Genomic DNA, 144,179 nt, shown 5'->3' on the forward strand with positions numbered 1-144,179 from the left:
TGAGCTAACAACCTCACCTGAGCGGGCAGATGCTTTACTTCGACACTTTCCTCTTGAGAAGGGCTTTTTGGCCACTAGTTAAACTGCTTCTTTAGAGGAGCGTCTGAGTATTCGAGCAGACCCTTCCGAGATGGCTCGAATAGGTGGACGTCTTCAATGTAAAACCATTCCGAGGTCCACTCTTCGGAGTCTTTGGGGTCCCAATAGGGTACCCCATCCCGGCTATGCGCTATACTTCGGCTTTGCCTACTTCAAAGATTGTCCCTCCTCGGGTGCGGGGGACGAGGCAAAAATACTTTCTCCATAATTCAAATTAGGCCTCGTAGCCCAGAAACATCCCGCAAAGGGCGACATAGCCCGAGATATGCAAAATAGATCCAGGGGTGAGGTGATGGATCTGTATCCCATAAAACTCTAGCAAACCCCTCAAGAAAGGGTGAACGGGAAAGCCCAAACCTCGTAAGAGGAAGGGCACAAAGCATACCCTCTCTTCCTTGCATGGAGCAAGGAAGTTCTCTGCAAAGGCTTTATCATTCGCTGAAGTTAATCCGGGGCAAGTGGATGTGAGATTTGAAGCGGGAAGATATCCTTGCATCTCGAGTTTGCTTAGTTGAGGACGAGAGACTAAGCAACTTCCCTAGTCGCCCGGGAGAGGGCCATGGGGGCGTTAGGAGGAGCTCGGGGGACTCGCCATTTTCTCCAGAGTGTTCTGGTCTCGATGATTTGGGGATGGAATGTGTTATCCATCATGCTCATGGCCTGTTTAATAGGTGCTTCTTCCATGTCCCATGAGGGGCGTTTCTATAAAAGATGACCATCTGCCTCCTTCTAGCGCACGGGAATCAAGGGTGTTATTAACCCTGAGTGAAGAATTGGTACTGTGGGCCCTACGACGCCTCAAGGAACCGGGAAAATTATCGGTGGCCGAACTATGGTCAACCAAACATAGAAGGGGAAAAGAACTCATCCCACAAGCTAGAGACTTCGGGCGCGTGAAGCCTCCAGGGTCATGAGACACCGCGTTGGAGGCTAGTTCAGGGGCTACTAAGGGAGTCCAGGATTGAGGGGTCCTCGGGCTGCTGACAAAGCTCTCGTAGGCCGTACATGTGGGATGCTCTATGACTATTGGAAGGCCAAGCTATAAGATGACAACGTATTCACCAGCGAAACCATCAAAGCCTTGGTGTGTTCTCCAAGTCAAGATAGGAGAATCGGCGTGCTTATTCCTTTATTGTAACCGACCATGTGTAACCCTAGTACCCCTGGTGTCTATATAAACCAGAGGGTTTAGTCCGTAGAGGCTAGAAAAAGAACCATCATCCTACACTTCAATATAATCAAGCAGGACGTAGGGTTTTACCTCTTCGAGAGGGCCCGAACCTGGGTAAATACTGTTCCAGCGCTCACTCTTCCCCATTGATGAGGACATGGCTACCGCAGTTACACCCATATCCCCTGCTGCTTTACCTCTTGGAGCAATTGCTAGAGCTCGCATACGCCAATTAAATTATCAGGGCCTAGCATGGACAAGAGGGATGAACATTGGAGCATCGTCAAGCACGGAGATGAAGGTGCATGCCAAGAGAACAAGAATAGAGGTTCAAGTGGAGATTACCGAACTTTGAAGCCACCATGATGACATACACGAAGATGGATGAAATATACAAGATAGCCTTTCATAAATTTCGTCCATAGCTTATTAATGGTTTGGCACCACCTTATTTTGGGCCAGGCCCATGTAATCTATTTTTAGAGTCCATGTTGTAGGGGAAATGACATAGGAGGTGTTTTAGTCCCACCTTGCCAAGGGTGGACGAAATCCCCTCTCTTTTCTCTATAAATATAGCCCTTAAGTCAACGTTTAGACTTGGGTTTTACTTAGTTAAAAGTTAGCCATCGCTGCAACTTCGTGTACTTCGTTTGTGTCCAATGACCAGACCAAGACTGCTTATGAAACCCCACTTTAATTAATACTTCATTCATATTCGCAATATTCAGATTGCTTAATCATATTCTTGCTTGTTCTTCGATTGCTTGCAGGAATAGACCTTCGTGGTCAGGTTGATCATGCTCCGGCGTGGTCAATAACCTCTCGGAGTTGGTTTAGCGATTGCTAAGGCGCAACGTCATTGCACGTTTGTAGTCGGATCGTCAAAGTCGTCTCCACTAAATCAATAGTTATCATCTCATCGAAAGATCAAGACACCCTCGCCTCTATCAAGTGGTATCAGAGCCCTCCGAAGTTCATGAAGACAGTTTATTCCAGTTTTTCAGGCCAGTTTTAGAATTTTTTGACTCTTCATATCAACTCAGAATTGAGTGATTCCTTTTGCGTTTGAAAGCTTGAGTTAATACCATTCTTTAAAAAATTATCAAAAAATTGGCACAAACTTTTCCAGAGGAAAGTTGGAGAGAAAGTTGTTTCATATCATTATCTTTACTGCTATTGTGATCTTCACTTATATCTTGTTGTCCAGAGCTACTTCATATCCTTTATTGATGCTAGTTTTGCTATGATGTGACCTCATTAGTGTTCTAGGCTCGTGTCTCTAGTCCGGTCTAGCCTAGGACCATCACAGTACCGTCGTTGAATGTTTATTCAACATTGCATCTTTGAATTGGTTATTGGTAATCTTTTGCTACCATATATAGCCAACACAGCTCCACATATTTCTACACCGTGTATACGTACGTTCCCCTGGCAATCGCTTTACCCAACTTTTGGAGTTACTTGACACCGCTACTTGCCGATCACCGCCTGCTGCATGGTAAGAACTTTTAAGACATTGATATTTGCTTTACTGTGAGCGATTTACCACCACATCCTAGTAGTTATAGTAACATTATTTTTGGATTTTGTTTCTTGTTTCTACTAATCATGGCAGGATCTAGAGTCAATTCATGGGCTTTGTCGATCGCGGGAGACATGCCACCACCTTTGCAAATTCCACAACGATCACAAGAGGTGCATAAACATCCAAATGCACATGATCAGGTTAATGTTCCTATACCATCATTTAATGTCCGTTTTAGACCTGCTTTATATATTGAATGGGAGCTCGACATAAATAATATATTTGCTTCCCATAATTTTGATGAATGTAAAAAAGTTAAGGTTGCGCTTGGTTCTTTCACTGGTTATGCTTTAGTTTGGTGGAGTGAATATTGTCGGTTACACCCTGATTATATACCTACTACTTGGGATGATTTGAAACTTGCCATGCGACATACTTTCGTTCCCGCTTATTATACTCGCGACATGATTAAGAAGTTGCGACATTTAAAACAAGGTGGTGACACTGTAATAAAATATTATGATGATTTACAAACTACCTTGTTGCATTCCTCTTTAGAAGAAAGTGAAGATGATTTTATCGATAGATTTTGGTGAGGATTAAACCTTGACATTCAAGTGATACTAATTCATGAACAATGTTATCCTATGGACCGTTTGTTTCGTCTTGCTTGCAAAGCTGAACAGGAGATAACAAGACATGTTGCCCAGAACACAAATAAGCGGAAGGTGCAAATCCCAAAAGTTGTGACGGCTGTTCCTTCCACCATTGCGCCTACTATGACAACAACATCCATTGTTGTGAGCACTACATCACCTCCACCACGTGACCTGTCGCCACCTAGAGTGCCTACATCATCTGAGTTAACCATAATAGGTAATGACAAAGGTATTAATCTTCCACCTCCACATGAGTATGATGAATGCCTTGTTAATTTAAATGCACCATGCGATGAGCTACCTACTACTTTGATCACACCAGCTATTTTAGAGGACTCTGTTGATGATTTGACTTTGACATGTGATCAAACAATTTTGAGTGAACCCATTGAATTAACTATTGATGCGAAAGAACCATGTGAATCAGGGAATAACTCAAATTTGGATCAAATACGTTTGAAAATAATTGTGCCAATGTTTAATCCTTTTAATATGACCTCTAATCTTGTTGATGGTTCATCAATGTTGGGATGGTTTAATGATAAGCATTTTCAATCTTTTGATATGAATAAGAGCTTCACTTATATGTCCAAACTGAGTTGCAATATTTTCATGCCCTTGACTTCTTGTGATAATATATTGTCTTTATATTTCACAACTTTTGAAGGGTGCTCTTGTATAACCATGTCACATGTGCCCCAACCGAGATCAGTAAAAATGGATGACATATACATATACAACGTGTACACCTTGTCTCTTTTGTTAGCCACATTTCAGACTAAGCAACGCCGAGGACGGCTTTGTTTTCAAAAAGGGGAGGATGATGAGGACATGGCTACCGCAGTTACACCCATATCCCCTGCTGTTTTACCTCTTGGAGCAATTGCTAGAGCTCGCATATGCCAATTAAATTATAAGGGCCTAGCATGGACAAGAAGGATGAATATTGGAGCATCGTCAAGCACGGAGATGAAGGTGCGTGCCAAGAGAACAAGAACAGAGGTTCAAGTGGAGATTACCGAACTTTGAAGCGACCATGATGACATACACGAAGATGGATGAAATATACAAGATGGCCTTTCATAAATTTCATCCATAGCTTATTAATGGTGTTGCACCACCTTATTTTGGGCCAGGCCCATGTAATCTATTTTTAGAGTCCATATTGTAGGGGAAATGACTTAGGAGGTGTTTTAGTCCCACCTTGCCAAGGGTGGACGAAATCCCCTCTCTTTTCCCTATAAATATAGCCCTTAAGGCAATGTTTAGACTTGGGTTTTATTTAGTTAAAAGTTAGCCATTGCTGCAACTTCGTGTACTTCGTTTGTGTCCAACGACCAGACCAAGACCGCTTATGAAACCCCACTTAAATTAATACTTCATACATATTCGCAATATTTAGATTGCTTAATCATATTCTTGCTTGTTCTTCAATTTCTTGCAGGAATAGACCTCCGTGGTCAGGTTGATCGTGCTCCGGCATGGTCAATAACCTCTCGTAGTTGGTTTAGCGATTGCTAAGGCGCAACGTCATTGCACGTTTGTGGTCAGATCGTCAAAGTCGTCTCCACTAAATTGATAGTTATCATCTCATCGAAAGATCGGGACACCCTCGCCTCTATCACCCATTGATCCAAGATCAACAGCTCGGGACGCCCTACCCGAGATCCGCCTGTTTTGACACCGACAGTGGGCCCCAAAGACATTAGGGAGCACCCTTGTGGTGTAGGCGCGCCTTGTTGCCTTGTGAGGAGAAGATGGGTCTCCTCCAGTAGATCTTCGTTCCTGTATTTTTTATTTATTCAATAAAAAATCTCCCCAAAGTTTCGTCCTATTCTGAGAACTTTTATTTCTGCAGAAAAAACACCATGGTAGTTCTGCTAGAAATAGCATAAGTTCGGGTTAATTTCATCCAAGTCATGTAAATTAGAATCCAAAACAAGAGCAAAAGTGTTTGGAAAAGTAGATACGATGGAGACGTATCAACTCCCCAAGCTTGATTCATTGCTTGTCCTCAAGAAATTTAGTTGATAAACGAAAGTGATAAAAAACCATTTACAAACTCTTCTATTTTTGTATCCGTATATGAGATTAAATAGTAACCAAGTTTTCAACCATGTGAATATTGCACTTTGAACTTACGTTTACTCATATCAATGGCATAATGAACTAGCGAACAATAATAACATATATCAAATGCCAACAATTTGCCAAAATAATCATGATATAATAAGATAACATGGTATCTCGCTAGTACTTTCTGAGACCACAAAACATAAATGCAGAGCACCTCTAAATTTGAAGCAACGACTAACCATTGCAATTTAGAGTAAAGGAGATCTAGTCATGCTCACGTCCAACATTAGGTAGACTCAATGCATGGTAAACTAAGAATGACAATAGCGCTCTCTATGTTGGCACTTGAATAAGGTGATCACTTAACAGTAAAAGTAAAAAAATGAAAGTAAATAGAAAGGCCCTTGACAGAGGGATACCGAGGTGCTAGAACTCAGAGCTTAAAACAGAGATGAATATATTTTTGAGTGGTGTGCCTTTCTTGTCAATGTTACGACAAAGGATTTCAACATCTTCCATGATAAATACATTATTGGCGGTTCCCATGCATAAATGAAAAGTTTAACTCCACCACAACCATACAAACACAAGCCAAGGGGATTTTTGTTTTATTACATTTTCTTTGATTATGTTTGATGGGGCTGGGCATCCCAATTACCAGCCTCTCTCGTGCAAGATGAGAGAATAAACTCTTGTGATGAGAATAACCCACTTAGCATTGAAGATATATATTGACTGCCCCATCGCTCTATGAGCGGTTCGGGCCCACAGAACAGATGTTTATTTGAATGATTATAGATGACACATGCAAATTTACTTGGAACGATAGGGTGATATTATATATAGGTAGATATGGTGGACTCTTTGCCAGGCCCTTCATTTGTAAGCAAAACAAATGTATCCAATTTAGGCAGCATCATATTCTCATGAACATTAGAATCATTAGCAAGAAACAAAAGTACCTGATAATTTAATTGGCGTGCGCAAGCTCTAGTAATTGGTCCAGTATGTATAGCAGCAGGGGCTGTGGGTGTAACAATGGTATTGATGTCCTCATCATCCTCCCCTTCTTGAAATGAAGTCGTCCTCGACGAAAGCTCATCTTCCTCACCCAAATAAGGCTTCAAATCTGCAATGTTAAAAGTGGGACTAACCCCAAAATCTACAGGCAGCTCAAGTTTATATGCATTATCATTTATTTTCTCTAACACCTTAAATGGACCATCAGCATGTGGCATTAGCTTTGACTTGCACAAATTAGGAAATCTATCCTTACGCAAATCTAACCAAACAAGATCTCCAGGTGCAAACACAACATGTTTTCTACACTTATCTCCAGCAAGTTTATATTTAGTATTCATACGCTCAATGTTTTCCTTAGTTAACTCATGCATTTTTAAAATCAATTCAGCACATTCTTTAGCATCAAAATTAACCTTCTCCGAAGATGGAAGAGGCAACAAATCGATAGGTGCACAAGGTAGGAAACCATACACAATTTCAAAAGGGCACATATTAGTAGTAGAATGCAATGAACAATTATAAGCAAATTCAATATGAGGCAAGCATTCTTCCCACATTTTCTATTATTCTTCAAAACAGCCCTAAGCATACTAGACAATGTTCTATTGACTACTTCAGTTTGTCCATCAGTTTGGGGGTGACAAGAAGTACTAAAAAGCAGTTTAGTCCCCAATTTCAAAAGGGTACACCGAAACACACACGCAAAAAGATAAGTGGGGTTGGGCAACCAAGGATGAGCCAAAATGTGGAATCCACAAAAATGCTCTTGTTGCACAACACTAGAGAGACACTAGCACGATTGCACAATAGGTGGATATAAGAACTTGTGCACAACCTACTTAGCAAAAATGCAACGACTTCTATCCCAAGTATGTTCTATGCAAGGTGTTCCAATGATATGATCCAAGATGATCTAGTATGACAATCTTAATGTTGTATGATGCTATGGTTCTTGCTTAAAAGCTCTTTGTTTATCTCTCCTTTTTGCTTAAAAGCTTGTTTGGCTCTTTGATGTTTGAGCTCTTTTCTCATGCAATGCTTGACGAACCAAGATAGCGATTGTGTATGCGGTAACAACTTTGTGACACAAGGGATGATACCAATATATGCAACAATGATGTATGTATGCTATGGGATGTATGATCACTAATGTGCACAAGTCTCGTTTCCAGCAATAGTCAATGGCTAGTCTCGATGGGTAAGCAACGCAAAGGAGTAAGGCTATGATGGCTATCAATGTAATGGCAAGAGTGATATGTCCAATACCAAGATGAGGTTACCGTTCTTGCTTACGGTTGAAGGTTTCAAAAGGATTAGATTGTAGTCATTGTCATAGTGCACGGTCTTCAGTACGTTGGCAAAGATGCCGCTGCACCGAGGACGGAGTTGTCGAAGTAGCGAAAATCGTAGAAGATGTGTGATTTTTCTGTCTAAGACGGAAGGTCCGGGGTCCGGAGGTTCCGGGGTGGCCAGAAGCTCCGGGGCCCGGAAGTTCCGGTGGTCGCAAAACTGGCAAGAACAGAGAATTGGGGATTATGGATTTGGGCGGAAAAACTTGAGGAAAAACCCAAATCCGAAGGGGAAAATAAAAAAATTAGTGGAAAATAAGGGTGGGGAAGCTAGATCTACGAGCCACACACAAAATTCACGGATCAAATCCAACAAAACTTCATCACACCAACAAATCACAAAAAAAATTGAAGGCTATTTTTGGTGGGGATTTTTGGATTAGGACAAAAAACAACAAAATTAGCTAGAAACACAACAGGGAGGCTCTGAAATCGTGATCAACGTGGCTCTAGATACCAGGATGATGTAGGGTAAAACTCTAATCGGCCGATCTTTCACGAAAGGAGCGGATCCCGTGAAGAACACGGGGAACACGAGGGGGAAAAGAGGGAAAACACAAGGGGAAAAGAGGAAACACTAAACCAACAAGAAATAGTCACACACGTGCTATATCCTCGAGTACATAAAGTAAGATACATGATCCACGATCAACTAGGGACGATACACGGTAACCGGTCTTCTTCGTGAGGAGGTCTTGATGTTCTTCCCTAAAGAGGGGTCTTGAATCCGCTTGGGGAATCTTCTCCGAGGAGGTGCAATCTTCGAGGAGAAGGTAACCAAGTGGATGAGCAAAGCTCTCACACAAACATTAGCTATCTCTTTGCTAACCCTAAAATGTAGGTAGGAGAAGAGTATTTATAGTCTAAGTGACGAAAGGGTACACGGGCCTCGGCCCATGTCGCTGCGCGCAGGCAGGCCGGAAGTTCTGGGCGCAGGAGGTTCCGGGGAGGGTCCGGCCTAACCAGAGAGTTGGCGCAGGTGGAGCTGGGTTGGCATCCGGGGGCCGGAAGGTCCAGGCTGGCCGGAGGTTCCAGGTGCCGGAAGGTCCGGGACAGGTTCCGGGCTAACCAGAGAGTTGGCATGCTTGGGATGGTCGAAAACGTCGGAGGCCAGAAGCTCCGGGTCGGCCAGAGGGTCCGGAGGCCAGATGTTCCAGGCTCTGGCCGGAGGTTCCGGGCGGTCCAGAGTGTTGACGCATGTCTCTTCTTCTACAGCCCTCGGCTCCGTGTCTTGAGCGTTTTACCTGATCACACATAGCATCTCAGACTTAGGCAGTAGCCATGTCTCACTTGAAGAGGAGGGAAACTCAAGTAGGAGTGATGTCACCTCGGATTGAATAGCACGCGCCCTAGTTCTTGTCATGGGCCCACTTGGAGCTTGGATAGTTGAGGTGGTGTCCATGGGGATGATCGTGGGATGCTCCGCATCAGTTGGGTAATGATGCACCGGGAATTAAGTCAATTTGATGCTCAATCCCTCGAATAGGTGGTAATCCTGGTGGAACATCTTGTGGAAAGACGTCAGCGAACTCCTGCAAAATGTTAGTGACAGCAGGAGGCAAAGAGGAAGGCACGTCCTCGAATGAAAATAATGCCTCTTTTCACACAAAAGCATTGCAAACAGATTTGCTAAAATCTAGATCATCAATATCAGATTTGGTGGCAAGTAAACATGCACTTTTCAATTTAATTTCAGAAGCAACACTAGATGGTTTATTATTAGGCTTCATTTATTGCTCAAATTCTTTTGCCACAATCTGATTTTCACTCTTATTTTTCTCCTGTTTTGCTTTATTAGCTCTATTAATATTATCTTTCAAAATGGAATCAGGAGTCATAGGAAGCGAAGTAATATTTTTATCCTTATGAACAAGAGTATACTCATTGTTTCTACCATGGTGTATAGAATTTTTATCAAATTGCCATGGTATACCAAGTAATAAGGAACATGCTTGCATAGGTACCACATCACAATCAACATATTCAGCATATGTAGAGATACTAAAATGCACATGAACAGTACGTGTTACCTTAACCTTGCCACTGTTGTTGAACCATTGGATGTAGTAAGGATGTGGATGTGGTCTTGTGGTGAGAGATAGCTTCTCCACCATCTCCATGCTAGCCAAGTTGTTGCAGCTCCCTCCAGCTATGATGACGCGAACAGAACGTTCCTTCACAACTCCCTTTGTGTGGACCAAATTATGCCTCTGATTTTGCTTAGCTTGTGTGACCTGCACACTCAAAACACATTGAGCAACTAAACATTCATACCTGTCAGCATCTTCAAGAGCCATGTATTGCGTCTCATGATCAGAATCATCTCCACTGTGTTCTTCACGTGTAACAAGAGCCAAAGTCTCCTCATCATAGTCACTAGCGGACTCATATCCACCATCCTCAGTAGCAATCATCACACGCTGAGATTTGCATTCTCTCGCAAAATGTTCTCTTCCCTTACAAGGACGACAAATAATATCACTTGTGTGCCCTATTGGTGCCATGGAAGAAGAAGAGCTCTGCGTAGGCCCGACAGGTGTGCTCTTGGCAGATAGTGGTGGTTGTGCCTACTTTCTTGTATCACGGCTGCAGGTGGCACCTGATGGAGATGCCGGTGCAGTGGAAGTAGAGGATGCACGTGGTGTCCATGATGAAGATCGACCTGCAGAAAAGTTAGTTCGTGCCAATGCCTGTCGATCCTGCACTTCACGTTCAGCTTTACAAGCAAGATGGAATAAACGAGTGATATTAGTATACTCCTTATACTCTAGAATGGTCTGAATCTCTCTATTTAATCTACCCATAAAACGTGTATGCATCTAATCATGCCAGTTTGTAATTCCTGATAATATTCTTCTACAGAATTTTTTCCTTGTCTTAAACGCTGCAAGTTCTGAAGTAATTCACGTTGATAATATGGTGGAACCCAACGAGTACGCATAGCAGTTTTCAAAGCAGCCCAAGTAGTTGGAATATGATATAATCTACAATGCTCAGACCACCAAACACATGCAAAACTAGTGAAAGCACAAACAGCAGCAGGAACACGTCTCTCCTCGGGATATTGTAAACATGTAAATCGTTGTTCAGTTTCTAACTCCCAAGTAAGATATATATCAGGAACATATCAACCCTCAAAAGGTGGAATATTAATTTTCAGTTTAGGGAGATGGTAATGATCTCGTACCTAAGGGGGAGCCCTACCATTGCCATTATTTGCATGTGGGCGACCTAGTGGTTGTGGTGCTGGTGGTTGCACGTAGTACTGATTTTGATCAAGCTCATCCTCGTAATCTCCCGCAAAATCATCCTCCTCCGCATCAGCAGCAGGAGCCACAGAAGTATCAACACCAGCACCAACAGTTTGGCCAGGTGCAAGAGGGAGACGGCTCGCTCGGCGGAGGGCTATTTCGCGATGTGGAGGTAGTCGTTGTTGTTGTAGAGGTGCGTTAGGTGCAGCCGGTGGTGGTGGTGGAAGACGCACGAGCAATTCAGTAAACTTGTTATCGAGCTTTGTTTCGAACTTCTTCTCCATGCCATCTATCTTCTCCATGGCCTCTTCCAATCTGTTTAGCACATCTTGCACCTGTCCACTCATCATTTGCTGAAATTTATCATGCAACTCCTTATTCATCATGTTCTCCCGGTCAGTCTCGTCGACTTGTGATCCTCCCATGGTTAGCAGCAATAGAAACACACAAGAATATGATCCTACAAACTACTAACAAGAGGTGGTGGTGGGTGTCACAAATCCATCAAGCAAATCTCAAATTCTTACCAGTTCTTACACAGCAGCAGGCGGTGATCGGCAACCGTTGTACTCAAAACTCTCAAGGCTTGGATAGAGCGATTACCAGGGAGAGTCAAACGCACGACATAGATGTATGTGGAGCTGGGAAGGCTTATAATATGGTAGCTAAAAGGGTCATCAATAATCAATTCAGAGATGCAAAGTTGAATAAACGCTCAACGACGGTACTGTGCTATTCCTAGGCTAGACCGTGCTAGAGACGCGAGCCTAGAACACTAACAAAATCATGACGCTGCACATAAACAAGGGAGGAGCACACTCTAATTTTTTTTATTTTTTTCACTTTTTTGCACTTTTTTCCCTCTTTTTTTGAGTTTGGAACTATTTTTCTTCTGCGGGTAGGACGAAAGTTCGGGAGTCCTACTCTATCACGACTCGGAGTATCGCGTGATCTGGAAATCCAAAACAGAGTAACAGAATACTGGACTCGGACTAGGACTGGTGGCGGAGATGAATCTGGTGGAACTCGGACTGGTGGTGGCGATGAATCTGGTGGAACTCAGACTGGTAGCAGATATACGTTGCAGGTGGACTCGGATTGGCGTGATGGCGGTGGATATGTGGTATATGGCAGCGGCAATAATGATGGTGGTATATGGCAGCGGTGATGATGATGGTGGTATATGGCAGCGGTGACGATGATGGTGGTATATGGCAGCGGTGATGATGATGAGGCGGCGGCGGCGTGACTACTTGTGAACAGAACTGAAACTCTAAAGCACTAGACTCAACAATGCAAAACCTTAAAAAGATCATGCAAAGGCTCAAATTGGTTCGGATATGATGAACTAACCCTAATTTTTTTGTGGCTTTTTTGTGGACTGTAGGTATGAAGAACATATTCGATCTAAACTATGAAAAACTGTAAAATCTCACCGACCAACCTAAAAATCTGATACCACTTGATAGAGGCGAGGGTCCCGATCTTTCGATGAGATGGTGGCTATCGTTTTGGTGGAAGTCGACTTTGACGATTTGACTACGAACGTGCGAGGACATCGCGCCTTAGTAATCGCTAAACCAACTCCGAGAGGTTATTGACCACGCTGGAGCATGATCCACCTGACCACGAGGGTCTATTTCCTACAAGCAACGAAGAACAAGCAAGAAATTGAAATTGCAATCTGGATATTGCGAATATAAGAGGAAAGCTTTATTGATGAAGGTGGGGTTCTGTGACGTCTTGGTCTGGTCGTTGGACACAAATGAAGTACGTGAAGTTGCAGCTATGGCGATCTTTTAATCTAAAAAAACCCAATTTCTAAATGACGCCCTAAGGGTTGTATATATGGAGGAAGAGGGGGGAATTTCGTGGCCCTTGGAGGAGGGGTCCGAAACCAACCCTAACTCTTGTTTCCCCACACATACGGTATGCGGAGCATCCTACGATCATCCCCATGTACACTCAAGCATACGCCATTGGACACAAGGTGAACCCGTTCCTAAATGCCTCTTGTGGGAGTCCTGGATTAGGGGGTCTCCGGATAGCCGGACTATCTCCATTGGCCGGACTGTTAGACTATGAAGATACAAGATTGAAGACTTCGTCTCGTGTCCGGATGGGACTCTACTTGGCGTGGAAGGCAAGCTAGGAAATACGTATATGGATATCTCCTCCTTTGTAACCGACCTTGTGTAACCCTAACACTCTCCGGTGTCTATATAAACCGAAGGGTTTTAGTCCCTAGGACAACAATCACAACATACAATCATACCATAGGCTAGTTTCTAGGGTTTAGCCTCTCCGATCTCGTGGTAGATCTACTCTTGTAACACCCATATCATCAATATCAATCAAGCAGGACGTAGGGTTTTACCTCCATCAAGAGGGCCCGAACCTAGGTAAAACTTCGTGTCCCTTGCCTCCTGTTACCATCCGGCCTAGACGCATAGTTCAGGACCCCCTACCCGAGATCCGCCGGTTTTGACACCGACATTGGTGCTTTCATTGAGAGTTCCTCTCTGTCGTCGCTGTCATGCTTGATGGCTCCTACTATCATCGATAGCGATGCAGTCTAGGGTGAGACTTTTCTCCCCGGACAGATCTTCGTATTCAGCGGCTTTGCACCGCGGGCCAACTCGCTTGGCCATCTGGAGCAGATTGAAAGCTACGCCCCTGGCCATCAGGTCAGATTTGGAAGTTTGAATTACATGGCCAATATCCGTGGGGACTTGATCTTCGACGGATTCGAGCCACAGCCGGGCACGCCCCACTGTCGTGATGGGTATGACCTAGCTCTGCCACCGGACGGTACCCCAGAGGCAGCACCCGCATCAGCTCCGACCCTTAGCCCGGAGCCAACTGCACCAATCGAGCGCGGGTGGCTAGACACCGCCTCAGGGGCTGTAGTTTCGATGGCGATCGAGCCAAACACCAGCATAATCCTCTGCGCAGCCTGTGACTCCAAGGTGCCGGACTCTCTTCCGGACCCTGAACCTTCCGTTCCCCTGCCAATCGAATACGATTGGGCGCCGATCATGGAATTCACCACCACAGATACCTTTCAGCACTTGCCCTTTGGAGACATTCTAAATTCACTAAGGTCTCTCTCTTTGTCTGGAGAGCCCTGGCCGGATTGTGGCCAACGGGATTGGGATGCGGACGACGAAGAAATTCGATGCCCACCCACCACCCACTTTGTAGCCACTTTCGATGATTTAACCGACATGCTCGACTTCGACTCCGCAGACATCGACCGTATGGACAACGATGCGGGAGGCGAAGATAAACCACCGCCCATAGGGCGCTGGACGTCCAGTTCGTCATATGACATATACATGGTGGACACACCAAAAGACGACGATGAGGAACGGAAGGACGCACCGAAGGCTTGTTCCCTCGAGAAGCAGTCAAAGCGGCGGTGCAAGCGCCGCCCCAAATCCCGCCTCGCCAGAAATAACGATCACACAAACCCAGCGTTGGAGCAGGGCAAACCACTGCCAGACCACGGCAATACGGAGAATCAAACCGAACAAACCAATTCTGTCAAAGATAATAGTCCGGACGACACAACGCCGGACTGGTACCCGGAGCAGCAGAATGCCCGTCAAAGGCTTGTTGCCACCGTGAGGAGTCTAAAAAAGCAGAAGCAAAGGCTCAAGGATGCGCAGGACACACTCCAAATCAGATGGAGTAAAGTACGCAACACAGCAGCGAAGTACGGCGACAATCGCCCCAACAAGAGCTACCCAAAGCCTTGGCAGCCTTTAAACATAGCGTCCATGATGAATGGCTTACCAGACACCTCGGCCAAGAAAAGCCGAGAACGATGGCAACATTAACAAGCCTCATGACCCGCTTTTGCGCGGGTGAGGACAGCTGGCTAGCCAGATGCAGCACCAGTGACCCCAGTACATCCGAAGTTAGAGATGGAAACGGGAAATCACGGCGCAACAGCAATAACAAATGCCGGAACAAAGGAGACAACACGAAGAGCACGACAGTAAACGCCGGATTCAAAAGCTCTCGGCCAGGTCAGAAGCTGCCCTCTAAAGGCGCTAGAGACGAACTGTCCAGCTTGAACAAAATTCTGGACCAAATATGTCAGGTCCATAGCGCCCCTGGCAAACCAGCCAATCATACCCACAGAGAATGTTGGGTCTTCAAGCAGTCCGGCAAGCTCAACGCCGTACACAAGGGGGAGGATACACCAAGAGAAGATGAGGATGAGCCTCTCATAGGAGACGCTGGGGAACAAAAGAAATTTCCACCAGAAGTCAAAACAGTAAACGTGTTACACGTGATCTATGGAAGAAACAAAATGGCACTCCCAGAAAAATATGCCCGAAGGCCTATCACCGCGGAGTCCTGCCACTGGTCGTCTCAACCGATCACTTTCGACCATGATGATTACTCAGCAAGTATCTGGCGTGCAGGATGGGCTGCCCTGGTATTAGACCCAATAATTGACGGATACCGCTTCGCACGAGTCCTGATGGACGGTGGCAGCAGTCTAAATCTGATATACCAGGATACAATCCGCGAAATGGGGATAGACCCAACAAAAATTCGCCATAACAATATTACCTTTAAAGGAGTAATGCCAGGCCCAGGGGCTCATTGCACGGGCTCCCTGCTACTAAAAGTTATATTCGGCTTCCCCGATAACTTCCGTAACGAACATCTAACCTTCCACATCGCTCCGTTCCAAAGTGGCTATCAAGCACTACTCGGACGCGAAGCTTTCGCTCGCTTTAATGCAATACCAAACTACACTTCCCTCACACTCAAGATGCCCGGTCCACGTGGCATCATTACAGTGAACGGAAGTATGAAGCAATCTCTGCACGCCGAAGAGCGTGGCAGCCGCACACTAAAAATTGCCTCACCAGCTAAAGCATTTAGCAGGTCGTCACGACCTCGGACACGGCTAGACGAGTTTGGCGCAGCCATATGCAAGTTGTAACGGATCAATGATCACACCCCTATTACAAATACAAGGGGCTCAACATGCACAGACAAGCAGCGATTCTTACTTACCTAGAATTATAAATGATTTCTTTAAAAAACTATCTTTTTGCACGACAGCTTTTTTTGACCTCAGCTCCTCTCTTTTACAGATGATCATCGTGCTACACCCGTCCAGGATACGGCACAACGGAGACACAGGCGCAGACGTGCAGCAGGGACCCGCTCCAAGGATTCTTTTTAGATTAAGACCCTGCGTAAACCTTTTTTTACTGTCTCTTGTTGATACATATCCACCAACTTCTCAGCAAAATTGAGAAGGATGCTGACGTCTTGGCATGTGGCCACATCAGAATAATGCACGTACCTGGACACAAGGGGCTTCTTACAAGCGGCACTATTTCGGCCCGGTTTATACCATAAAGACCGAATACCTTAGGGAGTGTTCGGCGTCGCGAGTTCGGCCTTATATGCATCAGCTCCGAATCATTGTCTTTGGTCAAATGTTGGGTTTGCCCGGCTCCTGTGTTTTGGTGCCTTACGTTCTGCTTTACCGGCTAAGGTAGCACCAGGAGAACTATTGCGATTGTGCCCTGGTTCATCCGGACGAGCGCCTTAGTAGAGAAAGCCGAAAACTAACTGTCATGATATAGCATGAGACTGGTCAACCACTCGATGACCTATCGGAATGTTAGAATTCCTCCACCTTAACGAAGGGCCATTTTCCGGCCAGGCATATACGCACCCCGCGATCGGGAGAGTGCGGAGCCACCAGGGGCTATCTAGTAGCCCCACTGTCAAACTCTTATGGCTAAGTGAAAGTGTTCAAGCATTATAGTCCAGTTGCCTCGCTCGCTGCGCTATCACCTCCTTATCAGGACCAAGACGTTGGGTTAAGTGTGAACACGCGTTTTTTTGCGAGCACCTCCGCATTATATGCGTGGGGGTTGAAGCCAACGGCTGTAATCTTTCAGGTTATACACATGTATACATAAACGACCGCACATGAGGCATCATACTACTTTTAGGCAAAAGTATAAACATGGCCTTATAAAAACTTCATAAAATCATTATGTTTACAATGAGAATACATATCACTCAAACATAATATTTTTCGAGCACTGGGCCTCTATCAAACGAGCACCATCGAGAACATCCTCGAAATAGTGTTCGGCAGCCACACGGCCTATAGCCGAACCCTGCGCCGCAACAGTGGTAGCGTCCATCTCCGCCCAGTATGCTTTAACACGGGAAAGGGCCATCCGCGAGCCTTCTATGCACGCCGACCTCTTCATCGCATTAATGCGCGGCACCACATCAAGGAACTGCTGCACTAAGCTGAAATAGCTGTTCGGCTTAGGCCCTTCCGGCCATAGCTGATCCATAACAGACCTCATGGGGAGTCCGGACAACCTATTCAGTTCGGCCCATTCGACTAGCTGGTCAATCAATGAAAGCGGACGCTCTAGAACGTGGAATTGCGTCTAGAACAGCTTGTCCACTTCATGATCTGTCTGACCTTGGAAGTACTTGGCCGCATCGGCAGCGCTCGCCGCCAAATCCATATACGCATTTGCCGAGCTCCACAACCGATCCAGAGGGGCATACTGTGGATCTCCAAACTTCCTCCGCAACATGAAGGGTTTTCCAGCCACAGTATCCCCGGCTTCTCGCAGCTCCTTCTTCGCTCTCATAGAAGAACGGGTGTCTTTGTCTGCCACCGTGGCCTTCTCAAGGTCCGTTGCCTTCGCTTGGTTTTCTTTCTCAAGGACCCGGCAACGGTCGGCAGTGTCTTTCAATTCTATGGCCATCTTGGCCATCTTCTCCTAGCTCTTCGGCCACCTTCAAAGCAGCCGCATTACTACTCCTCGCTTGTTCCTTGGCTCAGGCAAGTTCCGCCCGCAAGGCTTCCACGGTGGCAGCTCCATCTGCAGTCACAACATATTAAAGATACTGGCATTATGCTGCTCTTACTATGTGGCGTTCACCGGATAATAACACTTACACTGTGCCTCGTCAAGCCTCTTGTTAACAAGCTCGATGTCGGCGTCTGCCGCATCCAGTTGCCATTTCAACTGTGCCAACTCCCTAGTCCGGCTAGCCACCGGAGCTTCCACCACCTGCACATAGAGGCAGGTTGGTTATTGCCTGGGAATATGATCCTATGTTCGCCGCCGTTCTCGATGACAACCAGAGTCTCAGGGGCTACTATCTACACAGGGCACACCTAGCATGTGCAGTACTATCACATATTATCTCACATACCTCAAAGCCCGTCAATAGACTCATAAAGGCTTCATGTAATCCGCTTACAGCGGACGAGATTCTCTCCATCACCGTACCCATCAACATATGATGCTCTTCTGAGATGGCCGCTCGCCCCACCAACTCCCTCAGAACGTCCGACCGCACACTAGGCGGTGCCAGACTCTTTCGTATGCTCTCTTCGGGAGCCGGACACTGGGGATTTCTGGGGTCTACGAGACTATCTTCTGGCCTCACCGGATCCGGAGAGGCCCTCCGCGACGACACTTCGGGGTCGCCCGCTTCTGGAGCGGAGGAGTCCAGGGGAGGCGTTTCGCTCTCCATCATCTCCGGAAGAAGATCCCCCGAAGACGAACTCATTTGAGAGGGGCTGAGGCCCGCACTGCAAGATATATGCGGTGGTTTTTTTCTCAGAGGAAAAAGACAGCATACTCTTACTACTAAAATATTTTGGATCACTTACGACTCGTTGGAGGGCTGATCCCCTCGCGGATTTCGTGCGGCAAAAGCACCGCCCAAGGCAGGACCCTCTGTGGGAGACTTCTTCTCCCGTTTGGAGGCTTCGGCTTCTGGATCTTCGGAAGCAATCCTTTTCCTCCCCCGGTCGTCCTCCTTCGTGGAGACACTCGTTCCCTCGGTCGGAGCAGGTAGCGATGGGGGCCCGTGTTTGCCTGTATTATCCCCTTCGTATCTTCCTTTAAGGGCTCCGGGCAAGGTGCGACCTCGAGCATCTTCTCCAATGCCGGATTTTCCAAACCCTCAAGGAGGGGAGCCAAACACCGAATCATCTTCTCCTTCGTTAGCCAGTCCTGGTCAAAAGGCGAACTCTCAAAAATAGCCTCGAATAAAAGACAGTGTGTTCGGCTAAAGGATTTCTTACTTGTTCGGCGGCGCGGTTACTGCTCAGGCCCATGTCCTCAGTGATATCCGGACATTCCACTTGAGGTCCGAAGAATGACTTGTACATCTCCTCGTGCGTCAGGCCGAGGAAACTTTGAATGGCACGTGGTCCCTCTGGGTTGAACTCCCACAAACGCAGGGGCCGGCATTTGCAAGGCTGGACTTGGCGAACCAGCATAACTTGTATTACCGCAACCAAATTTAAATCTCCCTCGGAGAGATCTCGGATGCGGCTTTGCAGTATAGGCACGTCCTTGGCTGGACCCCAGCTCAGACCCCTGCTAATCCATGACATCAGTTGTGGTGGGGGCCCGAGCGGAAAGCGGGGGCATCCGCCCACTTGGTACTTCTGGGAGCCGTGACGTAAAACCACTCCCGTTGCCATAATTCGGGCACCTCTGGAAAGGAACCTCTCAGCCATGGAGCTCCTACCCTCTTGCCTATTGATGCACCTCGCACGCTGCTTGTTGCCCCTCGATCATCTTCGGCTTTACTTCAAAGGTCTTGAGCCACAGGCCAAAGTGAGGGGTAACGCGGAGAAAGGCCTCACACACGACAATAAATGTCGTGATGTGGAGAAAGGAGTCCGGGGCTAGATCTTGGAAATCTAACCTGTAATAGAACATCAAGCCCCTGACGAAAGGATCCAGAGTGAGGCCTAGACCTCGGAGGAAGTGGGAGACGAACACAACATTCTCGTTGGATTCTGGAGTAGGGACGACCTGCCCTCTAGCGGGCAGCCGGTGCGAATCCTCGGCGGTCAGATATCTGGCCTCCCTCAACTTCTTAATGTCCTCTTCCGTAACGGAAGAGGGAGTCCATCGGCCTTGAAGGCTGGATCCGGACATGGTTGAAGGTCCGGAGCACCTAACCTGAGCTTTGGGTGTTAGAACTCGAGGCAGGGGAAGGGTTTGGTTGAGCACGGGAGGTAAAAAGTGAAAACCTTGTCCCCTTATAAAGAGGGTGAATATCAAGCGTCCTCTCCGTAGCCATTTAGGACTTACCTATAATCTAGGAGTCCTATACATGGTTGGGTTACCCACGAACCGCATTAATGAGAATCCCGTAATTAGGGGAACACAATCTCCGCTTCGGCAAGACGTGTCAAGAAACCGCCTCGCGTTATGTGTGGAGCGGGTTAAGAGAAACTGTTCGAATAATCACCGGGCCATGAGATGACGTCATGTTACCAAAACAAGCTAGCGGATTAGATCTGCGAAGACATTATTCTCTCTACAGTGAAATGTGGAACTTATTTTGCAGGGTCGGACACTATCCTCGTATTCAAATTCTTCTGTGATGTATTCGGAGAAGGAACCTGCCTTGCAATGCCGAAGACAACTGCGCACCGGACTCATCGTCATTGAAGCCTGGTTCAGGGGCTACCGTGGGAGTCCTGGATTAGGGGATCTCCGGATAGCCGGACTATCTCCATTGGCCGGACTGTTAGACTATGAAGATACAAGATTGAAGACTTCGTCTCGTGTCCGGATGGGACTCTACTTGGCGTGGAAGGCAAGCTAGGCAATACGTATATGGATATCTCCTCCTTTGTAACCGACCTTGTGTAACCCTAACCCTCTTCGGTGTCTATATAAACCGAAGGGTTTTAGTCCGTAGGACAACAATCACAACATACAATCATACCATAGGCTAGCTTCTAGGGTTTAGCCTCTCCGATCTCGTGGTAGATCTACTCTTGTAACACCCATATCATCAATATCAATCAAGCAGGACGTAGGGTTTTACCTCCATCAAGAGGGCCCGAACCTGGGTAAAACTTCGTGTCCCTTGCCTCCTGTTACCATCTGGCCTAGACGCATAGTTCGGGACCCCCTACCCGAGATCCGCCGGTTTTGACACCGACACCTCCCCTTCCCACTCGTATGAGACATGGTTGCTACCTAATGTAAAGACACTATGTGTGCTCAGGAACCGAGGAGACGACCATGGAGATGCTCGAAGCATAGGATAGGTCCACACGGAAGTGGACCGAGAAGTGCCTCAAGTGGAGTCACCGCGGAGCTATAGCAGCCGGACATCCGGCAAGAGCCCGGACATCCGGCGCCACCAACCAGAAGAAGACCAAAGAGAGACAAACGCTAGGCGACTCTACAGTGGCCGGACATCCGGCCAACCCCCGGACATCCGGCGCCCCGCAACGGGCCGGACATCCAGCGCCTGCCCAAAAATCCGGCGCCCCCTATCCAGAGAGCACCGAGGCCGACCTCGCCAGCCCGGGCATCCGGCGTCTGTCTGCGTACAATGAACGGGCCAAGGGCCCATGTATCCCTCTTTCCCACTTACCCCTTCGTGGCTTAGACTATATATAGTCCCGCACCTCCTTCTAGTTAGGGTTAGCGTTGTGATAGCTCATTTGAGAGATAGAGCTTCACTCATCCGTATCGGATCTACTCCACGAGAGAGACCACGGCCCCTCTACGGAGAAGATCCACCTTGGATTCAAGACCCCTCACGAGAAGATCCCTTTGTGGATTCAAGACGTCCTCACGGAGAAGAACCGGTTACCGTGTATCGTCCGTTGTTGACTTTGGGTCGTGTATCTTCCCCTTTGTACTCGAGGATCTAGCACATGTGTGATTATTTCTTGTTGGTTGAGTGATTCTCTCATGTTTCTCCTCATGATTTCCCTCATTTCCCCCCTCGTGTTCCTCGTGTTCAACGCGGGATCCGCTCCTTTTTTGAAAGATCGCCCCATAGGGTTCCTACCCTACATCATCTTGGTATAAGGGCCACGTTGATCATGATTTCGGAGCCTCCCTGTTGTGTTTTCTAGCCTAATTTTGTTGATTTCGTCCTAAATTCGAAAATCCCCACCAAAAATAGCCCCAATTTTTTTGTGATTTGTTGGTTTGATGAGGTTTTGTTGGACTTGATCCATGGATTAGCATATCCCCACTTTTCCCCAATTTCCATCCACGAAATCTCTCCAATTTTGCCTTTGGAATCATCCATTTCCGCCCCCAATTCGAAAATTTCCGCCCCAAACGAGATCTGGATTCGTCAGGCCGGACATCCGGGCCATCGGGCCGGACATCCAGCTCCTGGAGCGCCAAATCTGCACTGTTCTGGACACTGACCCCCGGATATCTGGCCCCCACCCCCGGATGTCCGACCCCTGGGATTTCAGCCTTCCCCGTTTCACCGTTTTTTCCATAACTAATTCATCCGGAGTCCATTTTTGACGTTGTTTAGCTTGTTGAAAAGCTCTTGACATCCCCCTTCCCACAAAAATACTACCATAACCATTTGACCCCATCAAATTTTTGGAACTTTGGCATCTTTTCCTAGGGCTTCCACCACAACCTCCACATAACCACCACCGACTTCCGCAACCTAACCAATTTTGTTCCTTATACCATTAGTGGTTGCTTGAGGAGTGATTTGAGTCTCCTAAGGTGTCTAGGATACTTAGGGACGGTTGCTTCTTCATCAACCACCACCACCATAACTCCCACATAGGCTTGCCCACCATACACTTCCACCACCCCAACTTAACCCAATTTTGTTTGTGTTGTGAGTTGTGTCTCCTAAGGTGTTTCAGCTACTTAGGGTCCGTGCTTCCAACTCCGACACCGTGTATAGCCAACCTTACCCTCCACTTCCACATTGCCTACTCGTATAACCCATCATTGCACTTCCACAAAACCACCACCGCATTCCCGCTACCACCATTTGACGTTTGAGATTTTGAGTTCGCGGTTTTTCCGTTTCCTAAGGTGTTTCGGCTACTTAGGGACGAGTATCCATCATCTTGGTGTCCCCATCAAGATTACCGCCACTCATCATCGCCACGGACGGTAACCTCTGTATCTTGTTGGTATCGTGGTATCCCTCCATTGTATATTCCCTTGCCATTGCATTGATAAACCCTAGCCCATTTTGCGTCACTTGCCTATCGAGACTAGCCATTTGAGTATTGCCGGCAACGTTACTTGTGCACATTAGTGATCTACACCATCCATTGCATACATATCGGTATCATATCATCCCTTGTGTCACAAGATTGTTCTCGTATATACCCAATTGCTATCTTGGTATGTGCATTTCGCATTGTGGCCATACAGGAAAAAAAGAATAACCTTTTAAGCAAAGAAAAAGAGTGAACAAAGAGCTTGTAAGCAAGTGCCATAGCATCATACCACATTGCATATAAGATCATCTTGGATCATACAACCGGAACATCATATACATAGCATACTTGGGATAGAAAGTTCATACATTTTGCATCTTATAGGTTATGCACAAGTGTCGTATCCGCCTATAGAGCAATCGTGCTAGCATCTTTCTTGAGTTGTGCAACACAAGTGTTTTCCGTGGATTCCACATTTTGTGCTCATCCTTGGTTGAACAACCCCATTTATCTATCCGTGTGTGTGTTTCCGTGTGCCATTCATTGCTATTGGTCTACTTGTTACACTTGCGAATTGATGAATCTCTTTCAACATTATTGACTCTTACTAACATTTTACATCAAATTTTTGTGCCACTATCCTCATCGAGCTCCACCATAAGCCTTATCTGTGTAGGTGTGAGAAACTGACAAGAATTGGTACCAATTGTGCTATTTCCTTGTCCACGTTGGAGTGATCATTGATCCACTTTCAACTTCGGTCAAGGTACATTTGGTATTCGTTCTTCTCTTTCTCCCACTCATATTTGCTCGAGTCTTGTGATGGATAGGCAAGACATTTCATCTCCGGTCTTCCACAACAACGACGGTGTGAACAACTACATCACCAAAGCGTCAATCTTCGATCTACAACGACAAATGCAAGGCACACAATCAAGATTGCGAGAGTGCATCGAGAACCTCTCCATTGACATTCGCCACTCCGAAGTGAGGAAAAGGGACTACATCGACAACAAGCTTTCCGCACAAAAGGAGGAGCAAGATGCAAGGATGGAGGAGATTCGGACCTTGTTCATCAACCGTTTTTCCCCTTCATCATCCTCAAGGCGGTGACATTCCAATCACAAGTCTTCAGAGTGCAAAAATGATGCAAGCGCAAGTCGTCCAGGTCCACATCTCCATGGCGACCACCATCACGTTCATGATCAACCTCGTCATGAAGGGAAAGTCACCTCCAAGCAACATGTGCATGATGACAATGAACGACATCTATGACTAGCTCAGGTGCAACAACGCCAACATCATCATGATGATGCTCACCAAGCGCAAATGTACAAGTCCCAACAAGCCCTACTTCATGCCACGTCCACGCTTCATGAGCAAAAGAGAAGACCACGAGATGACCACAACCAAGACGGCGTTATGGCTACTACCACCACCACTTTGGCATCTTCGCCAAGTGCTATCAAGGCATCTTTGCCTTTGGATGTACGACATCTCCGCCTAGTTCCCACAAGTACGCCTACAACGACTTCATCAAGTCCAACGCGACCACCTAAGAGCGAGGGCGACACTTCCATCTTCGAAAGCCCCTCAAGGAAGATGGCCGAGCATGGGAAATTCCCTTCGGTCATGGAGACGAGCTATGAGGGGCCACATCATATGGGCCTCCTACAACAAGACAACGACAAGAAGGTCGATCAAGGGCCATCCCCTTCGACCACGCCGACGAGCACGAACCTCTTCAACAACATGAAGACGGCGCCCATATTGGACTCATACTCCGAGTCAAGCTATGAGACCGCACATGAGACCTTATCTTTGCTCTTGGAGGAGAGTGATGATGTGCCATCTTCAGCCTTCATCCACGGCTACGACTACGACGTGATTGAGCATGGAGACAAATGCACCAACATCTCTCCGACACCGACATGTGACGAGATGCCCCAATTGCCATGTGAGGAAATCCACGACCACATGAGTGACATGAGTGACTCCACCATACGTGACATTGAGTGCATTTCCTATGAGAGGATGAGTGTGACCACCACTAGCCCCGCACATGAGAGCATGCCACACATCCTATGTGAGGTTGAGAGCCATTTGAGTGACTTCACCAACCATATGAGTGAGAGCATCCAAGAGGAAGTGAGTGAGCCACAACACTTAGTGAGTGAGGTAGTTGACACGGCATGTGAGGCCACTATTATTTGTAACGACTTAACCTCTACTCCGAGTGTGTTTTCTTCTTTGGTTCTAGGTCTCCTACAAGATGACACGCCTATCCTCGACGAGTCCATACCTCCAATGGACACAACGATGGCCATGGTGGACGATGATGCACTCCCCACATGGTTCCATCAAGATGAAGATGACCACGACTTAGTCTTTGACACCTCACCTACAACACATGAGCGATGCTCCAAAGGTAAAATAGGTGATGGTGCTTTTCTTGTCCCACTAGTGGACTATCTCACCAATGATTGCTTGCATGATATTGATCCACCTATTCCCATGCTTCATGCTACTGCGACTTCTTCATGCCATGACTTACCTATTTATGATGAATATGATGATGAGCATGTTGAGTTGCCTAGTTGTGATGTTATGCTCCATAGGATATCACGTGAAAATTCTATTGGTCACATCATGTTTGACAATCCATTGAACTTGTCATATGCTATGAGTGAGATCTCCCATATCGCGTCATTTCAATCTCAACATAGTAACTATGCATTGCCCATTAAAATAAATCCGATTTACACTTATGGCATAGATGAAGAGATGATGGTCATTGGCTTTTGTTTTTCATGTGATGATATTGCTATGCTTCCTTTACATGATTTGCGCAATTCATCTACTATGCCATGCCATGATCACATTGTTCCAAATATGCATTGTTTTGGATGCTGTCAATATTCTCCATGTGATGTTTCCATTAATGCTCATGAGGAGACCCCCATAGTTTCCTCATACATATTCGGAGATTTTGAAGCATTCCATACTTTTCATGATTCTCATAATTGCTTGCACCGTACGCATTCCATGAATAACAATGCTCTACATATTTCTCGTGATGCATTACACAATTTGAGTCTCCATTATGCTATACATAACAACAAACATATCATGATGGATGACATGTTTCTATATCACGCATCTCATTTATTTGATCATTGGCTATTTTGTGTTAACCAACACTTGCACGTGCGCATCATGATGGATGATGTGTACATATACCATGCACACACAATTTTCCCTTTGTCTTTGTTTTGTGTAAGTATTCCCGTATATTCGTCAACCTCTCAATCCCAAGAGTTGACGAAACGAGCTCTTGAGAGCAAAGATGACTTGGGATCCCGTGAACTATCCTTCCCACCGCTCTCTTCGCGCAACGGCTACGTGCATCTCCCTCACTTGGCTCTCACACGGCTATGGGCTATATACCGCTCTCTTGCTCATTTTACCGTGTTCACTTTGCATTTTATGCTTACTTCTATGGCTTTGCCATGCATTTGTGACCCTTGCTTGCATCTACCCATGATTCAACATTATGCTACTCCTATGTGTATTTGCATGCTTGGTGGAGATCCTTGTTGCTATTTCCATGTTTATCATGTGCCTCATACTATTGATGCTATTTTGATCATATCCTCCTTTCATGCTTGTGATATGTCTTGTGCATTATTCATGACCACTATTTGCACGCATGACATATTTGACATGATTCCTTCTAGTATGTTGCATCTTCGCACTACTAGCTTGCTTGCCTTGATTCATATCATTGCTTGCTTTGTCGCATCACCCATGTTACACTCTTACTTGCTTTCTTTGGTTGATGACATCTATGTTCATGCCTCTCACATGATACATCTTGTTCATTGTCGCTTGCCTCCAATTGTTGCATCTATGATTATTGATCTTGGAGACTTGGACACTTTACTTGTGATGCATGCGTGCTTGATTGAGCCTATTGTATTTGGTTGTTCTCGCATCATCATATGTGTCAGGACCCCGACTCGATGCCACATAGGTCTAGCATGTAACACCTCATATCACTTTGCGGCCTCACGCACGGTATTCCCACGGGTGTCGCCTTACCTTTGCCCGGGACCGTTTGCGCCTTTTGGCACACGTATATGATAGTGTCGCTAGTACCCATATGATAAGGAGCCCGGGCTGACATGGCTAGTCGTAAACCCAAAGTGGCACAGACTTACTGGGACAGGCATCCATGACCCAGCAACGAACGTGTCGGTCATCAGCAAGTGGGTCCGGGCTGTAGCACTGGGCTAGCAGGACTCCGGTACTCAATGCGTGACATTTCCCCGAAGGGACAGACACAGGAACGAAGAAGGACACATGCCGGCCAGCCTAAGTGTTCCAGAGCAGTAGCAAGCTACCATGGCTCAGCGGTAACACTAGGAGACATTTCCCGGTAAGAGAGGCTACTAAAGATAAACAACTAGATAGTCAGATCCCACACATACCAAGCATTTCAATAACATACACACAATATGCTCGATATGTGCAAATACAACATGGCATCACAACATGACTCTATGACACAAGTACTTTATTTAAGGCTCAGAGAGCCATACATAACATACACATAGGTACGGGCCACATGACCCAGCATTCAAGTCATACAGTCATACAAACCAGCAGCGGAAGTAACTTGTCTGAGTACAGACAACTAGTAAAATAAAAGAGGCTTGGAAAGCCTAGCTATACTACGTGGTCCTTCACAAGCTCAGGATCACCACCTGGGCCTTAGCCTACTCATTGATGTCAACGTCTATGAAGAACCCATCAGAAGGGGTTGCAGCGTCTTCTGTAAAATGTAAATTATAGCAACATGAGTACAAAGGTACTCAGCAAGACTTACATCAGATCCTACATACATGCACATTATCAAGAAGGGTTGGTGGAGTTATTGCAGCAAGCCAGCTTTGACTCTTGGCTAGGCTATCCTACGAGACTCCAACTTGAAATGATTTTTGCGCACACGAGTCCACTACTCACCACTTCAATACACTACCGAGGATCCACCTCCGTCTTCCTACGGAAGAGCCATCCTCGGCACTCACACTTATCTTGAGGCTTTTAGTAGTTTCCATTTACTTGTCTATGAACTGTATAGGCAACCAAGTAGTCCTTTACCGCGGACGCGGCTATTCGAATAGATCATGATAACCCTGCAGGGGTGTACTTCTTCATACACGCTCTCACCACTTACCGTCGTTTACACGACATGTACTCGGCAACCTTCAAGCGGAAGCCCAACGTGGGTGTCGGCCACGACCTACCTAATCACCTAAGTCTCTAGTCCAGGTTTGTCGCCTATTCGGGTTCCATCTATGAGGAGATCCAGCCGAGGTTTCGCTCACAGCCCCAAACGATGTGAACAGGGTTCCCGAGATACCTAACGGGTATTCGGTACACCGTGCCACGTACCTACCGCATCACAGCCCACCCCTACGGTCAGCGCTGTCCACGGCCTCCAGTAGGCTACAAACACTAGAAACTACTTGCAACTCCTGGACAGAGAACTAGGGTGAATAAGAAGTCGAGAGGGTCCATTGGTTTCAGGCCCAATGCATGGTAGTAGTTGAATCTTAAATCACACATACAGATCTCAGTGCTTAAGGTCGGCTTCAATGAAACAACCCACCATGTACTCCTACATGGCCTCTCATCGATACCTTTACCAAATCATGTTCACCACACCACTTTCATTACCGACATAATCATTTCACTCTAGTCCATCACCCAGATGAACCAGACCTGACACGACTCTAAGCATAGCAGGCATAGCAAGGTAGGAACAACACATACATATGGCTCAAACAACTCCTACACATGCTAGTGGGTTTCATCTAGTTACTGTGGCAATGACAGGTCATGCAGAGGAAATGGGTTCAACTACCATAACACACAGCAGTTTGAAACGCGTTGTCTTAATGCAGTAAAAGAGAGCAGGAGCGAGAACATGGGATTGTATCGATATGATCAAATGGTTGGTTGCTTGCCTGATGGTTCGATGCACTGATACGGTTCTTCGTTAGGGTAATCACGGTACTCCTCGGAGGCAGAACCTGCCGCAAAGAACACCGATACACAGCCATCACCAAACAATGTGCAACAATATGATGCATGCATGAAACATGGCAATATGAGTGTGTTGGGCTAATGCAACTAAGACCAGAAGGGTGTGAACCAATTTGAACCAAAGATTCAAATTTCAAACTCAAACATGGCCCTTTAAGGTGTTTTTCCTTGTTCTGCATTAAACATCAAGTTAACTTGTTTAGTCATGCATGAAAATAGTACAGATGGATAGATTGGATTTTTCTGATCATTTTTCATATATAATTTGTCTGATTTGGAGTTACAGATTAAAAGTTATGAATTTTTGAAATTTAAACTATATTCTGGAATTTCCTATATTAGATTAAATCCAGAAAATCAATTACTGCGTCAGCCTGACGTCAGTGTGACATCAGCAGGTCAACGGGACACGTCTGGGTCAAACCTGACAGTGGGTCCCGCGTGTCAGTGTGATTAATTAAACTAAAATTAATTTAAACTAATCCTAATTAGTTAACAGGGCTGGGCCCCACCTGTCATTGACTCAGGGGAGTCAACCAGGGCCCACCCGTGGTCAAACCCTGGTCGGCTGCACCGGCGTTTAGCCGCCGGCGAGCCCGACGCGGCGGCGGAAGTGGTTTTGGCCGTTTCGGCCACCAAATGGGTCGCGGAGACCACCGGAGTGGAGCTGAGGATGAATCGCAGCTCTTGGTGGAGTCCGTTGGGGTCGGGGTGGCCGGAGTTGGCGCCGGCGACGACTTTGGCGGCCACCGGAGTTCGGCCGAAGTCGAACTTGTCGCTAGGGGGGTCGGTGAGGTGCGGTGAGTAGCTAGTTAGGTGCTACGTGACGCGGTGAGCATGATGGACACCGTGGAGTGGTCGGAGGGTGACCGGGAGCACGTCGGCGACGAGCTCCACGGTGGTGGGTGCGGTTGAGCTCCGGGAGGTCGCTACACGGCTCGGGAGCAAGTAAAGAAGAGAGGGGAAGATGGCTAAGCTCACGGGGAGTTCGACGAAGCCCTTGGTGCGGCCGGGGACGGACTGGAGCGACAACGGCGTTGAAGGGGATCTCCGGTGACGGCGGTTCGGGCGAGGTCGTTGCGGTGGACTCGGGCGTTGCGAGCGCTCGGGGCTCGGCTTGCTCGATGAAGTGGACAGCGGCGGAGCTCCTGGACACGACGAGAGGACGCACGGGCGGCGGGGAGCGCGGCTACGACATAGGCACGGCGGCCGTAGCGTCGGCCATGGCTGGGGGGGCGCGAGGGGGAGGAGCTGGAGAGGAGAGGGGTGTCTGGGGGGTTCGGGGAAGAGAGGGGGAGCGATCCACAACGTCACCGGGCGAGGGGAGCGGCGAGGCGGCGAGCAGGTGCGTGGCGCGCGCTGCGGTCGCCGTCGGGCACCTGCCTGCCTGCCTGGCCGGCAAGCAGCTCGCTGGAGCGGCGCTGGGCTGGGCCGGTAGGTGGGCCGGGTGCTGGGCGCCAGGTAAGTTTTTCTATTTTTACTGTTTTCTGTTTTTTTAATACTTCTGCAACTTTGTTGAATTAATAGAAATACCTAGGCAACTCCTAAAATCACCAAACTACTCCTGGTCCATAGTTGGATTATTTCCAACATGAAACATTTTAGTTTGGAGACATTTGAGCATTTAAATATTTTATATAATTTTAAATGCCCAAATTCAAATATTTATGATTTAATTCAAAAACCCTAGATGGCCTAGGAAAATGTGCATCACTTTTGGCAGAGGTTCTGAAGCAAGACAAAAATGATGGGCATTTTAGAAGGGCATTTCAGGTTCAGTGAAAAAGTTTTTAGTAAACCCTAGTTGGTTTCAGAGGGGGCTGGGGGTTCTGTCATCCCCATTTCAGGTTTCTGATGAAAGAGACTCTAATGCATGAACTAGCTAGGGTGTGACAACTTGCCTCCATACTATGAAATGCTCCCTTGTCCTTTCTTATGATGAGCATGATGCATACACTTGTTGGGTATTTTACCACATGAATGATAGGTTTTGCATCTCCGCTAACCTCATTTGTTTTTTCGAGTGTTTGTCGTGTTCTTTCATTTTGAAGGATTCAAAAGGCAATACCGTCATGACACACCTTGGTCATGTGAAGGCGTACATGATGCACAACACCAACATTTTCTACATCCTCATAAAGGTGAACTCATTCCCTTTAAGTCATCCTCAAATACACATATTGGATGGGTCACTCTTTCATTGTTGGACGTCCGGTGGCTCACGAGGTTCCGGTCGTCCGGTACTTGTCGGATGTCCGGCGTTTTGGCTCGGTTGACGTGGCGCCGAATTTCCGGAGACGGTCGGACATTCGGTCGCTGATGTGTGTTGAACGTCCGGGACTTGTCGGACGTCCGCTCGTTTGGCTCGGGTGCGGGATTGCCGGTCGTTCGGTCCGGGCCAGTCGTCTGGTGGGTCTTCAAGCGTCGGACGTCCGGTCCCGACCGGTCGTCCGGTGGCTGGAGCTTCTTCCGTAGCTCTTCTTCTCGTTCCTCACGCTTGGTGTCCTCGCCTTCTTGTCCATGGTCTTCCTCTTGGTTCCTGGTCATGCATAGCACACATGTTTGAGGTAGTAGCCATGTCTCACGTATGGAAAGTGATGGTTTAAAGAGGAGCGAGTTCACCTTGTGTCCAATGGGGTATAGATGAGGTCTCGTCTTATGTTCTCTTAGGGCTTGGAGAGTAGTCGGAGTGTACATGGGGATGAACATGGGATGCTCCGCATCAGATGCACTCACTACGAGGCATTACATGACAAACAAAGCATACACCCAGCAAGTAGACATAGCATATAAGCTAGACATGACTAGAACAACATCATAGCATGCATGGATCAACAACAACAAGCTCGGCAAAATTGCTAAACATGTTAACAATCTGCCAGGAACATTTTATAGCAAAAGTAGAGCTCGATTGACTCAAGCTAGGGTTCTCCATAATTGAAAACAAAGATATGGAGGATATATCACAACATTATCTACAAAACATCCTTACTGATCATGCTCAAAAGAGGCACAGATCACTAGGAAACAACATGAACATATGGCATAAAAATAATGACAGGGCAAGGACTTAGTGAAATTCTAAGTCCCTGAAATCAGCATCATTGAGTAAACTACTTTGCATGCTTGTGCTAGTCACCACAAAGATAACAAAAATACATGGCATACACCCCTGTAAAGATGGCATGGAATTCTTCAAAACATATGTAGAACTCAGGATCATAGCATGCACACATTAATCATGGCAAAAATGACAAAAGTGCATTTGCTGAAACAGATCTGAAACTATCATCACATAGCCCTCTTCCAACATCATTTCGGGCGTCAAGATGAGCTCAAATGAAAATGATGCAATGAGATGAAATGATGTACTCTTCGAGACGAACATTTTGATATGCTACATGCACGAATCAGAGCCACGGTAAGGAAGTTATGATGTGTCAAAGTATGCAAACAGTTAGGGTTTCGGGGGGGAAAAGTCAACCGAGTGGATCTAGGGTTTTCCAGATCTGGTGGTACTGTAGCGGCGGTGGATCCTAGGTTCGCCGGAATCGTCGAGGAGAGGCGGCGGCGGAGGTGGCCGGAGCATGGACGTCGCCGGACTTGGTGGACTGGCCGGAGCGGGGCGGCGGAGTCGATCGAGGAGGGCCCGGAGCAGGCTTGCCCGGGCCGGTGGTGGGAGAGAGAAGGCGGCGATAGGTGGCGTGCAGCGATTGGCGGTGGCGGTGTGTCCGCTAGGTGGCGGACATTGTCCGGCAGCGGTGGGGCTGATGGACTAGCGTTAGGGGGGTTTTGGATCCGGAATTTCGGGGAGGGGATCTATTTATAGAGGTAGAGGGAGCTAGGAAGCTCCAAATGAGGTGTGGTTTGCGGCCACGCGATCGTGATCGAACGATCTAGATGTTGGAGGAGGTTTAGATGGGTTTTGGGCCACTTTGGAAGGGTGTTAGGCTGCAACACACACGAGGCCTTTTCGGTCCCTCGGTTAACCGTTGGAGTATCAAACGAAGTCCAAATGGCACGAAATTTGACAGGCGGTCTACCGGTAGTAAACCAAGGCCGCGTGACAAGTCTCAGTACAATCCGAAAACGTTTAACACCCACACACGAAAAGAGGTAGAAAGGGACACGGGAGGACATAGGAGCGCCGGAATGCAAAACAGACAACGGGGAAAATGCTCGGATGCATGAGACGAACACGTATGCAAATGCAATGCACATGATGACATGATACGAGATGCATGACAAAGACAAAACACACGGAGACAAAAACCAGACAATGAGGAAATAGAATAACTTAGTGCCAGAAAAGGCAAGAGTTGGGATACAAATAAGGTAGGTTACACCCGGGGTGTTACACCTACGTCCTGCTTGATTTATTCTTGATGATATGAGTATTAAAAGAGTTGATCTACCACGAGATCGGAGAGGCTAAACCCTAGAAGCTAGCCTTTGGTATGATTGTATGTTGTCCTACGGACTAAAACCCTCCGGTTTATATAGACACCGGAAAGGGCTAGGGTTACACAAGGTCGGTTACAAAGGAGGAGATATTCATATCCGTATTGCCTAGCTTGCCTTCCACGCCAAGTAGAGTCCCATCCGGACACGAGACGAAGTCTTCAATCTTGTATCTTCATATTCCAACAGTCCGGCCAAAGGATATAGTCCGGCTGTCTGGAGACCCCCTAATCCAAGACTCCCTCACCTCCCCTTCCCACTCATACGAGACATGGTTGCTACCTAATGTAAAGACACTACGTCTGCTCAGGAACCGAGGAGACGACCATGGAGATGCTTGAAGCATAGGACAAGTCCACACGGAAGTGGATCGAGAAGTGCCTCAAGTGGAGTCACCGCGGAGCTATAGCGGTCGGACATTCGGCAAGAGCCCGGACATCAGGCACCACCAAGCAGAAGAAGACCAGAGAGAGACAGACGCTAGGCGACTCTATAGCGGCCGGACATCCTGTAACGCCCCGAGACCGATGTGCCAGGTGTCCTCCAGTTATTCGCTGTTGGTTGCCTTGTCATTGCTTGCGTGTCATGCATTGCATATCATGTCATCATGTGCATTTCATTTGCATACATGTTTGTCTCATGCATCCGAGCTTTTTCCCCGTTGTCCGTTTTGCAATCCGGTGCTCCTATGTCATCCGGTGTCCATTTCTACCTCTTTTCATGTGCGGGTGTTAAACGTTTTCGGATTGGACCGAGACTTGTCATGCAGCCATGGTTTACTACCGGTAGACCGCATGTCGAGTTTCGTGCCATTTGGACTTCGTTTGATACTCCTACGGTTAACCGAGGGACCGAAAAGGCCTTGTGTGTGTTGCAGCCCAACACCCCTCCAAAGTGGCCCAAAACCCACCTAAACCCCCTCCATCACCTAGGCCGTTCGATCACGATCGCGTGGCCGCAAACCGCACCTCATTTGGACACTCCTAGCTCCCTCTACCTATATATTTTTCATCTCCCCCAAAAATCTCGCGGATGAAACCCTAGCTCCTCCTACCTCGCGCCACCAGACACATTCTCCCACACCGGACATGTTCGATGTCGTCCCGCTGCCCAATCATTGCGCTCCATGTGTCCTAGCGGCGCCCTCCGCCGACACGGCCCGCGAGGCCCACGGCAGGCCCGCCCGGGCCCGAGCACCCGCGCCGCCGCCCCGAGCGCTCGCCTCCCTCTGCCGCCGTGCCACTGCACCGCTCCGCCGTTGCACAGTCTGCAGATTCCCCCGCTGGTCACCGCCCTTGCCGGAGCGCTCCGCCCGAGCTCGGCACCGTCGCCGGTCAACCACGCCGCCGCCTACTAGTGCTTCTCCCACGCCCGATCTGAAGCCCGCCGCTCGGATCCGCTACCTACGGGCCCCTCTGCCCCGGATCCGGCGGGATCCGCAGCTGTGCCAACCACGGCGCTGCCCTTCGCCGGATTCGTGGAGCGCCGCCGCCGTTTTCGCCGCGGCAGGAGTGGGAGCGCCCGACCCTCCTCCGTCTCCTGCTTGGACCGCGCCAGTGCATTGCGTGGGCCTCCCCGTGGCCCATCTTCGCCTTAGGCCCAACACCCCACCAACGCCAGCCTGCCTCATCGCCGATTGGTCCCAAGCGCCCGTTAACCCTGTTCACCAAGGTCTAATTTTTTTGTCCAAGTCCCAGATCTGCTCTATTTTTATGCCTCCTTCATCATGTCATAACTCATCAACCTTGGCTCCGATTCGTGCGTGTAGCATATCAAAATATTCGTCTCGACGAGTACATCATTTCATCTCATTGCATCATTTTCATTTGAGCTCATGTTGATGCCAAAAATGCTGTTGGAAGAGGGCTATGTGATGATTATGTCAGATCTGTTTCAGCAAATGGCCTTTTGTCATTTTTTGCGATGATTAATGTGTGCATGCTATGATCCTGAGCTCTACATGTGTTTTGATGAATGCCATGCCATCTTTACAGGGGTGTGTGCCAGGTATTTTTGTGATCTTTGTGGTGACTAGAGCAAGCATGCAAAGTAGCTTACTCAATGATGCTGATTTCAGGGACTTCGAATTTCACTAAGTCCTTGTCCTGTTATTGTCTTTATGCCATATGTTCATGTTGTTTCCTAGTGATCCGTGCCTCTTTTGAGCATGATCAGTAAGGATGTTTTGTAGATAATGTTGTGATCTATCCATCCATGTCTTTGTTTGCAATTATGGAGCACCCTAGCTTGAGTCAATTGAGCTCTACTTTTGCTATAAAATGTTCCTGGCAGATTGTTAACATGTTTAGCAATTTTTCCGATCTTGTTGTTGTTGATCCGTGCATGCTATGATGTTGTTCTTGCCATGTATAGCTTCTATGCCATGTCTCTTTGCTGGGTGTATGCTTAGTTTGTCATGCAATGCCTTGTGGTGAGTGCATCGAGCTTGTAAACATGCCTACTCGTTATCTGTTTTGCCATGATCCAGTTTATGTTTTTGCTATCTTCACATGCTTGCAATTGTATTTTCCGATCCCTTTTGGCTTATGATCACTAAGGGCCTTTTGTTATATATGTTTAGTAGCTTCATGCCATGCCTTGCTTTGCCATGATATGTTCCTGTAGCATATAGTTATCGTGCTCTAAACATTCCTTCCTGATGATAAATTCCTGATATCCTATTAATTTCACTAAGTCTGAAACATGTTATCTTTTGCACTTTTGCCATTCTTGTTTGAACCTGTTAATGAGTGAATTAGCCGTAGCTCAGTGTTAATCTTTTGTCAAGCATCATGAGTGGATCCCTGCCATGTATTTTGTTGCCATGTTTGAGCGCAGTAGCATGTTGTTCTTGATGCATTTAGATGGTCTCGTGCTGTTTATCGCAGACCGGTGCCATATTTGTTTTGCTTGCCATTTCCAAACCGTGCATCCGATTCCGGCGATCTTTATATCGATTTCAACTGAAAGCAACTCCTCTTTCTAGCGGAACTCTTGGATTTCCAAGTTGAGGCCAGGTTGAATCATTCCTTTCCAAATCATGCATATGCATCATATACCGCATCCCGCATATCATTCCATGTTCATGTGTTGGTTGTTTACTATGTTGTGTGCTTCTTTCCGGTGTTGCTTCTTCGGGTTGGTTCCGATAACATCGCGTTTGTGAGGACCCGTTCAACTACGTCTGTTTGTCTTCTTCATGGACTCGTTCTTCTTCCTTGCGGGAGCTCGGGCAAGATGACCATACCCTCGAAATCACTTCTATCTTTGCTTGCTAGTTGCTAGCTCTTTTGTTATGCCTATGCTGCGATACCTACCACTTGCTTATCATGCCTCCTATATTTTTAACCCAAGCCTCTAACCCACCTTCTCCTAGCAAACCGTTGTTTGGCTATGTTACTGCTTTGCTCAGCCCCTCTTATAGCGTTGTTAGTTGCAGGTGAAGATTGGAGTTTGTTTCATGTTGGAACATGGATATTTTGTTGGGATATCACAATATCTCTTATTTAATTAATGCATCTATATACTTGGTAAAGGGTGGAAGGCTCGGCCTTATGCTTGGTGTTTTGTTCCACTCTTGCCGCCCTAGTTTTCGTCATATCGGTGTTATGTTCCCGGATTTTGTGTTCCTTACACGGTTGGCTTATAATGGGAACCCCTTGACAGTTCGCCTTGAATAAAACTCCTCCAGCAAGGCCCAACCTTGGTTTTACCATTCGCCACCTAGCCTCTTTTTTCCTTGGGTTAGGCCAGCCCAAGGGTCATCTTTATTTTAACCCCCCCGGGCCAGTGCTTGTCTAAGTGTTGGTCCGAAACAGAGCCACTTGCGGCCCCACCTCGGGGAAACTTGAGGGCTGGTTTTAGCTGTACGTAGTGTTCATCCGGTGTTTCCCTGAGAATGAGATATGTGCAGCTCCCATCAGGATGTCGGCGCATCGGGCGGTCTTGCTGGACTTGTTATACCATTGTCGAGGATGTCTTGTAACCGTGATGCCGGGTCTGATCGGATTGTCTTGGGAGAAGGAATATCCTTCGTTGACCGTGAGAGCTTGTGATGAGCTAAGTTGGGACACCCCTGCAGGGATTTGAACTTTCGAAAGCCGTGCACGCAGTTATGGGCAGATGGGAATTTGTTAATGTCCGGTTGTAGAAAACCTAAAGTTGACCTTAATTAAAATGCACCAACCGCGTGTGTAACCGTGATGGTCTCTTCTCGGCGGGGTCCGGGAAGTGAACTCGGTGTTGGAGTAATGCTTGACGTAGGTTGTTCTAGGATCACTTCTTGATCATAGTTGTTCGACCGTGCTTTTGCCTTCTCTTCTCGCTCTCTTTTGCGAATATGTTAGCAACCATATATGCTAGTCGCTTGCTGCAGCTCCACCCTCATACCTTTTCCCTTCCTATAAGATTAAATAGTCTTGATCGCGAGGGTGTGAGATTGCTAAGTCCCCGTGACTCACAGATACTTCCAAAACCAGCTTGCAGGTGCCGATGATACCATGCAGATGATGCAACCAAGCTCAAGGAGGAGCTCGATGAAGATCGTGTCCATTATGTTGTTCCGTTTCAGTTGATCAGTAGTGGAGCCCAGTCGGGACGATCAGGGATCTGTGCAGCTTTTGGGGTAGTGTTCTTTTATTTTGGTTCTGTAGTCGGACCTTGAGTGTATCTGGTTGATGTAAAGCTTTATTCATGTTTGTGTGAAGTGGCGAGTGTAAGCCAACTATGTATATCTTTCCCTTATTTACTACATGGGTTGTTGTGAAGATTACCTCACTTGCGACATTGCTTTCAATGCGGTTATACCTCTAAGTCATGCTTCGACACGTGGGAAAAATAGCCGGATCGAGGGCGTTACAAGTTGGTATTAGAGCCTTCCCCGACCTTAGGAGCCCCCTACTTGATCGAATCGCTAGCGTTGTTGAGTCTAGAAAAATGTTTTGAGTCAGGAATTATATATCGGAGAGTTAGGAATTCTTTTTACTTCCCAGTCCCTTCGTCACTCTGGTGAGGCATCCTGACGTACAGTTTTGACTCTTCTCTTCTCAAATTTCACTAAAGGGTTGTGGCAGTGTCCCAGGGAGTTGAGCTCCGAGGTGTTGTCGTCACAATTTTATCGTTGAGATTCTAGAATACCTGAGTTTCGCCGACATCGAAAATCTCTTTTATGCAGTTGTTGGTGAGATGACCTCGACGCCACCCAGAACTGGGGCGGGAGTTCGGGAGTATTGCCATAACTTGTATAACGGATGCTTTTCAAAGGTTGAGGTAAACGATTTCCGAAGGTTTCTTGGTTATGTGTTGAAGGATGGATACAGCTAGATGTAGGATTTGCTAGTTTGGGTGAGATATTATGCTTCCCCTGTATCCCCAACACCTGATTGCATAACCGGAAAGTTTCGGGAGTTTATAAGTGGGAATTCAAGTAGATCTTAGGACATCTTTCCAACAGATGTATGATATGAAATTGGGGTTCGACGTCTAGTGGTCCGCCTATCCACAATTGGTTTTACAGTGGTCTCGTTGTGTCTTAAAGAGTCCTTGGCTATGCCGACTCGGGGACGCTTCGTATGTCATGTGCACTGCCTTGTACATGATGGTGCTGTACGATCGAGCCCGTGTAGGCCCCACCACGAATACTTCGGACGAAATCTCTATCATATGTTTGTTCTGGCTTATTTTGCAAGCCAATCCTTTGTTTTGTTTTGAGTTGTGGTATTCGAGTTGCTTCAAAGTCAAGTATTGATTCCAAACCTTCCCTAAGCGGTGTTCTCATAATTGTTTGTGGATGCTAATCCTTCTTGATCATCGAGTTTGTCATTTCAATTTCTTTTCAACCGGCGCACTTCTCGTCAAGTGGATCCGATCATTTCAACATTTGCAAGATCCAATCTCAGTTTTCATCAATGGTGTTTTCTTCATCCGTCCTAAATTGCCTTTGTTTTCCTGCCCTCCCACCCTTTTTATTCAAGGACTCAGATTTATTAATCAAGTATCCATCTTATGGATGTGAAGTATCTTTGTTTTTTCCGTCAATGTTTTTATCCGGTGATTCTCATGAAGATTCTAATGGAGCTTCAAGTTCGTAATTCTTCATTCTTTCATCTCCGGTGGTTTCAAGCCAAGCTTTGTTGATCATATCCTTTCCTCGTTTCAATGCTTTCTCATGCCGGTGCACCTCTTAATCATCTACTTCTCGCTATTCAATTGTTTCGGAGTGTTGAAGATATCTCGAAGATTCGCGTTTCCATTCTCAATCTGTTCAAGCTATTTCGAGATTGCTATCTCATTCAAGCCATTTAATTAAACCGACGCAATCTATATTTTAAATCATTCAACGGTGTTTTCTTTTGAGTGGGCCCTAACCCACAGGTCTTTTCCCAGGATCTTACCTGACTCTTCTATTTTCCTGGAGCTACCCTAAATTCTTTTTAAAGTTTGACGTAAGAATGAATTTTCATCAGTCAGATGTGTTTCTCCAAGATCTCTCAATTTCTTTTCACCGTTGGCTCAACCTTTCCATTCTTCATTCCGGAGTGTCTCAACAATTCATGGTGGTGTTTCTCATCGTCATTCTCACATTTGAAGACCGAAGAAGAGTTCCTCTAAATCTTGCTCTTTTATTTTCAAGATTCATGGTTCTAGCGTATTGCCTCATCATTGTATTTGATTGCGAGAATTCTTTTCCCATCCGGAGCTATTCAAGATTCTTTTTAGTGTGATTCTCCAAAGGCCATCATTTCTGTTTATTCATTCTCAGCTTTCAGCTATCATTCTCCAATCTTACTGGTGCATCGATCAAATATCCTCTAATCAGTTCATGATCTCTTCATTCTTTTGTATCTAAATTCTCTCATGTATCTTCGTTCATTTGCTAATTCTTACCGGTGATTCACCCGTTTACTCGTTCATTTTCAATTCTTACGGTGGTTCGTTCAAGATCCTTCTTTATATGTTATTGTATCAATTCACTCGTTCTTTCCCATTTTACCAGTGGTTCGTAGAAGACCTTCTCAAGGTTGCGCTATATCTATCTTAATCCTTTCTACGAGAATAAGTAGTATGCCAAATCCATTGTTTGTCATCAATTTAATTGGTGAAGGATGAGCATAATGTAATTCTTATTCTTATTTCATCGAGTGAATTCAATTCCTTATTCCGGAGGCTCTTCAAATTCTCGGTTTCATTTGATTCATATTTCTTTTCCTGGAGTTCCAAGCTCTCTCAATTTTTTTCGTCATGAAGATCCATCTAAATCATTGCAATGATTCAACCTTATTCTTTTCATCCTTCATTTCGTTTGTTCATTCTTTTGTTTACCGGAGTTCTTTATGGAGGTTCTACATGATGGTTCATCAAGGATTTAATTCCTTCTCGAAGTTTTCATCAAGATTCTTTTCTAAGGAGCTCAAGTATTCTTCATATTGCAATTCGGAGTGCAAATCTTTCACGCATATCTTTTGAGGTGGTGTTATGTCATTTTGACAATTTCTTTCGTGTTTCATGATTCGCAAGTTTTCAGGAATGAGATATTTTAAATCCATCAATCTCGTCATTGGAGTCATCTTGGGTTATATTTCACCTAAAGCTTTCCCTAAGGATTGTTGTTATTTATGGTGCTTATAAATGACTCAAGTTCTTCATTTATTCTCCCGGTGAAATACTTCCTTGTTTCCTTGTTCATTTCAATCCAATTCTTCTTCCCGTGAGTGCCAGATTGTAACCTCATAATTTGAGATGTATTCCATAAGACCATATCAAGTTTATTCTTTTCGTTGTTGGTTATCCAACAACTCCGTTCTAGCATATGTTGTAAGCGTGCTCTCTCAAGATCTCGTTTCACTCTGTTCATTTCATTTCTTTCTTTCTTTGTTCCGGAGGCATTGTGATGTTGCTCTTTTCTCTCATCATCTCGAATGGTGAGGATCGTGTTCTTTTCGTGCTTACCCATTTAACTAGAGTGTTATGTCTATCATTCCTCTTCTAACCGGAGTCTCATCCAAGTGCTTTCATTTTGTCAAGTTCTTATTCTATGCCTTCCATTTCTAATCGGAGTGTTGTCGTAGTTGATCTTCACCGTTCCTTGTACATCTCGTCTCAACCGAGGCGCTTGTATGTACTTCTTGTCCATTGCAACCCTTTTCTCATGTCTTTCAACCTACAGGGTTCTCGTGATGTTCCTTGTTCCTCGTTTCTAATGGAGGTTTTTCAACTTTATTCATCTTCGTTGTATTCTTTCTTTCAAATTTTCTCAACCTCGCAAGGTTCATGGTTTCACTCGTTTTTCAAAGAAGCAACTTAGTTTTACCTCTTCTCTTCCTCTTATTTTTCCCTCCGGTGCCATTCTAGATCTCGGGACGAGATCCTCTCGTAGTGGTGGAGTGTTGTAACGCCCCGAGACCAATGTGCCAGGTGTCCTCCAGTTATTCTCTGTTGGTTGCCTTGTCATTGCTTGTGTGTCATGCATTGCATATCATGTCAGCATGTGCATTTCATTTGCATACATGTTCGTCTCATGCATCCGAGCTTTTTCCCCGTTGTCTGTTTTGCAATCCGGTGCTCCTATGTCATCTGGTGTCCCTTTCTACCTCTTTTCGTCTGCGGGTGTTAAAAGTTTTCGGATTGGACCGAGACTTGTCATGCGGCCTTGGTTTACTACTGGTAGACCGCCTATCGAGGCCCAACACCCCTCCAAAGTGGCCCAAAACCCACCTAAACCCCCTCCATCACCTAGGTCGTTTGATCACGATCGCGTGGCCGCAAACCGCACCTCATTTGGACAATCCTAGCTCCCTCTACCTATATATTTGTCATCTCCCCCAAAAATCTCGCGGATGAAACCCTAGCTCCACCTACCTCGCGCCACCGGACACATTCTCCCACACCGGACATGTCCGATGCCGTCCCGCTGCCCAATCATTGCGCGCCATGTGTCCCAGCGCCGCCCTCCGTCGCCACGGCCCGCGAGGCCCACGGCAGGCCCGCCCGGGCCTGAGCACCCATGCCGCCGCCCCGAGCGCTCGCCTCGCTCTGCCGCCGTGCCACTGCACCGCTCCGCCGCCCCGCTGCCTGCAGATTCCCCCGCTGGTCGCCGCCCTTGTCGGAGCGCTCCGCTCGAGCTCGTCGCCGTCGCCGGTCAACCACGCCGCCGCATACTGGTGCTTCTCCCGCGCCCGATCTGAAGCCCGCCCCCCGGATCCACTGCCTACGGGTCCCTCTGCCCCGGATCCGGTGGGATCCTTAGCTCTGCCAACCACGGCGTCGCCCTTCGCCGGATTCGTGGAGCGCCACCGCCGTTTTCGCCGCGGAAGGAGCAGGAGTGCCCGACCCTCCTCCGTCTCCTGCTTGGACCACGCCAGTGCATCGCATGGGCCTCCCCACCAGCGCCCCACCAGCGCCGGCCTGCCTCATTGCCGATTAGGCCCAAGCGCCGTTGACCCTGTTCACCGAGGTCTATTTTTTTTGTCCAAGTCCCAGATCTGATATATTTTTATGCCTCCTTCATCATGTCATAACTCATCAACCGTTGCTCTGATTCGTGTGTGTAGCATATCAAAATGTTCGTCTCGACAAGTACATCATTTCATCTCATTGCATCATTTTCATTTGAGATCATCTTGATACCAGAAATGCTGTTGGAAGAGGGCTATGTGATGATTATGTCAGATCTGTTTCAGCAAATGGCCTTTTGTCATTTTTTGCCATGATTAATGTGTGCATGCTATGATCCTGAGCTCTACATGTGTTTTGATGAATGCCATGCCATCTTTACAGGGGTGTATGCCATGTATTTTTGTGATCTTTGTGGTGACTAGCACAAGCATGCAAAGTAGCTTATTCAATGATGCTGAAGTCAGGGACTTAGAATTTCACTAAGTCCTTGTCCTATTATTGTTTTTATGCCATATGTTCATGTTCTTTCCTAGTGATTTGTGCCTCTTTTGAGCATGATCAGTAAGGATGTTTTGTAGATAATGTTGTGCTCTATCCATCCATGTCTTTGTTTGCAATTATGGAGCACCCTAGCTTGAGTCAATCGAGCTCTACTTTTGCTATAAAATGTTCCTGGCAGATTGTTAACATGTGTAGCAATTTTGCCGAGCTTGTTGTTGTTGATCCGTGCATGCTATGATGTTGTTCTTGCCATTTCTAGATTCTATGCCATGTCTATTTGCTGGGCGTATGCTTAGTTTGTCATGCAATGCCTTGTGGTGAGTGCATCGAGCTCGTAAACATGCCTACTTGTTATCTGTTTTGCCATGTTCTAGTTTTTCACTAAGTCTGAATCTGTTTATGTTTTTGCTATGTTCACATGGTTGCAATTGTATATTCTATTCCCTTTTGGCTTATGGTCACAAAGGGACTTTTTATATGTTTTTTGTAGCTTCAAACCATGCCTTACTTTGACATGATATGTTCCTGTAGCCTATAGTTATCGTGCTCTAAACATTGCTTCCTGATGATAAATTCCTGATATCCTGTTAATTTCACTAAGTCTGAAACTTGTTATCTTTTGCACGTTTGCCATGCTTGTTTGAACATGTTAATTAGTGAATTATCCGTAGCTCAGTGTTCATCTTTTGTCAAGCATCATGATTGGATCCCTGCCATGTATTTTGTTGCCATGTTTGAGTGCAGTAGCATGTTGTTCTTGATGCATTTAGATGGTCTCATGTTGTTTATCACAGACCGGTGCCATATTTGTTTTGCTTGCCATTTCCAAACCGTGCATCCGCTTCTGGCGATCTTTGTATCGATTTCAACTGAACTCAACTCCTCTTTCTAGTGGCACTCTTGGATTTCCTAGTCGAGGCCAGGTTCAATCATTTCTTTCCAAATCATGTATATGCATCACATACCGCATCCCGTGTATCATTCCATGTTCATGTGTTGCTTGTTTACTATGTTGTGTGCTTCTTTCCGATGTTGCTTCTTCGGGTTGGTTCCGATAACGTCGCATTTGTGAGGACCCGTTCGACTATGTCCGTTTTTCTTCTTCATGGACTCGTTCTTCTTCCTTGCGGGAGTTCAGGCAAGATGACCATACCCTCGAAATCACTTCTATCTTTGCTTGCTAGTTGCTCGCTCTTTTGCTATGCCTATGCTGCGATACCTACCACTTGCTTATCATGCCTCCCGTATTTTTAAGCCAAGCCTCTAACCCACCTTGTCCTAGCAAACCGTTGTTTGGCTATGTTACCACTTTGCTCAGCCCCTCTTATAGCGTTGTTAGTTGCAGGTGAAGATTGGAGTTTGTTTCATGTTGGAACATGGATATTTTGTTGGGATATCACAATATCTCTTATTTAATTAATGCATCTATATACTTGGTAAAGGGTGGAAGGCTCGACCTTATGCCTGGTGTTTTGTTCCACTCTTGCCGCCCTAGTTTCCGTCATATCGGTGTTATGTTCCCGGATTTTGCGTTCCTTACACGGTTGGGTTATAATGGGAACCCCTTGACAGTTCGCCTTGAATAAAACTCCTCCAACAAGGCCCAACCTTGGTTTTACCATTTGCCACCTAGCCTCTTTTACCCTTGGGTTAGGCCAGCCCAAGGGTCATCTTTATTTTAACCCCCCCAGGCCAGTGCTTGTCTAAGTGTTGGTCCGAAACAGAGCCACTTGCGGCGCCACCTCGGGGAAACTTGAGGGCTGGTTTTAGCTGTACCTAGTGTTCATCCGATGTTGCCCTGAGAACGAGATATGTGTAGCTCCCATCAGGATGTCGGCGCATCGGGCGGTCTTGCTAGACTTGTTTTAGCATTGTCGAGGATATCTTGTAACCGGGATGCTGAGTCTGATCGGATTGTCTTGGGAGAAGGAATATCCTTCGTTAACCGTGAGAGCTTGTGATGGGCTATGTTGGGACACCCCTTCAGGGATTTGAACTTTCGAAAGCCGTGCCCGCGGTTATGGGTAGATGGGAATTTGTTAATGTCCGGTTGTAGAAAACCTAAAGTTGACCTTTTTGGGGAACGTAGCAGAAATTCAAAATTTTCCTACGTGTCACCAAGATCTATCTATGGAGAGACCAGCAACGAGTAGAAGGAGAGTGCATCTACATACCCTTGTAGATCACTAAGCGGAAATGTTCAAGTGAACGGGGTTGATGGAGTCGTTCTCGTCGTGATTCAAATCACCGATGATCAAGTGCCGAACGGACGGCACCTCCGCGTTCAACACACGTACAGCCCGGTGACGTCTCCCATGCCTTGATCCAGCAAGGAGAGAGGGAGAGGTTGAGGAAGACTCCATCCAACAGCAGCACAACGGCGTGGTGGTGATGGAGGAGCATGGCAATCCAGCAGGGCTTCGCCAAGCACCATGGGAGAGGAGGAGTAGGGAGAGAGGTAGGGCTGCACCAAGAGGGATAGAACTCATGTGTATGGCAGCCCCAAACCTCATCTATATATAGGGGGGAGGGGGGGCTGCGCCCCCTTTAGGGTTTCCCACCCCCAAGGGGTGCGGCCAGCCCTAGATGGCAAAGGGGAGGCGGCCAAGGGGGGAGAGGAGAGGGAGGCGCACCAATATGGGCCTTAAGGCCCATCTGGACTAGGGTTTGCCCCCTCCCACTCTCCCTTGCGCCTTGCACCCTTGTGGGGGGGCGCACCAGCCATCCTAGGGGCTGGTCCCCTCCCACACTTGGCCCACGCAACCTTCTGGGGCAGGTGGCCCCACTTGGTGGACCCCCGGGACCCTCCCGGTGGTCCCGGTACATTACCGATATCGCCCGAAACTTTTCCGGTGACCAAAACAGGACTTCCCATATATAAATCTTTACCTCCGGACCATTCCGGAACTCCTCGTGACATCCGGGATCTCATCCGGGACTCCGAACAACATTCGGTAACCACATACAAACTTCCTTTATAACCCTAGCGTCATCGAACCTTAAGTGTGTAGACCCTACGGGTTCGGGAGACATGCAGACATGACCGAGACGTTCTCCGGTCAATAACCAACAGCGGGATCTGAATACCCATGATGGCTCCCACATGTTCCACGATGATCTCATCGGATGAACCACGATGTCAAGGACTTAATCAATCCCGTATTCAATTCCCTTTGTCTAGCGGTATTGTACTTGCCCGAGATTCGATCGTCGGTATACCGATACCTTGTTCAATCTCGTTACCGGCAAGTCTCTTTACTCGTTCCGTAACACATCATCCCGTGATCAACCCCTTGGTCATATTGTGCACATTATGATGATGTCCTATCGAGTGGGCCCAGAGATACCTCTCCGTTTACACAGAGTGACAAATCCCAGTCTCGATCCGCATAAAACAATAGATACTTTCGGAGATACCTGTAGTGCACCTTTATAGTCACCCAGTTACGTTGTGACGTTTGATACACCCAAAGCACTCCTACGGTATCCAGGAGTTACACGCTCTCATGGTCGAAGGAAGAGATACTTGACATTGGCAAAGCTCTAGCAAATGAACTACACGATCTTTTGTGCTAGTCTTAGGATTGGGTCTTGTCCATCACATCATTCTCCTAATGATGTGATCCCGTTATCAACGACATCCAATGTCCATAGCCAGGAAACCATGACTATTTGTTGATCACAACGAGCTAGTCAACTAGAGGCTCACTAGGGACATATTGTGGTCTATGTATTCACACGTGTATTACGATTTCCGGATAATACAGTTATAGCATGAATAAAAGACTATTATCATGAACAAAGAAATATAATAATAACACTTTTATTATTGCCTCTAGGGCATATTTCCAACAGACCTTAATTAAAATGCACCAACCGCGTGTGTAACCATGATGGTCTCTTCTCGGCGGGGTCCGGGAAGTGAACACGGTGTTGGAGTAATGCTTGACGTAGGTTGTTCTAGGATCACTTCTTGATCATAGTTGTTCGACCGTGCTTTTTCCTTCTCTTCTCGCTCTCTTTTGCGAATATGTTAGCCACCATATATGCTAGTTGCTTGCTGCAGCTCCACCCTCATACCTTTTCCCTTCCTATAAGCTTAAATAGTCTTGATCGCGAGGGTGTGATATTGCTGAGTCCCTGTGACTCACAAATACTTCCAAAACCAGCTTGCAGGTGCCGATGATACCGTGCAGATGACGCAACCAAGCTCAAGGAGGAGCTCGATGAAGATCGTGTCCGTTATGTTGTTCCTTTTCAGTTGATCAGTAGTGGAGCCCAGTCGGGACGATCGCGGATCTGTGTAGCTTTTGGGGTAGTCTTCTTTTATTTTGGTTCTGTAAAGCTTTATTCATGTTTGTGTGAAGATTACCTCACTTGCGACATTGCTTTCAATGCGGTTATGCCTCTAAGACGTGCTTCGACACGTGGGAGATATAGCCGCATCGAGGGCGTTACACATCCGGCTGACCCCCGAACATCCGGCGCCCCGCAACGGGCCGTACATCCGGCGCCCCCTGTCCAGAGAGCACTGAGGCCGACCTCGCCAGCCCGGACATCCGGCCCGTGCCCCGGACATCCGACCACCCGCGAACGGCCTGACACCCGGCCCCCAGCCCGGACATCCGGCGCCTGTCTGCGCACAGTGAACCGGCCAAGGGCCCATGTATCCCTCTTTCCCACCTACCCCTTCATGGTTTAGACTATATATACTCCCCCACCTCCTTCTAGTTAGGGTTAGCGTTGTGATAGCTCATTTGAGAGATAGAGCTTTGCTCATCCATATCGGATCTACTCCACGAGATAGACCACGGCCCCTCTACGGAGAAGATCCACCTTGGATTCAAGACCCCTCACGGGAAGATCCCCTTGTGGATTCAAGACCTCCTCACGGAGAAGAACCAGTTACTGTGTATCGTCCATTGTTGACTTGGGGTCGTGTATCTTCCCCTTTGTACTTGAGGATCTAGCACATGTGTGACTATTTCTTCTTGGTTGAGTGATTCTCTCATGTTTCCCCTCGTGATTTCCCTCGTTTCCCCCTTGTGTTCCTCGTGTTCTTCGCGGGATCCGCTCCTTTCGTGAAAGATCGGCCCATAGGGTTCCTACCCTACATCATACGGACTCTAAAAACAGCCTATACTCAAGTATTTCGAAAATACATGGGTCTGGCCCAATAATAAGGTGACGCAGCACCTAGAATAGCCTTTGGAAGAAATTTATGAAGTGGCATCTTGTATATTTCGTCCAAGGCTTCATGCACTCCTTATGGTGGCTTCAAAGTCCTGAAACCATCACTTGTAACTCCGTTCTGGACCCCCTTGTGCATGCCATCATCTCCATGCTTGGTTTTGCTCCGGTGTTCATCCCTCTTGTCCATGACAGGCCTTTCATTTGTAAGCAAAACAAATGTATCCAATTTATGTAGCATCATATTCTCATGAACATTAGAATCATCACCAAGAAACGAAAGTACCTGATAATTTAATTGGCGTGCGCGAGCTCTAGTAATTGGTCTAGTATGTATAGCAGCATGGGCGGTGGGTGTAATAATGGTATTGATGTCCTCATCACATCATATGGGCCTCCAACAACAAGACGGTGACAAGACGGTCGAGCTAGGGCCATCCCCTTCGGCTACGACGACGAGCATGAACCTCTTCAACAACATGAAGACGGCACCCATATTGGACTCATACTCCGAGTCAAGCTACGAGACCGCACATGAGACCTTATCTTTGGTCTTGGAGGAGAGTGATGATGTGCCATCTTCGGCCTTCATCCCCGGCTACGACAATGACATGATTGAGCATGGATACATTTGCACCTACATCTCTCTGAGACCCATATGCCATGAGATGCCCCAATTGCCATGTGAGGAGAGCCACCACCACATGAGTGACATGAGTGACTCCACCATACATGACATTGAGAGCATTTCCTATGAGAGGATGAGTGTGACCACCACTAGCCCCACACTTGAGAGCATTCCACACATCCTATGTGAGGTTGAGAGCCATTTGAGTGACTCCACCAACCATATGAGTGAGAGCATCCAAGAGGGAGTGAGTGAGCCACCACACTTAGTGAGTGAGGTAGTTGACACGGCACGTGAGGCCACTATGATTTCTAACGGCCTAACCTCTACTCCGAGTCTGTTTTCTTCTTTGGTGCTAGGTCTCCTACATGACGACATGCCTATCCCCGACGAGTCCATACCTCCAATGGAGACAATGATGGCCATGGTGGAAGAAGATGCACACCCCACATGGTTCCATCAAGTTAAAGATGACCACGACTCGGTCTTCGACACCTCACCTACAACACATGAGAGATGGTCCAAAGGTAACATAGGTGATGGTGCTTCTCTTGTCCCACTAGTGGACTATTTTACGAATATTGCTTGCATGATGTTGACACACCTATTCCCACGCTTCATGCTAGTGCGACTTCCTCATGTCATGACTTACCTATTTATGATGAATATGATGATGAGCATGTTGAGTTGCCTAGTTGTGATGCTATGCTCCATAGGATATCATGTGAAAATTCTATTGGTCACATCATGTTTGAAAATCCATTGAACTTGTCATATGCTATGAGTGAGATATCCCATATTGCATCATTTCAATGTCAACATAGTGACTATGCATGCCCCATTACAATAAATACCATTTGCCCTTATGGCATAGATGACGAGATGATGGTCATTGGATTTTGTTTTTCATGTGATGATATTGCCATGCTTACTTTGCATGATTTGCGCAATTCATCTACTATGCCATGCCATGATCACATAGAACCAAATATGCTTTGTTTCGGATGTTGTCAATATTCTCCATGTGATGTTTCCATTAATTCTCATGAGGAGACCCCCATAGTTTCCTCATACATATTAGGAGATTTTGATGCATTCCAAACTTTGCATGTTTGCCATGATTGCTTGCACCATATGCATTCCATGAATAACAATGCTCTACATATTTTATGTGATGCATTGCACAATTTGAGTCTCCATTATGCTATACATAACAACAAACCTATCATGATGGATGACATGTTTCTATATCACGCATCTCATTTATTCGAGCATTGGATATTTTGTGCTAACCAACACAAGCACGTGCGCATCATGATGGATGATGTGTACATCTACCACGCACACACAATTTTCCCTTTGTCTTGGTTTTGTGTAGGTACTCACGTATACCCAAGAGTTGAAGAAACGAGCTCTTGAGAGCAAAGATGACTTGGGATCCCGTGAAGTATCCTTCCCACCGCTCTCTTCGCGCAACGACTACGCACATCTCTCTCACTTGGCTCTCACATGGCTATGGGCTATCTATCACTTGTTACTTTATGCCCATTGTATCTTGTTCACTTTGCGTGCTATGACTCTTTCTATGATTTTGCCATGCAATTGTGACCCTTGCTTGCATTTACCCATGATTCACCATTTTACTACTCATATGTGTATTTTCATGCTTGGTGGAGATCCTTGTTGCTATTGCCATGTTTATCATTTGCCTCATGCTATTGTTGCTTGTTGTGTTGGGAGAGTCATGATGTCCCATTGCTATTTACATATGGCCTCTCTCCAATACATCGATGATACTTTGCTCATATCCTCCTTTCATGCTTGTGATATGTCTTGTGCATTATTCATGTCCACTATTTGCACACATGACATACTTGACATGATTCCTTCTAGTACGTTGCATCTTCGCACTACTAGCTTGCTTGCCTTGATTCATATGATTGCTTGCTTTGTCGCATCACCCATGTTCCATCCTTACTTGATTTCTTGGGTTGATGACGTATATGTTCATGCCTCTCACATGATATATTTTGTCCATTGTCGCTTGCCTCCAATTGTTGAATCTATGCGTATTGATCGTGGAGACTTGGACACTTCCCTTGTGATGCATGCTTGTTTGATTGAGCCTATTGTATTTGGTTGTTATCGCATCATATGCCTCCATACTATGAAATTCTCCCTTGTCCGTTCTTACGTGGATCATGATGCATACACTTGTTGGGTATCTTACCACACGAATGATAGGTTTTGCACTTCCGCTAACCTCATTTGTTTTTCTGAGTGTTTGTCATCTTCTTTCTTTTTGAAGGATTCACAAGGTGGTACCATCATGAGCCAATTTGGTCATGTTAAGGCATACACGATGTGCAACACCAACATTTGCGAGAATCTCCTAAAGGTGAACTCCTTCCTTTTGAGCCATCCTCAACTATGCATATTGCATGGGTCACTCTTTCATTGTTGTCTCCTTCTTGTTGTCTACATGATAGATCTCGCGAACGGAGGAGCGACATGGGAGATTGGCTCTATGGACCTTCAAATTGAGGAGCGCTCGGACTTATTGGAAGCACCTTCGAACCTCCACTCATGCCACGACATCGCGCATTGGTACACCAACACCTCCATATTTGTTGATTGTGCTCACACATGTCATGCTCAGTGGACATCTCACACTCATGACAAATTTGCATCTTATGCATGGATGGACTCATATTATGATTGCCTTGATGCATCTTGTATTCCCATGTCATCCATGATATATGAGCTTGTGCATTTCCTTAGCAAATTTGTTGTGATCTTTCTTGACGGCATATATGTACATCATGATCATATTGCCCATCATCAATTGCATGATCACATACTCATATTGAGCATCCATTGCCATATTCATGCTATTGATAAACCGTCTCTCTATGACATCATTTTGCACCATGGTTGCATTGATCACTTTCACAATACATTTGTGTGCACAATGAATGTTTTTGCTCCCGTGAATGCTTTGCATACCATTCCATATCTTTTGTATAAGCTTCATGCACCTTGTCATGCTCAATCTTGTCGCACAGACTCATTCTTACATGATGGACACTTTGTGTGCACTAACCATTGTATTTCCGAGTGTCATTTGTGTTTTCTCTTTTTGCATGTGTATCACTCAGGATACACCTTGGAGTACTTTGATTGCGCCATGTCTTCCACTTCGTTCAACTACAAGTCCGTCCATGACAACCGTTTCCATGGTGATGAGGTTTTCAATCCAATGTCGGATCTTACCCAAGGGAGGGGAGATGATGTGGAGCATCCAACGATCATCCCCATGTACACTCAAGCATACGCCATTGGACACAAGGTGAACCCATTCCTAAATGCTTCCCCTTCCCACTCATACGAGAGATGGTTTCTACCTAATGTAAAGACACTAAGTGTGCTCAGGAACCAAGGAGACGACCATGGAGATGCTAGAAGCATAGGACAAGTCCACATGGAAGCGGATCGAGAAGTGCCTCAAGTGGAGTTGCCGCGGAGCTACAGCGGCCGGACATCCGGCAAGAGCATGGACATCCGGCGCCACCAACTAGAAGAAGACCAGAGAGAGACAGACGCTAGGCGACTCTACAGCGGCCGGACATCAGGCCGACCCCAGGACATCTGGCGCCCCTCAATGGGCCGGACATCCGGCGCCTGCCCGAAAATCGGGTGCCCCCTATCCAGAGAGCACCGAGGCTGACCTCGCCAGCCCGGACATCCGGCCCGTTCCCCAGACATCTGGCCACCCGCGAACGGTCGGAGATCCGGCCCCCAGCCCGGACATCCGGTGCGTGTCTGCACACGGTGAACGGGCCAAGGGCCCATGTATCCCTCTTTCCCACTTGCCCCTTCATGGATTAGACTATATATACTCCCCCACCTCCATCTAGTTAGGGTTAGCATTGTGATAGCTCATTTGAGAGATAGAGCTTTGCTCATCCATATCGGATCTACTCCATGAGAGAGACCGCGGCCCCTCTACGGAGAAGATCCACCTTGGATTCAAGACCCCTCACGGGAAGATCCCCTTGTGGATTCAAGACCTCCTCATGGAGAAGAACCGGTTACCTCTTGTATCGTCCGTTGTTGACTTTGGATCTTGTATCTTCCTTTCTGTTCATGGATCTAGCACATGTGTAACTTGTTCTTGTTAGTTTGAGTGTTCCTCTTGTGTTTCCCTTGTGTTTTCCCTCATTTCCCTCGTGTTCTTCATGTTCGTCATGGGATCCTCTCCTTTCGTGAAAGATCGGCCGATTAGGGTTCCACCCTACATCAGTAACCAGTCTTAAGATCAATTTTAGAAAAGATAGTGGCACCACCAAGTTCATCAAGCATATCATCAAGGCATGGATTGGGAGACCTATAGCGCACGGTGATAGCGTTGATAGGTTTACAATCGGAGCACATGCGAAAGCTACCGTCACGTTTTGGCACAAGAATGACCGGGACGGCACAAGGGCTTAAACTTTCACGCACATGTCCATGGTCTATGAGATGCTTTACTTGCCTTTGTATTTCTTTGGTTTCTTCGGGATTGATGCGGTAGGGAGCTTTGTTCGGAAGCAGTCCTCCGGGGATGAGGTCGATGCGGTGCTCAATGCCTTGTAGTGGAGGTAGTCCCGGAGGTAGCTCGTCGGGGAAAACGTCATGAAATTCCTGTAAAAGAGAAGACAACACTAGAGGAAGAGTGTGAGAAGTGTTAGTTTGTGGTGCATTGTCCTTGCACACGAGGACGTAGTGTAGGACAATAGATGGGTTCTCACACACTCCTCTTATCTCACTTTTGGTGGCAAATAGGACTAGGTTCTCTTGTCGCTCATCTTGAAGGTGTTCGATTTGGGCTTGTGGCGCTCACTCTCTTTTTGGTGGCTCGCTCTCTCACTATGATCTCCACGATGTGTGGCTTGCTTGTCGGCGATCACTTGACTTGGTGACATTGGACGGAGGACGGAGGACATAATCCTTGCCCTTCATCTTGAAGATGTAGTGGTTCATTCGACCGTTGTGGATGACTGATGAGGACATCAATACCATTGTTACACCCACAACCCCTGCTGCTATACATACTGGACCAATTACTAGAGCTCGCGCACGCCAATTGAATTATTAGGTACTTTCATTTCTTGGTAACGATTATAATGTTCATGAGAATATGATGCTGCCTAAATTGGATACATTTGTTTTGCTTACAAATGAAGGGCCTAGCTTGGACAAGAAAGATGAACCGTGGAGCAAGTTCAAGCATGGAGATGATGGCATGGGCAAGGGGATCAAGAACGGAGTTACAAGTGATGATTTCAGGACTTTGAAGCCACCATAAGAAGTGCATGAAGCCTTGGACGAAATATACAAGATGCCACTTCATAAATTTCGTCCAGAGGCTATTCTAGGTGCCGCGTCACCTTATTATTGGGCCAGGCCCATGTATTTTAGAAATACTTAAGTATAGGCTGTTTTTAGAGTCCATATGTGTGGGGAAACAAGAGTTAGGGTTGGTTTCGGACCCCTCCTGCAAGGGCCACGAAATTCTCCCCTCTTCCTCCATATATATAGCTGAGGGAGTCCTAGATTAGGGGGTGTTCGGGTAGCCGGACTATACCTTCAGCCGGACTCCTGGACTATGAAGATACAAGATTGAAGACTTCGTCCCGTGTCCGGATGGGACTTTCCTTGGCGTGGAAGGCAAGCTTGGCGATGCGGATATTCAAGATCTCCTACCATTGTAACCGACCCTGTGTAACCCTAACCCTATCCGGTGTCTATATAAACCGGAGGGTTGTAGTCCGTAGGCAATCAACTCCATATACAACAATCATACCATAGGCTAGCTTCTAGGGTTTAGCCTCCTTGATCTCGTGGTAGATCTACTCTTGTACTACCCATACCATCAATATTAATCAAGCAGGAGTAGGGTATTACCTCCATCGAGAGGGCCCGAACCTGGGTAAAACAAAGTGTTCCCTGCCTCCTGTTACCATCCGGCCTAGATGCACAGTTCGGGACCCCCTACCTGAGATCCGCCGGTTTTGACACCGACATTGGTGCTTTCATTGAGAGTTCCTCTGTGTCGTCGCCTTTAGCCCCGATGGCTCCTTTGATCATCAACAACGATGCGGTCCGGGGTGAGATTTTTCTCCCCGGACAGATCTTCGTCTTCGGCGGCTTCGCACTGCGGGTCAATTCACTTGGCCACTTGGAGCAGATTGAAAGCTATGCCCCTGGCCATCAAGTCAGGTTTGGAAGCGTAAACTACACGGCAGACATCCGCGGAGATTTGATCTTCGACGAATTCGAGCCACAGCCGAGCGCGCCGCACTGTCTCGTGGGGCATGATCTAGCTCTGCCGCCGAACAGTACCCTGGAGGCCGCAAACGCACCGGCTCTAACCCTTAATTCAGAGCCAGCTGCGCCAATCGAGGGTGAGCGGTTGGACGTCACCTCGGGGGCTGTAATCTCAAAGGCGATCGAGCCAAACGCCAGCCCCGCACTCTGCACAGCCCGTGACTCCAAGGAGCCGGATTCCTCTCTGAGCTCCGAGCCCCCCGCGCCCCTGCCGATCGAATCCAATTGGGCGCCGATCATGGAGTTCACCGCCGCGGACATCTTTCAGCACTCGCCCTTCGGCGACATCCTGAATTCTCTAAAGTCTCTCTCTTTATCAGGAGAGCCCTGGCCGGACTACAGTCAGCAAGGTTGGGATACGGACGACGAAGAAATTCAAAGCCCACCCACCACCCACTTCGTAGCCACTGTCGACGACTTAACCGACACGCTTGACTTCGACTCCGAAGACATCGACGGCATGGACGATGATGCAGGAGACGAACAAGAACCAGCACCTGTAGGGCGCTGGAAGGCCACCTCGTCATATGACATATATATGGTGGATACTCCAAAAGATGGAGATGGCGATGGAATAGTGGGGGATGACGCCCCCAAGAAACAGCAAAAGCGCCGGCGTCAGCGGCGCCGCTCTAAATCCCGCCAAAGCAAAAACGGTGATTCCAGCACGGAAGATAATATTACCCCGGATAGCGCCGAAGAACACCCACCTCAGCAAAATTCGGCACAGGAAGATGGAGAAACCAGCCCTCATGAAAGAGTGGCAGACCGAGAGGTCGAGGATGATAACTATACGCCTCCCTCCGAAGACGAGGCTAGCCTCGATGACGATGAATTCTTCATACCAACAGACCCCGCCGAACAAGAGTGTTTTAAACGCAGGCTTTTAGCCACGGCAAGCAGCCTCAAGAAAAAGCAGCAATAGCTTAGAGCTGCCCAAGAATTGCTAGCTGACAGATGGACTGAAGACCTTGCGACCGAAGAGTATGAACTCGAACGCCCCTCCAAGAGTTACCCGAAGCGCAGGCCGCTACCCCGGTCAGAGGAGGAAGCACCTACATCACCAGCGCATGACATGGCAGACCGGCCACCTCGCGGTTGCGACAGAGAGGCATGTCGGCCCTCCACCCAAGCCATGCCCTGACGCCGCTCAACTAAGGCACGGGAAAATGCGCCTGACCTACGAGACATACTGGAGGATAAGACAAGACAAACAAGATCGATCTACGGATCGCGCAGGCGCCCTACGGCATGTGACAATGATCTTCACTCCGGATACAACAAATCCGGCCGGGTCGAACACAACAGACATAGCTCTTCCGAGCTGCGTCGTGATATAGCCCAGTACAGAGGCGCCGCACACCCGCTATGCTTCACGAATGAAGTAATGGATCATAAAATCCCAGAGGGTTTCAAACCCGTAAACATCGAATCATACGATGGCACAACAGATCCGGCGGTATGGATCGAGGATTACCTCCTTCACATCCACATGGCACGCAGCGATGATCTACACGCCATCAAATACCTCCCGCTCAAACTTAAAGGACCGGCCCGGCATTGGCTTAACAGCTTGCCAGCAGACTCAATCGGTTCTTGGGAGGACCTAGAAGCCGCATTCCTCGACAACTTCTAGGGCACTTATGTGCGACCGCTGGATGCCGACGACTTAAGCCACATAATTCAGTAGCCAGAGGAATCGGCCAGACAATTCTGGACACGGTTCCTAACAAAGAAAAACCAGATAGTCGACTGTCCGGACGCAGAGGCCCTAGCAGCCTTCAAGCATAACATCTGCGACAAGTGGCTTGCCCGGCACCTGGGACAGGAAAAGCCGAAATCCATGGCAGCCCTCACGACACTCATGACCCGCTTTTGCGCGGGAGAAGACAGCTGGCTAGCTCGCAGTAACAACTTATCAAAGAACCCTGGTAATTCGGATACTAAGGACAAAAGTGGCAGGACACGTCGGAATAAGAAAAAACGCCGCGTTAATAACGACAGCAATGAAGACACGACAGTCAATGACGGATTCAAAGGCTATAAATCCGGTCAGCGGAAAAGGCCATTCAAAAAGAATACTCAGGGCCCGTCCAGTTTGGACCGAATACTCGATTGCTTGTGCCAGATACATGGCACCCCCGAAAGGCCAGCCAATCACACTAACAGGGATTGTTGGGTGTTCAAGCAGGCAGGCAAGTTAAGGGCCGAAAACAGAGACAAGGGGCTGCACATTGATGACGAAGAGCCCAAGACGCCGAACAACAATGGACAGAAGGGCCTTCCCCCACAAGTGTGGATGGTGAACATGATATACGCAACCCACATTCCCAAGCGGGAGCGGAAACTTGCGCTACGGGACGTATACGTGATAGAGCCAGTCGCCCCAAAGTTCAACCCATGGTCCTCCTTCCCGATCACTTTTGATCGAAGGGACCATCCCACTAGCATCTGTCATGGTGGCTTCGCCGCATTGGTTCTCGACCCAATCATCGACGGATTTCACCTCACAAGAGTCCTCATGGACAGCGGCAGTAGCTTGAACCTGCTTTATCAGGATACAATGCGGAAAATGGGCATAGATCCCTCAAGGATTAAGCCCACAAGAACGACCTTTAAAGGCGTCATACTAGGTGTAGAAGCCAACTGTACAGGCTCAGTAACACTTGACGTGGTCTTCGGATCCCCGGACAATTTCTGAAGCGAAGAGTTAATCTTCGATATAGTCCCGTTTCGCAGTGGCTGTCACACCCTGCTCGAACGAACCGCATTTGCAAAGTTCAATGTGGTGCCACACTACGCATATCTCAAGCTCAAGATGCCAGGCCCTCGAGGAGTAATTACGGTCAACGGAAACACCGAACGCTCCCTCCGTACGGAGGAGCATACAGCGGCTCTCGCAGCGGAGGTACAAAGTAGCCTTCTCAGGCAATTCTCCAGTCTGGCCATTAAAAAGCCAGACACTGCCAAGCGCGCCCGGAGTAATCCACAGCAGGACCGCCTGGCACGCTCTAAGAAAGCGTAGCAATGCGGCCCCAACCCCAGCTTTCGCAATATAGCGAAACCAGTACCTCGCGTACATAACTACGCCCTGGAAATACCATGGGCACAGGGGAAGGGGCACAATAACGGCACACCCAAAATACGGTTTAAAACGTACTAGGGGCTGCCGGATTCTTTTTTTTTTATTTTTTACTTTCAGGACTCCATACTTCGGACGACCTGTTCGGCAATTCGACTGTCGCACAAACGATGCAAGATCCAGGGAGGCAGACAAGCCATGCCGCATTATGGAATCCTAGGTGGTCTCTGTTACGAGCGCTATACCTGTTTTAAATACAATTCCGCGGCCTGCCCCTGGTCAGGACATATTGAACAGTCCAATATCTTCTGCTTACCGCACTATTTGTATCGTTCGGCTTTGATAAATAGCCTCTCTATAAACAATGCTTAGCTTTTTGTCTATTTTTTGCATTACTCTCTTTTATATATGTTCATTAATGACATGTTGCACCAGTACACTGTGGTACGGCAAGTATGCCAGGGGCTTCAATACCCTTTAATATGGTGTGAGAAGCCCGTACACTTTCACAAGTGCGGCACCCCGAACTTATAGCACAATATGCATCGGCTCCGAATCATGATTTGGGTCAATAGTTGGGTTTGCCCGGCTCCTATGTTTTGGTGCCTTATGTTCCGCTATATCGGCTAAGGTAGCACTAGGAGAACCACTGCGATTGTGCCCCAGTTGAGTTGGGTTAAGCATCTCAGTGGAGAAAGCTAAAACTGACTGTCATGATGAGGCGAGAGACCGGTCGCTGTTCGAGAGGTTTTTCGAGTCCCTAAAGACTTATGCCGCTTCGAGCGAGGAGCTGGATAACCCCAGCCAAGGCGTGGTTAGCGCCCCGAACTCGGTCTTCCGAACTAGGGGCTTCGCCAAAATTTAAAATTATAAAGTTCTATGGCTAAGTGAGAGTGTTCAAGCATTATAGTCCGATTGCCTGGTTCGTCGTGCTGAGCGCCTCCCTCGAAGGACCCAAACATGGGAAAAAGAGCGCACAGGTTTATCACTGAACACCCCAGCACTAGTGGCATGGGGGCAGAAGCCGACGACTGGCCATCTCTCAATTTTTGATAAACGGCCGCACAGAAAATAATATTTTAAATTGAATAAGCACTGCTTAGCGCATATGAACAAGTTTTCAGCGCACAGGATAAAATCGAGCGAGTTCATTCAAAAATTACATCCTTGGTACACTCATCCGCTACAAGGCGGGCACCCGCAAGAACATCCTTATAGTAGTTCTCGGGCTTGCGATGCTCCTTCCCTCGCGGCGGCCCGTCCCTAACAAGTTTCTCACCATCCAGCTTACCCCAGTGCACCTTTGCACGGGCAAGGGCCCTACGGGCACCTTCGATGCAGACGGAGCGCTTGATGACCTCGAGCCTTGGACAGGCCTCCACCAGCCGCCGCACCAGCCCGAAGTAGCTCCCAGGCAGGGCCTCTCCGGGCCATAGCTAAACTATGAAGCCCTTCATGGCCTGTTCGGCCGCCTTGTGGAGCTCGACCAGCTGTTTCAGCTGGTCGCTCAAGGGCATAGGGTGTCCGGCCTCAGCATACTGAGACCAGAACACCTTCTCCGTCGAGCTGCCCTGTTCAGCTCGGTAGAATGCGGCAGCGTCGGATACGCTGCGGGGAAGATCTGCAAATGCCCTTGGAGAGCTCTGGATTCGGTAAGTAACAAGTAGTTTACTTTTATATTTCTGCTTTGCATAGAGAATGCCTTACCCGCTGCTATCTTTTTCACCTCCTCCAACTCTTGGAGGGCCTTTTGGGCCTCGGCCTTGGCAGACTTGGTAGCCTCAAGGGCCGCCGCGAGCTCGGATGCTTGGGTCTTTGACTCAAGATCCAAACTCTCATGTTTTTTCATGAGAGCCTGAAGCTCTTGCTGCACCTCGCCGACCTGAGACCCAAGTTTCTCTCGCTCGGTGCGCTCCGCGGCCGTTTTCTTTTCGGCCTCGGATAGCGCCTGCTTGAGGGTCGCCACCTCAGTCGTGGCCCCTATAATAAGCAGTGCAATCCTGTTATATTTTGCAATCACACCTCTCTATAGGCAATTTTTCTGTAAGGTATTTCTTACCTTCTTTCTCCTCGAGCTGCCGCTTGGCAAGGCCGAGCTCTTGCTCGGTCCGTTCGAGGTCCTGCTTCAGGACACGCACCTCCGCAGTCAGTGCGGTGGTGGATAGCAGTGAAGCCTACATACGCATATTGACTCTTTTTGTTAGACTCCTGCGAAATTTACTAGATCCTCTATTCGGCTTTTCTTTCCGAACACCAAACAGAGCATCAGGGGCTACTGTCTATGCGGTAATATTTTTACATATTTTTACTTACCTCGAAGCCTGTTAGAAGGCTAGCGCAAGCTTCAGTCAGTCCGCTCTTGGCGGACTGAACCTTCTGGATCACCGTACTCATAATAGTACGGTGCTCCTCGTCGATAGAGGCGCCTTCAAGCACCTCCAGCAGATTGTCCAGCGCCTCCGGTTGGACGGAGGCTGCCGGTTCAGAAGACTTGCTCCTCTTGGAAGGAGTTTGCCTACTGCAGTCTGGAACTGTTCAAGATTCCGGCGCGGTGTCCGGCATAAAGCCAGACTTGGAGCCCTAGGAGGTCTTGTCCCCTTTACTCCTGGAGTCCGGGAGGTCGCCTTGAGGCTCCTCCAGGACCACCTCCTCCTGCCCTGGAGCTCGTTGCGACGCCACTTCGGCGTCATCCGCAGTGCGGGGGGAGACAATGGGCGGAACTGAGTTCACGTCCGATGAATCCAGGGAGCCGCTCGACGACTCGTTGAGTTCAGCCCGGGGCGGGCTGCATGATTATATTCGACATTAGAGAAAGCTACGCAATAAAAGGAATATCATGAGTTACTCTGGTATCCGAACACTTACGATTTCGCCGGACGCTTGGCCCTGTCTGGCCACTCCTCTTCGTCCTCGTCGGCGTCGGGGGCCTAGTCCGGCGGAGGGGTCTTCCTCTTCTTGGACCCTTCGGCCTTCCCCCTTGGGGCGACCTTCCTTTTCTTTCCTCCCTCCGCTGGGGGAGAGCTTTCTTCCTCCTCCTCCTCGTTTTCACGGGAGGAGGGCATCTCAGACTCGTCGGATGACGAGTCCGACAACACCATGTTGCGGGTACTCTTTCGAGTCCCCGTGGTCTTCTTCTTCTTGGCCTTCTTTTCCGGCACCACATAAGGCGCCGGAGCCAGCAGCTTTACTAGTAGAGCTGGGGCTGGGTCTTCGGGCAGCGGAGCCAGACAATTAATCGGTCCGGATACCGCCCGCCAAGCCTATCAAAGGTAAGGGAGTTTAGATCCCGCATAAAGTTAAACTATGAAAAAAGTTGAACATCCTGTAAAAGGTGAAAATAGCTTACCTCGCTAGCGTGACGCTGCGAGCTGTATCCGCGGTCCTCGGAAACGGATGCGGGAGCCTCGGCACCTTTGATTAGCGCCTTCCAGACGTCTTCATATGTCGTGTCGAAGAGCCTATTAAGGGTTCGGTGCTGTGCCGGGTCGAACTCCCACAGAGTAAAGTCCCATTGTTGACACGGGAGGATTCGGCGAACGAGCATGACCTGGACTACATTTACAAGCCTGATTGACTTGTTTACCAGGGACTGGATGCATGTCTTCAGTCCGGTCACCTCTTCCTCGTTACCCCATGATAGGCCCATCTCTTTCCAGGACATGAGCCGCATGGGGGGTCCAGATCGAAACTCGGGGGCTGCGATCCATTTCGGATAGCGTGGCTCGGTGATGTTAAACCACCCGGCTTGCCACCCCTTTAGGGTCTCTACGAAGGAGCCCTCGAACCATAGGACGTTGGCAATCTTGCCCGCCATGGCGCCTCCGCACTCCGCCTGGTTGCTGCACACCACCTTGGGCTTGATGTTGAAGGTCTTGAGCCAGAGGCCGAAATGGGGGCGGACGCGGAGGAAAGCCTCGCACAGGACGATAAACGCCGAGATGTTGAGGATGAAGTTCGGGGCCAGATCATGAAAATCCAGGGTGTAGTAGAACATGAGCCCCGGACGAATGGGTGAAGTGGAAAACCCAGTCCGCGGAGGAAGTGGGGAAGAAATACTGCCCTCTCATGGGGCCTTGGGGTGGGGAGGAGCTGCCCCTTCTTGGGAAGCCGGTGCGTGATGTCTTTGGACAAGTATCCGGCCTTCCTAAGCTTTTTTACATCGCCCTCCATGACGGAGGAGACCTTCCACTTACCTCCCGCTCCGGACATCGCTGGAGAAGGTTGAGGTGGGAAGTGCGGACTTGGGCGCTGGAGCTCGAGTGCGCAGGAGATGGATAGGCAAAGGAGGAAGAAGGCGTAGGTAAAAAGGTGGATCCTTATCCCCTTATATGGGCGGATGCGGTCATGCGTCCCCACCTGCCTAATAAAACTCGCTTGCCTCCCAAGCGCCGTGGTAAATGGCGCGGTTAGGGTTACCCACGTCCGTATTGATGAGAATCCCGTAAAAAGGGTACACGATCTCTGCTTTGACAAGACGTGCCAAGGAAGCCGCCTCGCAAAACATGCTGAGGTGGAAAAGTAAAAATGATTCGAGTGAAGGACTTGGCCGTAGTGTGATGACGCACTGCGGAATACATCGGCAGATTTGATTTGTGTCAATATTATTCTCTCTATGGCAATATGTGGAAACTTATTTTGCAGAACCGGACACTACTCTTGGTGTTTATGATCTTCTATGAAGGACTTGGAGGAGGAACCCGTCTTGCAATGCGGAAGACAATTTGCGCGTCGGACTCATCGTCATTGAAGCCTGGTTCAGGGGCTACTGAGGGAGTCCTGGATTAGGGGGTGTTCGTGTTAGAAATATGCCCTAGAGGCAATAATAAAAGTATTATTATATTTCAATGTTCATGATAAATGTCTTTTATTCATGCTATAACTGTATTATCCGGAAATCGTAATACACGTGTGAATACTTAGACCACAATATGTCCCTGGTGAGCCTCTAGTTGACTAGCTCATTGTGATCAACAGATAGTCATGGTTTCCTGACTATGGACATTGGATGTCATTGATAACGGGATCACATCATTAGGAGAATGATGTGATGGACAAGACCCAATCCTAAGCATAGCATAAAAGATCGTGTAGTTCGTTTTGCTAGAGCTTTGCCAATGTCAAGTATCTCTTCCTTCGACCATGAGATCGTGTAACTCCCGGATATCGTAAGAGTGCCTTGGGTGTATCAAATGTCACAACGTAACTGGGTGACTATAAAGGTGCATTACAGGTATCTCCGAAAGTATCTGTTGGGTTGACACGGATCGAGATTGGGATTTGTCACTCCGTATGACGGAGAGGTATCTCTGGGCCCACTCGGTAATGCATCATCATAATGAGCTCAATGTGACCAAGGTGTTGGACACGGGGTCATGCATTACGGTAGGAGTAAAGTGACTTGCCGGTAACGAGACTAAACAAGGTATTGGGATACCGACGATCGAGTCTTGGGCAAGTAACGTACCGATTGACAAAGGGAATTGCGTACAGGGTTTGATCGAATCCTCGACATCGTGGTTCATCCGATGACGACATCGAGGAGCATGTGGGAGCCATCATGGGTATCCAGATCCCGCTGTTGGTTATTGACCTAAGAGCGTCTCGGTCATGTCTGCATGTCTCCCGAACCCGTAGGGTCTACACACTTAAGGTTCGGTGACGCTAGGGTTATTAGGAAGACTAGTATGTGACTACCGAATGTTGTTCGGAGTCCCGGATGGGATCCTGGACGTCACGAGGAGCTCCGGAAGGGTCCGGAGGTAAAGATTTATATATGGGAAGTTGTCAAACGGACACCGGGAAGTTTCGGGGTCATACCAGTATTGTACCGGGGCCACCAGAAGGGTTCCGGGGGTCCACCGGGAGGGGCCACCCCTCCCGGGGGGCCACATGGGCTGCGTGGGGCAGGGAGCCAGCCCCTGGTGGGCTGGGCGCACCCCCTCCCTTGGGCCCTTGCGCCTAGGGTTGAGGGGGGAACCCTAGAGGGGGCGCCCCCCTTGGCTTGGGGGGCAAGCCACCCTCTCCCCCTCTCCCCTTGGCCGCCGCACCCCCCCTAGATGGGTTCTAGGGGGCTGGCCCCCTTCTCCCTTCCCCCTATAAATAGAGGGGTGAGGGGAGGGCAGCCAGACCACCCTCCAAGGCGCAGCCCTCCCCTCCCCAACACCTCTCCTCCTCCGTTGTGTGCTTGGCGAAGCCCTGTCGGAGTACTGCCTCTCCACCATCACCACGCCGTCATGCTGCCAGTGGAGCTGTCTTCCTCAACCTCTCCTTTCCCCTTGCTGGATCAAGAAGGAGGAGACGTCTCCCGTCCCGTACGTGTGTTGAACGCGGAGGTGCTGTCCGTTCAGCACTTGGTCATCGGTGATTCGAATCACGTCGAGTACGACTCCATCATCACCTTGCAAGCTTCCGCACGCGATCTACAAGTGGTATGTAGATGCAAACTCTCTCCCTTGACTCGTTGCTTAGATGAACTCATAGATGGATCTTGGTGAAACCGTAGGAAAAATTTTAATTTTCTGCAACGTTCCCCAACAGTGGCATCATGAGCTAGGTCTATGCGTAGTTCTCTTTGCACGAGTAGAACACAATTTTGTTGTGGGCGTGGATTTTTTCATCTTACTTGCCTCTACTAGTATTTTCTTGCTCAACGGTATTGTGGGATGAAGTGGCCCGGACCAACCTTACACGTATGCTTACATGAGACCGGTTCCACCGACTGACATGCACTAGTTGCATAAGGTGGCTGGCGGGTGTCTGTCTCTCCCACTTTAGTTGGAGCGGAATCGATGAACAGGGCCCTTATGAAGGGTAAATAGAAGTTGACAAAAAATCACGTTGTGGTGATTCGTAGGTAAGAAAACGTTCTTGCTAGAACCCAATTGCAGCCACGTAAAAGATGCAACAACAATTAGAGGACGTCTAACTTGTTTTTGCAGCGATTGATCATGTGATGTGATATGGCCAGAAGTTGTGATGAATGATGAATTGTGATGTATGAGATCATGTTCTTTGTAATAGGATTCATGACTTGCATGTCGATGAGTATGACAACCGGCAGGAGCCATAGGAGTTGTCATTATTTTTTGTATGACCTGCGTGTCATTGAATAACGTCATGTAAACTACTTTACTTTATTGCTAAACGTTAGTCATAGAAGTAGAAGTAGTCGTTGGCGTGACAACTTCATGAAGACACGATGATGGAGATCATGATGATGGAGATCATGATGATGGAGATCATGGTGTCAAGCCGGTGACAAGATGATCATGGAGCCCCGAAGATGAAGATCAATGGAGCTATATGATATTGGCCATATCATGTCACAACTATATAATTGCATGTGATGTTTATTATGTATTATGCATCTTGTTTACTTAGGACGACGGTAGTAAATAAGATGATCCCTTATAAAATTTCAAGAAGTGTTCTCCCCTAACTGTGCACCGTTGCTACAGTTCGTCGCTTCTAAGCACCACGTGATGATCGGGTGTGATGGATTCTTACGTTCACATACAACGGGTGTAAGACAGTTTTACACAGCGAAAACACTTAGGGTTAACTTGACGAGCCTAGCATGTGCAGACATGGCCTCGGAACACGGAGACCGAAAGGTCGAACACGAGTCGTATGGAAGATACGATCAACATGAGAATGTTCACCGATGATGACTAGTCCGTCTCACGTGATGATCGGACACGGCCTAGTTGACTCGGATCGTGTAACACTTAGATGACTAGAGGGATGTCTAATCTAAGTGGGAGTTCATAATTTGATTAGAACTTTATTATCATGAACTTAGTCTAAAAACCTTTGCAAATATGTCTTGTAGATCAATGGCCAACGCTAATGTCAACATGAACTTCAACGCGTTCCTAGAGAAAACCAAGCTGAAAGATGATGGCAGCAACTATACGGACTGGGTCCGGAACCTGAGGATCATCCTCATAGCTGCCAGGAAACAATATGTCCTAGAAGGACCGCTAGGTGACGCTCCCGTCCCAGAGAACCAAGACATTATGAATGCTTGGCAGTCTCGTGCTGATGATTACTCCCTCGTTCAGTGCGGCATGCTTTACAGCTTAGAACCGGGGCTCCAAAAGCGTTTTGAGCACCACGGAGCATATGAGATGTTCAAAGAGCTGAAACTAGTTTTTCAAGCTCATGCCCGGGTCGAGAGATATGATGTCTCCGACAAGTTCTACAGTTGTAAGATGGAGGAAAACAGTTCTGTCAGTGAGCACATCCTGAAGATGTCTGGGTTGCACAACCGTATGACCCAGCTGAACATTAACCTCCCAGATGAGGCGGTCATTGACAGAATCCTCCAGTCGCTCCCACCAAGCTACAAGAGCTTTGTGATGAACTACAACATGCAGGGGATGGAAAAGACCATTCCTGAAGTGTTCTCGATGCTGAAGTCAGCAGAGGCTGAAATCAAGAAAGAACATCAAGTGTTGATGGTCAATAAGACCACTAAGTTCAAGAAGGGCAAGGGTAAGAAGAACTTCAAGAAGGATGGCAAGGAGGTTGCCGCGCCTGGTAAGCCAGTTACCGGGAAGAAGTCAAAGAATGGACCCAAGCCTGAGACTGAGTGCTTTTATTGCAAGGGGAAGGGTCACTGGAAGCGGAACTGCCCCAAATATTAGCGGATAAGAAGGCCGGCAACACCAAAGGTATATTTGATATACATGTGATTGATGTGTACCTTACCAGTACTCGTAGTAACTCCTGGGTATTTGATACCGGTGCCGTTGCTCATATTTTTAACTCACAGCAGGAGCTGCGGAATAAACGGAGACTGGCGAAGGACGAGGTGACTATGCGCGTCGGGAATGGTTCCAGAGTCGATGTGATCGCCGTCGGCACACTGCCTCTACATTTACCTACGGGATTAGTTTTGAACCTTAATAATTGTTATTTAGTGCCAAGTTTGAGCATGAACATTGTATCTGGATCTCATTTAATACGAGATGGCTACTCATTTAAGTCTGAGAATAATGGTTGTTCGATTTATATGAGAGATATGTTTTATGGTCATGCTCCGATGGTCAATGGTTTATTCTTAATGAATCTCGAGCGTAATATTACACATGTTCATAGTATAGATGCCAAAAGATTTAAAGTTGATAACGATAGTCCCACATACTTGTGGCACTGCCGCCTTGGTCACATTGGTGTCAAGCGCATGAAGAAGCTCCATGCCGATGGACTTTTAGAGTCTCTTGATTATGAATCGTTTCACACATGCGAACCATGCCTCTTGGGCAAAATGACCAAGACTCCGTTCTCCGGAACAATGGAGCGAGCAACCAACTTGTTGGAAATCATACATACCGATGTGTGCGGTCCAATGAGCGTTGAGGCTCGCGGAGGATATCGTTATGTTCTCACTCTCACTGATGACTTGAGTAGATATGGGTATGTCTACTTAATGAAACACAAGTCTGAGACCTTTAAAAAGTTCAAGGAATTTCAGAATGAGGTAGAGAATCAACGTGACCGAAAGATAAAATTCTTACGATCAGATCGTGGAGGAGAATACTTAAGTCACGAATTTGGTACACACTTAAGGAAATGTGGAATCGTTTCACAACTCACGCCGCCTGGAACACCTCAGCGAAACGGTGTGTCCGAACGACATAATCGCACTCTATTGGATATGGTGCGGTCTATGATGTCTCTTACCGATTTACCGCTATCATTTTGGGGATACGCTCTAGAGACAGCTACATTCACTTTAAATAGGGCACCGTCTAAATCCGTTGAGACGACACCGTATGAATTATGGTTTGGAAAGAAACCTAAGCTGTCGTTTCTAAAAGTTTGGGGATGCGATGCTTATGTCAAGAAACTTCAACCTGAAAAGCTCGAACCCAAGTCGGAAAAATGCGTATTCATAGGATACCCTAAGGAAACTGTCGGGTATACCTTCTACTTAAGATCCGAAGGCAAGATCTTTGTTGCCAAGAACGGATGCTTTCTGGAAAAAGAGTTTCTCTCGAAAGAAGTAAGTGGAAGGAAAGTAGAACTCGATGAAGTACTACCTCTCGAACGGGAAAGTGGTGCAGCTCAGGAAAATGTTCCTGTGATGCCCACACCAACTGAAGAGGAAAACATTGATGATGATCAAGGTACTTCGGATCAAGTTACTGCTGAACTTCGTAGGTCCACAAGGACACGTTCCGCACCAGAGTGGTACGGCAACCCTGTCCTGGAAATCATGTTGTTAGACAACAATGAACCTTCGAACTATGAAGAAGCGATGGCGGGCCCGGATTCCAACAAATGGCTTGAAGCCATGAAATCCGAGATAGAATCCATGTATGAAAACAAAGTATGGACTTTGACAGACTTGCCCGATGATCGGCGAGCGATAGAAAACAAATGGATTTTTAAGAAGAAGACGGACGCGGATGGTAATGTTACCATTTATAAGGCTCGACTTGTCGCTAAGGGTTATCGACAAGTTCAAGGGATTGACTACGACGAGACTTTCTCTCCCGTAGCGAAGCTGAAGTCCGTCCGAATCATGTTAGCAATTGCCGCATACTATGATTATGAAATATGGCAGATGGACGTCAAAACAGCATTCCTTAACGGGCATCTTAAGGAAGAACTGTATATGATGCAGCCGGAAGGTTTTGTCGATCCTCGGAACGCTAACAAAGTATGCAAGCTCCAGCGATCCATTTATGGACTGGTGCAAGCATCTCGGAGTTGGAACATTCGGTTTGATGAGATGATCAAAGCGTTTGGGTTTATGCAGACTTATGGAGAAGCCTGCGTTTACAAGAAAGTGAGTGGGAGCTCTGTAGCATTTCTCATATTATATGTAGATGACATACTCTTGATGGGAAATAATATAGAATTTCTGGACAGCATTAAGGCCTACTTGAATAAGTGTTTTTCAATGAAGGACCTTGGAGAAGCTGCTTATATATTAGGCATCAAGATCTATAGAGATAGATCGAGACGCCTCATAGGTCTTTCACAAAGCACATACCTTGATAAGATTTTGAAGAGGTTCAAAATGGATCAGTCCAAGAAGGGGTTCTTGCCTATGTTACAAGGTGTGAGACTGAGCTCGGCTCAGTCACCGACCATGGCAAAAGATAAAGAAGAGATGAGTGTCATCCCCTATGCTTCAGCCATAGGATCTATTATGTATGCCATGCTGTGTACCAGACCCGATGTAAACCTTGCCGTAAGTTTGGTAGCAAGATACCAAAGTAATCCCGGCAAGGAACATTGGACAGCGGTCAAGAATATCCTGAAGTACCTGAAAAGGACGAAGGACATGTTTCTCGTTTATGGAGGAGATGAAGAGCTCGTCGTAAAGGGTTACGTCGACGCTAGCTTCGACTCAGATCTGGATGACTCTAAGTCACAAACCGGATACGTGTATATGTTGAATGGTGGATCAGTAAGCTGGTGCAGCTGCAAGCAGAGCGTCGTGGCGGGATCTACGTGTGAAGCGGAGTACATGGCAGCCTCGGAGGCAGCGCATGAAGCGATTTGGGTGAAGGAGTTCATTACCGACCTAGGAGTCATACCCAATGCGTCGGGGCCGATCAAACTCTTCTGTGACAACACTGGAGCTATTGCCCTCGCGAAGGAGCCCAGGTTTCACAAGAAGACCAGGCACATCAAGCGTCGTTTCAACTCCATCCGTGAAAATGTTCAATATGGAGACATAGAGATTTGCAAAGTGCACACGGATCTGAATGTCGCAGATCCGCTGACTAAACCTCTCTCGCGTGCAAAACATGATCAACACCAGAACTCTATAGGTGTTCGATTCATCACAATGTAACTAGATTGGTGACTCTAGTGCAAGTGGGAGACTGTTGGAAATATGCCCTAGAGGCAATAATAAAAGTATTATTATATTTCAATGTTCATGATAAATGTCTTTTATTCATGCTATAACTGTATTATCCGGAAATCGTAATACACGTGTGAATACTTAGACCACAATATGTCCCTGGTGAGCCTCTAGTTGACTAGCTCGTTGTGATCAACAGATAGTCATGGTTTCCTGACTATGGACATTGGATGTCGTTGATAACGGGATCACATCATTAGGAGAATGATGTGATGGACAAGACCCAATCCTAAGCATAGCATAAAAGATCGTGTAGTTCGTTTTGCTAGAGCTTTGCCAATGTCAAGTATCTCTTCCTTCGACCATGAGATCGTGTAACTCCCGGATATCGTAAGAGTGCCTTGGGTGTATCAAACGTCACAACGTAACTGGGTGACTATAAAGGTGCATTACAGGTATCTCCGAAAGTATCTGTTGGGTTGACACGGATCGAGATTGGGATTTGTCACTCCGTATGACGGAGAGGTATCTCTGGGCCCACTCGGTAATGCATCATCATAATGAGCTCAATGTGACCAAGGTGTTGGACACGGGATCATGCATTACGGTACGAGTAAAGTGACTTGCCGGTAACGAGACTGAACAAGGTATTGGGATACCGATGATCGAGTCTCAGGCAAGTAATGTACCGATTGACAAAGGGAATTGCGTACAGGGTTTGATCGAATCCTCGACATCGTGGTTCATCCGATGACAACATCGAGGAGCATGTGGGAGCCATCATGGGTATCCAGATCCCGCTGTTGGTTATTGACCTAAGAGCGTCTCGGTCATGTCTGCATGTCTCCCGAACCCGTAGGGTCTACACACTTAAGGTTCGGTGACGCTAGGGTTATTAGGAAGACTAGTATGTGACTACCGAATGTTGTTCGGAGTCCCGAATGGGATCCTGGACGTCACGAGGAGCTCCGGAAGGGTCCGGAGGTAAAGATTTATATATGGGAAGTTGTCAAACGGACACCGGGAAGTTTCGGGGTCATACCGGTATTGTACCGGGGCCACCGGAAGGGTTCCGGGGGTCCACCGGGAGGGGCCACCCCTCCCGGGGGGCCACATGGGCTGCGTGGGGCAGGGAGCCAGCCCCTGGTGGGCTGGGCGCACCCCCTCCCTTGGGCCCTTGCGCCTAGGGTTGAGGGGGGAACCCTAGAGGGGGCGCCCCCCTTGGCTTGGGGGGCAAGCCACCCTCTCCCCCTCTCCCCTTGGCCGCCGCACCCCCCCTAGATGGGTTCTAGGGGGCTGGCCCCCTTCTCCCTTCCCCCTATAAATAGAGGGGTGAGGGGAGGGCAGCCAGACCACCCTCCAAGGCGCAGCCCTCCCCTCCCCAACACCTCTCCTCCTCCGTTGTGTGCTTGGAGAAGCCCTGTCGGAGTACTGCCTCTCCACCATCACCACGCCGTCGTGCTGTCGGTGGAGCTGTCTTCCTCAACCTCTCCTTTCCCCTTGCTGGATCAAGAAGGAGGAGACGTCTCCCGTCCCGTACGTGTGTTGAACGCGGAGGTGCTGTCCGTTTAGCACTTGGTCATCGGTGATTCGAATCACGTCGAGTACGACTCCATCATCACCTTGCAAGCTTCCGCACGCAATCTACAAGTGGTATGTAGATGCAAACTCTCTCCCTTGACTCGTTGCTTAGATGAACTCATAGATGGATCTTGGTGAAACCGTAGGAAAAATTTTAATTTTCTGCAACGTTCCCCAACAGTTCGGGTAGCCGGACTATACCTTCAGCCGGACTCCTGGACTATGAAGATACAAGATTGAAGACTTCGTCCCGTGTCTAGATGGGACTTTCCTTGGCGTGGAAGGCAAGCTGGCGATGCGGATATTCAAGATCTCCTACCATTGTAACCGACTCTGTGTAACCCTAACCCTATCCGGTGTCTATATAAACCGGAGGGTTGTAGTCCGTAGGCAATCAACTCCATATACAACAATCATACCATAGGCTAGCTTCTAGGGTTTAGCCTCCTTGATCTCGTGGTAGATCTACTCTTGTACTACCCATACCATCAATATTAATCAAGCAGGAGTAGGGTATTACCTCCATCGAGAGGGCCCGAACCTGGGTAAAACAAAGTGTTCCCTGCCTCCTGTTACCATCCAGCCTAGACGCACAGTTCGGGACCCCCTACCCGAGATCCGCCGGTTTTGACACCGACAACAGCCCTTAGGGCGTCGTTTAGACTTTGGGTTTTGTTTAGATTAATAGTTCTCCATAGCTGCAACTTCGCGTACTTCGTTTGTGTCCAATAATCAGACCAAGACGTCACAGAACCCCACCTTCATCAATAAAGCTTTCCTCTTATATTCGCAATATCCAGATTGCAATCTTAGTTTCTTGCTTGTTCTTCGATTGCTCGCAGGAAATAGACCCTCGTGGTTCGGTTGATCGTGCTCCAGCGTGGTCAATAACCCTCGGAAGTTGGTTTAGAGATTGCTAAGGCGCGACATCTTCGCACGTTCGTAGTCGGATCGTCAAAGTCGACTCCTACAGAAAACGATATCTTTCTCATCGAAACATGGACACCTTTGCCTCTATCAAGTGGTATCAGATATCGAGATTGCTTGGTGAGATTTTATAGTTTTTCGTAGTTTAGATTGAGTCTGTTCTTCATACCTACATTCCACGAAAAAGCCAAAGAAAATTAGGGTTAGTTCATCATATTCGAACCAGTCTGAGCCTTTGCATAATCTTTTCTGTATTTGCTTTGTTGAATTTGTGGTTGCATCGTTGTGTCAAGTTGCTGGTCTTAGAGTCTAGTCTTTTAGAGTTTCGAGTTCTAGTCATAAGTTGTCACGCCGCCGCACCATCGTCATCGTTCCTACCATATACAACCACCACCAACATATTCCTTACCGCTGCCATATACATCCGCATGTCCATCACCAATCCGAGCCCACATATACATCCGCCTGTCCACCGCCAATCCGAGTCCACATATACATCCGCCTGTCCACCACCAATCAGAGTCCACATATACATCCGTCTGTCCACCACCAATTTGAGTCCACATATACATCTGCTTGTCCACCACCAATCCAAGTTCTTTTCATATTAGGTTTGTTTTCGAGATCCATCTAGTTTTCGTTTTGTGTTTCCTTGCCTGAGTAGGTCTCGAAAAAAAAGAGTCTGGAGACCCCCGGACAGTTTTTAGGACAAAATTTCGGCGACCAAAAATATTGTTTCCCTATCCTATTTTTAGGTCCCACGGGGCCTTTTGAGACACTCGCCATCATAGTGATTTTTTGTCGCACTTTTTCGTCGTCGCTGCCCTGATTTCTAAAAAAAGTAAAAAAATTCTGTGCCCATCCTGTCAGTTTGACGAGGGAAGAGTTTTGAGACACTCGCCATTATAGGGATTTTTCGCAAAAAAAGAAGAGCGCAAAAAAAAGAGGAGCACCAAAAAAGAGAGCGAAAAAAATTCCAGAGTGTGCTTTTCCCATGTTTACGTGCAGCGCCGTGATTTTGTTAGTGTTCTAGGCTCGCATCTCTAGCACGGTCTAGCCTAGGACCAGCACAATACCGTCGTTGAGCATTTATTCAACTTTGCATATATGCATTGATTATTGCCGACCCTTTTGCTACCACATTATAAGCCTTCCCAGCTCCACATACATCTACGACGTGCGTTTGACTCTCCCTGGCAATCATTCTATCCAAGCTTTGAGAGTTTTGACTACGACGGTTGTAGATCACCGCCTGCTGCTGTGTAAGAAGTGGTAAGAATTTGAGATTTGCTTGACAGATTTGTGACACCCACCACCACCTCTTGTTAGTAGTCTGTAGGATCATATTCTTGTGTGTTTCTATTGCTGCTAACCAAGGAAGGATCACAAGCCGACGAGACTGGCTGGGAGAATATGACAAACAAAAAGTTACATGATAAGTTTCAGCAAATGATGAGTGGACAGGTGGAAGATGTGCTAAATAGATTTGAAGAGGCCATGGAGAAGATAGAAGGCATTGAGAAGGCGTTCGAAACAAAGCTCGATAACAAGTTTAATGAATTGCTCGCGCGCCTTCCACCACCCGCTGCACCTATCGCACCTCTACAACAACAACACCAACATCGTCTTCCAAATCAAGTGGGACAAGCACAGCGCGTGCCCATTGAGCCTGGTCAAACTTATGGTGCTGTTGTACCTACTGTTGGTGCTTCTATAGCTCCTGCTGCTACTGTAGATGTGGAGGACCATTACGAGGATGAGGTTGATCAAAATTAGAACTACGTGCAACCACCAGCACCACCACCAGGTCGTCCTCATGCATATCATCGCAACGGTAGGGCTGCACCACCACCTGAGGTACGAGATCATGACCATCTTCCTAAACTAAAATTGAATATTCCACCCTTTGAGGGTAGATATGTTCCTGATATATATCTTACTTGGGAGTTAGAAACTGAACAACGTTTTACATGTTACAATATCCTGAGGAGAGACATGTTCCTGCTGCTGTTTGTGCTTTCACTAGTTTTGCATGTGTTTGGTGGTCTGAACATTGTAGATTATATCCCATTCCAGCTACTTGGGATGCTTTGAAAGCTGCTATGCGTACTCGTTGGGTTCCACCTTATTATCAACGTGAATTACTTCAAAAATTGCAGCGTTTAAGACAAGGAAAAAATTATGTAGAAGAATATTATCAGGAATTACAAACTGGCATGATTAGATGTGGTATTGTTGAGGAGAATGAAGCTATGCTACCACGTTTTATGGGTGGATTAAATAGAGAGACTCAGACCATTCTAGAGTATAAGGAGTATACTAATATCACTCGTTTGTTCCATCTTGCTTGTAAAGCTGAACATGAAGTGCAGGATCGACAGGCATTGGCACGAACTAACTTTTCTGCAGGTCGATCTTCATCATGGACACCACGTGCATCCTCTACTTTGACTGGACCAGCACCTCCATCTGGTGCCACCCCAGCCGTGATACTAGAAAGCAGGCACAACCACCACTATCTGCCAAGAGCAAACTTGTTGGGCCTACGCAGAGCTCTTCTTCCTCCATGGCATCAGCAGGGCACACAAGTGATATTATTTGTCGTCGTTGTAACGGAAGAGAACATTTGGCGAGAGACTGCAAATCTCAGCGTGTGATGATTATTACTGAGGATGGTGGCTATGAGTCTGCTAGTGACTATGATGAGGAGACTTTGCTCTTATTACACATGAAGAACATGGTGGAGATGATTCTGATCATGATACACAGTACATGGCTGCTGAAGATGCTGACTGGTATCAATGTTTAGTTTCTCAATGTGTTTTGAGTGTGCAGGTTACACAAGCTGGGCAAAATCAGAGGCATAATTTGTTCCATACAAAGGGAGTTGTGAAGGAGCATTCTGTTCGCGTCATCATAGATGGAGTGAGCTGCAATAACTTGGCTAGCGTGGAGATGGTGGAGAAGCTATCTCTCACCATAAGACCGCATCCACATCCTTACTACATCCAATGGTTCAACAACAGCGGCAAAGTTAAGGTAACACGTACTGTTCGTGTGCATTTTAGCATCTCTACATATGCTGATTATGTTGATTGTGATGTGGTACCTACGCAAGCATGTTCCTTATTACTTGGTAGACCATGGCAATTTGATAAAAATTCTGTACACCATGGTAGAAACAATCAGTATACTCTTGTTCATAAGGTTAAAAATATTACTTTGCTTCCTATGACTCCTGATTTCATTTTGAAAGGTGATATTAATAGAGCTAATAAAGCAAAACAGGAGAAAAATAAGAGTGAAAATCGGATTGTGGCAAAAGAATTTGAGCAACAAATGAAGCCTAATAATAAACCATCTAGTGTTGCTTCTGAAATTAAATTGAAAAGTGCATGTTTACTTGCCACCAAATCTGATATTGATGATCTAGATTTTAGCAAATCTGTTTGCTATGCTTTTGTGTGCAAAGAGGCATTATTTTCATTCGAGGACGTGCTTTCCTCTTTGCCTCCTGCTGTCACTAACATTTTGCAAGAGTTCGCTGACGTCTTTCCACAAGATGTGCCACCGTGATTACCACCTATTCGAGGGATTGAGCATCTAGTTGACTTAATTCCCGGTGCATCATTACCTAACCGCGCACCATACCATACCAATCCAGAGTAGACGAAGGAGATTATGCGTCAAGTACAACAGCTGCTCGACAAAGGTTATATACGCGAATCCCTTAGTCCTTGTGATGTTCCTATCATTTTAGTGCCGAAAAAGGATGGTACGTCGCATATGTGCATTGACTATAGAGGCATTAATAATATTATTATTCATTATCGTCATCCTATTCCTAGGCTAGATGATATGCTTGATGAATTGATTGGCTCTACAATATTCTCCAAAGTTGATTTGCATAGTGGATACCATCAAATTCGTATGAAATTGGGAGATGAATGGAAAACAACATTTAAAACTAAGTTTGGATTATATGAGTGGTTATTCATGCATTTTGGGTTAACTAATGCACCTAGTACTTTCATGAAATAAACAAAGAAGTTTCACATGCTTTCATTAGATGATTTTTGGTAGTTCACTTTGATGACATATTGATTTATAGCAAATCTTTGGAGGAACATTTGGAACATTTACGTGCTATTTTTATTGCTCTACGTGATGCACGTTTGTTTGGTAACCTTGGAAAGTGCACCTTTGGCACCGACTGAGTATCTTTTCTTGGCTATGTTGTTACTCCACAGGGAATTGAAGTTGATATAGCTAACATTGAAGCTATTGAGAGTTGGCCGCAACCCAAAACGGTCACACAAGTGAGGAGTTCCCTTGGCCTCGCTGGTTTCTATAGGCGTTTTGTGATAGATTTCAGCACCATTGCTGCACCTTGCAGCGAGCTTACAAAGAAGGATGTGCCTTTTGTTTGGGGTACCACACAGGAAGAAGCCTTCATGGTACTGAAAGATAAGTTGATACATGCTCCTTCACTCCAACTTCCTGATTTTAATAAGACCTTTGAGCTTGAATGTGATGCTAGTGGAATTGGATTAGGAGGTGTGTTATTACAAGATGGCAAACCTGTTGCATACTTTTCTGAAAAATTGAGTGGGTGATAGAAGCGAAAGTGTCCCAATGTTTCGATAAGATGGACAACGTTTTCTGTGGGAGTCAACTTTGACGATCCGACTACGAACGTGCGAAGACGTCGCACCTTAGCAATCGCTAAACCAACTTCCGAGGGTTATTGACCACGCCGAAGCATGATCAACCTAACCACGAGGGTCTATTTCCTGCGAGCAAACGAAGAACAAGCAAGAAACTGAGATTGTAATCTGGATATTGCGAATAAAAGAGGAAAGCTTTTTAATGAAGGTGGGGTTCTGTGACGTCTTGGTCTGGTCGTTGGACACAAACGAAGTACGCGAAGTTGCAGCTATGGCGAACTTCTAATCTGAACAAAACCCAAAGACTAAACGACGCCCTAAGGGCTGTATATATGGAGGAGAGAGGCGGAATTTCGTGGACCTTGATGGAGGGGTCCGAAACCAACCCTAACTCTTGTTTCCCCACACATACGGACTCTAAAAACAGCCTATACTTAAGTATTTTGAAATTACATGGGCCTGGCCCAATAATAAGGTGACGCAGCACCTAGAATAGCCTCTTTAGGAAATTTATGAAGTTGCATCTTGTATATTTTGTCCAAGGCTTCATGCACTCATTATGGTGGCTTCAAAGTCCTGGAATCATTAGTTATAACTCCGTTCTTGTTCCCCTTGCGCATGCCATCATCTCCATGCTTGAACTTGCTCCAAGGTTCATCTTTCTTGTCCAAGCTAGGCCCTTCATTAATAAGCAAAACAAATGTATCCAATTTAGGCAGCATCATATTCTCATGAACATTAGAATCGTTACCAAGAAACGAAAGTACCTGATAATTCAATTGGTGTGCGCGAGCTCTAGTAATTGGTCCAGTATGTATAACAGCAGGAGCTGTGGGTGTAACAATGGTATTGATGTCCTCATCATCCTCCCCTTCTTGAAATGAAGTCGTCCTCGACGAAAGCTCATCTTCCTCACCCAAATAAGGCTTCAAATCTGCAATGTTAAAAGTGGGACTAACCCCAAAATCTGCAGGCAGCTCAAGTTTATATGCATTATCATTTATTTTCTCTAACACCTTAAAAGGACCATCAGCACGTGGCATTATCTTTGATTTCGCAAATTAGGAAATCTATCCTTACGCAAATGTAACCAAACAAGATCTCGAGGTGCAAACACACCATGTTTTCTACCCTTATCTCCAGCAAGTTTATATTTAGCATTCATACGCTCAATGTTTTCCTTAATTAACTCATTCATTCTTAAAATCAATTCAGCATGTTCTTTAGCATCAAAATTAACCTTCTCGTAAGATGGAAGAGGCAACAAATCAATAGGTGCACAAGGTAGGGAACCATACACAATTTCAAAAGGGCACATCTTAGTAGTAGAATGCAATGAACGATTATAAGCAAATTCAATATGAGGCAAGCATTCTTCCCACATTTTCTTATTATTCTTCAAAATAGCCCTAAGCATGTAGACAATGTTCTATTGACTACTTCAGTTTGTCCATCAGTTTGGGGGTGACAAGTAGTACTGAAAAGCAGTTTAGCCCCCAACTTAGCCCATAAACATCTCCAAAAGTGGCTAAGAAATTTAGTATCATGATCTGAAACAATAGTATTTGGCACACCATGCAAGCGAATAATTTCACGAAAGAACAAATCAGCAACATTAACAGCATCATCGCTTTTATGACATGATATAAAGTGTGCCATTTTCGAGAACCTATCCACGACAACAAATATGCTATCCCTCCCCTTCTTTGTTCGGGGTAAACCTAAAACAAAGTCCATAGATATATGCTCCCAAGGAACACTAGGTATATGCAAAGGCATATATAAACCATGAGGATTGAGTCGTGACTTAGCTTTTTTGACATGTAGTGCAGCAAGCAACAAAACGCTCAACATCCCGTCTCATCTTTGGCCAAAAGAAATGTGTAGCAAGTATATCATCTGTCTTCTTAACGCCAAAGTGTCCCATTAATCCTCCTCCATGCGCCTCCTGCAACAACAAAAGACGAACGGAGCTAGCTGGAATGCATAGCTTGTTAGCACGAAACACAAATTCATCATTAAGAACGAACTTGTTCCAAGTTCTCCCTTCCTTACAGTTATGCAATACATCTTTAAATTCAGCATCATGCACATATTGATCTTTGAGGGTCTCCAAACCAAATATTTTAAAGTCAAGTTGTGAAAGCATAGTATAATGACGAGACAATGCATCAGCAATAACATTTTCTTTACCCTTCTTGTGTTTAATGACATAAGGGAAAGTCTCAATGAATTCAACCCATTTAGCATGTCTACGGTTCAGTTTTGCTTGACATAAGGGAAAGTCTCAATGAATTCAACTCCAACCCATTCTGCAACTTCGCGTACTTCGTTTGTGTCCAACGACCAGACCGAGATGTCACAAAACCCCACCTTCATTAATAAAGCTTTCCTCTTTTATTCGCAATATCCAGATTGCAATCTCGGCTTCTTGCTTGTCCTTCATTTGCTCCAAGGAAATAGACCCTCGTGGTCAGGTTGATCGTGCTCTAGCGTGGTCAATAACCCTCGGAAGTTGGTTTAGCGATTGCTAAGGCGCGACGTATTCACACGTTCGTAGTAGGATCATCAAAGTCGACTCCCACAGAAAATGATATCTTTCTCATCGAAACATCGGGACAACTTTGCCTCTATCAATGACTCCTCTATCGGTTTTCCATGGGCGTCCAAGGAGAAGATGGCAAACATTCATTGGAACGACTTCGCACTCCAAGGTGTTTTCGTAGGCGTCAATTTTGAAGGAGACTTGTACTCGGTGCTCGACTTGGATGGTGCCAGAGTCGCTAAGCCATTGCACTTTGTATGGATGTGGATGCTTCGTCTTGGGCAATTGGAGCTTGGAGCAAAGTTCTTCACTTGCGAGATAATGACAACTTCCTCCATCGATGATGACCTTGACGGATTGTCCATTGATGCCGGACTTGGTGTGGAATATGTGGCATCTTTGGTATTCTTCTTGGTGATGTTGGAGAGTCAAGACTTTGGAGACAACAAGTGCGGGACTTGAATCTTCATTGCAAAAGACTTGTTCCTCTTCATTATTCACTTGCCGGTGGATGGTGACTTGCTCGATGGCGTCCATTTCTTCTTCACTCATTGAGTCGCAAGTGTCATCGTCCTTGAGGATCATGGTCCGCTTGTTGGTGCACTCGTAGGACTTGTGGCCTCAGCCTCCGCAAGTGAAACACTTGAAGGAACTCGCCTTGATGGTCTCATCGGTTGGAGTTGATGATGATGAAGCTCTCAGCTTGAAGTTGCTCGTAGTAGGAGGATGACTTGGAGTGGACGAAGCTTTCTTCGAACTCGACTTGTCGATGGTGCTAGTACAAGGCTTGGTAGTCGGTGTTGGAGTCGTTGAAGCTTGGTTGTTGGAGAAGTCGTATGACTTGGATTAGAACTTGGCATACTTGAAATCATCTTGCACTTGGCGTTCCGCTTTGGTAGCTTGGTGCACTAGCTCGATGAGGTTCGAGTATGGTTGGAAGTCGGCGATCTTCTTGATAGGATGGTTGAGTCCATTCAAGAAACGTGCCATTGTTTGCCCTTCATCTTCTGTGATATTGGCTCGTATCATGGCAATCTCCATCTCCTTGTAGTACTATTCAACGCTCTTGGTTTCTTGCTTGAGTAGTTGGAGTTTCTTGAAGAGGTCGCAGTTGTAGTAGGTAGGCACAAAACATGCTCTCATGACATCCTTCATTTGTGCCCAAGTGGTGATGGGTGGTTCACCTCTTGTCTCACGGCGCTCGATGACTTGTTCCCACCAAATGAGGACATAGTCTTGGAACTCAAGGGATGCCATCGTGATCTTCTTATCTTCTTCATAATTGTGCAAACGGAAGATCTTGTTTACTTCCAATGCCCATGAAAGGTACTCTTTGGGGTCATTGCTTCCGTTGAACTTGGGCATGGTGAACTTGAGTTTGACATAGCGTTGCTTTTCATTGTGTTGGGGTCGGGGATGATGACGCCCGTGTTGTAGATGACTGTCAAGCTCGTGTCGCTCTTGGTGAGGAGGGTTGTCAACTTCATGTCGCTTTTGTCGTGGAGGATTTCCACTGTCGTCTTGCTCTTGATGAACTTGATGTTCTTGGCGAGCTTGTGGAGGAGCTTGTCGAGCTCGAGGAGGAGCTTGAGGAACTTGACAATGCACGCGCGCTTGAAATCTCTGTTCTTGAATTTCTTCACGAAATGCTTGTTCTTGTTCTCGAGCTTGTTGGCCTCGGTTGGCTATGGCTCTACTTGAATCTTGGAGGGCTTGTTGTGCCACAAGTGCTTGAGCTTCACGGAGTTGTTCTTCTTGGCGTTGTGCCTCGGCGTGTTCTGCAACTTGGTGTAGACGCGCTCGCTCTTCCTCTTCATGTTGGCATTGTCGTTGCCGTTCTCGTGCTAGCGCAAAGGCTTCTTGAGTTTGACGTTGTCGACGCTGTTGAGAGGCGGTGTCACGTAGAGGATTGAGGCTTGCTTGACGATCGTTGCGTGCGACACGGCGTAGAGTGTTTGAAGTCGGTGTACTTGAGCCGGAGAGTGTGAAGTCGGAGTGTCGGCTTGAGCGAGTCCTTCTTGATGAAGACGAAGTGGAAGAAGAGCGGTTGAGCAACAAAGCGCGAATTTCGTCCATCCTTGCGTCATTCTCTTGCTTGTGATCGTCGAGCTTGTGGTCGAAGTAGTCCCTTGTACGTTGCTCGGAGAGTCGCAAGTCGGTGGTGAGGTCGTCTATGTGTTCACTCATAGCTTATTGCTCTTGATGCAAAGCACGTTGTGCACCAAAGGGGTGACTCTTGGTGACAAAGGAGTTCATGTCGTTGTCTTGCTCCATGAAGAGTGGGTTGGTAGAAGTACTTGGCCTATCCATCATTCCAAGACAAATGTGAGTGGTAGAAAGAGAAGAACGAATACCAAATGTACCTTGACCGAAGTTGAAAGTGGATCGAGGATCACTCCAATGTAGGACAAGGAAATAGCACAATTGGTACTAGCTCTTGTCGGTTTCTCACACCTACACAAGTAAAAGCTTTTGGTGGAGCTTGGATAGGATGGTGGCACAAAATTTGATGCAATTGTAAGTGAGCTTCAATAATGTTGGAAAAGATTCGCAAGATGCAATGTAACAAGTAGACCAAGCATATAAGGTACACGGAAACACACACGCAAAAGATAAGTGGGCTCGTGCAAGCAAGGGTGAGCCAAAATGTGGAATCCACAAAAATGCTCATGTTGCACAACACTAGATAGACGCTAGCACGATTGCACAATAGGCGGATACAAGAACTTGTGCACAACCTACTAAGCAAAAATGCAACGACTTCTATCCCAAGTATGCTTTATGCAAGGTGTTTCTATGATACGATCCAAGATGGTCGAGTACGACAATCTTAATGTTGTATGATGCTATGGTTCTTGCTTAAAATCTCTTTGCTCATCTTTCCTCTTTGTTTAAAAGCTTGTTTGGCTCTTTGATGTTGGAGCTCTTTTCTTATGCGATGCTTGACGAACCAAGATAGCAATTGTGTATGCGATGACAACTTTGTGACACAAGAGATGATACCAATATATGCAACAATGATCTATCTATGCTATGGGAAGTATGATCACTAATGTGCACAAGTCTCGTTGCCGGCAATACTCAATGGCTAGTCTCGATGGGTAAGCAACGCAAAGGAGTAAGGCTATGATGGGTATCAATGTAATGACAAGAGTGATATGTCCAATACCAAGATGAGGTTACCGGTCTTGCTTCCGGTATGGTGTCAAAATGGTGGCACGAATACCAAGGTGTAGTCGAGGTGGTCATTGTTGATGACGTGTCCATGGCGAAGATGAGCGGCGGTGATGTCGATGTAGAACCGTACCTAGATAGTCGAAACACAAAAGGATACAGAACTGCAACTCAAATTCTCAAAGCTCGAAGGGGCAACACGTGTCGGAGTGCGAAATGCTCCAAAATGGTGCTGGTATGCGGAAGTGGGGATGGTGTATAGTGGTAGGAGTGCGTTTGCGGAAATGTGGGGCGGTGGTGTTGACTACACTGGAGAAAATTCAGTTTCATCAGGGTCGGTCGGACGTCCGGGCTGGGCCGGTCGTCCGGTCGTCGTCGGACGTTCGGGCTGGGTCGGACGTCTGGTGCCTGGGCGATTTTCTGGCACGGGATGAACAGCTAGGGTTCGAGGTGGAGATGGCGAAAATGGTCAAATCTGGACGATTTTGTGGATGGAAAGGGTGGGGAAAGGGGAAAAAAGCTAGATCCACTCAAAACAAAGCAAATCCATGGATCCAAAGCAACAAAATATCAACACACTAACAAATCACAAAAAAAATTGGGGCTATTTTTGTGGGGAATTTTCGAATTAGGATGAAAAACAACAAAACAAGGCTAGCAACACGACGGGGAGGCTTCGAAATCGTGATCAACGTGGCTCTGATACCAAGATGATTTAGGGTAGGAACCCTTGGGGCCGATCTTTCACGATAGGAGCGGATCCCGTGAAGAACACGAAGAACGCGAGGAGGGAAACGAGGAAATACACGAGGGAAACACAAGAGAAACACTAAACCAACAAGAACAAGTTACACATGCACTAGATCCTCGAATACATAGGGTTCACACAGTACACAATCAACCAAGGACGATACAAGGGTAACGGTCTTCTCCGTGAGGAGGTATTGATGTTCTTCCCTAAAGAGGGGTCTTGAATCCAAAGGGATCTTCTCCGAAGAGGCCGTGGTCTCTCACGAGGAGTAGATCCGATGTGGATGAGCGTAGATCTATCTCTCAAAATGAGCTAAACCAACGCTAACCCTAGCTAGAAGGAATAGGTGGGGTATTTATAGTCTTAGTGCAAAAGAGGTGGGCGAAGGGGTACATGGGCTGCGGCCCAACACAAATCAGCACACAGGCATCAAACGTCCGGGGGTCACCGGTCGTCCGGAGGCTCGCGAGGGTCCGGATGTCTGGTGCCTATCGGACGTCCGTAATTTCGGCTCGGGTGTGCTTCGGCCGGACGTCCAGTCGGGGTCGGACGCTCGGGCATCGTCGGTTGACCGAGGGGCTCCGGAAACCCGTAGATTTGGCTCGGGTGCGGGGGCGTCGGTCGTCCGGAGAGGGCCGGACGTCCGGAGCCCGGAGGTCGTCGGACGTCCGGTCCAGGCCGGTCGTCTGGAGCCTGTAGCTACCTCTTCATCACTTCTTCTTCTCCGTCTTCACGTCCATCTTCCTCTTCTTCTTCTCCTTGCTCCTTAGCTTCTCCATGGTACCTGAGCATGCACAAAGTATCCATATGAGGTAGTAGCCATGTCTCATGTGTATTAAAGTGGAAATGTGAGAGGAGAGATGTCACCTCAGTTTCAAGAGCTCTTGCACGTGCTCGTGTCATGGGTCCAAGAGGTGTCGAAGGGGATGTATTTGGGTCCATGGGGATGGCCTTGGGATGCTCCGCATCAACATAGTATTGAACGCACTTTATATGAGAGCTTTTATTATATCCCTCTTGGATGCCCATCAAATTAGGACTAAAATCATAGCCAAAGGAAATTACCATGCTGTTTAGAGAGACTCTCAAAATAATATAAGTGAAGCATGAGAGTTCAATAATTTCTATAAAATAAAGCCACCATCATTCTCTCAAAAGATATAAGTGAAACACTAGAGCAAAATTGCCTAGCTCAAAAGATATAAGTGAAGCATAGAGTATTCTAATAAATTCACATTTCATGTGTGTTCCTCTCAAAAGGTGTGTGCAACAAGGATGATTGTGGCAAACTAAAAAGCAAAGGGTCGTATCATACAAGACGCTCCAAAACACATATCACGCGGTGAATAAAAATATAACCTCAAGTAAATTTACCTATAGACGAAGACGAAAGAGGGGATGCCATCCAGGGCATCCCCAAGCTTAGATGCTTGGCTGTCCTTGAATATTACCTTGGGGTGCCTTGGGCATCCCCAAGCTTAGGCTCCTGCCACTTCTTATTCCATAGTCCATCAAATCTTTACCAAAAACTTGAAAACTTCACAACACAAAACTCAACAGAAAACTCATGAGATCCGTTAGTGTAAGAAAATAAATCACCACTTTTTGGTACTGTTGTGAACTTATTACTTATTTATATTGGTGTAATATATACTATATTCCAACTTCTCCGTGGTTCATACCCCCCAATACTACCCATAGATTCATCAAAAATAAGCAAACAACACATAGAAAACAGAATCTCTCAAAAAATAGAACAATCTGTAGCAATCTGAAAACTTCGAATAATTTTGTAACTCCAAAAATTCTGAAAAATTAGGAAAACCTGGGCAATTTATAAATCCATCTTGTGTAAAAAATCAGAATTTTATCACGCTTTGGTGATTTTTAATAATTTTGTGACTGGGCGCTAAAGTTTCTGTTTTTCAGCAAGATCAAATCAACTATCACCGTAAGCCATCCCAAATGTCTTACTTGGCTCAAACAATAATTAAAACATAAAAACAGATCTAACTAGAATCTAGATGAAAAATGTATTGAGAAACAGAACCTAAAAAGTAAGAATAAAAATAAAATTGGGTTGCCTCCCAACAAGCGCTATTGTTTAACGCCCCTAGCTAGGCATTGAGATTTCAATGATGCTCACACGAAAGATAATAACTGAAACACAAAGAGAGCATCATAAAACATGTGACAAACAAATTTAAGTCTAACATGCTTCCTATGCCTAGGAATTTTATAAGCAAACAAATTAGCAAGACAAGCAAGATCTAGCATATGCAAGGAAGAAGAAAGAAACAATAGCAATCTCAACATAATGAGAGGTAATTTAGTAACATGAAAATTTCTACAACCATATTTTACTCTCTCATAATAATTACATGTAGGATCATAATCAAATTCAACAATATAACTATCACATAAAATTTTCTCTACATGATCCACATGCATGCAAAGTTGACACTCTTCCAAAATAGTGGGATTATCATCAAATAAAGTCATCACCACTCCGAACCCACTTTAATAAAAAAATCATAAGACTTATCAATCTCCAAAGTAGTGGGATCTTTTTTCCTAAAGTTGACACTCTTCCAATCCCACTTTCAATATTATTGCAAACATATTCATCATGAGGCTTAAATAAATTTTCAAGATCATAAGAAGCATTATCAACCCAATCATGATCATTGCAATAACTAGCGGACATAGCAAAACTAGCATCCCCAAGCTTAGGGTTATGCATATTATTAGCACAACTAACATTAGTAGAATTTATAATAACATCATTGCAATCATGCTTTTGATTCAAGGAACTATCAAGTATGGGTGCAAAAGCAATAATCTCATGTTTAACATAAGGAACTATAGCAAATTAATATCCATAAATATTGGCATCATGGCCATAAGAATCGCAAGCATCATGTTCATCAAGGGTTATTTCAATCAAATCATTGGAATCATAATTATCTATAGATTCATGCATATCATTATTTTCTTCCAAAGCAATGGTAATTATCTCAATAAAATCCTTAGGAAAAAGTCTGAAAAAACCTTGAATTTGTTCTCCAAGTCTGAATCAAACCCTGAAGTCAGAATCCCTGAAATTGTCACCATGTCTTGTTTTATCCCGGCCTATCCCGGCCCTTTAGGAGTTCCTTTGCACTGGGATTCAATATGTGGCAGAAAGATGGGGAAATAGCTGGACTGACAGTGGGTCCTATCATTCTCATAAGCCCCAGTATCTTTACGCTCCCTCCCCTGTTTCGGCCCCTCGACGCTTCTCCTTTTATCCCTTCTCCTTCCCTTTCTCGTAGCGGCCATGGCGATTGTTGATGGTTGATCTCAGGGATGGCAAGACGATCAAGCGCCAGAAAAATCTCCGGTAATCCCGTTCCTCTTCTCATCTTTGCATTTTTTTTTGTCGTTGATTGTCTCTGGTTAGGGTTTCTGGGCAGGAAAATGAGGTTATTGAGGGCATTTATTTTGTTGGTAAACATTGAATTTACTTTTACATCTTGTTTGGAATAGTTGTACTGGCCATTGATTTCATCCAAAAATGGGTGGCGATGCAGGTTGGGGTTTGTGCTCTCGTCATGGATGCTTGCGACAAACTGAATGTGCGGTTTACTATCGGTGGGCAATTTGTTCGAGTTGGGCCTACTTTAGACTATGTTGGTGGAGATGATGCAATGTCAGAGATTGAAAGGGATAAATTCTCTTTGCCAAAGATTAGAGGATTTCTTGGTGATCACATACCTTTGAAAGAAAGTATGAAGCTTTACTTCCCGATCCCTGGTAAAAAACTAGTGGATGGCCTATTATTTTTGTGTCATGATGCTCGCTGTATGAAGATGTCTGAATACATAACTGATGGAGGAGTGGCTGAGGTCTATGTGGAGTACTTTGGGGAGCAAGATGATCAAAGTGCAAGTGACAGTGGTAGTGATTTTGAAAATGAGATGGGAAATGAGTTAGATGAAGGGAGTGATACAGAACCAGATGCAATCATAACTGCAGAGGAAGATGTTCAGATAATTAGTGGAAATCCACCATCATTGACTGTAACAGAAAATGTGCTTGTACCAAATGATATTGGTGTTATAACCCAAGTTATTAGCAGCCCTACAATGCACAATCTCAGAATGAAACAGATGATTGAAAGTGCACAAGTTGAGATACAGAGTTTACAAATTTAGGCATGAAGTTCTCAGGTTCAGCTACATACCTCTCAGGTCATTAATCCAGGAACACAAAGTGATATAGCAGCAGTTTAACATACATATGAACATGAGACTGATGACAGTAGCTCTGCAATTTCAGACAGTGAGGAAGATGATAGTGATTATGTGGCAGGAAGTATAAGAAGCTTTCCGGCGGAAGGGTTGCCGACTAATAACCCACAAGTATAGGGGATCAATTGTAGCTTTTTCGATAAATAAGAGTGTCAAACCCAACGAGGAGCTAAAGGTAGGATTTATATTCCCTTCAAGTTCTACCGACCAGCGATGCAACTCTACGCACACTTAACATTCGCTTTACCTAGAACAGCTATGAAACTATTTTGTAGGTGTAAGGATAAGTTTGCAAGCATAAAACTAGATGTACTTCATGAGAATAAAACTAAGAGTAATTTGCGAGATAGTGAAAGTTAGTTGTTTAGTATAGAGCTTTTGTAACACAAGAGAAGGATTTGTCCCCAGGGAATTGATAACTAGACCAGTAATCATTATTGCAATTTTGTATGAGGGAGAGGCATGAGATAACATACTTTCTACACTTGGATCAAATGCAGTTATGATTGGAACTTTAGCAAGCATCCGCAACTACTAAAGATCATTAAGATAAAACCCAAACATAGCATTAAGTAACAAGTCCTCTTTACTCGCATACGCAACTACCCCCTTACTCGGGTATGTGTTTCAGTAACTCACGCCACCCACTATATGGGAACCATGAACATATTGCGACACCCTAAAGTGGGAATCCCTCACACTTGTGTGACACACAGGGCACCGTAGGACAGCACCAAAAAACATACAACTCAAACCAATCAGGGTCATCAATCAACCCATAGGACAAAAAGAATCTACTCAAACATCATATGATAGCAACACACATCCTTCTTTAGTAACATGTGGCCTGAAGCACCATGTTTAAGTAGAGATTACAGTGGGGAGAAGAGGTATTACACCCTGCATAGAGGGGGAGAGAGTTGGTGATGACGACGGCGAAGTTGTTGGTGTAGATCGTTGTCAGGATGATTGCCCCAGCGGCGTTCTCACGCCACATGGAGAGAGGGGGAGAGAGCACCCTCCTTCTTCTTATTCCCTGGTCTCCTCCTATATGGGAGGAGGGTTTCCCCCCTAGTCCATGGCTGCCATGGCGATGGAGGGGCGGGAGCACCTCCGAGATTGGATCTCTCTCTCACTCTCTCTCTCCCTCTCTCTCTCTCTCTGCTTCTCTTCTGTTTTGTGTTCCTGTTTTCTGGCCTGTCACCATTTTTTAAATAGCTGGAGATCCATAACTCCGTTTGGGCTGAAATTTTAACTTGATTTTCTTCCGGATATTATCTTGCGCCGAAAGAAAGGCACCAACCGCCTTACAGGGGCTCCACGATCCTGCTAGGCGCGCCCAGGGTACGGGGGGCCGCCATCTGAGCTTGTGGCCCCCTCGGGCATCTTCTCGCGTTAATTATTTTTTCCCAAAAATCACATATATTCCAAAATAAATCTCCATAAATTTTTATCACGTTTGGACTTTGTTTGATATGGATATTATATGAAACAAAAACATGCAACAAGCAAGAACTGACACTAGGCACTGGATCAATATGTTAGTCCCAAAAGCAACATAAAATGTTGCCAAAAGTACATAAAAGTTGTAGAATATTGGCATGAAACAATAAAAAATTAGAGATAAGAAGAAGACATATCATCATCCCCAAGCTTTAATTCCTGCTCGTCCTCGACTAGGTAAATGATAAAAAAGACATTTTTTGATGTGGAATGCTACCTAGCATAATCTTGGTTATATAGTCTAGTCATGGCATGAATATTAAGACACAAGTGATTCAAAGCAATTTCCTATAATTTGATATGAAGATATCAATACTCAGGCGTACCAACAAACAATCATGCCTTTCGAAATAAAAATGCTAAAGAACGCTATCCCTACAAAATAATATAGCCTTGTCATGCTCCATCTTCTTAACACAAAGTACTTATCATGCTAATGTGCTTTAGCATTTTCAACTTCCATGCAATACATGAGCGCAAGCCATGTATATAGCACTAAGGGTGGAATAGAATGCAATGGTAGAGATTAATAAGAAGAAGTAAAAAGGAAGAAAGTCTAACATTGACACGGCTAATCAACGAGCTATGGAGATGCCCATCAATTGATGTCAATGCAAAGAGTAGGGATTGCCAGATGCACTAAGAGTTATAAGTGTATGAAAGCTAAAACTAAAAACTAAGTGGATGTGCATCCGACTTGCTTACTCATGAAGACCTCATGCATTTGAGGAAACGCATCATCGGAATGTACAAGCCAAGTTCTATAATGAAAATTTTCCACTAATTATATGAAAGTGACAACATCGAAGACTCTCTATATGAAAAACATGGTACTAATATGAAGCAAAAATGTAGAAAAGGATAGTAACATTGCCCCTTCTCTCTTTTCACTCATTTTTTTTCTTTTTCCTTTCTCTTTTGTTTGTTGGGCTCATTTTGGCCTCTTTTTTCTCTTTTTTGTCCGAAATCTCATCCTGACTTGTGGGGGAGTCATAGTCTCCATCATCCGTTCCTCACTGGGACAATGCTCTAATAATGATGATCATCACACTTCTATTTACTTACAACTCAACATTAGAACTTGATGAAACTGAAAATATGACCCTATATGAATGCCTCTGGCAGTGTACTAGGATGTGCAATGACGCTAGCGTAACATGTATAATAATGATGAGCGATGGCTGAGGCAAAAATACTGTGTCAGCTATATGATCATTCAAAGTAATGTGAAAATGAATGCTCAAGTCATGTATATGATGATTATGAAGGTTGCATGGCAATATATCTCGGAATGGCTGTGGAAATGCAATGATAGGTAGGTACGGTGGCTATTTTGCGGAAGATATAAGGAGGCTTATGTGTGATAGAGCGTATCATTTCATGGGGTTTGGATGTACAGGTGAAGCTTGCACTAACTCTCGAGGTGAGAAAGGGCAATGCATGGTATTGAAGAGGCCTAATTGCGGAAAGGTGAGAGTGCATATAATCCATGGACTCAGATTAGTCATAAAGAACTCACATACTTATTGCGAAAGTTTATCTGCCCTGGAAGCAAAGTATTACTATGCATGCTGCTAGCGAGATAGATTGGTAGGAAAAGACCATCGATCTTCCCCGACCGCCACTCATAAGGAAGACAAGCAATAATAAATCATGATCCAACTTCTTAGCATAATGAGAGACTATACGTGCATGCTTCGGGAATAAAAAACCTTAACACCAATCTTATTACTAAACCACAATCATTCACTACACTACAAAAAAGACACATCTGTGACATTTTGGGCCGAAGGAATTTTATTTCTATCATGCTTATGACACTTCTATGACAATAATTGTGAAAAAACCCGGTATCATGATAGATGTGGTGGGCTCCAACTTCTATAAAAAATCGTGATAGAAAATGGGCATTTCGTCCTGGGCGGGCCGGAGACGTAGTTGCATGACATTCTTTGGGCCGTCCATGAGGGAGAAAACCGTGGTAGAAGCGAGGGCGAGGAAAATATCGGGGGAGTTCCCGGTTACGGTGGGTGGTCGGGGGCCGAGCGATGCGCATTTCTCTCATACGTACGTGCATGTGTGCGAGGCGTTGCGCTCTAACTGAACCCGAGCGAGGCGTTGCGCTCTAACTGAACCCGAGCGATTGCACTGTAGGCTAAGTGTTACTGAACCTGAGCGATCGATCGATCCCTTGCTGTTAACTGAACCCGTGTGATTCCTTCGCTACTGCTGCTAACTGAAGCCGATCGATGCTGCCTCTTGATGAACAATGAGCATTGTCGGGGGGTTTGGATGAACAGTTCCTGATGGGGGGTTGGATGAACAGGACCCCGTGGTAGTAGAGGCCGTTGCCGCTGGATGAACAGGACCCCGATCGATCGAACTTGTGGATGAACAGGACCCCATGGAGGGCTGGATGAATAGGACCCCGTGGAGGGCTGGTTGAACAGTAGCCGGTGAAGGGCTGGTTGAACAGTAGCCGGCGGAGGGCTGGATGAACAGTAGCCCGTGGAGGGGTGGTTCAATAGGACCCCGTGGAGAGGGCTGGTTGAATAGTAGCCGGTGGAGGCTAGATGAACAGGAGCCTGTGGATGAACAGTCGCATGTGGAGGCTGGAAGAGGTCGATGGTGGATGAACAGTAGCCCGTGGAGGCTGGAGGAGGTCGATGGTGGAGATGAACATTATCCTGTGGAGTCTTGTTTTGCGGTACGCCACACCCCTCCCAATGAACAGGACCCCCATTTCGACCGTAGCACTCCAACACAAGTCCGTTTCCTCCGTTTTGTGGTACGCCACACCCCTCCCGATCAACAGGACCTCGTTTCAACCGTAGGAGGTCCAGACCCCTCCCAATGAACAGGATCCCGTTTCCACCGTGGCCGGTCGAACACAACGCCGTTTCCTACATTCTGCGGTATGCCAGGCCTCATTTCCATCGTCTAGTCCGTCCAAGCCGGTTGGCTCCCGATGAACAACACGTGTTCCGTTACCTCCCTATGAACAAGACGCATTCTGTTGCCTCCCCATGAACACGACGATGACGCAGTTTCTCCGTTCCGACCCAGCCACAACCATGTACACGACACCTGGCCGTATGTATGTGCGAGTAGGCTGTTGGCATCCTGGGAATAGGGATACCCAGACTTGCCTGCTTGTGGCCCAAGGCATGGCTCCACCCGCGGCCTGGTACGACCCATCTTCATCAACCAATGCTCAAGACCCTCGCGAGGGGCCAAGCCTCGCGAGGTAGACGACACAAGAACTCCTCAGGGGCAGCCTCACTAGGCTGTCTCGTAAGGAGCAGAGAGATCAAGGCAAGGGGCACCCCGTGAGGTTCCCGTGACGTGAGCCATGACGACCAAGGCCAGGCAGGCTCCAGCGGGCACAGGGTGCTAGTTTCCTCTTTGGTGCTAAAGAGGCAGGCGCAGGCAAGGAGTCCCGAGGTGTCAGGCAAAGGTTTCCATATCGGTGCAATGAGACCAAGATTAGCAGGACGGCAAGATGGAGGTCACCATGGAGCCCACGACGGCGTCACCCCTAGAGCCTTTGGCAGGCGAAGACCACCTTTTGTCAGGATAACTTGTGCTCGTTGTCCCCCTTTGAATTGGCCATTGTGGGATCCCTTCCTGCCTAATATTTGGGGGAAGGACCTGGGCCTCTATAAATAGCGGAAGCCACCACCGTAGCCAGGGATGGGCTCATCGAGAGAGAGGCTCATCTGGAGACAGATCACTCAGATCATCCCCAGCCACACAAGCTCATCGAGCTCAAGAACACTCCTCCTCAGGAGGCAGTTCTTCCCTTGATGAGGACATCAATACCATTGTTACACCCATAGCCCCTGATGCTATACATACTGGGCCAATTACTAGAGCTCACGCATGCTAATTAAATTATCAGGTACTTTCATTTCTTGGAAATGATTCTAATGTTCGTGAGAATATGATGCTGCCTAAATTGGATACATTTGTTTTGCTTACAAATGAAGGGCCTAGCATGGATAAGAGGGATGAACACTGGAGCAAGAACAAGCATGGATATGATGGCATGCGCAAGGGGATCCAGAACGGAGTTACAACTGATGATTTCAGGACTTTGAAGCCACCATAAGGAGTGCATGAAGCCTTGGACGAAATATACAAGATGCCACTTCATAAATTTCGTCCAGAGGCTATTCTAGGTGCTGCGTCATCTTATTATTGGTCCAGGCCCATGTATTTTCGAAATACTTAAGTATAGGCTGTTTTTAGAGTCCGTATGTGTGGGGAAACAAGAGTTAGGGTTGGTTTCGGACCCCTCCTCCAAGGGCCACAAAATTCCCCCTCTTCCTCCATATATACAGCCCTTAGGGCGTTGTTTAGACTCTGGGTTTTGTTTAGACTAAAATTTCCCCATAGCTGCAACTTCGCGTACTTCGTTCGTGTCCAACGACCAGACCAAGACGTCTCAGAACCCTACCTTCATCAATAAAGCTTTCCTATTATATTCGCAATATCCAGATTGCAATTTCAATTTCTTGCTTGTTCTTTGTTGCTTGCAGGAAATAGATCCTCGTGGTCAGGTTGATCGTGCTCCAGTTTGGTCAATAACCTATCGGAATTGGTTTAGCGATTGGTAAGGCGCGACGTCCTCGCACGTTCGTAGTTGAATCATCAAAGTCGACTTCCACCAAAACGATAGCCACTATCTCATCGAAAGATCGGGCCCCTCACCTCTATCAAGTGGTATCAGAGCTTCAGGTTGCTCGGTGAGATTTTACAGTTTTTTGTAGTTTAGATCGAGTATGTTCTTCATACCTACAGTCCACGAAAAAGCCACAAAAAATTAGGGTTAGTTCATCACATCCGAACCAATCTGAGTCGTTGCATAATCTTTTTAGGGTTCTGCATTATTGAGTTTGCGGTTGCATCGTCGTGTCTAGTTGCTGGTCTTAGTGTCTAGTCCTTTAGAGTTTCGAGTTCTGTTCACAAGTAGTCACACCGCCGCCGCATCATCATCATCATCGCTGCCATATACCACCATCATCGTCCCGCTGCCATATACCACCATCGTCATCACCGCTGCCATATACCACATATCCACCGCCATCACGCCAATCCGAGTCCACCTGCAACATATATCCGCCACCATCCGAGTTCCACTAGATTCATCGCCGCCACCAGTCCGAGTTCCACTAGATTCATCTTCGACACGAGTCCTAGTCCGAGTCCAGTATTTTGTTACTCTGTTTTGGATTTCCAGATCAAACGATACTCCGAGTCATGATACAGTAGGACTCCCGAACTTTTGTGCTACCCGCAGAAGAAAAATAGTTCCAAACTCAAAAAAATTGAAGTCTGGAGAATTCTGGCTAGGAAGTTTTTGGACCATTTGTAGACTTTTTCAAAAAAAATTGTTGCGGAGCAAAAAAGAAAGAGGAAAAAGTGCAACAAAATGTAAAAAAAAGAAAAAAAATCAAAGCGTGCTCCTCCCTTGTTTATGTGCAGCATCGTGATTTTTTTAGTGTTCTTGGCTCGCGTCTCTAGCACGGTCTAGCCTAGGACCAGCACAATATCGTCGTTGAGCATTTATTTAACTTTGCATATCTGAATTGATTATTGCTGACCCTTTTTGCTACCATATTATAAGCCTTCCTACCTCCACATACATCTACGTCGTGCGTTTGACTCTCCCTGGTAATCGCTCTATCCAAGCTTTGAGAGTTTTCACTACGACGGTTGCCGATCACCGCCTGCTGCTAGGTAAGAACTGGTAAGAATTTGAGATTTGCTTGACAGATTTGTGACACCCACCACCACCTCTTGTTAGTAGTCTGTAGGATCATATTCTTGTGTGTTTCTATTGCTGCTAACCATGGCTGGATCACAAGCCGACAAGACTGACTGGGAGAACATGCCGAATAAGGAGTTGCATGATAAATTTCAGGAAATGATGAGTGGACAGGTGCAATATGTGCTAAACAGTTTGAAGAGGCCATGGAGAAGATAGATGGCATGGAGAAGACGTTCGAAACAAAGCTTGATATCAAGTTTAATGAATTGCTCGCGCGTCTTCCACCACCACCACCGGCTGCACCTAGCGCACCTCTACAACAACAACGACGACTACCTCCATGTCGCGAAACACCCCTCCGTCGAGCGAGCCGGCTCCCTCTTGCACCTGGACAAACTGTTGGTGCTGCTGTTGATACTTCTGTGGCTCCTGCTGCTGATGCGGAGGAGGATGATTTTGCGGGAGATTACGAGGATGAGGTTGATCAAAATCAAAACTACGTGCAATCACCAGCACCGCAACCACCAGGTCGTCCACATGCAAATAATGGCAATGGTAGGGCTCCCCCTCAGGTACGAGATCATGACCATCTCCCTAAACTGAAATTGAATATTCCACCATTTGAGGGTAGATATGTTCCTGATATATATCTTACTTGGGAGTTAGAAACTAAACAACGATTTACATGTTTACAATATCCCAAGGAGAGACGTGTTCCTGCTGCTGTTTGTGCTTTCACTAGTTTTGCATGTGTTTGGTGGTCTGAGCATTGTAGATTATATCCTATTCCAGCTACTTGGGCTGCTTTGAAAACTACAATGCATACTTGTTGGGTTCCACCATATTATCAACATGAATTACTTCAAAATTTGCAGCATTTAAGAGAAGGAAAAAATTCTGTAGAAGAATATTATCAGGAATTACAAACTGGCATGATTAGATGTGGTGTTGTTGAGAATAATGAAGCTATGCTTGCATGTTTTATGGGTGGATTAAATAGAGAGATTCAGACCATTCTTGAATATAAGGAGTATACTAATATCACTCGTTTATTCCATCTTGCTTGTAAAGCTGAACGTGAAGTGCAGGATCGACAGGCATTGGCGCGAACTAACTTTTATGTAGGTCGATCTTCATCATGGACACCACGTGCATCCTCTGCTTCCACTACACCAGCATCTCCATCAGGTGCCACCTCTAGCCGTGATAGAACAAAGCAGGCACAACCACCACTATCTGCCAAGAGCACACCTACCGGGCCTGCGCAGAGCTCTTCTTCTTCCATGGCATCAACAAGGCACACAAGTGATATCATTTGTCGTCATTGTAAGGGAAGAGGACATTTTGCGAGAGAATGCAAATCTCAGTGTGTGATGATTGCTACTGAGGATGGTGGGTATGAGTCCGCTAGTGACTATGATGAGAAGACTTTGGCTGTTATTACACGTGAAGAACACGGTGAAGATGATTCTGATCATGAGACGCAATACATGGCTCCTGAAGATGCTGACAGGTATGAATGTTTTAGTTGCTCAATGTGTTTTGAGTGTGCAGGTCACACAAGCTGAGCAAAATCAGAGGCATAATTTGGTCCATACAAAGGGAGTTGTGAAGGAACGTTATGTTCGTGTCATCATAGATGGAGGGAGCTGCAACAACTTGGCTAGCATGGAGATGATGGAGAAGCTATCTCTCACCACAAGACCACATCCACAACCTTACTACATCCAATGGTTCAACAACAGCGACAAGGTTAAGGTAACACGTACTGGTCGTGTGCATTTTAGTAACTCTACATATGTTGAATATGTTGATTGTGATGTGGTACCTATGCAAGCATGTTCCTTATTACTTGGTAGACCATGGCGATTTGATAAAAAAATTGTACACCATGGTAGAAACAATCAGTGTACTCTTGTTCATAAGGATAAAATTATTACTTTGCTTCCTATGACTCCAGATTCCATTTTGAAAGATAGTATTAATAGAGCTAATAAAGCAAAACAGGAGAAAAATAAGAGTGAAAATCAGATTGTGGCAAAAGAATTTGAGCAACAAATGAAGCCTAATAATAAACCATCTAGTGTTGCTTCTGAAATTAAATTGAAAAGTGCATGTTTACTTGCCACCAAATCTGATATTGATGATCTAGATTTTAGCAAATCTGTTTGCTATGCTTTTGTGTGCAAAGAGGCATTATTTTCATTTGAGGACATGCCTTCCTCTTTGCCTCCTGCTGTCACTAACATTTTGCAGGAGTTCGCTGACATCTTTCCACAAGACGTGCCACTGGGATTACCACCTATTCGAGGGATTGAGGATCAAATTGACTTAATTCCCATGGCATCATTACCCAACCGTGCGCCATACCGTACCAATCCAGAGGAGACGAGGGAGATTATGCGTCAAGTACACGAGCTGCTCGACAAAGGTTATATATGGGAATCCCTTAGTCGTTGTGCTATTCCTATCATTTTAGTGCCGAAAAAGGATGGTACGTCGCGTATGTGTGTTGATTGTAGAGGCATTAATAATATTACTATTCGTTATCATCATCCTATTCCTAGGCTAGACGACATGCTTGATGAATTGATTGGCTCTACAATATTCTCCAAAGTTGATTTGGGTAGTGGATACCATCAAATTCGTATGAAATTAGGAGATGAAGGAAAACAACATTTAAAACTAAGTTTGGATTATATGAGTGGTTAGTCATGCCTTTTGGGTTAACTAATGCACCTAGTACTTTCATGAGGTTAATGAACGAAGGTTTACGTGCTTTCATTGGATGATTTGTGGTAGTCTATTTTGATGATATACTGATTTATATTAAATCTTTGGAGGAACATTTGGAACATTTACGTGCTATTTTTATTGCTCTACATGATGCACGTTTGTTTGGTAACCTTGGAAGGTGCACCTTCTGCACAAACCGAGTATCTTTTCTTGGCTATGTTGTTACTCCATAGGGAATTGAGGTTGATAAAGCCAAGATTGAAGCTATTTTGAGTTGGTCGCAACCCAAAACGGTCACACAAGTGAGGAGTTTCCGTGGCCTCGCTGGTTTCTATAGGCATTTTGTGAGAGATTTCAGCACCATTGCAACACCTCTCAACGAGCTTACAAAGAAGGATGTGCCTTTTGTTTGGGGTACCGCACAGGAGGAAGCCTTCACGGTATTGAAAGATAAATTGACACATGCTCCTTTACTCCAATTTCCTGATTTTAGTAAGACTTTTGATCTTGAATGTGATGCTAGTGGAATTGGATTAGGAGGTGTGTTATTACAAGATGGCAAACCTGATGCATATTTTTCTGAAAAATTGAGTGGGCCTAGTCTGAACTATTCTACTTATGATAAAGAATTATATGCTCTTGTTCAGACATTAGAAACATGACAACATTATTTATGGCCCAAGGAATTTGTTATACATTTTGATCATGAACCTTTGAAACACATTAAAAGTCAAGCAAAACTGAACCGTAGACATGCTAACTGGGTTGAATTCACTGAGTCTTTCCCTTATGTCATTAAACACAAGAAGGGTAAAGAAAATGTTGTTGTTGATGCTTTGTCTCGTTGTTATATTATGCTTTCACAACATGACTTTAAAATATTTGGTTTGGAGACCATCAAAGATCAATATATGCATGATGCTGAATTTAAAGATGTATTGCATAATTGTAAGGAAGGGAGAACTTGGAACAAGTTCGTTCTTAATGATGGATTTGTGTTTCGTGTTAACAAGCTATGCATTCCAGCTAGCCCCGTTCGTCTTTTGTGGTTGCAGGAGGCACATGGAGGAGGATTAATGGGACACTTTGGTGTCAAGAAGACGGAGGATATACTTGCTACACATTTCTTTTGGCCAAAGATGAGATGGGATGTTGAGCGTTTTGTTGCTCGCTGCACAACATGTCAAAAAGCTAAGTCACGACTCAATCCTCATGGTTTATATATGCCTTTGCCTGTACCTAGTGTTCCTTGGGAGGATATATCTATGGACTTTTTTTTAGGTTTACCTCGAACAAAGAAGGGGAGGGATAGTGTATTAGTTGCCGTGGATAGATTCTCGAAAATGGCACACTTTATACCATGTCATAAAAGCGATGATGTTGTTAATGTTGGTGATTTGTTCTTTCATGAAATTATTCGCTTGCATGATGTGCCAAATACTATTGTTTCAGATCGTGATACTAAATTTCTTAGCCACTTTTGGAGATGTTTATTGGCTAAATTGGGGAATAAACTGCTTTTTAGTACTACTTGTCACCCCAAACTGATGGACAAACTGAAGGAGTCAATAGAACATTGTCTACTATGCTTTGCGCTGTTTTGAAGAATAATAAGAGAATGTGGGAAGAATGCTTGCTTCATATTGAATTTCGTATAATCGTTCATTGCATTCTACTACTAAGATGTGCCCTTTTTAAATTATGTATGGTTTCCTACCTCGTGCACATATTGATGTGTTGCCTCTTCTATCTTCAGAGAAGGTTAATTTTGATGCTAAAAACGTGCGGAATTGATATTAAAATTGCATGAGTTAACTAAGGAAAACATTCAGCGTATGAATGCTAAATATAAACTTGCTGGAGATAAGGGTAGAAAACATGTTGTGTTTACACCTGGAGATCTTGTTTGATTACATTTGCGTAAGGATAGATTTCCTAATTTGCACAAATCAAAGCTAATGCCATGTGCTAATGGTCCTTTTAAGGTGTTAGAGAAAATAAATGATAATGCATATAAACTTGAGCTGCCAACAGATTTTGGTGTTAGTCCCACTTTTAACATTGCAGATTTGAAGCCTTATTTGGGTTAGGAAGATGAGCTTTCGTCGAGGACGACTTCATTTCAAGAAGGGGAGAATTGTGAGGACATCAATACCATTGTTACACCCACAGCCCCTGCTGCTATAAATATTGTACCAATTGCTAGAGCTAGCGCACGCCAATTAAATTATTAGGTACTTTCGTTTCTTGGTAATGATTCTGATGTTCATGAGAATATGATGCTGCCTAAATTGGATGCATTTGTTTTGCTTACAAATGAAGGGCCTGGCATGGATAAGAGGGATGAACACTAGAGCAAGAACAACCGTGGAGATGATGGCATGCGCAAGGGGATCCAGAACGGAGTTACAAGTGATGATTTCAGGACTTTGAAGCCACCATAAGGAGTGCATGAAGCCTTAGACGAAATATACAAGATGCCACTTCATAAATTTTGTCCAGAGGCTATTCTAGGTGCTGCGTCACCTTATTATTGGGCCAGGCCCATGTATTTTCAATATACTTAAGTATAGGCTATCTTTAGAGTCCGTATGTGTGGGGAAACAAGAGTTAGGGTTGGTTTCGGACCCCTCCTCTAAGGGCCACGAAATTCCCCCTCTTCCTCCATATATACAGCCCTTAGGGCATCGTTTAGACTTTGGGTTTTATTTAGACTAAAAGTTCGCCATAGCTACAACTTCGCGTACTTCGTTTGTGTCCAACGACCAGACCAAGACGTTACAGAAACCCACCTTCATCAATATAGCTTTCCTCTTATATTCGCAATATCCAGATTGCAATTTCAATTTCTTGCTTGTTCTTCATTGCTTGCAAGAAATAGATCCTTGTGGTCAGGTTGATCATGCTCCGGCGTGGTCAATAACCTCTCAGAGTTGGTTTAGCGATTGCTAAGGCACGACGTCCTCGCACGTTCGTAGTCGAATCGTCAAAGTCGACTTCCACCAAAACTATAGCCACCATCTCATCGAAAGATCAGGCCCCTCGCCTCTATCATCCCTCATACTTGTTCATCCCCAGCTTACAAGGCAATCCACCACACCACACTGGAGTAGGGTAATACACCGCAACGGTGGCCCGGACCAGTATAAACTCTTGTGTCCCTTGTTCCTCGGGTACGGCGAGCTAGGCTTTGAGATCGTTGCGAGAGCGTGAGCTGAGGGGAGAGTTCTTCCTGTGCACCCCCGTGTTCAAACCTCAAGGCTTTGCCGGAACCCGTAATCCGCAATTTGGCGCGCCAGGTAGGGGTGCGCGGGAGTTCCATCTCTCCGTCGGCACCGCCTCTCCAACCGGTCCCATGGCCAGTGTCGCTCCTCCGACTGGATCGGTGAGCGACCCCGGCGGTGCCAGGTGGCCGCCCAACTTCAAGCTGGAGATGCCGCCCCACTGCAACGGCGCGGCAGATCCGTCGACCTTCCTACTGGCATACGAGGAGGCCATCTAGGAAGCTGGGGAGACGACAAGGTCATGGCCAACTAGTTCCCCATGGGCCTCGCAGGCGTGCCGCACGCTTGGCTGCTCAACCTGTCGGGATACTCTGTAGCCTCTTGGGAGGAGCTACACGGCCTTTTCACCGCACTCTTCGTGGCACCTGTGCCTGTCGCCATCGCGGCCCTCCTCGGCAGCTCGCAAGCGCCACCCTCGGACCGCCACACCAAGTAGTTCTTCCGCAATGATCGGCGCCGCCTCTGTGCAGCGGGGATCCCCTCCCGGATGGGCGGCACCCAAAGCCGACCTCACCTTCGACTCAGGGGATCACCCCGCTACCACGGCCGGCTCGGGTGCACTCACAATGCTCTGCACGCCCACCATCTGCAACGTCACCATGACCAGGACCCTCATCGACGGCAGAGCAGGCCTCAAGTGCTCTCCGTGGAAGCTTTCGGCTTGCTCCACATGTCGTACGGCCGGCTCCGCCCCACCAAGCCTTTCTCCGGAGTCGGCAGCGGGTCCACCATCCCCTTGGGGTAGATAAGCCTCCCGGCCACCTTCGGTACCCGGGACAACTACCACACTGAGCTCATCGACTTCGACATCGCCCGCATCAGCCTCTCGTACAACACCATCCTCGGGTACCCAGCTTTGGCTCAGTTCATGGCAGCGACCCACCCGGCCTACAACCTCATGAAGATGCCGGGTAGCAGCGGCGTCCTCACCGTGGCTGGAGACACCAAGGAAGCTCTGGCGGCTGTCAAGCTTGCCTTCAGGGCCGCAACGGCAGTGCGCCTAGCCGGCGAAGCCACCCCAGGGGCTAAGGGAGCCGTGCCGATGAAGAAGAAGCAACTATTCACACAAGACCGGGTCGAAACGAAGCAAGTACCGGTCGAGGAAGGTGGATCCTCGGGGGCCGCCTCCACCATAGGCGCCGGCTTCGACCCGGGTCAAGAGGAGAACTTAGTGGAGTTCTTGCACCCGAACAAGGAGGTACATGCCTGGGAACCCAAACAGTTGGTAGGGGTCCCAAGGGGGGTAATCGAGCATCACTTAAGGGTGTGCCCCAATGTGCGCCCCGTGAATCAGAAGGTGCGGCGGCAGTCCATGGAGAAACAGTCCTTCATCATCCAGGAAAGGCACGGCGGGTGTCATTCGTGAGGTTCGGTACCCGGAGTGGCTGGCGAACCCCGTCATCGTGCCAAAGAAAGGTGGGAAGGAATGCATGTGTGTCGACTTCACCAACCTCAACAAGGCCTGTCCCGAAGACCCGTTCACACTTCCGCGAATTGACCAGATCGTCGACTCCACCACCGAGTGCGACCTGCTGTGCTTCCTGGACGCGTTCTCGGGCTACCACCAGATCAACATGGCAGTGGAAGATGTGGAGAAGACCGCCTTCCTGACCCCGTGCGGGGTGTACTGCTACACCTGCATGTCGTTCGGGCTGCGGAATGCTGGGGCGACCTTCCAGCGCTGGGTCAGCAACTCGGCAGAAACCCCAAAGCCTACATCGATGATATCGTGGTAAAATCTTGGGAAGTGAGAACCTTGATTCAGGACCTGGAGGAGACTTTCACTAGTCTGTGCCAAGTGGATTAGCGGCTCAATGTAACATCCCAAATTTTCAATTTGGATGTTATACATAGAACATCATATGCATATCATATTTTATTTGCATTTTGGTTGTGATCTAGAAATCAGAAGGAACTCAAGGACCCAAGGAGAGAGTTGGAGGTTTCGTTTATTTTCATATTTGAATTTCTCAAATTTGAAAAGAGGATCATTTTGATTTTAATATTTTTTCTCTCCGACATATTTCCAATATTAAAATAAATGAGTGGAGATAATATGACTTCTCCAAATTAGAAGGGAATATCAGAGGAAAGATTTTAAAATCAAATAAATATATTATTTGGATTTTATTCGAGATTTTATTTGAATTGGAAAAAAATATGCATTTTTCAAAATTGCATTCTTAGGCAAGAAAAATGTTCACCTCGTTCTAAATATTTTATTTAGACGGCGAAAATTGTTTTTGGCATTTTTAGAATTTTCTTATATTTTATTAGGATTTTTGTTTACGGCAGAATAAAAAAACGTTTCGCCCGATTGGGCCAAAGGCCCAGCCGAGCCGGTCCACTGCCGTCCTTCCTGAGCGGGAACCACCCCATCGCCGCCAGCTGTGTCCAGCTCGGGCACGCCTCCCAAGGCCAGTGCCCCTTGCCCAAGCCACCGTGCCGCCGCCTCGCCCCCTCTGCTCCCCACATCGCCAGCCGCCGCCGCCGCCCGAAGCAGCAGCCGCAGCTAGCGCCGCCGCCGCCCGCACTCGTCGTCGCCTACCACGCCGACGTCTGCTGACCTCGACTGACGCCCCGCCCCGCCGTTGCCGCGCCAGAGTCGCTGCCCACCGCCATTCGGATCCGCCACCGCCAGTTCTTTTGTCCGGTTTTCTTCGATTTATTTCGGAAAACCCTAGATCTAACTAGTTTTTTTATATAGATTGGTTTTCTCGATTTTTTTTCTCAGTTTCGCTAATTAGCGGACGTTCGGCCGAATGCCTCTGTTCGCGAAGGCGTTCTCTCGTTTGTCCCTGTTAACGAACGTCCGTTCATTAGTCTTTTTTATTTTAGTTTCGGCTAGGGACCTATCCGCGATTATTTTTCTCGCAGATTAGCCCTTGATCTTCAAACCCTCGCAGTTTTTCAACCGTTCGTCCAAATCTAGTGAAACCAACGCCAAAATCTTCGTCTCGAACCCTTCTTTCTAGTTAACCAACTTGAACATGGTTTTGACAATTTAAAATTTGGTTGCAAGCAGATTTGAATTCAAACTTGTTTTGATCGTAGTTTGAGTTTCGTAGCTTCGAGTTGAGTGTTTCCTTTTGCAAATCGAAGCTCTTTTCTTGTACTTTCCATTTGGATCTATTCTCTTGATTTTTACCCTTGCATCTATTGCTTGAGTGCTTATGAATGCTATCATTTGTTTGCAATAGAATTCCTAGAGTGTGAAGCGTGCTACTACGAGTCTTTAGGGTTTGCGGGTCGTCAGCAAGGCAAGTAACACTTTAATCATACCCCTTTATTACCCAGTTTTTATCCATTAGTTTAAACCCTCAAACATTGCATGGTTAGGACTTGATAACATGTGGGTATTGGGAAGTAGTAGTTGAGGTAGTACCTGTTGCCCTTTTTCATTCAAACCCTGGGAGTTACTTCTACGTTATGTTTATGTTGCTATGCTATGCTCGTTGATGTGGTTTGGTTTGAGTGATTCATGACAATTGTGAGTATTATTTTGAACTAAGGGTTTATTTAAGGTGGCTACTTTAACACACATCTGTGTGGATTGTTTGTGGGCACCTGGGGCAATCCAGTGCTGTCCAAGGAGATCCCGGGGAATCCGTGTGATCATCCTATGGTCCGCCACCCAGGCTCAAAGGGATATTGTTATTCATGCTGTAAACTTCAGTGTGCATCCACAAGCCATTATGCTGGTATAGTTGAGTATGTTGTGTGACCTATTTCAGTGGTAAACTAGCAGATGTAGGGATGTAGGTGGTATGGTTTACCCGTCGAAAGGGCTAAGGCTTCTGAAAGATTGTGTCTCGGTCATCCGTTTCTCAAACATCATGCAGTGCAAGCAATCAACGTAGGAGATCGAGTCATGTGGGGAAAAGTGCGCAAACCTCTGCAGAGTGTACAAACTAATCATGATTAGCCGTGTCCCCGGTTATGGAAATCTTGAGTATCTAGTGCTTGAATTATTATGTTGATCTCGTCACTTTATTTAATTAACTTGTTGGGTTAATGATTACTTTAATTAGGATTGAGATGGGGTTACCATTCCCAATGTTTATCAACTACCATGATAGTTAAAATAAATATAATCCTTTGTTGTAGGAAAAATTGGCTTTTCACAAAAAAACATGAAAATCGTAGAGCCTCCACCAGCCATATATGCATGTAGTTATAGCTGTTTCATGTTCATTGCTCTACAGTGTTATTTTGCCAGCATATTCCATGTGCTGACCCATTTTCGGGCTGCAACGTATTATGTTGCAGTCTTTTCAGAGGAAGAGTAAGGTGCGCTAGGTCGTTGTCGTGCACTCAGCTATGCCGTTGGAGTTGATGGACTCGCTTTACCTTCGAAGCCTTCTGCTGTTATCTTATTTAGATGGCCTTAATCCATATTATTGTAATAAGTTCTCTTTTGAGACTATCGATGTATTAAGTGTGTGATTGAAACTCTATTATAAATCCTTCAAGTACTGTGTGTGTTAGCATTACCGATCTAGGGATGACACTTATGCACAGAGATTTGACCGTTTGAGGTCAAATCGCTACAAGATGGTATCAGAGCACACGCTGATTATAGGACACGGCCACTAAGATAAACCATTGGTCATGTCAGGACCCCAACTCAGTACCACATCGATCTAGCATGTAACACATCATATCACTTTGCGGCCTCACGCACGGTATCCCCACGGGTGTCGCCTTACCTTTCCCCGGGACCGTTTGCGCCTTTTGGCACACGTATATGACAGTGTCGCTAGCATCCATATGATAAGGAGCCCGGGCTGACATGGCTAGTCGTAAACCCAAAGTGGCACAGACTTACAGGGACAAGCATCCATGACCCAGCATCGAACGTGTCGGTCATCAGCGAGTGAATCCAGGCTGTAGCACTGGGCTAGCAGGACTCCGGTGAACCGGGCTGTAGCGGGCTAACAGGACTCCGGTATTCATCGCGTGACATTTCCCCGAAGGGACAGACACAGGAACGAAGAAGGACACATGCCGGCCAGCCTAAGTGTTCCGGAGCAGTAGCAAGCTACCATGGCTCGGTGGAAACACTAGGAGACATTTCCCGATAAGAGAGGCTACTAAAGATAAACAACTAGATAGTCAGATCCCACACATACCAAGCATTTCAATAACATACACACAATATGCTCGATATGTGCAAATACAACATGGCATCACAACATGACTCTACGACTCAAGTAATTTATTCAATAGGCTCCGAGGAGCGAGATATTACAAACAGGGGTCTCATGACCCAACAATCAGAGCATACAAGTCAAAGCACAAGTGGAAGCTATCATGTCTGAGTACAGACATCTATAAATGAAAAGGGCTGAGAAGCCTGACTATTTATCAGATCCTGCCGAGGGCACAAGATCGTAGCTGAGGTAACAAGCTAAACGTCGAAGTCCAAGCGGAACTACTAGTGAGACTGAAGTCTCTCTGCAAAACATAAAATAGGCAAACGTGAGTACAAATGTACCCAGCAAGACTTACATCAGAACTAACTACATATGCATCATTATCAACAAAGGGGTGGTGGGGTTTAACTGCAGCAAGCCAGCTTTGACTCGGTGGCTATCCTGAACTACGACTGCAATGTAACTTTTGAGGTGGCGCACACGAGTCCACATATTCACCATATCAATACACCACTATGGATCCGCTCCCGTCTCCCTGCGAGAACGCCATCCATAGCACTCACGCTTATCTTGCGTATTTTAGAGTATCCACTTTCACTTGTCTATGAACTGATATAAGCAACCCAGAAGTCCTTTACCGCGGACACGGCTATTCGAATAGATGATGTTAACCCTGCAGGGGTGTACTTCTTCATACATGTTTCCACCACTTAGCGTCTGCACACGACATGTGCTCGGCAGACTTCAAGCGAAAGCCGACGTGGGTGTAGACCACGACCTACCTAAACACTCAAGTCTCTAGTCCAGGTTTATCGCCTATTCGGGTTCCATCCATGAGGAGATCAGGCCGGAGTTTCGCTCACAGCCCCAAACGATGTGAACAGGGTTCCCGAGATACCAAACGGGCATCCGGTACACCGTGCCACGTACCTACCGCATCACAGCCCACCCCTACGGTCAGCGCTGCGCACGGCCTCCAGCATACTACAAACACCAGAAACTACTTGCAACTCCTGGACAGAGGACAAGGGTGATCAAGAAGCCGAGAGGGTCCATTGGTTTCGGGCCCAATGCGTGGTAGTAGCTGAATCATGGATCACAAACACAGAACTCAGTTCCTGAGGACGGCTGCAATGAGACAACCCACCATGTACTCCTACATGGCCTCTCACCGCTACCTTTACCAAATCGTGTTCACACACTTAGCTCACATACAGTAGGACATGTTCACACGCCTCTGATTCATCCCCGATAAATCAGACCTGACTCAACTCTAAGCAGTAGCAGGCATGACAAACAAACATGACTGAGTAGGCACAACAGGGCTCAAACAACTCCTACTCATGCTAGTGGGTTTCATCTAATTACTGTGGAATGACAGGTCATGCAGAGGATAAAGGGGTTCAGCTACCGCAGCAAGTAACAGATGAATCGATGTTGTCCTAATGCAGTAAAAGAGAGCAGGAGCGGGAGAGTGGGATTTTATCGGAATGAACAAGGGGGTTTTGCTTGCCTGGCACTTCTGAAGATAACATTGAGTCTTCATCAGTGTCAACGATCACATCATCGGTATCACGTCTATCGAGAGGGGACAAATACCGGCAACACAGAAGGGAACACAATCAATGCAATGCACAATATGATGCATGATCATGACATGGCAAAATGAATGTGTTTTGAGCTAATGCAACTAAAACCAGATTAAATGAAGTTGGTTTGAATCCAAGATTCAAATTCAAACTCCATATGTGATTATTCAAATGCCATTTAATTGATTTGTGCTAAACAGCAGCTATAAGTTGTTCTAACATGCATGAGAGTGATACAGATGGATTCCTTGAATTTTTCTGATAATTTTTCATATATAATTTATTTAATTTGGAGTTACGGTTAATTTTCTATGATTTATTGAAGTTTAGGGCATTTTCTGGAATTTCCTGAATAATATTAAATCCAGAAATGATTATGGTGTCACACCCTAGCTAGTCATGCATTAGAGTGTTGCATCATGTTTACTCTTTCATCAAAAACTTGAAATGGGGATGACAGAACCCCCAGTCCCCTCTGAAACCAACTAGGGTTACTAAAATAATTTTTCAATGAACCTGAAATGCCCTTCTAAAATGCCCATCATTTTTGTCTTGGTTCAGAACCTCTGCCAAAAGTGGTGCACATTTTCCTAGGCCATCCTAGGGTTTTTGAATTAAATCATAAATATTTGAATTTGGGCATTTAAAATAATATAAAATATTTAAATGCTCAAATATCTCCAAACTAAAATGTTTCATGTTGGAAATAATCCAACTATGGGCCAGGAATAGTTTGGTGATTTTTGAACTTGCCTAGGTATTTTATTTAATTCAACAAAGTTGCAGATATATTAAATAAAAACAGAAACAGAAAATAAGGGGAAAACTTACCTGGCGCCACCGCCGGCCCACCAGCCAGCCCACCTGGCCGGCCCAGCCCGGCCACCGCTCCAGCGAGCTGCTTGGCTCGCCAGGCAGGCAGCCAAGGTGCTCGGCGGCGGCACCGCAGCTCGCCACGCAGCTGCTCGCCGCCTCGCCGCCTCCCTCGCCCGGCTAACGCCGTGGATCGGCCTCTCTCTCTCCCCCGAACCCCCCAGACACCCCCTCTCCTCTCCAGCTCCTCCCCCTCGCACGCCCCAGCCATGGCCGACGCCATCGCCGCCACCCCCTCGCCGTAGCCACGCCCTCCGACCACCCCACGCCGTCTCACCGTGTCCAGGAGCTCCGCCGCTGTCCACTTCATCGAGCAGCCGAGCCCCGAGCGCTCGCAACGCCCGAGACCACCGCACCGACCTCGCCCGAGCTCACCGTCGCCGGAGATCCCCTTCAACGCCATCGTCGCTCCGGTCCATCTCCGGCCGCACCAGGGACTCCGTCGCACTCACTGTGAGCTTAGCTATCTTCCCCTCCCTTCCGTTCTTGCTCCCGAGCCGTGTAGCAACCTCCCGGAGCTCAACCGCACCCACCGCCGTGGACCTCGTCGCCGACGTGCTCCCGGTCATCCTCCGGCCACAAGATGGTGTCCATCTTGCTCACCGCATCCCACAGCACCTAGCTAGCCACTCCACGAGCCTCACCGAACCCTCTAGCACCAAGTTCACCTCCGACCGAACCTCGGTGGCCGCCAAAGTCGTCGCCAGCGTCGACTCCGGCCACCCCGACCCCAACGGACTCCGCCAAGAGCTGCGGGTCGACCTCAGCTCCACTCCGGTGGTCTCCGCGGCCCCTTTGGTGGCCGAAATGACCAAAACCACTTCCGCCGCCGCGTCGGGCTCGCCGGCGACTAAACGCCGGCAGCCGGCTTTGACCTTGACCACGGGTGGGCCCTGGTTGACTCCCCTGAGTCAATGACAGGTGGGGCCCAGCCCTGCTAATTAAACAGGATTAGTTTTAATTAAATTTTAATTAAAATAATCACGCTGACATGCGGGACCCACTGTCAGGTTTGACCCAGACCTGTTCCATTGACCTGCTGACGTCACACTGACGTCAGGCTGACGCAGTAATTGATTTTCTGGATTTAAATTAAATCAGGAAATTCCAGAATATTATTTAAACTTCAAAAATTCATAACTTTTATTCTGTAACTCCAAATTGGACAAATTATATATGAAAAATGATCAGAAAAATCCAATCTATCCATCTGTACTATTTTCATGCATGATCAAACAAGTTAAATTGATGTTATAAACAGAATAAGGAAAAGCACTTAAAAAGGCCATGTTTGAGTTTGAAATTTGAATCTTTGATTCAAATTTATTCAAACCCTTCTGGTTTTAGTTGCATTAGCCCAACACACTCATATTGCCATGTTTCATGCACGCATCATATTGTTGCACATTGTTTGGTGATGCTTGTGTATCGATGTCCTTTGCGACAGGATCTGTCCCCGAGGAGTACCATGATCACCCTAACGAAGAACCGTATCCGTGCATCGAACCATCAGGCAAGCAACCAACCATTTGATCATATCGATACAATCCCATGTTCTCGCTCCTGCTCTCTTTTACTGCATTAAGACAACGCGATTCAAACTGCTGTGTGCTACGGTAGTTGAACCCATTTCCTCTGCATGACCTGTCATTGCCACAGTAACTAGATGAAACCCACTAGCATGTGTAGGAGTTGATTGAGCCATATGTATGTGTTGTTCCTACCTTGCTATGCCTGCTATGCTTAGAGTCGTGTCAGGTCTGGTTCATCTGGGTGATGGCTAGAGTGAAATGATTATGTCGGTAACGAGAGTGGTGTGGTGAACACGATTTGGTAAAGGTATCGATGAGAGGCCATGTAGGAGTACATGGTGGGTTGTTTCATTGAAGCCGACCTTAAGCACTGAGATCTGTATGTGTGATTTAAGATACAGCTACTACCATGCATTGGGCCCTGAAATATGACCCCGCTCGACTTCTTATTCACCCTAGCTCTCTGTCCAGGAGTTGCAAGTAGTTTCTGGTGTTTGTAGCCTACTGGAGGCCGTGGACAGCGCTGACCGTAGGGGTGGGCTATGATGCGGTAGGTACGTGGCCGGGTGTACCGAATACCCGTTAGGTATCTCGGGAACCCTGTTCACATCGTTCGGGGCCGTATGGGAAACCTCGGCCGGACTCCCTGCGGATGGAACCTGAATAGGCGATAAACCTGGACTGGAGGCTTAGGTGATTAGGTAGGTCGTGGCCGACACCCACGTTGGGCTTCCGCTTGAAGGTTGCCGAGTACATGTCGTGTAAACGACGGTAAGTGGTGAGAGCGTGTATGAAGAAGTACACCCCTGCAGGGTTAACATGATCTATTCGAATAGCCGTGTCCGCGGTAAAGGACTACTTGGTTGCCTATACAGTTCATAGACAAGTAAATGGAAACTACTAAAAGCCTCAAGATAAGTGTGAGTGCCGAGGATGGCTCTTCCGTAGGAAAACGGAGGTGGATCCTCGGTAGTGTATTGAAGTGGTGAGTAGTGGACTCGTGTGCGCAAAACATTTCAAGTTGGAGTATCGTAGGATAGTCTAGCCAAGAGTCAAAGCTGGCTTGCTGCAATAACTCCACCAACCCTTCTTGATAATATGCATGTATGTAGGATCTGATGTAAGTCTTGCTGAGTACCTTTGTACTCATGTTGCTATAATCTACATTTTTACAGAAGACGCAGCAACCCCTTCTGATGGGTTCTATGTAGACGTTGACATCAACGAGTAGGCTAAAGACCCAGGTGGTGACCCTGAGCTTGTGATGGACCACGTAGTATAGCTAGGCTTTCCAAGCCCCTTTTATTTCACTAGTTGTCTGTACCCAGACAATGTACTTCCGCTGCTGGCTTGTATGACTGTATGACTTGTATGTTGGGTCATGAGACCCGTACCTTTGTGAATGTTATGTATGGCTCCCTGGGCCTTAAATAAAGTACTTGTGTCATAGAGTCATGTTGTGATGCTTCGTTGTATTTGCACATATCGAGCATATTGTGTGTATGATTGAAATGCTTGGTATGTGTGGGATCTGACTATCTAGTTGTTTATCTTTAGTAGCCTCGCTTACCGGGAAATGTCTCCTAGTGTTACCGCTGAGCCATGGTAGCTTGCTACTGCTCTGGAACACTTAGGCTGGCCGGCATGTGTCCTTCTTCGTTCCTGTGTCTGTCCCTTCGGGGAAATGTCACGCTTTGAGTACCGGAGTCCTGTTAGCCCGCTACAGCCCAGTTTACCGGAATCCTGCTAGCCCAGTGCTACAGCCCGGACCCACTTGCTGATGACCGACACGTTCGAAGCTGGGTCATGGATGCCTGTCCCTGTAAGTCTGTGCCACTTTGGGTTTACGACTAGTCATGTCAGCCCGGGCTCTTTATCATATGGATGCTAGCGACACTATCATATACGTGAGCCAAAAGGCGCAAACGGTCCCGGGAAAAAGATAAGACGACACCCGTGGGGATACCGTGCGTGAGGCCGCAAAGTGATATGAGGTGTTACCAGCTAGATCGATGTGACATCGAGTCGGGGTCCTGACAGCGTTGGTATCAGAGCCGGACTGCCTGTAGGTTCTCCAAGCCAAACTGGTCGATGTTGAGTCTAGAAATTCTTTAGTTATATGTAGGGGAATTGTTTGTGGGTTGGAACGTAAGGCTCTTTTACTCCTCTATCTTATGACATTCTGATCTGAGTCAGTCCATTCTTCCACCGGGGGTTAAGGAATTAGGATCTGTTCTCTCTATTAGGATCACGAGTTACTAATCAGTAGTACCTTATAAGTTTGATGGATACAAGCCTAGTTCAGTTCTACTACCACATTATGTTGCCATAATGGTTTCAGAACTTTGATATGATGATGTTGAGTGTGTACGAAATCCTTTGTCAAATGTCTCAAAATCCTTCTTGAGCATTTACAGCTGTTATGCTGCCGAAATTTTGCTAGAAATTCTAATGCCTTTGCATTATGATTATGCTTTCAGATGGCCACTCGCGACCTCAATCAAGTGGTTCGCCTGACTCGATGCCTAGATGTACCCGGCCATACTGCTAAGTTGGTCAGGGTAATGACTGAGGCTGGATACCGCTGGTATCCTGAGTACACGGTCGAAGAGCAATTCTGAGATTTTAATCAAAGCCAGTATCTCTGCACTGTCAGGATATTTCCATCTTATCCTGGATCCACCGAGCCTCTTCACTGTTCTTATGGACTCGGGGTTACTATTGAGATGGCTGTGCAGGACGCCGCCTACTCTATGATGACCATTATGCGAGTCAGATCTGGTTTATTTCGGGACTCTGATTTCCGGTATATGCCAGGATCGCTTCCGGGGGCACAAGGGTATCTCCAGGCTATCTATGCTGACTCCACTCAGGAGGATTCACGGACTCGCACCACTGCTGAGATGCTCGAGGATAAGGACCGTGAAAATCGGGCCTTAAGGTTAGAGCTCTTCAATACCCGTGCTGACCACTGGGCCACTTTGACTCGGTTCGCACCGGCGGTACAAGCTGGATTCTCAGATATGCGCGATCTCTATCCTGTGAGATCTGCTCTGCCAGACGTGATGGTTTGGCGTGATGTAGGAGGCATCACCCCACCTCGCGGTCCCCGCAGGCCACCGTTTGTTGGTCCAAGACCTCATCCTAGCCCCTATGGTCCACAAGCTCCGCGAGACCGTCTGTTTCCGGATGATCATGTTGAGCTTCCAGGCTATGGAGGTGACTTCTACGAGGACTACTACGGATCGGTCTGAGTTAGTGATAGTATCCCTAGTTCGCACTAGCTGTGTCGTCTATCGTCCCGCGTAACTCGTGGGATATGACCTAGTTTGTACTCTTTCCGGAGGTGTAGAAAAATAATGAATAGGAGCTTGGAATGCCTCCGATGAGATGTAATCCTTTTTCTCACCGTAATAGTACTTTGTTTGGTCTTGTACTAAACCTTGTATGGTGTGTATGACGATGGAATAAAAGAAGCAGTTTCTGTATCTACCATGTCATACGGATGATCATCTTGCATTCCGAATTATTCCTTACATTATGTATCCTATGTCGGAATTTTATCATTCTGACTAAATCATTGTCTTGTTTACCTAGGATGGTCAACACGCGCGCTAACCCTGCTTCCCAAGAGCAGGCCGAAGGCAGTGAAGCCAGGAATGAAAATCTGCCTCATCCTCCTTCACTAGCCGAGGTTATGATGGAAGCTGAGAGAAACAAGCGGGAGACAAACCGTTTGTTGGAGCGTATTGAACAGAATACAGCACACCATCAGAGGGCTAACGTGGTGTCACTCAGTGATTTTATCAAATTGCATCCACCCACGTTCCACCACTCCGTCGAGCCTCTCGACGCTGATGACTGGCTTCGCAGTATCTCTCACAAACTGCGTTCCGCGCTGGTAGCGGAGGCTGACAAGGTCACCTTTGCTGCATATCATCTTGAAGGTCCCGCCAGTCTATGGTGGGAGAATTATGGAGCTATGCGCCCAGCGGGCCATGTCACAACTTGGGCTGAGTTCAGCGAGGCTTTCCGTGAACATCACATTCCGGAGGGTCTCATGGACCGTAAACGTGAAGAATTTTGCAGTTTCACCCAAGGCCGACTTTCTGTGGATGCTTACAGCAGGGAGTTTGGTAATCTTGCACGATATGCAACTGAGGAAGTGTCTACTGACGCCAAGAAGCAAGCAAGGTTCCGTAAGGGCCTTAGTCCTGAGCTTCGCCGCGACCTCCGTCTGCATGAGTGCACATCTTTTTCGAAACTTGTCAACAAAGCCATCAGTGCTGAAACGGGTCAGACTGACTATGACGCAACACGCAAGCATGGACGTGACATGGGTTCCTCATCCGGTGCTGGTCCTCAGAAGCGCCGCGTGTGGGTACCCAACACCGCCCTGCCACCCAGATTCACACCGAGGCCATCCTTCCAGGCGCCTCGCCCTGTTCAACAGTCTGCACCGGCCAAGCCCTATGGGGGTCCAACCAATAATGCTCCTCCACGTACCAGTTCCGTGACTTGTTTCAAGTGTGGGGAATCTGGTCACTATATGCGTGAGTGTCCCCAGACCAACCCCAATCAATCTGCTAAAGCTGTTGGCCGTGGCAAGCCGACAGGGAAGGTGTTTCATGCTAAACCGGTCACCGCTACACGTGGCCATGTCAACTGTATCTCTGCCAAAGAAGCTCAAGAGGACCCCAACGTCGTTCTCGGTACGCTTCTTGTTAATTGCCACCCGGCATCTGTTCTTTTCGATACAGGAGCCTCTCATTCTTTTATATCCGAAAATTATGCTCGTTTGCATAACGTTGCATTCTGTGACTTGCCGTCCACTATGGATATTTCTACTCCTGGTTCTAGATGGCAGACCTCTAGGGTAAGTTATGGAAATGAAATCCAAGTCGACAGACTTGTTTTCCTCGCATCTTTGATAGCCCTTAAATCTTCAGATATTAATATCATTCTGGGTATGGACTGGATGTCAGCTCATCAAGCCAAAATTGATTGCTTCTCTAGGACTGTTCAACTCACCCATCCTTCGGGGAAGATAGTTAATGTCTTGACCCGAATAGCCAAGCGACAATTATATTCTCTTAACGCCAGCCCTTTGCCAGACCTTGAAGACGTGCCGATAGTCTGTGACTTCCCGGATGTCTTTCCAGAGGAATTGCCAGGTGTTCCACCTGACAGGGATGTTGAGTTCGTAATAGACCTCATCCCCGGAACCGTTCCGATTGCTAGAAGACCTTATAAGATGGCACCACTAGAACTAGCCGAGCTTAAGAAGCAACTCGATGAATCCTTCAAAAAGGGTTTCATCCGCCCTAGTTCATCTCCGTGGGCTTGCCCCGTCCTATTCGTCAAGAAGAAGGATGGTACGGACCGGATGGTTGTAGATTACCGACCTGTCAATTTGGTCACAATCAAAAACAAATACCCGCTTCCCAGGATCAACGACCTGTATGATCAGCTCGCTGGATCCTCAGTCTTCTCCAAGATGGATTTGAGGTTGGGCTACCATCAAATCAAAATCAGAAACGGGGACATTCCTAAAACGGCCTTTGTTACTCGTTATGGCCAATACGAGTACACCGTCATGTCCTTCGGTTTAACCAACGCTCCAGCCACTTTTTCTCGGTTAATGAATTCAATCTTCATGGAGTATCTGGATAAATTCGTCGTAGTTTATCTCGATGATATACTCATCTACTCCAAGAACGAGGAAGAACATGCCGAACATTTAAGGCTAGTGTTGAAGAAACTTCGAGAGCATCGCCTTTATGCCAAATTTTCTAAATGTGAATTCTGGTTGTCAGAAGTGACCTATCTAGGTCATGTAATATCTGGTAACGGTATTGCTGTTAACCCTGAGCGAGTTCAAGCCGTCCTTGATTGGACTCCACCCGAATCGGTCAAGCAAGTTCGGAGTTTTCTAGGCTTAGCGAGCTATTGCCGTCGCTTTGTCGAGAACTTCTCCAAAGTTGCTAAACCTCTAACCGAACTCCTCAAGAAAGATAAGAAGTTCGAATGGACTCCACAATGTGAGCACAGCTTTCAGGAACTGAAAAGACGCCTGACCTCTGCTCCCGTACTGGTACCGCCAGACTTCTCCAAGGACTTTGTTATCTACTGCGACGCCTCGCGACAAGGACTAGGTTGCATTCTTATGCAAGATCGACACATAATTGCCTACGCTTCACGGCAATTGCACCCACATGAGGAGAATTATCCTACTCATGATCTAGAACTTGCAGCCGTAGTCTATGCACTTAAGACCTGGCGACATTACCTCCTCGGTAATCGTTGCAAAATATTCACTGATCACCAAAGTCTGAAGTACATCTTCACCCAACCGGATTTGAATCTCAGGCAGAGACGTTGGGTTGAATTGATCACAGACTTCGACTTAGGAATAACCTACACCCCAGGGAAAGCCAACGTCATGGCTGATGCGCTAAGTCGTAAATCTTATTGTAACAACCTGATGTTACAACAAAGTCAACCGCTTCTCCATGAGGAATTTCGGAAGCTTAACCTTCACATTATACCTCAAGGTTCTCTTTCCACCTTGGTGGCAAAACCTACCCTTACGGATCAAATTATCAAAGCACAGAAGGTAGATCCGGGAATCTCCCGCATCAAGAGAAACATTCAGAAAGGAATTGCGAATTGTTTCTCCATTGATGATCAAGGGGTAGTATACTTCGGGGATCGACTAGTGGTTCCCAAAGTGCGCAACCTAAGGCGTTTAATCCTTAAGGAAGCTCATGAATCTCCTCTCACCATTCATCCCGGTAGTACTAAAATGTATCAGGACCTACGCCAGAGGTTCTGGTGGACTAGGATGAAGAGAGAAATCGCTCAGTATATTGCACATTGCGACGTCTGTCGTCGTGTAAAAGCGGAGCATCAACGGCTTGCTGGCACCCTTCAACCTTTAGCTATTCCTGAATGGAAATGGGATAAAATTGGTATGGATTTCATTACCGGGTTTCCCAGGACCAAGAGAGGGAATAATGTTATTTTCGTCGTGGTCGATCGTCTTTCCAAAGTAGCTCATTTCCTACCTGTTCGTGAGAGTATAACCGCTAGTCAGCTGGCAGATTTGTACATCTCCCGAATAGTGTCTCTCCATGGTGTTCCTTTGGAAATTAACTCGGATCGAGGAAGTCTTTTCACCTCTCGATTCTGGGAAAGCTTCCAAAATGCTATGGGAACCCGTCTCTCCTTCAGCACCGCTTTCCACCCTCAGTCAAGTGGTCAGGTGGAACGCGTCAATCAGATTCTAGAAGACATGCTTCGAGCCTCCGTTATCTCTTTCGGAATGGACTGGGAGAAGTGCCTTCCATTTGCCGAATTCGCTTACAACAACAGCTATCAATCTAGCTTGGGTAAAGCCCCTTTTGAAGTTCTCTATGGACGACGATGTCGAACACCACTTAACTGGTCAGAGACCGGGGAAAGACAATTCTTTGGCCCGGATATGATTCAGGAAGCAGAAGAACAAGTTCGTATCGTTCGTGAAAAGTTGAAAACAGCCCAATCTCGTCAAAAGAGTCAATATGACCGAAAACATAAGGCTGTGACTTTCGAGGTTGACGAGAAGGCTTATCTTCGGGTCACCCCTCTGAAGGGAACCCGTCGTTTCGGTATCAAAGGCAAATTGGCTCCTCGTTACATTGGACCTTTTCGCATTCTTGCCAAACGAGGAGAAGTTGCCTACCAGTTGGAACTACCTCCGCACCTCTCCAGAGTTCACGATGTCTTCCACGTTTCTCAACTCAGGCGTTGCTTCTCGGATCCTATCCGTGAAGTGGACCACGAAACGCTGGATCTCCAAGATGATCTTACATATCGAGAGTACCCCATTCGTATCCTCGATCAGGCCGAACGTACCACGCGACGTCATAATATCAAGTTTCTCAAGGTTCAATGGTCGCACCATTCTGAGGATGAAGCAACTTGGGAAAGGGAGGATCGTCTTCGACTTGAATATCCCGCCTTCTTCTCGGAGGAACCCAAATCTCGGGACGAGATTCTTTTGAGTGGGGGTGAGTTGTCACACCCTAGCTAGTCATGCATTAGAGTGTTGCATCATGTTTACTCTTTCATCAGAAACTTGAAATGGGGATGACAGAACCCCCAGTCCCCTCTGAAACCAACTAGGGTTACTAAAATAATTTTTCAATGAACCTGAAATGCCCTTCTAAAATGCCCATCATTTTTGTCTTGGTTCAGAACCTCTGCCAAAAGTGGTGCACATTTTCCTAGGCCATCCTAGGGTTTTTGAATTAAATCATAAATATTTGAATTTGGGCATTTAAAATAATATAAAATATTTAAATGTTCAAATATCTCCAAACTAAAATGTTTCATGTTGGAAATAATCCAACTATGGGCCAGGAATAGTTTGGTGATTTTTGAACTTGCCTAGGTATTTTATTTAATTCAACAAAGTTGCAGATATATTAAATAAAAACAGAAACAGAAAATAAGGGGAAAACTTACCTGGCGCCACCGCCGGCCCACCAGCCAGCCCACCTGGCCGGCCCAGCCCGGCCACCGCTCCAGCGAGCTGCTTGGCTCGCCAGGCAGGCAGCCAAGGTGCTCGGCGGCGGCACCGCAGCTCGCCACGCAGCTGCTCGCCGCCTCGCCGCCTCCCTCGCCCGGCTAACGCCGTGGATCGGCCTCTCTCTCTCCCCCGAACCCCCCAGACACCCCCTCTCCTCTCCAGCTCCTCCCCCTCGCACGCCCCAGCCATGGCCGACGCCATCGCCGCCACCCCCTCGCCGTAGCCACGCCCTCCGACCACCCCACGCCGTCTCACCGTGTCCAGGAGCTCCGCCGCTGTCCACTTCATCGAGCAGCCGAGCCCCGAGCGCTCGCAACGCCCGAGACCACCGCACCGACCTCGCCCGAGCTCACCGTCGCTGGAGATCCCCTTCAACGCCATCGTCGCTCCGGTCCATCTCCGGCCGCACCAGGGACTCCGTCGCACTCACTGTGAGCTTAGCTATCTTCCCCTCCCTTCCGTTCTTGCTCCCGAGCCGTGTAGCAACCTCCCGGAGCTCAACCGCACCCACCGCCGTGGACCTCGTCGCCGACGTGCTCCCGGTCATCCTCCGGCCACAAGATGGTGTCCATCTTGCTCACCGCATCCCACAGCACCTAGCTAGCCACTCCACGAGCCTCACCGAACCCTCTAGCACCAAGTTCACCTCCGACCGAACCTCGGTGGCCGCCAAAGTCGTCGCCGGCGTCGACTCCGGCCACCCCGACCCCAACGGACTCCGCCAAGAGCTGCGGGTCGACCTCAGCTCCACTCCGGTGGTCTCCGCGGCCCCTTTGGTGGCCGAAATGACCAAAATCACTTCCGCCGCCGCGTCGGGCTCGCCGGCGACTAAACGCCGGCAGCCGGCTTTGACTTTGACCACGGGTGGGCCCTGGTTGACTCCCCTGAGTCAATGACAGGTGGGGCCCAGCCCTGCTAATTAAACAGGATTAGTTTTAATTAAATTTTAATTAAAATAATCACCCTGACATGCGGGACCCACTGTCAGGTTTGACCCAGACCTGTTCCGTTGACCTGCTGACGTCACACTGACGTCAGGCTGACGCGGTAATTGATTTTCTGGATTTAAATTAAATCAGGAAATTCCAGAATATTATTTAAACTTCAAAAATTCATAACTTTTATTCTGTAACTCCAAATTGGACAAATTATATATGAAAAATGATCAGAAAAATCCAATCTATCCATCTGTACTATTTTCATGCATGATCAAACAAGTTAAATTGATGTTATAAACAGAATAAGGAAAAGCACTTAAAAAGGCCATGTTTGAGTTTGAAATTTGAATCTTTGATTCAAATTTATTCAAACCCTTCTGGTTTTAGTTGCATTAGCCCAACACACTCATATTGCCATGTTTCATGCACGCATCATATTGTTGCACATTGTTTGGTGATGCTTGTGTATCGATGTCCTTTGCGACAGGATCTGTCCCCGAGGAGTACCGTGATCACCCTAACGAAGAACCGTATCCGTGCATCGAACCATTAGGCAAGCAACCAACCATTTGATCATATCGATACAATCCCATGTTCTCGCTCCTGCTCTCTTTTACTGCATTAAGACAACGCGATTCAAACTGCTGTGTGCTACGGTAGTTGAACCCATTTCCTCTGCATGACCTGTCATTGCCACAGTAACTAGATGAAACCCACTAGCATGTGTAGGAGTTGATTGAGCCATATGTATGTGTTGTTCCTACCTTGCTATGCCTGCTATGCTTAGAGTCGTGTCAGGTCTGGTTCATCTGGGTGATGGGCTAGAGTGAAATGTTAATGTCGGTAATGAGAGTGGTGTGGTGAACACGATTTGGTAAAGGTATCGATGAGAGGCCATGTAGGAGTACATGGTGGGTTGTTTCATTGAAGCCGACCTTAAGCACTGAGATCTGTATGTGTGATTTAAGAATCAGCTACTACCATGCATTGGGCCCTGAAATATGACCCCGCTCGACTTCTTATTCACCCTAGCTCTCTGTCCAGGAGTTGCAAGTAGTTTCTGGTGTTTGTAGCCTACTGGAGGCCGTGGACAGCGCTGACCGTAGGGGTGGGCTGTGATGCGGTAGGTACGTGGCACGGTGTACCGAATACCCGTCAGGTATCTCGGGAACCCTGTTCACATCGTTCGGGGCCGTATGGGAAACCTCGGCCAGACTCCCTGCGGATGGAACCTGAATAGGCGATAAACCTGGACTAGAGGCTTAAGTGTTTAGGTAGGTCGTGGTCTACACCCACGTCGGCTTTCGCTTGAAGTCTGCCGAGCACATGTCGTGTGCAGATGCTAAGTGGTGGAAACATGTATGAAGAAGTACACCCCTGCAGGGTTAACATGATCTATTCGAATAGCCGCGTCCGCGGTAAAGGACTACTTGGTTGCCTATACAGTTCATAGACAAGTAAATGGAAACTACTAAAAGCCTCAAGATAAGTGTGAGTGCCGAGGATGGCTCTTCCGTAGGAAGACGGAGGTGGATCCTCGGTAGTGTATTGAAGTGGTGAATAGTGGACTCGTGTGCGCAAAACTATTTCAAACTGGAGTATCGTAGGATAGTCTAGCCAAGAGTCAAAGCTGGCTTGCTGCAATAACTCCACCAACCCTTCTTGATACTATGCATGTATGTAGGATCTGATGTAAGTCTTGCTGAGTACCTTTGTACTCATGTTGCTATAATCTACATTTTACAGAAGACGCTGCAACCCCTTCTGATGGGTTCTATGTAGACGTTGACATCAACGAGTAGGCTAAAAGACCTAGGTGGTGACCCTGAGCTTGTGAAGGACCACATAGTATAGCCAGGCTTTCCAAGCCTCTTTTATTTTACTAGTTGTCTGTACTCAGACAAGTTACTTCCGCTGTTGGCTTGTATGATTGTATGACTTGTATGTTGGGTCGTGAGACCCGTATCTGTGTGTGTGTGTTATGTATGGCTCACTGAGCCTTAAATAAAGTACTTGTGTCGTAGAGTCATGTTGTGATGCTTCGTTGTATTTGCACATATCGAGCATATTGTGTGTATGATTGAAATGCTTGGTATGTGTGGGATCTGACTATCTAGTTGTTTATCTTTAGTAGCATCTCTTACCGGGAAATGTCTCCTAGTGTTACCGCTGAGCCATGGTAGCTTGCTACTGCTCTGGAACACTTAGGCTGGCCGGCATGTGTCCTTCTTCGTTCCTGTGTCTGTCCCTTCGGGGAAATGTCACGCTTTGAGTACCGGAGTCCTGTTAGCCCGCTACAGCCCGGTTTACCGGAGTCCTGCTAGCCCAGTGCTACAGCCCGGACCCACTTGCTGATGACCGACACGTTCGAAGCTGGGTCATGGATGCCTGTCCCTGTAAGTCTGTGCCACTTTGGGTTTACGACTAGTCATGTCAGCCCGGGCTCTTTATCATATGGATGCTAGCGACACTATCATATACGTGAGCCAAAAGGCGCAAACGGTCCCGGGAAAAAGGTAAGACGACACCCGTGGGGATACCGTGCGTGAGGCCGCAAAGTGATATGAGGTGTTACCAGCTAGATCGATGTGACATCGAGTCGGGGTCCTGACATATGGCGTCAGCACCACGTCACAGTGACGTCAGCAGGGTCAACTGGGCTGGCTCGGTCAAACCTGACCAGTGGGGCCCACTGGTCAGTGACTACGGCTAATCCTAATATAACTTAAACCTAACCTAGTTTAATTAGTCGGCCCGGGCCCGCATGTCAGTGAGTCAGTGGCTTAATTAAACTTAGTTATTAACTTAACCAAAGGTTAGCAGGGGACGGGCCCACACGTCAGTGACCCAGGGGGGTCAAATCCCTGGTCAACCCGGCTAATCCACCGGCGTCTAACCGCCGGCAACGACCAGACGCGGCGGTGGCTCGCCGGAATGGCTGCTCCGGCGCCCATTCGACGCGCGGAGGGGTTCTACAGGGAGCTCGAGCTCGTGCGCATCCAATGGAGCAAGCCAGAGGAGTTGGGGTTGGCTGTGGCGTCGGCAGCGGCGAGGGAGGCGGCGGCCGGAGTTCGGCCAACGACGGGTTAGGCGATGCAGGGCGCTAGGGGAGGCGTTGGTGCGTGCTACGTGCTCCTGGTGAGGTGTGGAGCACGGTGGTGTGCCCGGCTTCGAGCCACAGTGGCTCTGGCCACGACGGCGACGAGGCACGGCGGCGGCGAGCTTCGGCCGTGGTGGAAGATGGAGCTAGGGGACGAAATCAAGTGCGCGGAGTGAGGGGAAGAGAAGAGGAGCTCACGGGGAGTCGGACGAGACGCTAAGTGGGCTCGGGGACGTCCTGTCGGCGGTGAATCGAACGGCGGCGATCGCCGGCCGTGGCGATGAAGACGACGATGCTCCGGTCGACTGGGGCCTCCTCTGGTCGCGTGTGTCAGTGTGCAGCTCCATGGGGTCGGGACGGAGCTCCTGAGCTCATCGGAAGGGCGAGGGGTGGCCGGTGGCTATGGATGCGACGGCGGCGCCCTCCGGTGGCTCTCGGTGGTGCTCCAAATCGAGAGAGGGAGAGAGCCAGAGCGAGCAGAGAGAGGGATAGCGGTCGGGGACGACTCCGTGGCGTCGCTAGAGGGCTCGGGGAGGAAGCAGGAGGTGGCCAGGAGAAGCAGGAGGTGGCGCGCGCGGCGGCGTCGCGGTGTCTGTCCTCCTGGCAGGGAGGAAGACGACAGGGGGGGTGGAGATGGGCTGGGCTGGCCAGGTGGGCCTGGTGGGCTGCAGAGGTAAGTCCAGGTGAGATTTCTCTCCTCTGTCTTTTATTTCTGTTTTTTTTATTTTCTGTAGTTTGTTTTGATTTAGTTTTAGACACTAAATCATTTTAATAAATTCTGTAGGGTTTTATGTGGCTTGCTAAAATATATACAAAGCCACTCACAACTTCCAGAATTATTTGGAGTCATATTTAATATATATTAAATATAAATCCAAAGCAAATAGTTATTGGATTAATTCAAATGGCCCAAAATAATTAACTCTGAGATACCACAAATATTGTTTTGAGTTTTACCTCTTTGCAATATTTTCAGAGACTAAGAGGAACATTTTTTTTGGACTTCTTTGAGGAGATTTTAATGTTGATCATTTTTAGAAGGTTTCTGAGGCTTTGAAAATTCCTCAATTCAAATTTCATTTGAAATAAAACATGATGCTCACATGAGGTCTAGCCTAGTGCATTACCAGAAGCTAGGGATGTGACAACTCACCCCCACTAAACAAGAATCTCGTCTCGAGATTCAAGCGTAGGGTAAGGTGAAGGGGTAACGCGGACTAGTATAATCTTCACGATCCAGGTTGCACTTCATAGGAACGTTGATTCGATCACCATTATTGTCTTGAAGTTTTGCTCTGAGAAATCCTGCCAACATGACCTGGAGAGAAGGAGACTCTAGAAGGGTCGATCTCCTCGAAGATCGAACAACTCAGGATTAACTCACGGAATGAGACATAGAACCATCTCTCGGGTTGAGACACGAGATACACATCAAGAGGGGTGGAAAGAAACGGATGACGAAGGTTCACTAGGTAGACAACAATTCCACACCTAAGAAGGTGGTAAACGATTGTCAACGTAGCGAGGAGTTGAGTTGCCATGATACCACGACGAAACATCCTGGAGGAGGGTGATTCGTAGATTATTATCTTAAGTGGCAAAAAGAATTACCTTTGATATAGAGATCATTGAGACTCTCTATATCAGCCTAAGGCAAATCACAGCAATCGATTGGCGGGGGTCGGTAGAATGGCATACTCGGACTTGGATGATGTGGATTACCTTGTTGAAGACAACGTAATGGATGAATTTGCTTATCACCGGAAATGGAAGAGACCCATGGTAGAATGGCCCATTGGCGGTGCAAGCTGGGAACAAAATGCAAATGATGGGAATGATTCTGGTAACTGAGGAAGAACCCAACAATAAAGAGTGAATTCACTGGTTGAAAAGGTCATAGCATTGCCGAGGAAACCGAGAGGAATCCCAGTTAGAGCCGATGATAACACGTAGCGCTTGCGTGCTCTCAAGAACTTGAGCATTTCCATATTCATCAGGATTTTACCAATATCCGTGTCAAGGATCCTGGCAACACAACTTGCTACCATGATGAATGATGATGGATGATGCAGATGCAAAGGAAGATAACACCTTCTCAGATTTCACCTTAGCGAAGCCAAGGAACAAAATCTGGATGATCGACCAAGAGACATTTAGCACTCCGCTTCTAATGTTCTCCTTGATGTGCTAGCGTAATCCACCCATAGATATGGTTTATATCTAGAACATCAAGTAAAAGGTCGGCTTCGGAATCTCAAAATTCCATAGGGCAACTAGGGAGTAAATCCTACGAAATCCCTATGGGGAGGTGGCCAACTTCCTCAATCAAGATACTACAATAATGGATCTTCCGGCTGGGTGTGTTGGCCACGACATCCACTTTACCGGTTATAGAGAGACCAATATTATAGTTCTTGGGAAATGCTCCAACCATCATATCTGCCTGAGAATCAGATCTGGTTGGTGTCAGGATATTCCAGACTCATCGAGTCTGTGAAGAAAAACGAAAGTTTGCAACACAAATCGACGAGATGACGTTGCGAGATTCTCGGGGAATGAACTACGATAGTAAGCTCCAGAACATGAGCTAGTTCTGCTACAAACATGTGAACACGTTGTCCCAGACAAGCATGACCACGTGGTAGTCTTATAATAAAACACTACCGAGTTTAGGTGGGGAACCATCAACGAGGATATCAAAATCCTTGCATAAGGCATGCTCTTAAGAAGGAACTTCTTCTCCTTGAACAAATCAATCAGTGTCTTGGTGTGCTTGGAACACATATGGAATGAAGGTTGCAAGTCTCCAGACCACAGAATACTTCGCACGTATGCATGACTGACTTGGGATGATTCCAGAGGAAGCAAAACTAACTTTCTCAAATCCACGGCGGCAACTTTCACCAAATGCACGTGTGTAAGAGGAAGTCACTCCTTTCATCAAACAAATACTTCATGAGCTAGCATGAAGATAATGCTTTCAAAAGTTTCCAACACTAGCTTAATGTTCAACAAAATAATGGAGGAGATAAGGATGTTGTCAATGGTCTCAACAACAATTCATCTAGGTTTCCTTTTAAAAGGAATTCCATAGTTAAGTGAACACGGTGATAGCATTGGTCAGACCAAAGATGTAATGGTGTATGCTCGAGGGATCAACCACGAACAAGACAACATTACGAGCATCGTTGGTACTGATTGATTTGACGATAGCCCACACTCAAATCAAAGAATTGATAAGACAATAGGTCTAGCAACTGATCACAGGGACCAATCAATGAAGATATCATCTTTCTTCAACACACACTACACAAGAATATCCCTTTGGAACAAACTAAGTTAGGCAAGCTTTTATCTTCCAATTTTCCAAGTTGTTGTCTAGCTTAACCGACTAGCTCAGGGATATCCAACACAGATTCTTGGAGAAAGGGTGGTTCACAAGAAACCAACTTGATCACGAGCTCAACATAACAGTCAGGGGACAACCTGGTAATACTTCCGAGAAGATATTCGGAAAATCACGAACCACCGGTATGTTACTAAGCTTGAGAACAATCTTGCTTTTGAGGGCAAGACGACATGATCAAATGAGTGAGGACTTGAAATAATTCCTAACTCATTGGTAGAGGAGTGCACCAGAAAGATGGACAAGGTAGCACGATCAATCTTAGAATGATGATTCACTAACCAACATGCTAAGAATGAAATTATTATCCTTTAACTACCAAGCAACGAGGTTGCTGGGAGTATTGATTTCACACATCACAATTCATTTGTCGGTATTCCGGTTGCATCAACACGAGGGCCGAGGAATGACTAATGATGGTGAGAAGTATCACTACGTCAAAATTCATGAGAGTTGGTGCAGTTCTCATGACAATTCTGACATAAAGGGGGTAATACTCCAAGGTAGAACAGAGCAAAAGCTGGATTGGCATTTTGATCTGCGGAGCACAACTTCTTTGACCCAATCCTGGATATGGAAGAGGTACTGGAGTTTGTTTTCCCCTAGTCATTCCGGAATAGAATGGCTTGATGGACCACAAGAGTAATAGGTATCGATGAACAATTCCACGCATACTCTTGACTATCAATTGATAAACGAGGGTCAGAAGACAACTAAAGAGGGACAACTCAAAGGAACATACGATTTTCTGAGTTGTGGATGCATGGTTCAGCATGTTGAACCAAGTTCAACATGTTTCCTCCGGATAACCCATGCAGAAAGGTAGAACTGGCAGAGCCACAATATATAATGGAGAACTCATCAAGAATAATCCTGTTGTGATATTTCAGTTCAACGAGGAACTTCTGCCATAAGTAGTTCATGGTATTTGGAAGAAGAGGATACCACGGACTTCAAGGACTACCGCAAAAGTTACTAATATCCTAAAGGCACTAGCAATTACTATCAACATGAAGTAGGTAGAGTGAATCTTGGGTTCAGAACCCAGGAGTAGAATACCTACTACTAAGTAGCATCACGGGATGCTTTCGAGAATGATGGCCAGAATCATCATACTGGGAACACAAATCATGGCTAAATTACTAGATGATCCCCTAAGACACCTAGGGTCATAATAATATCTCCAACATATATGTCAAGGCAATAGAATACCTCAACTCAACAATTAGTGTGATTGAGCTGGCATAAAGGAACATCGAAACCAGAGGGAAAGGATTTTTGCAAATGCATCAGACTATTTAGAAACCTGGGATGACTCGGACAGCATAACGGCTGTAAATGCTCAGAAGAGATTTGAGACATTCACAAAAATGGTGGCATAACCACTCAGAAGCACAATATCAAGGTTTCGAGATCAATAATTAACATACAGAGATAGAAACTGAACTGAGGCTTAATCCAACAATCTTATAAGTCTACGGATTAGTAACACGTGATCCTGATGGAAAGAAGAGATAGCCTAATTCCTTAACCCCGCAGGAAAGATAAGATGACTCAGATCAGAAGGCCATGAGGTATAAGGAGTAAAAAGAGCCTTACGTTCCATCCCACAATCAATTCCCTTATATAACTAAAGAATTTCTAGACTCAACTTCGACCAGTTTGGCTTGGTAATCCTACAGGCAGTCAAGCTCTGATACCAACGCTGTCAGGACCCCGACTCAGTACCACATCGATCTAGCATGTAACACATCATATCACTTTGCGGCCTCACGCACGGTATCCCCACGGGTGTCGCCTTACCTTTCCCCGGGACCGTTTGCGCCTTTTGGCACACGTATATGACAGTGTCGCTAGCATCCATATGATAAGGAGCCCGGGCTGACATGGCTAGTCGTAAACCCAAAGTGGCACAGACTTACAGGGACATGCATCCATGACCCAGCATCGAACGTGTCGGTCATCAGCGAGTGAATCCAGGCTGTAGCACTGGGCTAGCAGGACTCCGGTGAACCGGGCTGTAGCGGGCTAACAGGACTCCGGTATTCATCGCGTGACATTTCCCCGAAGGGACAGACATAGGAACGAAGAAGGACACATGCCGGCCAGCCTAAGTGTTCCGGAGCAGTAGCAAGCTACCATGGCTCGGTGGAAACACTAGGAGACATTTCCCGATAAGAGAGGCTACTAAAGATAAACAACTAGATAGTCAGATCCCACACATACCAAGCATTTCAATAACATACACACAATATGCTCGATATGTGCAAATACAACATGGCATCACAACATGACTCTACGACTCAAGTAATTTATTCAATAGGCTCCGAGGAGCGAGATATTACAAACAGGGGTCTCATGACCCAACAATCAGAGCATACAAGTCAAAGCACAAGCGGAAGCTATCATGTCTGGGTACAGACATCTATAAATGAAAAGGGCTGAGAAGCCTGACTATTTATCAGATCCTGCCAAGGGCACAAGATCGTAGCTGAGGTAACAAGCTAAACGTCGAAGTCCAAGCGGAACTACTAGTGAGACTGAAGTCTCTCTGCAAAACATAAAATAGGCAAACGTGAGTACAAATGTACCCAGCAAGACTTACATCAGAACTAACTACATATGCATCATTATCAACAAAGGGGTGGTGGGGTTTAACTGCAGCAAGCCAGCTTTGACTCGGTGGCTATCCTGAACTACGACTGCAATGTAACTTTTGAGGTGGCGCACACGAGTCCACATATTCACCATATCAATACACCACTATGGATCCGCTCCCGTCTCCCTGCGAGAACGCCATCCATAGCACTCACGCTTATCTTGCGTATTTTAGAGTATCCACTTTCACTTGTCTATGAACTGATATAAGCAACCCAGAAGTCCTTTACCGCGGACACGGCTATTCGAATAGATGATGTTAACCCTGCAGGGGTGTACTTCTTCATACATGTTTCCACCACTTAGCGTCTGCACACGACATGTGCTCGGCAGACTTCAAGCGAAAGCCGACGTGGGTGTAGACCACGACCTACCTAAACACTCAAGTCTCTAGTCCAGGTTTATCGCCTATTCGGGTTCCATCCATGAGGAGATCCGGCCGGAGTTTCGCTCACAGCCCCAAACGATGTGAACAGGGTTCCCGAGATACCAAACGGGCATCCGGTACACCGTGCCACGTACCTACCGCATCACAGCCCACCCCTACGGTCAGCGCTGCGCACGGCCTCCAGCATACTACAAACACCAGAAACTACTTGCAACTCCTGGACAGAGGACAAGGGTGATCAAGAAGCCGAGAGGGTCCATTGGTTTCGGGCCCAATGCGTGGTAGTAGCTGAATCATGGATCACAAACACAGAACTCAGTTCCTGAGGACGGCTGCAATGAGACAACCCACCATGTACTCCTACATGGCCTCTCACCGCTACCTTTACCAAATCGTGTTCACACACTTAGCTCACATACAGTAGGACATGTTCACACGCCTCTGATTCATCCCCGATAAATCAGACATGACTCAACTCTAAGCAGTAGCAGGCATGACAAACAAACATGACTGAGTAGGCACAACAGGGCTCAAACAACTCCTACTCATGCTAGTGGGTTTCATCTAATTACTGTGGAATGACATGTCATGCAGAGGATAAAGGGGTTCAGCTACCGCAGCAAGTAACAGATGAATCGATGTTGTCCTAATGCAGTAAAAGAGAGCAGGAGCGGGAGAGTGGGATTTTATCGGAATGAACAAGGGGGTTTTGCTTGCCTGGCACTTCTGAAGATAACATTGAGTCTTCATCAGTGTCAACGATCACATCATCGGTATCACGTCTATCGAGAGGGGACAAATACCGGCAACACAGAAGGGAACACAATCAATGCAATGCACAATATGATGCATGATCATGACATGGCAAAATGAATGTGTTTTGAGCTAATGCAACTAAAACCAGATTAAATGAAGTTGGTTTGAATCCAAGATTCAAATTCAAACTCCATATGTGATTATTCAAATGCCATTTAATTGATTTGTGCTAAACAGCAGCTATAAGTTGTTCTAACATGCATGAAAGTGGTACAGATGGATTCCTTGAATTTTTCTGATAATTTTTCATATATAATTTATTTAATTTGGAGTTACGGTTAATTTTCTATGATTTATTGAAGTTTAGGGCATTTTTTGGAATTTCCTGAATAATATTAAATCCAGAAATGATTATGGCGTCAGCACCATGTCACAGTGACGTCAGCAGGGTCAACTGGGCTGGCTCGGTCAAACCTGACCAGTGGGGCCCACTGGTCAGTGACTACGGCTAATCCTAATATAACTTAAACCTAACCTAGTTTAATTAGTCGGCCCGGGCCCGCATGTTAGTGAGTCAGTGGCTTAATTAAACTTAGTTATTAACTTAACCAAAGGTTAGCAGGGGACGGGCCCACACGTCAGTGACCCAGGGGGGTCAAATCCCTGGTCAACCCGGCTCATCCACCGGCGTCTAACCGCCGGCAACGACCAGACGCGGCGGTGGCTCGCCGGAATGGCTGCTCCGGCGCCCATTCGACGCGCGGAGGGGTTCTACAGGGAGCTCGAGCTCGTGCGCATCCAATGGAGCAAGCCAGAGGAGTTGGGGTTGGCTGTGGCGTCGGCAGCGGCGAGGGAGGCGGCGGCCGGAGTTCGGCCAACGACGGGTTAGGCGATGCAGGGCGCTAGGGGAGGCGTTGGTGCGTGCTACGTGCTCCTGGTGAGGTGTGGAGCACGGTGGTGTGCCCGGCTTCGAGCCACAGTGGCTCTGGCCACGACGGCGACGAGGCACGGCGGCGGCGAGCTTCGGCCGTGGTGGAAGATGGAGCTAGGGGACGAAATCAAGTGCGCGGAGTGAGGGGAAGAGAAAAGGAGCTCACGGGGAGTCGGACGAGACGCTAAGTGGGCTCGGGGACGTCCTGTCGGCGGTGAATCGAACGGCGGCGATCGCCGGCCGTGGCGATGAAGACGATGATGCTCCGGTCGACTGGGGCCTCCTCTGGTCGCGTGCGTCAGTGTGCAGCTCCATGGGGTCGGGACGGAGCTCCTGAGCTCATCGGAAGGGCGAGGGGTGGCCGGTGGCTATGGATGCGACGGCGGCGCCCTCCGGTGGCTCTCGGTGGTGCTCCAAATCGAGAGAGGGAGAGAGCCAGAGCGAGCAGAGAGAGGGATAGCGGTCGGGGACGACTCCGTGGCGTCGCTAGAGGGCTCGGGGAGGAAGCAGGAGGTGGCCAGGGGAAGCAGGAGGTGGCGCGCGCGGCGGCGTCGCGGTGTCTGTCCTCCTGGCAGGGAGGAAGACGACAGGGGGGGGGTGGAGATGGGCTGGGCTGGCCAGGTGGGCCTGGTGGGCTGCAGAGGTAAGTCCAGGTGAGATTTCTCTCCTCTGTCTTTTATTTCTGTTTTTTTTTATTTTCTGTAGTTTGTTTTGATTTAGTTTTAGACACTAAATCATTTTAATAAATTCTGTAGGGTTTTATGTGGCTTGCTAAAATATATACAAAGCCACTCACAACTTCCAGAATTATTTGGAGTCATATTTAATATATATTAAATATAAATCCAAAGCAAATAGTTATTGGATTAATTCAAATGGCCCAAAATAATTAACTCTGAGATACCACAAATATTGTTTTGAGTTTTACCTCTTTGCAATATTTTCAGAGACTAAGAGGAACATTTTTTTTGGACTTCTTTGAGGAGATTTTAATGTTGATCATTTTTAGAAGGTTTCTGAGGCTTTGAAAATTCCTCAATTCAAATTTCATTTGAAATAAAACATGATGCTCACATGAGGTCTAGCCTAGTGCATTACCAGAAGCTAGGGATGTGACAGGTCACTCCTCTCTACTCATTTCTAACTCCTCTCCATTTTCCACTCTATAGATGGCGGACCCAGGGAACAAGTTTGCTCAACCGGATGAAGACACCCCTTTTGGACAACACTTGAAGGAAGTCACTAGGTAACTGACCATCAGAATGCCAAGCTTCACCGAGACCTACACCGGAACTTTACCAGAAGAGGAGCATTGGATGATTCGAGTTCATGTTCCAGGAAGGACATTCACGCCAATTACTGAGCCCATAGAGTTTTCCTTTGATGCACCAACCTAGAGTCTAGGAAAGAGCATGGCAGCTCACATCTCCATGGGACACATCGGCGAAGTTTATCACAAGGATCTTAAAGACACCATCTACTAGATATGTCGGCGCCGAGATGAGCAATGTGAGATGATTAGCACCAGGAGGGACAAGTCCATTGTAGCCTTTATCCAGGAGTTAAACCAACACATTCGCCGCCAGGAGAACCAAATGTGCGCCAGCATGATAGATCTGAAGAAGGTGATGACTAGGAACATGGAGCTTGAAGAGGAACTCAAGTCTACACACGACGGATACGAGGAGGAAATCGCAGTGCCAGTAGAAAAGAATGACGACCTGACGAGGAAGCTAGGAGTATTCATGGGAGACCCCATGCCAGGAGGAGATGACGACCATCCCCAAGACTACATCATCATTGATGACATAGATTCTGACCCCCACAGTAGTGATGATGATTACGAAGATGAAGCTGGAGCAGATATCATGGAGTCTTCCACCGATCAAAATTTCTAGATGACCACCATATTATCAGTAGTATTTCCCCATGTATATAGTAGTAGTCCGAGTTTTTGTAACGGTAGCTAGATTGATTTTATGCCCTTGTTTGAATTGAGTGGTGTGATATGAATGTGTTTGTCTCATGTGCATATGGGTAGTGTTTTCTCCTTAGACCTCATTCCATTCTAATCTCTCCCCTCTAAACCCATCATATGCCTCCGAGACGTGACCCCGGATTTGCCTTCCCACCAGAGCTCACTCAGTTAATCCAACAGCAGAATGCCTTGATGCAACTACTAGTCCAGAACCAAGGCAACAACAACAACAACAACCCACCGCCACCACCTCCAGTTTACAACTTAGCCCGTTTTCTGAGGTTGAATCCGCCGGTGTTTTCCAATAGCACCGAGCCGATTGTTGTTGATGACTGGCTACGCAGGATTGGAAGGGAGTTGACCACCGCAGGTTGCACACATACGGAGAAGGTGCGCTTTGCCGCGCATCAATTGGATGGACCAGCAGCATCATGGTGGGAGAATTACACAGCCTGATGAGGACATCAATACCATTGTTACACCCACAACCCCTGCTCCTATACATACTGGACCAATTACTAGAGCTCGTGCACGCCAATTGAATTATCACGTACTTTCGTTTCTTGGTAAGGATTATAATGTTCATGAGAATATGATGCTGCCTAAATTGGATACATTTGTTTTGCTTACAAATGAAGGGCCTAGCTTGGACAGGAAAGATGAACCTTGGAGCAAGTTCAAGCATGGAGATGATGGCATGCGCAATGGGATCAAGAACGGAGTTACAAGTGATGATTTCAGGAAATTGAAGCCACCGTGAGTGCATGAAGCCTTGGACAAAATATACAAGATGCCACTTCATAAATTTGTCCAGAGGCTATTTTAGGTGCAGCGTCACCTTATTATTGGGCTAGGCCCATGTATTTTCGAAATACTTAAGTATAGGCTGTTTTTAGAGTCCGTATGTGTGGGGAAACAAGAGTTAGGGTTGGTTTCGGACCCCTCCTCCATGGGCCACGAAATCCCCCCCCCCCTCTTCCTCCATATTTACAGCCCTTAGGGCGTCGTTTAGACTTCGGCTTTTGTTTAGATTAAAAGTTTGCCATAGCTGCAACTTCGCGTACTTCGTTTGTGTCCAACGACCAGACCAAGACGTCACGGAACCCCACCTTGATCAATAAAGCTTTCATCTTATATTCGCAATATCCAGATTGCAATCTCAGTTTCTTACTTGTTCTTTGTTTGCTCGCAGGAAACGGCCCTCGTGGTCAGGTTGATCGTGCTCCGGCGTGGTCAATAACCCCTCGGAGTTGGTTTAGCGATTGCTAAGGCGCGACGTCCACGCATGTTCATAGTTGGATTGTCAAAGTCCATTTCCTCTAAAACGATAGCCACCACTCATCGAAAGATGGGGCACCTTTGCCTCTATCAAGTGGTATCAGATTTGCAGGTTGCTCGGTGAGATTTTACAGTTTTTTGTAGTTTAGGTCGAGTCTGTTCTTCATACCTATAGTCCACGAAAAAGCCAAAAAAATAGGGTTAGGTCATCATATCCGAACCAATCTGAGCCTTTGCATAGTCTTTTTAGAGTTTGCTTTATTGAATTTGCGGTTGCATCGTCGTGTCGAGTTGCTGGTCTTAGCGTCTAGTCCCTTAGAGTTTCGAGTTCTGTTCACAGGTTGTCACGCCGCCGCCGCACCATCATCATCATCATTACCATATACCACCACCCCACCATATACATCGCCGCTGCCATATACAACCACCAATCCGAGTCCACATATACCATCACCATATACCACCACCAATCCGAGTCCAGATATACCATCGCCATATACAACCACATGTCCGAGTTCCACCAGATTCATCTCCGCCACCAGTCATAGTCTGGGTCCAGTATTTGTTGCTTTGTTTTCGAGTTCCAGATCACGCGATACTTCGAGTCGTGACCGAGTCGGACTCCCCAACTTCTGTGCTATCCACAGTAGAAAAATAGTTCCAAACTCAAAAAAAACGAAGTCTAAAAAATTCTGGCTAGGCAGTTTTTAGACCATTTGTAGACTTTTTCGAAAAAAAAATGTCGCGGAGCAGAAAAAAAGTGCGAAAAAGGAATTTTCTCAGAGAGTGCTCCTCCCTTGTTTACGTGTCGCGCCGTGATTTTGTTCGTGTTCTAGGCTCGCGTCTCTAGTAAGATCTAGCCTAGGACCACCATAGTACCGTTGTTGAGCGTTTATTCAACTTTGCATCTCTAAATTGATTATTGCTGACATTTTTGCTACAATATCATAAGCCTTCCCAGCTCCACATACATCTACATCGTGCGTTTGACACCACCTGGCAATCGCTCTATCCAATCTTTGAGAGTTTTGACTACGACGGTTGCCGATCACCACCTGCTACTGGGTAAGAACTGGTAAGAATTTGAGATTCGCTTGCCGGATTTGTGATACACCACCGCCACCACCACTTCCTAGTAGTCTATAGGATCATATTCTTGTGTGTTTCTATTGCTACTAACCATGGCATGATCACAAGCCGATGAGACAGATTGGGAGAACATGACGAACAAAGAGCTACATGATAAATTTCAACAAATGATGAGTGAACAGGTGCAAGATGTACTAAACAGATTTGAAGAGGACATGGAGAAGATAGATGGCATGGACAAGATGTTCGAAACAAAGCTCGATAACAAGTTTAATGAATTGCTCGCGTGTCTTCCACCACCACAACCGGCTGCACCTAACGCACCTCTACAACAACAACAACAACAACAACAACAACAACGCCTTCCAAATCAAGTGGGATGGGCACTGCGCATTCCCGTTGAGCCTGGTCAAAATTCTGGTGCCGCTGTTGATGCTTCTGTAGCTCCTGCTGCTACTGCAGAGGTGGATGACCATTACGAGGACGAGATTGATCAAAATCAGAACTACGTGCAACCAACAGCACCACCGCCACCAGGTCGTCATCATGCATATCATCGCAATGGTAGGGCTGCACAACCACCTCAGGTACGTGATCATGACCATCTCCCTAAACTGAAATTGAACATTCCATCATTTGAGGGTAGATATGTTCCTGATATATATCTTACTTGGGAGTTAGAAACTGAACAACGATTTACATGTTTACAATATCCTGAGGAGAGACGTGTTCCTGCTACTGTTTGTGCTTTCACTAGCTTTGCATGTGGTTGGTGGTCTGAACATTTAGATTATATCCCATTATAGCTACTTGGGCTGCTTTGAAAACTGCTATGCGTACTCTTTGGGTTCCAGCATATTATCAACGTGAATTACTTCAAAATTTGCAGCGTTTAAGACAAGGAAAAAAATGTGTAGAAGAATATTATCAGGAATTACAAACTGGCGTGATTAGATGTGGTATTGTTGAGGAGAATGAAGCTATGCTTGCACGTTTTATGGTGGATTAAATAGAGATATGCAGACCATTCTAGAGTATAAGGAGTATACTAATATCACTCGTTTATTCCATCTTGCTTGTAAAGCTGAACGTGAAGTGCATGATCGACAGGCATTGGCGCGAACTAACTTTTCTGCAGGTCGATCTTCATCATGGGCACCACGTGCATCCTCTATTTCCACTGCACCAGCACCTCCATCAGGTGCCACCTCCAGCCGTGATACAAGAAAGCAAGCACAACCACCACTATCTGCCAAGAGCACACCTGCTGGGCCTGCACAGAGTTCTTCTTCCATGGCATCAACAGGGCACACAAGTGATATTATTTGTCGTCGTTGTAAGGGAAGAGGACATTTTGCGAGAGAATGCAAATCTCAGCATGTGATGATTGTTACTGAGGATGGTGGGTATGAGTCCACTAGTGACTATGATGAGGAGACTTTGGCTCTTATTACACATGAAGAACACGGTGGAGAGGATTCAGATCATGAGACACAATACATGGCTGCTGAAGATGCTGACAGGTATGAATGTTTATTTGCTCAACATGTTTTGAGTGGGCAGGTTACACAAGCTGAGCAAAATCAGAGGCATAATTTGTTCCATACAAAGGGAGTTGTGAAGGAACGTTCTGTTCGCGTCATCATAAATGGAGGGAGCTACAATAACTTGGCTAGCGTGGAGATGGTGGAGAAGCTATCTCTCACCACAAGACCACATCCACATCCTTACTACATCCAATGGTTCAACAACAACGACAAGGTTAAGGTAACACGTACTGTTCGTGTGCATTTTAGTATCTCTACATATGTTGATTATGTTGATTGTGATGTGGTACCTATGCAAGCATGTTCCTTATTATTTGGTAGACCATGGCAATATGATAAAAGTTCTATACACCATGGTAGAAACAATCAGTATACTCTTGTTCATAAGGATAAAAATATTACTTTTCTTCCTATGGCTCCAGATTCCATTTTGAAAGATGATATTAATAGAGCTAATAAAGCAAAACAGGAGAAAAATAAGAGTGAAAATCAGATTTTGGTAAAAGAATTTGAGCAACAAATGAAGCCTAATTATAAACCATCTCATGTTGTTTCTAAAATTAAATTGAAAAGTGCATGTTTACTTGCCACCAAATCTTATTTTGATGATCTAGATTTTAGCAAATCTGTTTGCTATGCTATTTTCATTCGAGGACGTGGCTTCCTCTTTGCCTCCTGTTGTCACTAACATTTTGCAGGAGTTCGCTGATGTCTTTCCACAAGACGTGCCACCAGGATTACCACCTATTAGAGGGATTGAGCATCAAATTGACTTAATTCATGGTGCATCATTACCCAACCGTGCACCATACCGTACCAATCCAGAGGAGACGAAGGAGATTATGCGTCATGTACAAGAACTGCTCGACAAAGGTTATATACGCGAATCCCTTAGTCCTTGTGTTGTTCCTATTATTTTAGTGCCGAAAAAGGATGGTAAGTCGCGTATGTGTGTTGATTGTAGAGGCATTAATAATATTACTATTTGTTATCGTCATCCTATTCCAAGGCTAGATGATATGCTTGATGAATTGAGTGGCTCTACAATATTCTCCGAAGTTGATTTGCGTAGTGGATACCATCAAATTCGTATGAAATTGGGAGATGAATGGAAAACAACATTTAAAACTAAGTTTGGATTATATGAGTGGTTAGTCATGCCTTTTGGCTGAACTAATGCACCTAGTACTTTCATGAGATTAATGAACGAAGTTTTACGTGCTTCCATTGGACGATTTGTGGTAGATTACTTTGATGACATATTGATTTATAGCAAATCTTTGGAGGAACATTTGGAACATTTACGTGTTGTTTTTATTGCTCTACGTGATGCACGTTTGTTTGGTAACCTTGGAAAGTGCACCTTTTGCACCAACCGAGTATCTTTTCTTGGCTATGTTGTTACTCCACAGGGAATTGAAGTTGATAAAGCCAAGATTGAAGCTATTGAGAGTTGGTCGCAGCCCAAAACAGTCACACAAGTGAGGAGTTTCCTTGGCCTTGCTGAATTCTATAGACGTTTTGTGAGAGATTTCAGCACCCTTGCTGCACCTCTCAACGAGCTTACAAATAAGGATGTGCCTTTCGTTTGGGGTACCGCACAGGAAGAACCCTTCATGGCATTGAAAGATAAGTTGACACATGCTCCTTTACTCCAACTTCCTGATTTTAATAAGACTTTTGAGCTTGAATGTGATGCTAGTGGAATTAGATTAGGAGGTGTGTTATTACAGGATGGCAAACCTGTTGCATACTTTTCTAAAACATTGAGTGGGCCTAGTCTGAACTATTCTACTTATGATAAAGAATTATATGCTCTTGTTCGGACCTTAGAAACATGGCAACATTATTTATGGCCCAAGGAATTTGTTATACATTCTGGTCATGAATCTTTGAAACACATGAAAAGTCAAGCAAAATTGAACCGTACACATGCTAAATGGGTTGAACTCATTGAGACTTTCCCTTATGTCATTAAAGACAAGAAGGGTAAAGAAAATGTTATTGCTGATGCATTGTCTCATCGTTATACTATGCTTTCACAACTTGACTATAAAATATTTGGTTTGGAGACCATCAAAGATCAATATGTGCATGATGCTGAATTTAAAGATGTATTGCAGAATTGTAAGGAGGGGAGAACTTGGAACAAGTTCGTTCTTAACGATGGATTTGTGTTTCGTGCTAACAAGCTATGCATTCCGGCTAGCTCCGTTCGTCTTTTGTTGTTGCAGGAGGCGCATGGAAGAGGATTAATGGGACACTTTGGCGTCTAGAAAACGGAGGATATACTTGCTACAAATTTCTTTTGGCCAAAGATGAGACAGGATGTTGAGCATTTTGTTGCTCGCTACACTACATGTTAAAAAGCTAAGTCACGACTCAATCCTCATGGTTTATATATGCCTTTGCCTGTACCTAGTGTTCCTTGGGAGGATATATCTCTGGACTTTTTTTAGGTTTACCTCGAATAAAGAAGGGGAGGGATAGAATATTTGTTGTCGTGGATAGGTTCTCGAAAATGGCACACTTTATACCATGTCATAAAATCGATGATGTTGTTAATGTTGCTGATTTGTTCTTTCATGAAATTATTCGCTTGCATGTTGTGCCAAATACTATTGTTTCAGATCGTGATACTAAATTTCTTAGCCACTTTTGGAGATGTTTGTGGGCTAAGTTGGGGACTAAACTGCTTTTTTGTACTACTTGTCACACCCAAACTGATGGACAAACTGAAGTAGTCAATAGAACATTGTCTACTATGCTTAGGGCTGTTTTGAAGAATAACAAGAAAATGTGGGAAAAATGCTTGCCTCATATTGAATTTTCTTATAATCGTTCATTGCATTCTACTACTAAGATGTGCCCTTTTGAAATTGTGTATGGTTTCCTACCTCATGCACCTATTGATTTGTTGCCTCTTCCATCTTCGGAGAAGGTTAATTTTGATGCTAAATAACATGCTGAATTGATTTTAAAAATGCATGAGTTAACTAAGGAAAACATTGAGCGTATGAATGCTAAATATAAACTTGCTGGAGATAAGCATAGAAAACATGTTGTGTTTGCACCTGGAGATCTTGTTTGGTTACATTTGCGTAAGGATAGATTTCCTAATTTGTGCAAATCAAAGCTAATGCCACGTGCTGATGGTCCTTTTAAGGTGTTAGAGAAAATAAATGATGATGCATATAAACTTGAGCTGCCTGCAGATTTTGGTGTTAGTCCCACTTTTAACATTGCAGATTTGAAGCCTTATTTGGGCGACAACGATGAACTTTCGTCGAGGACGACTTCATTTCAAGAAGGGGAGGATGATGAGGACATCAATACCATTGTTACACCCACAACCCATGCTTCTATACATACTGGACCAATTACTATAGCTCGCGGGTACTTTCATGTCTTGGTAACGATTATAATGTTCATGCGAATATGATGCTGCCTAAATTGTATGCATTTGTTTTTCTTTCAAATGAAGGGCCTAGCTTGGACAAGAAAGATGAACCTTGGAGCAAGTTCAAGCATGGAGATGATGGCATGCGCAAGGGGGTCAAGAATGGAGTTACAAGTGATGATTTCAGGACTTTGAAGCCACCATAAGGAGTGCATGAAGCCTTGGACGAAATATACAAGATGTGATGTGGAGCATCCCAAGGTCTTCCCCATGGACCTACCATCGTCTCATCAAGTGCCTAGTGGACCCATGACTCGATCATGTGCAAGAGCTCTCGAGACCGAGGTGACATCTCTCCTCTCACATTTCCACTTCGATGACCATGAGACATGGCTACTACCTCAAATGGAGACATTATGTATACTCAGGTATCACGGAGTTAGCCATGGAGACGCCAAGGAGCAAGGAGAATCCGAAGAGGAAGATGGACGTGAAGACGGATAAGCAAAAGGGCTTAGTCAGCAGAACCCCGGACGTTGTGGACCACCGTCCGGACGATCCGGCCTCCGCCCGGATGATCCGGACCCTGGCCCGGACGATCCGGACCCCGGCCCGGACGATCTGGATAATATACCCAACGACACCCGAAGCATCAACATGAAGCTGGGTCATCCCGACCCAGGCCCGGATCATCCGGGAACACCCGGACGTCCGGACCAGGTCCCGGACATCCGGCCCTCCCGCACCTGCTCCAACACAGCCGGATCATCCGGACACCGACTCGGACCATCCGGACCCCCAAAGCCCGGATCGTCCGGACCAACTCCCGGATCATCCGGCCACTGCCTGCGTACGTGACTTGGGGAGAGGCCCGTGTACCCGTTTCGTCCCCTCACTTACCCCTTCGCCCCTTGGGCTATAAATAGACCTTCTCCTCCCCATTTTTAGGGTTAGCAAAGGTTTAGCTCATGTTTGTGTGAGAGCTTTGCTCATCCACTTGGTTGCCTTCTCCACGGAGATTCGAGCCTCCACCGGAGAAGATCCCCCAAGCGGATTCAAGACCCCTTTTAGGGAAGAACTCAAGACCTCCTCACGGAGAAGACCGGCTACCCTTGTATCATCCCTAGTTGTCCGTGGATCGTGTATCTTTCCTTATGTACTTGAGGGTCTAGACCATGTGTGACTTATTCGTGTCGGTTTAGTGTTTCCTCTCGTGTTACTCATTGTGATTTCTCTCCGTTCTTCCCCGTGTTCTTCGTGATTTTCGCGGGATCTGCTCCTTTCATGAAAGATCAGGCGATTAGGGCCTCTACCCTACATCATCTTGGTATCATGAGCAAGGTTGATCACGATTTCGGAGCCTCCCCTCTTCGTTTTCTAGCTTGATTAAGTTGTTTTTCGTCCTAATCCGAAAATACCCACAAAAATAGCCCCAAATTTCTTTTCTTGTGATTTGTGAGTTTTGATGATGTTTTGTTGGTTTTGATCCGTGAGTTTGTTGTGTTGCAAGTGGATCTAGCCTTCCTCCACCATCTCCACCTCAAAATCCCTCCAAAATCTGCGAAATCCCTGAATTTGTGGCCATTTTCGAGTTCATCCCGAGCCATCCCCGAGCGAGATTGACCCGCCCGGATCATCCGGCTCCTGGCCCGGATCATCCGGCTTCCACTGACCAAACTGCATTTCCTGTAGTTTTTTATCACCGCCTTCTACGCCTCCGCAAACCCCTCCGCAAACCTTTCTTATACCCCAAACCACACCACCACTTGACCGCTACCTACTCTGACACTTTTTGTCGCACTTGGTTTTGAGAATTTGAGTTGTGGCTCACCGTTTCCTTTCGTGTTTTGGCTACCTAGGGACCGTTCGACATCAACATCACCACCGCTCATTTTCGCCAAGGACTACGACGAACGACTACACCCTTGTGGTATCAACTTCCCATTGGTATCATCTTGGTATTGTGATATCATCATACTCTCTTCCATTTGCATTGATAACCCCATAGCCTTACTTTTGCATAGCTTACCCATCGAGACTAGCCTTTGAGTATTGCCGGCAACGTGACTTGTGCACATTAGTGATCATACATCCCATAGCATACATATTATCATCGTGTTGCATATCTTGGAATCATCTCTTGTGTCACAAAGTTGTCATCGCATACACAATTGCTATCTTGGTTCATGAAGCATTGTATGAGAAAAGATCTCAAACATCAAAGAGCCAAACAAGCTTTTAAGCAAAGAGAAAAGATAAGCAAAGAGCTTATAAGCAAGAACCATAGCATCACACAACATTAAGATTGTCATACTCGATCATCTTGGATCATATCTCCGGAACATCATACTTGGGATAGAAGTCGCTGCATTTTTGCTTAGTAGGTTGTGCACAAGTTCGTATCCGCCTATTGTGCAATCGTGCTAGCGTCTCTCTAGTGTTGTGCAACAAGAGCATTTTCATGGATCCCACATTTTGGCTCACCCTTGGTTGCATGACCCCATTTATCTTTCCGTGTGGTTGTGTTTCCGCGTACCATATCTTGCTATTGGTCTACTTGTTGCATTTACAAGTCGTGAATCTTCTCCAGCATTATTAAATCTTGCTTACATTCACATCAAAAAATTTGCCACCATCCTAACCAAGCTCCACCATAACCTTTTACTTGTGTAGGTGTGAGAAACAGACAAGAATTCGTACCAATTGTGCTACTCCCTTGTCCTACATTGGAGTGATCATCGATCCACTTTCAACTTCGGTCAAGGTACATTTGGTATTCATTCTTCTCTTTCTACCAGTCACATTTGTCTTGGAATGATGGATAGGCCAAGTACTTCTACCAACCCACTCGTCATGGAGCAAGACGATGACATGAACTCCTTCGTCACCAAGAGCCACCTCTTTGGTGCACAACGTGCTTTGCGTCAAGAACAACAAGCCATGAGTGACCGCATTGACAACCTCGCCACTGACTTGCGACTCTCTGAGCAACGTACAAGGGACTACTTCGACCACAAGCTCGACGATCACAAG

This window comes from Triticum aestivum, chromosome 6A (assembly GCF_018294505.1).
Source record: "Triticum aestivum cultivar Chinese Spring chromosome 6A, IWGSC CS RefSeq v2.1, whole genome shotgun sequence".
Lineage (NCBI taxonomy): Eukaryota > Viridiplantae > Streptophyta > Magnoliopsida > Poales > Poaceae > Triticum > Triticum aestivum.